Source organism: Mustela lutreola, chromosome 6 (genome assembly GCF_030435805.1).
Source record: "Mustela lutreola isolate mMusLut2 chromosome 6, mMusLut2.pri, whole genome shotgun sequence".
NCBI lineage: Eukaryota > Metazoa > Chordata > Mammalia > Carnivora > Mustelidae > Mustela > Mustela lutreola.
In genome coordinates this window covers 150565261-150709439 of record NC_081295.1, presented here as the reverse complement: position 1 = coordinate 150709439, position 144179 = coordinate 150565261, and the positions used below count along the sequence as shown (strand labels likewise).

Below are 144179 nucleotides of genomic sequence, written 5' to 3'. Positions count from 1 at the left end.
CAGGAGGTGCAGAGAACCCCCCTCAAAATCAATAAGAATAGGTCCACACCCCGTCATCTAATAATAAAATTTACAAGTCTTAGCAACAAGGAGAAAATCCTGAAAGCAGCCTGGGACAAGAAGTCTATAGCATACAATGGTAAAAATATTAAATTGGCAGCAGACTTATCCACAGAGACCTGGCAGGCCAGAAAGAACTGGCATGATATATTCAGAGCACTAAACAAGAAAAATATGCAGCCAAGAATACTATAGCCAAGAATACTATATCCAGCTAGGCTATCATTGAAAATACAGAGCACTAAACAAGAAAAACATGCAGCCAAGAATACTATATCCAGCTAGGCTATCATTGAAAATAGAAGAAGAAATAAAAAGCTTCCAGGACAAACAAAAACTGAAAGAATTTGCAAACACCAAACCAGCTCTACAGGAAATATTGAAAGGGGTCCTCTAAGCAAAGAGATACCCTAAAAGTAGTAGATCAGAAAGGAACAGAGAAAATATGTAGTAACAGTCACCTTACAGGCAATACAATGGCACTAAATTCATATCTCTCAATTGTCACCCTGAATGTTAATGGGATAAATGCCCCAAACAAAAGACAGACGGTATCAGAATGGATAAAAAAACAAAACCCATCAACATGCTGCCTACAAGAAACTCATTTTAGATGCAAAGACACCTCCAGATTTAAAGTGGGGGAGGGGTGGAAAACAATTTACCATGCTAATGGACATCAGAAGAAAGCTGGGGTGGCAATCCTTTATCAGATCAGTTAGATTTTAAGCCAAAACTATAATAAGAGATGAGGAAGGACACTATATCATACTCAAAGGGTCTTTCCAACAAGAAGATTTAACAATTATAAATATCTATGCCCCTAACATGGGAGCAGCCAACTATATAAACCAATTAATAACAAAACCAAAGAAACACATCAACAATAATACAATAATAGTAGGGGACTTTAACACTCCCCTCACTGAAATGGACAGATCATCCAAGCAAAAGATCAACAACGAAATAAAGGCCTTAAATGACACACTGGACCAGATGGACATCACAGATATATTCAGAACATTCCATCCCAAAGCGATAGAATACACATTCTTCTCTAGTGCACATGGAACATTCTCCAGAATAGAACACATCCTGAGTCATAATTCAGGTCTCAACCAGTATCAAAAGATTGGGATCACTCCCTGCCTATTTTTAGACCACAATGCTCTGAAGCTAGAACTCAATCACAAGAGGAAATTTGGAAAGAACCCAAATACATGGAGACTAAACAGCATCCTTCTAAAGAATGAATGGGTCAACCAGGAGATTAAAGAAGAAGTGAAAAAATTCACAGAAACAAATGATAATGAAAACACAATGGTTCAAAATCTGTGGGACACAGCAAAAACAGTCCTGAAAGGAAAATATAAAGTGATACAAGACTTTCTCAAGAAACAAGAAAGATCTCAAATATACAACCTAATCCTACACCTAAAGGAGCTGGAGAAAGAACAACAAAGAAAGCCTAAACACAGCAGGAGAAGAGAAATAATAAAGATCAGACCAGAAATCAATGAAATAGAAACCAAAGAAATAATAGAGCAAATCAACAAAACTAGGAGCTGGTTCTTTGAAAGAATTAATAAAATTGATAAACCTTTGGCCAGACTTATCAAAAAAGAAAAGAGAAAGGACCCAAATAAATAAAATCATGAATGAAAGAGGAGAGATCACAACTAACACCAAAGAAATACAATTATAAGAACATACTATAAGCAACTCTATGCCAACAAATTTGACAATCTGGAAGACATGGATGCATTCCTAGAAACATATAAACTACCACAACTGAACCAGGAAGAAATACAAAGCCTGAACAGACCCATAACCAGTAAGGAGATTGAAACAGTCATTAAAAATCTCCAAACAAACAAAAGCCCAGGGCCAGACGGCTTCCCGGGGGAATTCTACCAAACAAGAAGAACTAATTCCTATTCTCCTGAAACTGTTCCAAAAAAATAGAAATAGAAGGAAAACTTCCCAACTCATTTTATGAGGCCAGCATCACCTTGATCCCAAAACCAGACAAGCATCCCCTCAAAAAAGAGAATTACAGACCAATATCCTTAATGAACAAAGATGTGAAAATTCTCACCAAAATACTAGCCAATAGGATTTAACCATACATTAAAAGGATTATTCACCAAGACTAAGTGGGATTTATTCCAGGGCTGCAAGGTTGCTTCAACATCTGCAAACCAATCAATATGATACAATACATTAATAAAAGAAAGAACAAGAACCAGATGATACTCTCAACAGATGCTGAAAAAGCATTTGGCAAAGTACAACATCTCTTCCTGATCAAAACTCTTCAAAATGTAGGGACAGAGGGCACATATCTCAATATTATTAAAGCCATCCATGAAAAAGCCACCGCAAATACCATTCTCAATGGAGAAAAACTGAGAGCTTTTCCTCTAAGTCAGGAACACGGTAGGGATATCCATTATCACCACTGCTATTCAGCATAGTACTAGAAGTCCTAGTCTCAGCAATTGGACAACAAAAAGAAATTAAAGGCATCCAAATCAGCAAAGAAGTGAAACTATCACTCTTTGTAGATGATATGATACTTTATGTGCAAAATCCAAGACTCCACTCCAAATCTGCTAGAACTTGTATGGGAATTCAGTAAAGTGTTAGGATATAAAATCAGTGCACACAAATCAGTTGCATTTCTTTACACCAACAAGACAGAAGAAAGAGAAATTAAGGAGTCAATCCTATTTACAATTGCACCCAAAACCATAAGATACCTAGGAATAAACCTATCCCAAGAGGCAAAGAATCTGTACTCCGAAAAATAAAGAACTCATGAAAGAAATTGAGGAAGACACAAAAAAATGGAAAAATGTTCCATGCTCCTGGATTGGAAGAACAAATACTGTGAAAATGTCTATGCTACCTAAAGCAATTTACATATTTAATGTAATCCCTATCAAAATACTATACTTTTTTTTTTTCAAAGAAATGGAACAAATAATCCTAAAATTTGTATGGAACCAGAAAAGACCTCGAATAGCCAGAAGAATGTTGAAAAAGATAGCCTGTGTTAAATTAAAAAAATATATATCTTAAAAAAAAAGAATGAAAGAGAAAGAAAGAAAGAAAGCCAGTGTTGGTAGCATCACAATTCCAGAGTTCAAGCTCTATTACAAAGCTGTCATCATCAAGACACATGGTACTGGCACAAAAACAGACACATAGATCAATGGAACAGAATAAAGAGCCCAGAAATAGACCCTCAACTCTATGGTCAACAAATCTTTGACAAAGCAGGAAAGAATGCCCAGTGGAAAAAAAGTCTCTTCAACAAACAATGCTGGGAAAATTGGACAGCCACATGTAGAAAAACAAAACTGGACCATTTCCTTACACCACACATGAAAATAGACTCAAAATGGATGAAGGACCTCAATGTGAAGAAGGAATCCATCAAAATCCTTGAGGAGAACACAGGCAGAAACTTCTTCAACCTCAGCTGTAGCAACTTCATCCTAAGAACATCACCAAAGGCAAGGGAAGCAAGGGCAAAAATGAGCTACTGGGATTTCATCAAAATGAAAAGCTTTTGCACAGCAAAGGAAACAGTCAACAAAACCAACAATGGACAGAATGGAAGATATTTGCAAACGCCATATCAGATAAAGGGCTAGTATCCAAAATATATAAAGAGCTTATCAAACTCAACACCCAAAGAACAAATAATCCAATCAAGAAATGGGCAGAGGACATGAACAGACATTTCTGCAAAGAAGACATCCAGATGGCCAACAGACACATGAAAAAGTGCTCCACATCACTCAGCATCAGGGGAATACAAATCAAAACCACAATGAGATACCACCTCACACCAGTCAGAATGGTTAAAATTAACCAGTCAGGAAAAGACAGTTGCTGGTGAGGATGAGGAGAAAGGGGAACCCTCCTACACTGTTGGTGGGAATGCAAGCTGGTGTAGCCACTCTGGAAAACAGCATGTAGGTCCCTCAAAAAGTTGAAAATAAAGCTACCCTACAACCCAGCAATCACAGTACTGGGTATTTATCCTAAAGATACAAATGTTGTGATCTAAAGGGGCACATGCACCCAAACGTTTATAGCAGCAATGCCCCAAATAGCCTAACTATGAAAAGAACCTAGATGTCCATCAACAGATGAATGAATAAAGATGTGGTATATATACAACAATGGAATAGTATGCCCCCATCAAAAGAAATGAAATCTTGCCTTTTGCAATGACATGGATGGAACTAGAGGATATTATGCTAAGCAAAATAAGTCAATCAGAGAAAGACAATTACCATATGATCTCCCTGATATGAAGAGTTTGAGAGACAACATGGGGTGTTTGGGGATAGGGGAGGAAAAAATTTAAAAAGGTGGGATTGGGAGGGAGACAAACCTTAAGGGACTCTTAATCTCACAAAACAAACTGAGGGTTGCTGGGGGAAGGCAGGTAGGGAGAAGGTGGTTGGGTTATGGATATTGGGGAAGGTATGTGTTATGGTGAGTGCTGTGAAGTGTGTAAACCTGGCGATTCACAGACCTGCACCCCTGGGGTTAATAATACATTATAAGTTAATAAATAAATAAAAATTTTAAAAAATAGTTGAAAACATCCCAAACCTTGGGAGAAGTAATATCCAGCTCCAAGAGGTTTAACTGAATTCAAAAATGTTGAGCCTGATTAGGGTTACACTGAAATATAATATAATTAAATGGTCAAGAGGCAAAAACAAATATTTTTGAAATCAACAAGAGGAAAGTGAGAAGTTACAAACACAAGAATTCCCATAGGATGATTGGTGGATTTCTCAACAAAACTTTTCAGGCCGTAAGAGAATGGGAAGATATTTAAAATACTGAAAGAAATAAGATGGGATCTGGAGGGAGACAAACCATAGGAGACTCTTAATCTCACAAAACAAACTGAGGGCTGCCAGGGGGAGGAGGGAGGGAGAGGGTGGTGGGTTTATGGACATTGGGGAGGGTATGTGCTATGGTGAATACTGTGAAGTGTGTCAACCAGGTGATTCACAGACCTGCATCCCTGGGGCTAATAATACATTATATGTTAATAAAAAATAAATTAAATAAAATACTGAAAGCAAAAAATAACAGTCAACTGATAATTTTATAGCTGGTAAAGCAGCCTTTCAGAAATGAAGGAGAGATAAAGCCTTTTGTGAACAAACAAAAGCTGGGGTATTTATCACCTGTAGACCTGCCTTATCAAAATTTCTAAAGTGAGCTCTTTAAGTGGTAGTAAAAGGGTAATAATTAACATAAAAATGTAAAAAAAGGTTTTGTAAAACTCCTTGGTAATGGTTGAAAAATCAAAGTTAGATTCTAAAATATGGTAATGGTGTTGTGTAATTAATTCACTTACAACTGTAGCTTAATAATTGAAAAACATATGTAGCAAAAACAACCATAACAATAATATCTGTTATTGAGTATGCAATATAAAAAAATTGTAAGCCATAACATCATAATCTAAAATGTGAGGGGGAGAAGTATAAAATTTAAAAATGATTTGTAGTTGTTATTAGTTTAAAATACAATGTTATACTTTAAAGATATTTTATATAAACTTGATGGTAATTGTGAGAGCAGAAATTAGCCCTTCTGCTAATGAGTCCCACGTTTTGCCCTACATATAACCTCATCTGCCTGTTCATCTGTATCCTTTGATTTATCCTTTAATAAACTGAAAAATGTATTTCCTTGAGTTTTTGTGAGCTCAAAATTCTAACCAGCTCTAGATGGTTAATCAAACCAAAGCAGGGATCATGGAACCTCTAACTGATAGCCAACTTGGATGGCGGTTATGGGTAACCTGGGGGCTTACGCTGGCAACTGGCATCTCAAGTGGGCTTGGAGTATTTTCATGGGTCTCAGACCTTAACTTGTGGGATTTGACACTATCTCTAGTGTCAGAATTGATTTAAACTGTAGAATGTTCAGCTGATGTCACAGAGAATCTCTTGGTAGATGTTTGTAATTGGGTTTTAGAACCATTCCAGTAACCACAAAAGAAAAATATGTAGTGATTATACAAAACTTAACAAAGAAGCAAAGTCTACAAATATCAAAAGACATCAAAACATAAAGAGTTGGGTGTGAAAGAACAATGAATCTATAAAATGGGCAGAAAACAATTAAAAATGGCAATAGTGGGGCACCTAGGTGACTCAGTCAGTTAAGAGTTTGCTTTTGGCTCAGGTTATGATCCCAGGGTCTTGGGATTGAGCCCCCACATCAGGGTCCCTGCTCAGCAGGGGGTCTGCTTCTCACTCTCCCTCTGCCCCTCCCCCTGACTTATGCTCTCTAGCACTCACACTCTCTCAAGTGAATAAATACAATCTTTTAAAAAATGGCAATAGTAAGTTATTACCTATCCATAATTACTTTAAATATAAATGGATTAAATTCTTCAAAGACATGGCTGAATGGATTTAAAAAATGAGTATGTTGTCTATAAAAGATTCACTTTAGCTTTTAAAGACCATATATATATATATATATACACACACACACACACACACACACACACACACCATACATATACATATAGACCATATATACATACACACACATACACAGAGAGTAAAGGGTTAGAAAAAGAGATTTCAAGGAAATGGTAACAAAAAAGCAGGAGTAGTTACAATGATATCAGACAAAATATACTTGAAACTAAAAATGGTAAAAGAGACAAAGAAGGTCATAATAACACATAGGTCAGTTTATCACGAATATAGAATGATTGTAAATATTTATGCATACAGCTAAATATATAAAGTGAAACTAAGAGCTAGAAGGAGAAACAGATAGCAATACCATAATAATTGAGAATAGGGTATTAAAGTTCCCAACAATTAATAGGGAATCAATAAGGTAACAGCAGATATGATAATACTGTAGATCAAATGAACCTAAGAGGCCTATACAGAACATTCTCTGACACCAGCAAATACATTCTTTCCAAGTGCACATGGAATATACTCTATAATAAGCCATACTTTATGCCACAAAACAAGGCTTAACACATTTTATAAGATTAAATTATACCAAGTCCTTCTTTGACCACAGTGGTATGAAACTCAAAATCAGGAACAGGAAGAAAACTGGAAAATTCACAGAGACATGGAAATTAAACAAGAATCTCCTGAGCAGCCAACAAATCAAAGAACCTGAAGAGGTGTTAAAAAATAGTCTTGAGAGAAACCAACATGGAAACAAAACATACCATATATAATGGGATGCAGCAAAGCAGTTCTAAGATGGAAGTTTATAGCAATAAACACCTACATTAAGAAACAAGAAAGATCTCAAATAAACAAAGTAACTCTATACCTCAAGGAATAAAAAAAAAAAAAAGATAAATTAAGCCTAAAGTTAGCAGAAGGAGAGAAATAATAAAGAAGAAACCAGCAATAGAGGAAAATAATAGAAAAGATTAACCAAACAGTCAATTCTTTGAAGACATACTGACAAAATTTTAGCTAAATTAAAAAAAAGACCAAAATCAAAAATTATAAATGAAAAAAACACATATAACTGACACCACAGATATAAAAAAGATTACAAGAACAATTATGTCAACAAATTGGACAATCTTAAAGTACAAAAATTCCTCAAAACATACAAGCTTCAAGACTGAATTAGAAAGAAACAGAAACTCTCAGCAAAATATTAATAGCAAGGAGACTGAATCTATAATCAAAAATTTCCCAAGAAAGAAAAGTCCAGAACCACATGGCTTCACTGTTGAATTTTATCAAATATTTAAAGAATAATAAACACCAATACCTCTCAATTTTATCAAATATTTAAAGAATAATAAACACCAATACCTCTCAAACTCTTCCTAAAAAATAAAAAATAAAAAATTATAGGGAAAGCTTCAGAACTCATTTTACATGGCCAGCACTAGTTGATACCAAAGCCAGAAAAGGATACTAAAAGTAAAGAAAACTGTAGGTCAATATCCCTAATGAACATCAATGTAAATATTCTCAACAAATTGCTAATTAACTGAATTCAGCAGCACATTAAATGGATCATTCCTTTTATGGAATTATTGATTTCAAAATCAAATGAGGTTTACCCCTGGAATGTAAGGACATAAATTAATCAACATGACATATTAAATTAATAGAATGAAAGAAGAAAATATCCTGTGATTATCTCAATAAATGTCAAAATTAGATAAAATTTAGCATCCAGTTTTTGTAACAAGTCTTAACAAACTGGGTTTAAAAAGAACATTTCCCAACATAATGGAAGCCATATATATGGCAAACCCACAGCTAACATACTTAAAGGTTAAAAGTAGAAAGCTTTTCCTGTAAAAACAGGAACAAGAAAAATGAGGGGCACCTGGGTGGCTCAGTGGGTTAAAGCCTCTGCCTTCAGCTTAGGTAATAACCCCAGGGTCCTGGAATTGAGCCCCGCATCAGGCTCTCTGCTCAGCAGGGAGCCTGCTTCCCTTCCCCTCTGCCTGCCTTTCTGCCTACTTGTGATCTCTGTCTGTCAAATAAATAAATAAAATCTTTAAGGAAAAAGAAAAGAAAGACAAATGAGCTCACCCTCACCCTAGACAACATAGTACTGGAAGTCCCAGCCACAGCAATTGAGCAAGAAAAAGAAATAAAAGGCATTAGAGTTGGAAAGGAAGAAATAAAACTCCTTAATTACAGATGACATAATTTTATATATAGAAGATCTTAAAGTCTCCACCAAAAAAAAAAAGAAAAAAAAAAAAAGATCTAATTGACAAATTCAGTAGAGTTGCAGGACAAAATTAAACAAAACTAAAACACAAAATTATCTACAAATCAATAGTGCTTTTATACACTAATAATAAATTATCTGAAAAACAAAGAAAAAAAAGAATCCTGTTTACAATAGCATTAAAATTAAAATATTTAAGAACAAATTTAAGCAAGGAGGTAGAAAGATGTGGAAAGACACATCCCCATAACAGGTCTTGAAAATCAGTGGGGATTATCTTTGGGAGCTTTAAAAATCAGCCAAACTCTGGGAGTGCTGGAGGATAATAGGAAATTGAATTTCCACCCTTAGAGAACCAGCATAATAAATAACTTGGCCAGGGACACAGAACAGAAGCAGCAGTTTGAAAAACACCTGAAGTATCTTTGGAGAAGATTTATTCACTAATTTAAGAACATGTGCTGGAGGGCAGAAATCTTCAGGAAATTTCTCCTAGAACAAAAGTATTGATGGATTCCCTTTTGCTTCTTTCCCCCAGGCTAGTCCCCAGATAGCTGGGTGCTTGGGGGTGGGGGTGATCAGCACTAACACTCTTCATCTACTTAACTAGCACTGCCTGGCCTGCTCCAGTGTTCCACCATGAACTCACCTCATTCAATCTGCCTGACTTACAACAAGGCACATGGAACCACACGGGGGACAGCCCTGAAATGCCGGATTCTGGTGACTACAGAGAGAGATTGTGCTATAGGCTACCAAAGAATCTCTTCTACAAAAGGCCACTTCTTTCAAGACTAGGAGATGTCCCTGACCAATCTAATATACAGAAACAAAGGTAGAGACTTAAATAAAATGAGAGGAATATGTCCCAAATGAAAGAACAAGACAAAAATCACAATAAAAGAGCTAAAAGTGAAAAAAGGTAATCTATATGCCTGATGAAGAATTCAAAGTAATTGAACAAACTGAAGCTTACCAGAGGAGATGTGGGTGGAGATGGGCAAAATAAATGACGAGGATTAAAGTGTACACCTAACATGATGAAAAAAATAACTAAAAAAAAAAAAAAAAGTAATGGTCAGCAAGGTACTCACTGGACTTGAGAAAAGAGTGGATAATCTCTGTGAGAACTTCAACAGAGAGAAAATATAAAAAAGAGCCAGTAAAAGCTGAAAATAACTGAAATAAAAAATACACACTAGAGGGAATCAAGGACAGATTAGAAGATACAGAAAATGGATCAGCAATCTGGAAAACAGGGTAATGGAAAGCAATAAAGTGGAGTAGTGAAAGAAAAAAGAAATGAGAATAGGATAAGGGAACTCAGTGACATTTTTAAGTGTAGTAACACTTGCATTATAGGGATCCTTGGAGGAAAAGAGAGAGAGAGAAGGGGGCAGAAGTCTTATTTAAAGAAACAATAGCTTAAACCTCCCCAAATCTGGGGAAAGAAAAACTGAAGTCCAGGAATCACAGTGAGCCCCAAACAAGATATACCCGAGGAGGTCCATATCAAGATACATAATAATTAAGAAGGCAAAAAATATGATAAAAAAGAAAATTTGAAAAGCAACAATAAAAAACTGTTACATCCAAGGGAAAGCCCATAAGGTTATCAGAAAATTTTCAAGCAAAAGGGAGTGGCATGATACATTAAAGGTGCTGAAAGGAAGAAAAAAAATTCTACCTGGCAAGGTTATCATTCAGAACAGAGAGACTGAGTATCCCAGATAATAGTTAAGGAATTCATCACTACTAAACCATCTTTACAATAAATTTTAAAAGAAATTATTGAACTAGAATGAAAAAGTCATAAGTAGAAGAAAGAATAATGAAAGGAAAAAAACCTCACAGATTAAAACAGATATATAATAAAAGTAGTAGATTAATCACTGATACAGCAAGTATGGAGATTAAAATACAAAAGTAGTAAAATCAATTGTATCTACAAAAGTCAGTCAAGCAGGATGCCTGGGTCCCTGAATCCATTAAGTGTCCAAATCTCAGTTGTGATCCACAGCTCAGGTTGTGATCTCAGGGTGGAGACACTGAGCCCCATGTCAGGCTCCACAGTTAGTGTGGAGTCTGCTTGAGATTCTTTCTTTTTATTCCCTCTCCCTCTGCTCCTGCCTCTGCTCGTATTCTCTCTCAAATAAATAAATAAATAAAAACAAATTCTTTTAAAAAATCGGTTAAGGAATACATATGATAAAAAGACATAAAATATGTTGTATATATTTAAAATCGTAGAGGGAGTAAAAATTTAGTGCTTTCAGTATGTGTTCAATGTAAGTGACCATTAACTTAATATAGACTGCAATACACATAAAATATTATATATGAATCCAATGGTAACTGCAAATCAAAAGCCTGTAACAGATATCAAAAAGTAATTAAAATAATGAGAAAGTAATCCAATCAAAATAGTAAAGAAAGGCATAAAGGAAGCAAGAAGGAACAGAGAAGAGCTATACAAACACTGGTAATGAATTAACAAAACGGCAATAGGAACATACCTTTTAGTAATTATCTTAAATGTAAATGGACTAAATTCCCTCATCAAAATCAGAGGGAGATTCAATGGATGATAAACGGCACCCATCTATATTCTGCCTATGAGAGTCGCCTTTCAGACCTAAAGCACATACAGACTGAAAGTAAAGGGATGGAAAAACATACCAAGCAAATGAAAGTGAAAAAAAGAGAAAGCTGGGGTAGCAGTACTTATATCAGACATAACAGACTTTAAAACAAAGACCGCCGGGTGCCTGGGTGGCTCAGTTGGTTAAGCACCCGACCTGATTTCAGCTCAGTTCATGATCCCGGAGTGGAGGGGAGTCTGCTGAAGATCCTCTGTCTCCCTCTCCCTCTGCCTCTGCCCCTCCCCTCACTTGTGTGCATTCTAAAAATAAATAAACCTTTAAATAAATAAAACAAAGATTGTGACAAGAGATGCTACCACTTGTAAGAAGGACACTACATAGTCATAAAGGGAAAAATCCAACACAAAGATATAACAATTGTAAATACTTATGCACTCAGTACGGGGGCACCCAAATACATCAAGCAACCATACTAATAGACATAAAGTCAGTAACCGATAGTACTATAATGACAGGAATTCATTAATTCCATTAATTAATTCATTAATTCCCCGGATTCCCATGTGAGGTGGACCCTGGATGGAAGTCCAGAGAACCTGTTTTGGCAGATTTCCCAAGAGGGTTGAAGGACTGAGCTGCAGAGGCTGGGATGGGTCCCTGAGCCTGCAGACCAGTTGGAGACCTTTGCAGAGATCTGGTGTCTGAGGACTGTGAAGACACAGGTCAGCTAAGAAGATCGACTCTGTGTAAATGGAGAAATAGATCAGCAGCCACTAGGGCTGGCTAAGGATATGGGTGGGGGGCAAGGGGACAGTGTGCTAGAGACAGACTCAAAAGACCTTGAAAGACCTGACTCTTCTGGTACTGTAATACACAGCCTTCAGCTCATGCCTGAGAAAGAGAAAGAGGAGTGTCCTGCTTGAAGGCAGGCACAGAGAGAGCAGATTTTCTTATTCAGTCTTTTGGTTCCAGTCAGGCATTTCGTGCACTGGATGAGGGCTACCCACACTGTGGAGGGCAATCTGCTTTTCCCAGTCTATGTACAAACCCTAAATCTCATCCAAAAACACCCTCACAGACACACCAAGAATATTTCACTAAACCTCTGGGCACCCTGCAGCCCAGTCAAGGTGACACCTAAAAGCATTTACCAACAGGAGCTATCAAGAAACAGGTTTCCTAAAAGAGATAGAGTGTTGGCTAAAGGGACTGTTTACATGATCAGACTGGACTATGTTCAATCAATATTGGACATTTAATTTTTTTTCTTTTCACCCCACTAACTATTAAATGAGAGATGGAAGGGAATAGATGAACTCCAAGAAAAAAATAATTTACATTTTCTTAGCATCTTCAGTCACAGATAAAGAAAAACGGCGTATCGTCACGCTATTGATGTTCTGTGGTCTGTTTTCTCCACACAAACATATATCATGGCTAGCTCTCTGGATTAATAATTATGGATCTCCCTAAAAGTCATTTTAAATATTTGTTTAGTATTTCATGGCCTATAAATATCACAATTTGAATACCCAGACTCTTACTGATGGACATTGAGGTTGTTTCTAATTTTCCCTTTTACATAAAGAAAATGCTGTAATCAATGTCGATAGAGAAGATTTAAATACACACAGTTCACCCCCAAAAGCTTTCCGATTACCAACAGGTTGGTTTTTTTTTTCTATATTACAGAGAAAAGTAATTTGTATTTAATCTTCATACAAGAGTGTGGTAAAAAGAAAGAATAGGAATTTGATAAGCAGTTTGTAAATGGCTGCAGGGATGGCGGGGAATGGGGCTGTGCACGCCCAACCACTTGGCCCAGCCCAGCTAGGACTATTCTGGCAAGATGATGGACCAGGAGATGGTGATCATTCATGCTGCTTAGAAAAGTCTGTTTGCCTGCCACACACAGGGTTCCCACTCTGTGCTCACCCTACCAGTCTTCCATGGGCTCTCTTGGTGGCAGACAGGGAGGCAGAGAGGGAAAGCCTGTGCAGGAAACATGCCTCTGCCTTCCCACTGAGATGATGAGCCGTAGGAGACAGGAGAAGCTGGAGACCACCTGAAGAATGGCCAGCAGTCCTATCTAAACCATCCAGCGTGCAGGCTGCCATGGGCGAGCTCTGTTTATCGAGAGCCGCCTCTTCTCGATTGCAGGCTACTGCGTGGCTTCAATTAGACTTTTTGACTGATGGCCAGTTTAATGAGCCTATTTACAGAGGGTCATTCAACATGGCAATTACACCTATAAATCTATTTGCAGCAGGACTCGAATAACCTTCTGCACATAGCCCTGTATAAAACTGCTGTCTGATTAATTAACATTAATTTCCCTGCCGTATGGAACCAGCTGCAGTTGGTGTGAATGCTTCCAGCTCCTCTCTGCAGGCCCTGTGAGAATGGCAGGGGTTCTCTGGGTGGGGGGAGCTCTTCCGAGGCTGGGGGGGGGGGTGGTGGTGGGGAAGGCTGGTGGTCATGTAGTTGCTATTCCAAGGAAGTTCTTGGTTTTTCTTCCATCCCTTCGTGCTTTCTCTGGTCCGATTTGATTGATGTTTCAGGGCAGTGTCATATATAGGGGGCAAAATTCAATTAATTGGATATGAAATATTTATAACCCTGCTGTACGTGTCTATCAGAGAAGAGCCCTTAATAGATCTTCTCATTAGTATGAGCTGGTGACTCATTTTTCTACTTTCACAGTCATTTGGAATTAAAATCCAATTAATCTAATATCCCTGTGAATGTTATTAAATTATTGGAAAAACTGCATTCAGGAGATAGGGTGAGGGGAAGAAGCTGGCCGCATGGGTACTCATTTGCTCTTTGCAAAACACACATGCTGGGAGGACCAGCCCCCTTCCGCTGGGCTCTTTTAGCATTTGGGCTGTGTCTACGTTTGGCAAATAAAGTGCAGGATTATGAATCAGGGACCAATACGGATACTGCCAAAGCTCATACCACCACCTTCACCATCACCCCCCACCCCCCAACAGAAACCAGGTTCTGAAAAACTGCCAACGCATTTCCAAGATTGTCATTAAGTGAAAAGGTAAGATTTTGCACTGTTTGAAGCAGTTCTAGAGGAGTCTCTTTAAGGTAGAAGCAGTATTGAGTATGAAGAGGAAACTGGAAGCTCCCAGGGTCTGTGCAGTTCTAGAATACTGTGATTTTATGAGTTCTTAATCTGGGTACCTTGTAAAAAAAATGCGCAATAGCAGTATGATTGCACAGGAATGGCAAATAGAACAAAAAGACAAAGGTTCCTCCTTGTATTTGGAAAAACAGGGACCATCGCTATCATTTACAAATCTCCACGTCACATGGCATTTTGTTTGTCCAGTGGTTCTGGGGGCCCTTGAAAGTTTTGCATTTTGGGGGAAGGGGGAGAGGGAGAGATGTTGCAACAATGGGCAAGCAGAAACTTTACCAGCTCATTGATATTACAAAATTTTGGTGCATAATTTGGAGATTGCAAACTCCAAAACTTAGTTATAGATGTGACAGGATCCTAGGCTTTTAAATTCCCCCCTCCTAGCTCCATCCAAGGTAGCGACTGGATAATTGATTTTCTACTAAATGCCAGGCACTGTGCCAGGGGTTACAGCACTGGGTATTACACTTATTTATAAACAAAGATGTTTCCCCAAAAGATGTGGTGATGAAAACTAATTGGCCCCTGACTTGAGAAGCTTCTCAATAGGGGAAAATAACTTGAAATGTGATGGGTTGAAAGTCTTTGCTACAGCAGCACAGCAAGGAGACCTGTCAGAGAGAGCTTCCTGGAGGTGGTGAGTGGCTGGATGTGCTCCCAACTCTTAATATATTTCTAGTGTCTTGTTGCTCTCCTACACTATAAATTGAGGGATAGGACTCTTTCTTACATTTTCTACTGCATCTCGTCTGAAGTAAGCCCTCGGCTAAAGAATACAGTTGACACTTGATAACCTTTGTTGAAGGAAAGGTTACCTAGCATTAAATTTCTGAAACAAATACTTTTCCAAATATAATTTGTTCCATGGTTTTTCATTTCCTCTTTGTTCTTAGCTCTCAAAAATGGCTTCTCTGATTATAAATGTCACTGATGGGAGTGTAAATTCATACAGCCTCTATAGAGGGCAATTTAGCCCCCTCTATTAAAATTTATGAATGCATTTACCCTTCTGACTCAACAATTCCATTTTGGGGAATTATTCATGGATAAATTATATATATAGTATATATACACATATGTATATATATGTATATACACATGTATGTGTGTATATATGTATATGTATATATACACAAAATTATTCCTTGCATTAATGTTTTTGGTAGTAAAATTTTAGAAACAAACCAGATGCCTGCCATTAAGGGATTAAATAAATTATGGTACATTCATACAGCAAAATAGTATACAGTTATAAAAAAGAGAATGTTCTCTATGCACGGATATGAGAAAGTCCTTGAGATAAATTAAGTGAAAGTACAAAGTCTAGAACAGAATGTATTGTAAACCACCTTCTGTGTTAAAGATGGGAGGAAAGAAATTTTCTGATTGTGCAGGCATCAAGATTTTGAGATGAGAACACATCCAGCCACTCACCACTTCCAGGAAGCTCTCTCTGACCAGGTCTCTCCAGGCAATGATGTGGGATTAGGCAGAGGTTAAAGAGAAACATTCAAGTATACTTCAATTTGAAAAAAAAAAAAAAAAGAGAGAGAGAGAAATTAAAAAAAAATTCTTTTTGGGGTTGGTTACTTAAAAGTTAACAGACCTTAAAGTTGACTTGTGGAATGTCTGGGTCTGTGAATTTTAATATATGAGATCATCATGAAACTACCACCACACTAAGACTACAGAATAGTTTTATTCTCCTTCAAAATTCCTTCTGTATTTACACCTTGAACCCCCCACAAATGGCAACTACTAATCCGTTATCTACTGCCTTAGTTCTTTCTGAGAATGTCTTATAAATGGAATATTGCACATAATCTTCTGAGATGGTCTTATTTTACTAGCACATAGTTTATCTGCTCACCTGTTGAAAGACATTTTGGTTATTTCCATTTTTGGTGATTGTAAGTGAAACTGCTATAAAAATTTACGTACATGTTCGTGTAGGAACATGTTTTCATTTCGTAGGGTCAGTACCCGGAAGTTGGGTTGCTGGGTCATGTGGCAAGTATATGTACTGCCAAACTCTCTTCCAAAGTGAGTGTCCGCTTTTCCATTCCCTGCAATAATGTATAAGCCTTCTAGTTGCTTCACATCCTCAACAGGACTTGGTATGGTCAGTATTTTAAATTTTAGCAATTTTAATATTGTGGTTTGATTTTGAATTTTCCTAGTGGACTATGAAGGGCATATTTTCCATTCTTAGGTCCTTTGCCATTCTTCTTTCTTATACCTGTGATGACGTGTCTGTTTATATTTTATTATCTCTATCTAGAGCTTTCAAATAATGTGAATGTATTACTTATTTGAGAATTACTTTTTAAAAATGGCTGCCTTATCCTCAAGGCCCCAAGGCCTATTTTCCTTTTCTGGAAGAGATTCTGGGCATGGTAATTAACTGCACAATGGCTCAGCTTGTTTCTGTTTTGAAAATGAGAGTGATAATCTTTAATCCATGGATCCAGAGATGCCTCTTGTTGCAAAGGGAAGTTACCAGATTACCTAGACTTCCCTTGGTCCTACAGGGGTTGGTCAAAAAGCTAAAACCAAGACAGAAATCTTGGGTTCTGAAAACACTGGTCAGGACAAAGACCCTATGAACTTCCCTGCTTCTGATTGTGATGCCAAAACCTTTAGCAGAGGAATGGAGCTTCTATCCAGATACAGGTAGTCACTGTTTTGTATATTTGTTTCTGGGTGTGAAATGCACACTTGGTGGGGTGCCTGGGTGGCTCAGTGGGTTAAGCCTCTGCCTTCAGCTCAGGTCATGGTCTCAGGGTCTTGGGATCGAGCCCTGAGTCGGGCTTTCTGCTCAGCTGGGAGCCTGCTTCCTCCTCTCTCCCTGCCTGCCTCTCTGCCTACTTGTGATCTCTGTCTGTTGAATAAAGAAATAAAATCTTAAAAAAAAAATACACACTTGGCAGAGGTACAACTAAACAAACCAACCCAACAGTTCATGCTGGCACTAGAAATTTGGAATTAGTCTTGGGCAGTCCTGAGAACCCTCTCTAGAGCCATTCTTCCTCTATTTTACTGGTGGGAGCATGGAGTCCTATTTGTCATAAGTCTACTTGGTGGGAAAATCTGTCACCAGCACTCAAATTGAGAGAAAATAAGCTTACAGCCTCCCAGTGGCCCATCACCTTACTTCAAATCAGTCAAACATTTTGAACCCTTACTTGATGCCTGGCCTCCCTAGAGATACCCGAATCATCATACCCAGTCTCAAGAACTCATCTGAAGTAGCATTCATTAGAAGGAACTTCATGGGGATAGCCCAGGAGGTGTAAAGAATGCCTCCACTCTTATTGTATAGATGAGAAAGCAGAAGCCCACAGAGGGTAGGCAATAATACGTGAGAGATCTGGAATTTAAACTCAGGTCTACCAGACTCTCAAGCCCGTGTTCTTTCTCATTCACCAGTGATACATTTTGTCATCAAGATTTTTGTGCTCATTCGTAAACTTACAACTTGATCTGCCATAGTCATGGGAAATGGAGACCTTCCATTTGAAGCTGCTAAAATATAGGATACCTAAAAAAGTATGGAAGTAAATAGCCTCATCCCCCTTAGAATAACTTTTAGGGAATTCCCAATATCTTTAAATTAAAAATCATAAGCCTATCACACTAAGGCTATAAATCAAACCAATCCTAAGTGGCTAAGCAGGTTCCCACAGACTGTATGTTCCAATGGCCAAGAAACAATGCCACCTCCCTCGTGGGCTCAACTAAGGGGAAAGGGTCAGCTTATGCTAAAAAGGTCAGGGTACTGCTAAATCCTTTATAGGAAGGATTTTCATCAACCATGTAAGCTGCAAGTTTAATAACCTGCAATGGACCTCACAACAAAGAAGCAGTAAGTCCTAGGTGCCCCTGAGGACTTAAACAGGTCACTAGTGAAGGTGATGGCAGAGACAAGTTTCAAGAGATGTCTGTGACTACACAGTGTCAGAAGACCCTGCCCTCCCCACCAGCAGCCCCAAGCTTCGTTTGCATACCTCCTCCCAGAGACAGGCAGCGTCCAAGAAGCAAAGAGTTTGCTCATTCCAACCATGTCTTTCAGCTTCTGACATTTTGCACCACCTGCTGATTAAATCTATTTCAAAGCACGCTAAAGCTAGAGTTTTGGGGTTTTGCTTTTTAAAGGAATTCTAGTAGCTTCAACATCACATCACGTTAACAGAGTCCACAGGTATTGTGGTTTATCCCAAACATTCCTATCAGTAATAGTGAGAACTGCATATTTATACAAATGAAATAAAGGAATAGGCGAGAAAGACATTGCAATGTACTGTCAGCATGCCAAATTTTCAGTGTCAGCCAAATTTGGAAGTCATCAAATCTGGTGAAAAACCCCTCTTCCCACCACAATCTTGATCACCACCAAATGACAACAAAGCCATTTGAGAGAAACCAGCGGCAGAAGCTGGCCTGTACATGGAATGAAGCGAAATTTGTCCCTCTTCATTTAACGGAATCACTATACCTCATATAAAGTCCTTTTAGATTTCTAAAGAGTAAAATCATTTGGAAGTCTATCCACACTTGGGCAGAAAAAAAAAAAAAGAACATAAAATTCTCTCGTTCTGTGGTCCATTTTGAGGGACATGATGCAAGTGTGTATCTCAGAGAATGACTGACTACAAAGAATCATACAGCCACTGTAAGGAAACATACATGACTTTTTCACTTAAGTGGTCATTAAATCCATAACCAATATAAACTACTACTATATAAATATATATAGTGATATATAATACCACAAATATATATATATATATATATATATATATATATATATATATATATATAAAAATCACTACTAAGGAGTTCCTTTTTCTGTTTGTGATTTCTCTTAATGATCTTTCATGTTGACAGTAGTGGTCACTTTAGTAGTTGCCAAAGTTGTGTGTGGTTTAGCTAAGTTTTACCATATTTGTGCTGTTTTATGGAGAGTATCAGATCAAAAGGAGCTTCTCCCCTTAAGGAAAACAGCCATTTGGTGGGGGTACACTTTGGACTGTGAGGACTGAGGGCTGTCCTTGGAGAATACAGGATGGCATAATCAGAGATCGATAATCTATCACAAGCAAAAATAAATGTGATCTTTACATCTAGAAAACAGAGTTCTGTTTCTAAATCTGAACACACAGTGTGTTGGGTGCCTGGTGGTTACGGCAAAAGCTGAGGATGGATTTAAAGCTAATTTGACAAACACAGCTCTCTTCTAAGCATGGTAGCTAAAAACTTGATAAAGTCTTCTGGTGTGTATTCCCATGATTTAATATTCATATCACTAATGTCTTTACCACCTTTGTAGTGGTGGACACTGTCCTTTATGATCACACTCAAAACCCTATCAAAGGCTGTGGTGTCCCATGGTGCATGGGCTTTTTAAACAGGGACCAGAGTAGGGCTTCGCTTTTCTGCACCTTCACTCAGGCAGTACAGAGGGTGAGATAAGCCCCCTCCTCCCCCAGAGGGCAGTTTGTTCCGCTCTCAGTGCACTGGGGCTTGGATGGTGATCGGTCATCTTGATGCCAAGACCAGAACATCCTCTCTTAGAGGCATTGCTGGGAGACCTTCTCAAACTTCTGTGGCTGACACACTTTAAGAACCTCTTTCTCTGCCCATCCCAATTGAAGAGCTGGTATGAACTTAAACACCATTTGTGGAGCATAACAAATAGCATGGAGGACATGGGGAGTTAGAGAGGAGAAGGGAGTTGGGGGAAACTGGAAGGGGAGGTGAACCATGAGAGACTATGGACTCTGAAAAACAATATGAGGGGATTGAAGTGAAGGGAGAGAGGGTGGGAGGTTGGGGTGCCAGGTGGTGGGTATTATAGAGGGCACGGGTTGCATGGAGCACTGGGTGTGGTGAAAAAATACTGAATACTGTTATGCTGAAAATAAAAAATAAATTAAAACAAACAAACACCATTTTTTAAAAAAAATATCAGCACTAGTAGAAACTTGTATTCTAAAGATTATTTGAGAGGGCAAGGGTGCGTGCACACATGAGTGAGGGGAAGGGCAAAGGGAGAGGGAATCCTCAAGCAAACTCCCCACTGAGCGTAGAGCCTAATGTAGGGCCTGATCCCATGACCTTGAGATCATGACCCAAACCTATAGCCCAACGCTTAACTGACTGAGCCAACCAGGTACCCCAAACACCACTTTTATACCAAATATAAAAAGTCTTCAATAGAGGACCAATGTGTTCCAGGAGAAAAGGTATGAAGATGACAAGGTAACCCTTACTTAATATCATTTTAATCAACTGAAAATGAGGGCATGTAGTGCCCCATGTGGTAGAAAAGGCGAGTTGGCTAACATAGCTTTGGAGCCACGTTGGAGAGGGTGGTGAGCTGGACTGTCTTCAGACCAGCCCTGAAAGACTCCTCTGTGACAGCTTGCAGGGACCTCTGGTGCTTCTTCTGAGGCCAGCAGGCAAGGGCTGCCTTTCTCCCAGCTTTGGAATCCTGGAACAGGTCCATTTTTCTCCTTTGTCAACACCTCCCCCTTCTCACCTTCTTCTCTAAAATAACCTGAACATTTCTGGGTGTCTACCCTGTGTCTCGGCTCCCAAAACCTGCCTTGGAAATCATCTGGCTCCAGCAATTTTTGCCTGGCTCTTCTGGTGAACAGTCTCCACTGAAAAAAGGGGTTTCCGCTCGGTCCCAGGCCTCCCACCAGCAACCGAGGCCCGGCACGGAGAGAGAGCTGGCCTCCTCTGAAGCTGAGCAATACCGCAGAGCATTAGCCTGTGGTTGTAAAATGCTTCTGCTGATCTGCTTTTTAACGCTATTTATGAACCTTAATTGATATGATCGTGGAGATTTCGATTAAAAAAATTACTTTCATGGTTCATTTGATAGAAAGATTAATAAAAAAGAAACTTCATTATCAGTGCAACAGACCAGTCTATAAGCTATCAAAAGTAGGGTCCCATCTAGTGTAAGTTTTTCTTTAGAACTTGCTCTTAAACATGATAATGTGTGTTTTTTTCCATGTAATTAGGTGTATTCGCGATCTATTGCCATGTAACAAGTTAGCTCGAAACTTAGCTTAAAAAACAAAACAACAACAAACAAAACAAAACAAAACAAAAAAAAAAAACACATTCATTTGCTCACACAGTTTCGGAGGGTCAGAAGCACCCCCTGGCTTGGGGTTCCGGCTCGGGGTCTGCCATAAGGATACAGTGAAGATGCAAGCTAGGCTGCAGGCATCGGGAGGTTGACGGGGGCTGAAGAGTTGCTCCCAGATACACGAAACTTCAGATTGTTGCGTGTGGGATCTTCTGCACGGGATTGCTTGCAGACATGACAGCGAGCTCCCCCCAGGGTGACTGCCCTGAGATAGCCAAGCTGCCTATCTTTTATAACCTCATCTCAGAAGGCATGGACCATTACTTCCGGCATATTCTTTGGATCACGTGGACCAGTTCCAGCAGAGTATGGGCAGGGACTGCACAAGGGTGGGAATACAGGAGGTGGGGAATCTTTGGCGGCCATCTTGGAGTCTGGCTACCACCGCGTGCGTGCTTGCGTGTGCGTGCGTGCGTATGCGTACGCATGCGCATGCGTACATGTATGGTTCAAAGCTCGCTCCTCCCTAGACACCTCAGTCCGGGTACCACCTCCTCTTAAAAACCTCTCCCGAGCCCCCCAATCTACATTAGGTACCCCCTCTTCAGTGTTCTCACAGCACCTCCTTCTCCTGCCAAACACTTTAACACACGGTCTTATAATTACGTGTTCATATAGCTTAGCTTTGCTTTCTGACTCTCTGCTTCCTGAACACGGAGTCCGAGGTCCTGTTAATGGGTTTAGGGAAGCGCCCCTTCCTACTACGCGGTTGATACCCCGGGGGAGCGCGCCTCAAGGACCCGCCGTCCGCGAGAGCTGACGGAGGAAGACCTCCTGCCCCGCCTGCCGCCACCGTCCTCCTCCTCCTCCTCCTCCCCGCCCCGCCGCCGCCGCGGTTGCTCATCCCCCCAGCAGGCTTCCGCAGACGAGGGCTCTGCTGCGTGAGCCCTTCCAGATCCAGAGCGTGCCAGCCAGCGCGGCAATCGAGCTTTGTTTTCATTACGCAGGCTTCCTGGGAAGTTTCAAATTAATTTTAATCCTCTCCTCACTTTTAAGGCCTCTAAAAAGAGGTGGTGTTCCCATCTTCCTCGGTGAGCTGGGGCCCATCCCGTTCCCTAGGACGGCTTTCAGCCTGGCGAGGGCTGCGCGCCCCCTGCCTCCCGCGGGCCTCTCCGTGCCAGGCCGGCTTCCAGACTTCCAAGCTGGGGGTGGCTCTCCACCTGGGCCCTGGGGACGCACGCCTGGTGCCCAGCAGCCAGACCCACGGCCACCTGGGTCTGACGGATCTCCGCTTTCAAAACTCACCCCCCAGCACCATAATTTCTCTTCTGCTTTCAGCGTTGTTAAAGGTAGACAATATCGGGGCGCCTGGGTGGCTCAGTGGGTCGAAGCCTCTGCCTTCAGCTCAGGACATGGTCCCGGGGTCCTGGGATCCAGCCCCTCATCGGGCTCTCTGCTCGGCGGGGAGTCTGCTTCCCCCTCTCTGCCTGCCTCTATGCTTACTTGTGATCTCTGTCTGTCAAATAAATAATCTTTCAAAAAAAAAAAAAAGTAGACAATATGAAAATAATTATCCTACTGAACGTAAAGGATTTTTAACAGTTGGTTTTGGTCTGTGGTAGACTATGCCACTGAGAAACATGTAGAGACCACACAGAGGACCACCTTCTTGCCTAGAATTACATAGACGTTCTTGGCAGACCCACTCAGGAAGAGGAATACAGATAAATGGAAGCTACTCAAATTCTCTCTTGTGTATTTCATGTCTGCCACATTCCATGATCAGTGTCAAGCATTTTCATATACTTGGTCTCATCGGAACCTTAATTCGACCCTCTGCAGCAGAGAGCATCACCCCCATTTTGCAGAGGTTCCAAGTTTAAGCATTTTGCTCCAGGTCACTGAGGTGACACATGGGACCATGGAGATCTGGTCCTTTGTCTTCTGATTTTTTTTTTTTTTTTAACGACTTCATTTATCCAATAGAGAGCACACACAAGCAGGGGGAGTAGCAAAGGGAGAGGGAGAAGCAGACTCCCCACCGAGCAGGGAGCCCGACCTCAGACTTGATTCCAGTCAAGTCCCTGGGGTCATGACCTGAGCCAAAGGCAGATGCTAAACTGACTGAGCCACCCAGCCGCCCCCGCCTTCGGATTTGAAAGCTCCCTCTCCCATTACCATCCGAGCCCTCCCTTTCTCTAGCTTCTTTCATCTGTCAGCCTGCAGGAACGTGTTGATTGACCGAGATTCATTTTCCCACTGTGGCTGAAGAGTTCAGCCATGTGAGCGGCTCTGGCCAGTGAATGGAAGGAGATATCGTGCCGACAGCGGGCTGGGCCTTTAAAGGGAGAGGTGAGCAAAACAGGCTGGTCGCACCTTCAAAGCCAGACCCTGGGAAAGGTGTTTTTAGGATAGGAAGTAAGCACAGCAATGGCACCATCCAGACACAAGGCCTGAGGAGGAGGAAGCAATCCTTCTTTAAACTCCCTTCCCTGTGGGAGCCATTACACTACCCCCACCTATGGGAACCCTATTTTGTTTTTCTAATAATATTGTTTCCCCAACAATAATTCTAGTATTCAGAGACTAGGGATAATAGGCAGGGATAGAAGTCATACTGGCTGATGCTGCTACATCCATGAACTCTGAGGTACCTCAGTTTCCTTAATTGGCAGCCTTTTTTTTTTTTTTCCTCAAATTTTTTAAGAACAGAAGATCTGGTGGGCTGTCCAGGTAACCATTGCCAGATTCCCACTGTCAGACACACACATAAGAATCCTAGATTAATCTCAGACTTGGGCCTCCCATGTGGCTGCTGAGCCATCAGGCTGGCTATGAAATGCCTTATTTTATTTTCTGCCGAACATCAGGCTGCAAATGAAAATACCTTTTCAACCCTAGTATTATTACCCCTATGGATGGCACCTTTAATGCGCGCTATTCATTGTTATAATGGCCGCACCTGTGTAGCACGCGCACATTGGAACTGCAGCAGCTGTGGACCGTAATTGCTAAACATTATTTTCTGTGTCTGCCTGAAAGCTTTTGTGCGCGCGCACGTGTGTGTGTGTGTGTGTGTGTGTGTATGTGTGTATCTATGTCCGTGTGTTTGTTTCATCTGTAATGACTCTGGTCCAAAGAGTCTCTCTTGCTCTCTCTCTCTTTTTTTAATAAACACAGCCTGAATGTAAATACATTTCTTTCTAAATACAGGATTCAGAGAAAGTCAAGTTCACACACACCCCCTCCCCCAACAAACCCACACACTCAGTAATGAGACTTTAGAGAGCTACTTCGGAGCGTGTGGTCTGTGGAAATGCTCACGCAATGGCTGCTGCTGGGAGCAGTGGTCTTTTATGCGCGCTGGCACACAGGCTGTGCCGTGATTAATGCATTTGTTCCCTGATATTCAGCCCCTGGGTGTCTGCAGGACAGTGAATCAATTTAGCACTTGCGGGTCCAGATAATCAGCAGCACCAAAGACGTTTCTGCACCAGGGACTTCCTAATTCAAAAACAAGAATATTTCTAAAAAGAACATTTTTTTTCCCTTCTCTTTCCCCCTTTTCGTTCTCTCTGTGCTTTTCCCAGCAGTCACTCAAACCCCCCGGTGCCAGGCCGCATCCCCTGGAAGGCTGCTAGTTGGCCTTTGAGGTTGTGTGCTTTTCAAGTCAGCTCCGCAGCTAGTAATTTGAGATTTATAAGGAGGCCGAAGTGCTAAGCAGCAGCCCCCCCACCCCACCCTGCCCCGCCGCGACCCCCTCCTCCCTGTGCACCATCCTGCCATTCTCCAGGGAATCTGTAGGGACACACCATCTGAGCGCTGGCCTCACAGGTGATTTTGATGTAGTCATCTCAGCGAGTGTTTGGCGGCCAACAAAAAGAACGGCCTGCACTTGGTCAAAGAAATTTGCCTCCCCTCCTTCCCGTGCACTTACCTCCTACCCAGAGATGCTGGGAAACTTGCTGCTGCCTCCAGCCAGGGGAGGAGCATAGAGGAAATTCGAGTGGCCTTCTGGCACTGAGCTGCCACTTTGGGATGGGGTGACAGGGCTCCTGGCGTCCACCCGGGGTTAGGGAAGCAGAGGGCCATCCACGCGCCGCTCCAGGGACACGGGACAGGGAGTGAACACCCGCCCCAGCACACGTTCCCACCTGGTATAAATACACGCCCGTTTCTGCGGGTGCGCAGGGTTGCCAATCACCACCGACCGTGGCCTGATAGACCGGAGTAAAGTTCTCAGAAGGCTGGCGCTGCCTTCCCTGCTGGGTTCTGAATGAGGGAGAACAGGGCCCTACGGATGGAGAGGATGGAGAGGAGCAGGTATGCGGGTCCTCAATCTTGCGCTCATTCAGCGGAGAAAAAAAATGTCCTAGACTTGCGCACTTCACCTTAGAGACCTCCCCACCATGAAGACGACTTCCAGCTCTTTGGTGCGGTGGTGCGTTCTCACTCGGTGCGCTGGTTCCTTTGCTCTTCCTTTTTCTTCAAGGGCCCAAACACAGGTGTTCAAATAAACAAACAAGCCCACCATAATTGCCTTATTTATTGTAAATATGTTTGCTAGTCAGATTGACCAATGCAAGGGGGCCTCCTTAAAGGGTAAAGGGAACATAAATATTTTACAACTGATCAGGATGGGGGGCGCCTGGGTGGCTCAGTGGATTAAGCTGCTGCCTTCGGCTCAGGTCATGATCTCAGGGTCCTGGGATCGAGCCCCGCATCGGGCTCTCTGCTCAGCGGGGAGCCTGCTTCTCCTCTCTCTCTCTCTGCCTGCCTCTCTGCCTACGTGTGATCTCTGTCTGTCAAATAAATAAATAAAATCTTAAAAAAAAAATAAAACAACTGATCAGGATGGGGCTACTGGCATTTCAGTTTCTTGATGCTCAGAATGTTGCCGATGACTTCAAAAAAGTAAAATATATTTAAAAAAATCAAGTCCAAGACCATTCAGCTGGCAGACTTGAACTCATTTTTAAAAGATAAAAAGCATTAATAAAAAATGCATTAATGAAAGAAAATCTGGATGAGAATATAGCTACCCCTCTCCAAGCCCTGTAAGAGTTAAGAAGTCTGGAATCAAGATTAAAAAAAAAAATCTGGTAAACTTTGTCAGTGTGATTGATAATTCTGCCTTTGAAGAATCTGCTTAATTGATGAAATGGGCTTTCTGTTCTATTATGCACATGATTAGTACTTTTATAGGGACTTCACTTTTTTTTATATCAATGTTGTGCACGCATAATGACCGAAAAGAAAGAAAGCCAAAGCAAAATCCTTTACTAACCCGGTAAGCGCGGTTTAAAAACAGGCTGATGTCAAGGTTGTGATGACTGCTTATTGCTTTTTTGTCCAGAAGGTGGCAACGTTTCCTCAAGAATTCGTAAGAAAACTGTAGCCTCAGAAAACGACAATTTATCTCCGGACATCGTGTTTTGTTCTCTTTTCAAAAGCACAGCACAAAATGCAGGGTTTCTCATACCCTTACTCCCTGCTTATTCTCACCAGACTAAAGGGAAGAACATTGTCTCTTTCTCTCTCTCTCTCCTCTCTGGAGAGCAGTTTTAAATTGTCAAGATTTTCAGGCTGGAATGAGTTGCTGCTGAAATAAAATTACGTAGTTCACAATTTAGGTGATTAGTCTTCTACTCCGTCCCATGCACCAGAAAAGGGGTGGGTTCTTTTTTTGTTGTTTTGTTTTTTTGAGACTGTGTCTGCTGAAGAGCCACTTACCTTCATAGCAGTTAAGTGCTCACTCACAACCATGAACATTTAAAACCCCAGGAACCTCAAGATCATTCTTTGCAGTAATCCCTCTGCGCTCCACGGGACTGTTGATGTGTCTCTACATTTTTGTTCTGTGGTAGAGATTCAGGAGCGAGACAAAAAGGAGGGACGGCCCTTGTTTGAGCTGAGGTAGGAAAATCAAACAATGGGTGAGGGGTCCAGGCACAAACACTTGGAATCCTGCCTGCAGCCCAACGTGTCACGGGCAAGTTGGGGGACACTCTTCCAGGAACTGGAGATGTTGATGTGTTCTTCTCCAACCCCCCCCCGCCCCCGCCTGGGTCCACCCCCTCAACATCCCCCCTCCACCTCCTCCATTCTTCTTCAATATATGTTAATTTTTGGAAGCCGCAGTCATCATAAATACACCCATCCCCATGCACAAATGGGTCTAGTTAGGATAACTTTCAAAGTTGTTACGACTTTGCTTCAGAGCAGCAATATCTATGTGTGATCTACTTTTTTTCTGATTCGAATGGAAAGTTGGAGTTAATATGATTTGGCTATGGGAATTGCTCCAAAGGATAATGACAACGAAACAATCAGATGAGCATTTTTTAAATGTATTTGGAGGGTTACCTGCTGTTGTGTAACCTCGTGACCTCGCCCTTCATGTTGGAAAGAGGGACACTATGGCCATGCCTAAGACACATCATACTCACAGTCTTACTGTTCCCACTTTCTCCCCCCACCCCCACAGGAGTTTCCAGTAGGATGTATAGGGGCAGTACAGCTCCTTGCCTCTGACTCAAGAATTCCCACGGCAACCCATAATTCCTTTGGCCAGAGAATAGGAAGTGGCTTCTCAGACCTGTTCTGAGGGCTTCGTCTGTGCCTCCTTATGGGGGCACATGAACAGTTCTTCCTCCTCCCGCGCCCTAGGTGGCCCTCTTTCTTCTGGACCTTGGGAGAAGTGCTCATTCTGAAGGTGTTTTCTCCCTTCGCCCCCTTGCCACAAGGGCCCCAAGTTCTTCTTTCCTCTCCGTGGCCCTGCCTTACCGCGTGGCCAATTATTCCTTTCCTGTTTCATCCCTGGATGGATGGGGCAAGTTCTGATCTGTCCCAGAGTATGTAGGGGAATGCCCCAGACATGGCATGAAGGAGGAGGAGGAGGAGAAGAAAGGTCTGGGCACCTATGCTCATCAACGGGAGAACGTGCAAAACTTAGAACTCTCTGGATTACACATAAGTATATAATATACATAGAACCAATACCACAATACAAAATACTATTTTTATTTTTAAGCAAATGAAAAGAATGGAATTTTATGTTCTTGAAAGCAGTAACATTGACTCTTCTCAAGGTGCAAAATCTTCCAATTATACGTGTAACCGATTCAGACGTTTCCTGAAGTTCCTGACCCAAGTTGCGAATTTGCCCCTGCTACTGACCTCTGCCCAAAGAAAATAAAAAACGTCTTTCTTGTTCTTATCTATCACAAGCCCTAGTCTGCTGGATAGTGCAGGGAGGGCAGGGGACCCTGCCTTTTAGTAAAATTCCATGAACCGAGTCTGATGGATAGGGGAGTCTCTGCCTCTTTGGGTCTCTCAGATTTCCCATCGGTGACTCTGCTCCCCCTCCAGATGGCATATGCCCTCTTGGAAGTGAGGTCATCTGTATCCCTACTATTGTCCAAGATAGAGGGCTGGCTTTTCTGTCTTCTGGTTTGGTTGATGACCCTGGAGGCATGGGTGCTTGCATCCGTCTTTTGAGGGGCTGGTGTACTTGTGTCTACGACTGGTTTGGGCCATTTGTCCCTTCTCTTCAAGTCCCCACCAGAGAGCTTTATCACCCTAACCCACACATGCTAGTCCCCCCTGCATTCTTGCATGAGGCATCAAGTTCATCTCGAGTCCCCTTGCACACCCACAGGAAGGGGGATGTCAGGGGATCCTTCGTATCATTTCCATGGATGGCATTCTTCATTACAGGGCCAAGGGGAAGGCTGGCTGCCTCTCCCTCCTACAACCTGGGAATGTGCCACTAGCCCAGAGTTTGCTGGATCTCCCAGACCTTTCTGGATATTTCACAAGCTTTACCTTACCCTGAGGACAAGGAGTAGGCCATGAGAATCTTGATGTTGGAACTCGATTTCTTGGCCTCTCTCGGCTCTTCTCATGATCCCCTCCTAGAAAAGGCAACTTCTAAATTTTTCTTCGGGTCTCAGAATCTGCCATCTATGTGTCTTCCTTTCCTTGTTAGGGCAAAAAGGGGAATGGCCTAAAGGGTCATAAGCAGAGGGCGAATTCTTTTTTTTTTTTAAAGATTTTATTTATTTATTTAATTTTTAAAGATTTTATTTCTTTATCTATTTGCTTATTTAATTTATTTATTTGACTTGAATACAAGCGGAGGGAGTGGGAGAGGGAGAAGCAGGGAGCCTGATGCAGGGCTCGATCTCACAATCCTGGGATCATGACCTGAGCTGAAGGCAGATGCTTAATGGCTGAGCCACCAGGTGCCCCTCAGAAGGCGAATTTTATCTGCATTATGGGAGAGAAAAAAATCTTAAGATCTGAGCCCTTAGGCTTGGCTCCTATTATACTAAAGGAATTGAGAAAACGTGCTTTCTTTCTCTCCCCTCTCTACCGAGTCCATTTTCAACCGATTGTGTTTTTCAGTTTTGAATGCCAAAAGCTAAATACAAACACTTCATTTCTCTTTGAATTTCTGTTTGAATAATCCCTAATGCTTTCTACCCTACCCCTTCCCTTCAATAAATACTTCCAAATGAGAGAAGGTGTGTGTACAGAAACACAGAGGAGAGAAGCACATTAATATTTATTGTCCCCTTCATACTAATCTCACTCACGCTTGTAAAAGAGCCCAACCCCCTGCCCCCAAGCTCTCGGCAGAGGAAAGGCTGCTACTCCCTTCTGGTGGACTCAGTGGGGCCAACACCTCAGCTCCTTCTTCGGGGCTGGATGGCATCAAAGGGCAAAATGTAAGTGTGGGCTCAGGTTTGTTGATTCTTAAAGTTGCTGCCTCCTTTGTTTTAAGTTCCTTACCAATGGGGTCCTAGAAATCATTTCTATCCAGTAAATTAATACATAGTTTACGTGTGCGTCTAAAGGAGCCCCATTTCTACCCATGCGATCTGCAGCTTACTGCTCAGCAACAGGAAATGTGTGAATGAATGCTTGAAGGAATGAAACCCAGCTCCCTAAGCTCTTACCCATTTGGCCTGGCATTTCGGAAACTGACTTTGGGGGTCCTGCTGTGGTTGAGATGGTCTCCTGAAGAAACACCTACTACTCTAGTTCTCCTTCCCTCTCTGCAGATTGCAGGGGTGGCTGTCCGAGTCCCACCAGCCCATGGAAACATCCAGGGCTCTTGGCCTGACAGCCTTCTCCTGGCGCTCTGTGGAGGAGTTGGACCAGGGAAAAAACCTTCACCACAAGAAATCCTCGAAGCCCCTAAGTGAAGTCTCATGTAAAATTTCTGCCCCACAAGCCCAGATTGTCTGTAGCATACGAACAAGGACTCCAAGACAGACTGACTTAGGATCATGTCTGATCTTTCACCAGCGACCAAGCTCCGACTTGGTCCGACTGAGGTCACAGTTTAGTTCATTCCTGTTGGTTAGGGGGAGATTATAAACTTGAATTTCAGTGGCATGTGTGAGGCTCAGCCTTAGTCAATATTTACTCATAATGATAGTTCTCATCAAGGCATAAGGACTTAGATAGCTATGAAATGATTATACATCACAACCCATCTATAAACAGGATTTTAATTATCATCATCAGCAGCGACAACAAACATTTATTGAGGAGCTACCCTGTGCTGTAATTGAATTAATGAATTTGTTAATCGTTGCTTCCTGTTCCCATAAACATTTGCTTAAGTTCAATCTCAGTCAAATCACATCGTCACCAGACAGACACACTTTGTCATTTAAGAAGATTAACTGTTTCCTTATCGTAGTAAGAGGTTTTTATTTGTGCTGGAAAAGCACAGAGTGCCACGATTTTTTCAGGAATACCAGATCGACGGGGCAGAGTCAGACGTCTCCGTCTGCATTGGCGAATGGCAGTCGGATGTGGACTCTTCCAGAACCTCCCGCAGCAGGGTCCCAGGATGAGGAGACCCCAGTTCCCTGGCAGAGTCTCTGAGTGACACGCGTGTTTGTCCTCCTGATCCAGTGCCTTGGGGTATTCCTTTGCCTTTGGCCCCGATGTGCCTGTTGCACAGTTCTGCACAGCCCCAGGGAAATGTGATTTCTTCTGGCTCCAGGCCGGCTCTTGGACATTAACCCGCGTTCTGTGGCAGGGCTTCCGTGTTCCTTCTCAGAGCCCCCTGCTGGCAGAGATCTGGTCATCCCTTTGGCCCCTGCAAATATCCAGTTGGGTTTTAGGCTCCAAGCTGGATGGCTTGTGTTTGCAGATTCCTGCCATGCTTTTTGCATTATGACTCTTTCATTTCGTCTTCCCTCTTCCATTCAATGCCCTCCCACTCCAACCCATGTGAACCTCTCCCCAGAATCACTGGAGGGATGGGTGGGAAGACACACAGGGGCACTGCCCTGAAACACCCATGATTGTTTCTCAGTTCTCACACTTCGCCAGTGCCCCTGGAGCTGCGACCTTTAACTGTGGCTCCTATCACTTCTCCATCAGGAACACTCCATCCTACCCGGTTCCCAGGCCAAACAGTCAAGGGCAATGCTTACCGCCTGCTTGTTTGTGGGACTCAATGGCCCAGGTTTAATTTTCTGCGATTTCAGTTTTACTTTCTTTTTTCAGATCACTTCCACCCTCCCCGAAATTTTCTGAGAGAAATTTGGGATTAACTCTCTTTCACCTCAGAAGCAGAAGCTCTTTCTGATTTTTGTAAATGGCTTCGCTCTGATGAGATGAGATATTCCCAGAGAAGGAAGGGAGAGCCCGAGTGCTTTTGAGAGCGTTGAGAGGGGAGATGAGAGGTCCTCCACCCTGGGCTGGGAGCAGGTGGGAGACTGATGAGTTTCCCTAGTGGTGGGGAGGACATACCCCCACGGGCAGCTGCCAAAGCAAAGGGGACCCTTCACAAGGGACGTCTGCCTGGAACACTCATTAGGAAGCACAGGGCTTTCACTTGGTCCTATGAGTGAGGGAGAAGCAAGGGAGCTGCCACATCCTAAAAGGCTGGGACCATGGAGACCCCACTTTATTCTGTAACCCCCAATGTCTCACGGCCAGTGGGGCCTCGTGGAGGTTCTGTGCTATTTAAGATCCAGTGACTTTTGTGTGGCCCAAGATTGGGGAACTTCCATGATGACCGAATTCTACTTTTCTAGTCATCATGGGGTTGGAGCTTAGAATTTGACTTAGGTTGACTTAAAGAAAAATGAGGAAATGTAATATTACTTGTGCTCTTTGTCCTGGGGATTGGTCATGGGGCTACACTCTGTCTAGTCTTTGTGTCTCTCAGGAGGGCCTGTCAGAAAGAAAACCACTGCTATTCTACCTTGATGGGTTTGATTTTCTACCACGAGCAACACTCAGCAGAGCAAGTACCTCAGAGGACCCTCTCAGGATCAGAATGAGCAAATACTCAGAACCTGCACTCTAGATTCTCATTGTAGAAGAACTCCCAATGGTGATGCAAAGTCTAGGTTCAAAGAAAGAAGCAGGTTGAACTTGTTGTGATAGGTTGGCTTAGTGGTTTAGCAGCTGGTGAACAGAAAAGTAGGACATACAGAGGGCAAGAAGCAGACCAAGTGGGTGAACAATGGTTTGGGTTGTGAAATCAAGTGAGACTTGCCATTTGATCATCTGGTTTGGGAGTGCACCTTGATTCTTTATTCATTAGGACCTACTGATATTATGCTGCACTGTAATGGTTGCCCACGTTGGCCTGAACTACATGGAAATTGCTAGAACAAGCATGAGGTTTTTGTCTCACCTTAAACTGTCATTGTTAATCTGGGAACATAAACACAATGGAGGGACCTCTCTATGTTCTTCCTGGAGGTTTTCTGCGCATAATAGATGATTGTCACTCGAAGTCCAGGGGGGTCTGGAGACCTTTCCTTTGGGAGTCTTTAATAGTGTAGGCACGAATGAGTAAATCCTGCTGGCCACAGTGAGAATTTATAAATTCCCATCCATTTCTTTCTTCACTAAGAAAATTTAGGTACTAAGATATGATGGAGAATAGCCTATATGTTCTATGTTATATACATTTAGACAATGAACTTTCCTCTGTATTATTTACCCTGACAAGAGGGTACAGACTTCACTAACCACCATCTCCCCCCTTAATTCCCAGTAATCCCAATGATCAAACTTATATAACAATTAATAATAATTTAAATAATAGATCAACATGATAATAAATACACATCCTCCCTGGTGATCAACTAACCATATTTGCATAGTTGATCTTTCCCCCCCTTTTACTAATTAGTCTTTTCACAAATGAAAGACACAAATGTCTTTTTCTTCTTCTACAGTGCTTCGACCCTGTGAATTAATGAGTCACAGTCTAGCAAATGAAACAAACAAACAAGACTAACAAAACACTACTCTACATGCAGAAAAGACAAGTGGTGCCATCTGAGGGTAGGGGAAAGACACTGTTAGGAATTAAGTGGTCCGTACGCGTCAGGCATTTCATATATGGATTTCATTTAATCTTAACAACTTCACGAGACAGGCAGGAGTAAAGCCGTTGTACAGATCAAGAAATGGTCCTAGGGAGGTTAGAACATGGTCTAGGGACTCACAGGAGCAGTTCTCTGGGATTGGAATTGAAACACGGGTCTACTGGAAGCTAGAGTGCTCACTCGTGTACTCTACACACTGTCTCATAGCCTTAGCAATTAAACAGAGAGCAGAGTCGTTGCAGAAAGAGAGGGGTTGAGAAACCTAGAACTACAGAGTTTAATAGAATTGGTAAAGAAATGGGACCTACGAAGTAACTGGCCAATTATTTGATGATGATACGAGACTGAGATCTGACAGCTCATCCCATAGCCTGATCTAAATTGTTGGGTTTGGATTAACGTGTTTGAGAAAGTCACAAGAGGGCTAAAGGATAATCATCTTCATTGCCTTATTTAAGTCATAAAAAAGATTAACGTGTACTAAGCTGAACTGAAATTACAGGGGCAAAGCTAACAAGAAGTAATTTTGCTTTTGACAGATTCCTTTCCTTATTTCTCCACTTGCTCCAGATGGAGGATAATGTAAACTTTATATCATAGGAATAAATGCCTATTGATTGATTAAACATTGATGATGGCATTCTGTCTCCATCTGTATAGGAAAGTGGCTGTTTTCAAAGTTAACCCTTTTATGGGTCTGACACATGCTATCAAGATGCATCCTGAATTTTGGAAGCCAGACTGCCCACAGCTGTGCAATTATGTAAACTAGGCTATTTTCCAGACATCATTTGCATGCAATGGTAAAAAGCTACTTTTGTAGTTTAGTTTAGATACAACACACACTGGAATGTTGCTATTGACTTCTTTTCTTCCGGAGTGTGGGATGCTTCCTAATGATTTGGGACTTTCCTTTTACTTCACAATCAACACATTTTTCCTGACTGCAAGTCCACCAGTAAGGAGTTCCCTATATAGTTGAAATAAATACCTTTCACTTAAAGTTTTTATTTCTTATCTTAGCGGTCTTTTTTTGGCCTGTCGAGAAACACATGTATCTTCCCCCTTGCGGGGGGCGCAGTAATGAAATGAGGGATGTGTGTCCATATTGTTGACTTTTAAAATCTCAATAGAAGTGTTTCTGGAATGCAAAACCCTTCCTTTGGTTGATGATTCGAGAGCATGAGAATTGCTATTGGTTTGGACTCACCATTCATTCTGCCCTGTGCTCTGTCCTTGACAGAGACCCCAGGATTGAGGTGGTGGGGAGGGCTGGATCTGCAGGCTCTCAATCTCAAAGGACGAGTGATGTGATCCAAAATAGTCATTCTGTCACTGTCGTTCAGGCACAACTTACTGAATGGCTACCATGAGCAAGGCCTCGTTGTGCCTTGTGGAGGACACACAAGGATAGGACATGCAACCACTGCCTTCAGGATTTAGTAAGGAAAATAAAATGTGCATACATAGACCTACAGATGAGGGAGCCGATAGCAATCTCTGTGAGAGGGGCAAATTGAAGTGGGGGAGGGGCTTTCAGACAACAGGTATTTAATATAAAACCATATATTATGAATGCCTTGCACATTAATTTGTCTAAATCCTTCTTGAATCTTTTCCTCAATGCCTCTCTCCTAAACTGGGACTCCCTTTTATGGACACATGACCCATCAGATGACATGTCCTAAATTACTTGTCCTGAAAAGAAAAAGTTTCAAGTTCTATCGCCCTGAATCTTGTGATGAAGCTCTTTAGTAACATCTAATATATGCAATATGTGGAGGGACGTAGGTCCCTAATAGGCTGGCATATAAGACTTCAGTAGTCACGACTCGAAAGTAGATTATTGTGGAAAGAGGCGCCTCTAGGTCAGCAAGAAGTATGATTTAACAGACAGGGTGACATATTGGATGCTATTACCAATTCTGCCATTGGTTCACTGGATAGTCACTTAACTGCTCCATATTTTAGTTTTGATAGCAATAAAATGCAGATAATAAGATTTCAGCAGCCATTCTAGGAAATTAATGGTCAACCAGGTCTTTGAAAACTAATATTTTAAAAAAAGCATCACTTGGTCAGTGTTCAGGTGTAATTAATTATATAGGGAGATAAAATACCCTTATAGCAACATTATGAGAATTTTAAAAATATATGTAGATATTTTAAACATTATATACCTGGGGTTTTGTCATTTTGGCACTATTCAACTGATGTCATTGCCTTTTTTTTTGGAGCATTTCATTTTCTTTGAAAGAAAGTTTATATTGTGTTGAGATTTCAAAATAGCCGCTCTCAGGACATCCCACCTTTGGTTGGTTCCTGTCTCTGCATGCCATTGATGTCATAAGGGCAGGAGAGAAGACCATCCTGCAGTCTTCAGGATGACCAGATCTCTCTCTCTCTCTCTTTTTTAGAGGGTGGGCAGGGACAGAGGTAGAGGGAAAGAAAGAACCTTAAGAAGGCTCCGTGCCCAGCATGAAGACCCACATGGGACTCAATCTCACAACCCTGAGATCATGACCTGAGCTGAAATCAAGAGTCAAATGCTTAACTGACTGAGCCACCCAGGTGCCCCCCAGATCTCTCTGAAGGTGACCTGCTTTCAACACTGCCTGTGGACTCCTGAGCCAAAAATCAGGTTTAATAGCCACCTGGCTTTGAAGTGGGATGTGTGAGGCAGGGAAAAACATTAGGGCAGGGCCTAATTATACAAGATTGTGTGGATTCTTCTGTTTTTTTTCTATGATCATTTTTCTTCTTGGCCACTCCTTTAAATTTTGATGAGTTCCTGGATTCCATTCCACATTCACTATGTTTCTGAATCTACAGAGTCTCAAACACATGCCCTGTCTCCTACATGATAAGATCATGCATCCTTACTTTTTTTCTTTTTTCTCCTTTTGGTTTACATGTTTGTTACAAAGCAAACTTGATGGACTCACTCAAGGGGGAGGGAAAGGTCTCCCAAGCAAAATTCTCCCAAGTTATAGTACCTCAAAGATTCCAATCAACATTTGCTTGCCCAGTATGTGGTTCTACTTCAAGTTAAGAAATGAATTCTCATGGCAAACTGCTTGAATACCATTTCTCAAGAGTTAAGAGAACCAAACCTGCAAGGTGATGTTGATTTCTCCAGAAGGATTCCCACTAAACTTTAGTCCCAGCAGATAGTCTTAGCTTTTTTCTTTCATCAAAAAAATAAGGCTACCAGACTGTTCCACCTATAGTCCCAGGCAAGAGGGGGCCCTGGCCGGCATCCTGTGCTTTAGAGAGCACCAATCTGGCCTCTGTCACTTAGCTCCTTGCGAGAGCAAGGGGTGTGTGGAGCTAAAGGGACATGCCTACCCAGGGCCACTATCTTACTTTTCTGCGTACTCTTCCCACGTGCGATAAGTACACAGGACCCAGAGTCCTTTGCACAGGTATGCCTGCAGGGGCCTCTTTCCCAAATCCTTCCTCCTCAAGACAGGTGAACCCACTGTGAATGCAGCTCTAGGCCCCAGCAATGGCAAAGAATGGCCGTTTGCAGAAGGACGTGGACAGAACCTGGGAATGCAGGCTTGGGGGTGCTCACCTACACCTGTCAACTCCCTTGCTCTGTACGATGGGGCCAATGGTCAGAACAGATAAGAACTGAGCCATTGGCTAGCACTGGCTCTCACTGGCCTCCATGTTGCAATTTGGAGCTCTGCGTCCAAGATCCCAAGTTAGTTAGAACTTGAATTTCCAAGTTTTAAAGAAGGCATTTTTGTCACAGTAAGAGTGTTCTATTGAACATACGCATCCCATCTAGCTAACATGTTCCATTTCACTGGTTTGGGGGCTTGATTTCTAATTGTTAGCTATCTCGACATAGATATGTAAGCGTTGGTTTGTACTCTTGCCCTGGGTTCAGAAACTGTGAGGGTTGGGAGTCCATCAAGTAGGGACTCCTCAGTTTCATGTCTGAAGTAGGTTGGAACCCATTCTTCTCCAGTCTCAGGGAACATGCTGGTCTTCTAGACTCAAGCCTACCCCATGCTTCCAACCTTTTATGTCATCCCTGGATCTTGGGTTATAAAATATCCCCTATTTCTAGGTTAATTTCCCTCATCTTATTAATAAGGAAGTCTCTCCTATCTTTAAGAAACAAAACAAAAAACAAAAAATTCAATTGACCACTCCACCCCCATTCTGCTAATGCTTTTTTCCCCCTTCACAGCAGACTTCCTTGCAAGTCTATTTTATACTGTTTAGTCTTAACGTCTTCATCTCAACTTATCAGCCAACCTTTATAATCTGGTTTCTAATTCTATCAGTCTGTAAATCCAGTGGTCACTTTGACAGTAATTGATTGGTTCACTAGACTTTTCTGGTATATTTGGTCCTGTTGATCATCCCCATTATCTTCTTGAATCTTGAATTCCTTGGGTTTAATTATACCAGATTGTGTGGATTCTTCTATTTCTTCCATGCCCAGTTTTCCTTTTGGCCACTCCCTTCAAATTTGATGAGCTCCTGGATTCTATTCTACGTTCACTATTTTTCTGAATCTACAGAGTCTCAACCACATGCATTGTCTCCTATATGATGAGATCTTGCATCTCTACTTTTCTTGCTTCAATGTCTACTTTCAATCTTGAACTCATAAACCCAAATTAATGTTGGCCATCTCCAATTTATAATGTCATTGGATACCTCAGATTCAATATGTTAATCTAGACTCAACAACTTCCTTGTACATTCTTCTCATTTTTTATTTTCTCAAGTCCAGGAGTCTCCTGAGTTTTTCCTTCTCTTCTTATATCAAATCTATTGCTAAATGCTGATGGTTCAACATCGTAAATATTTCTCAGATCTGCGTCATATTTTCCATTGCCCGCCACTATTAGCATAGATCTAGCTTTCTTTCTCTTTTAAATTGAGTCAGTACTTCCTATTTGTTTCCCCTCTTTCACTCTTGCCTCAATATTGTCTTTCTTCCTTTTTTTGCCATCGAAAACAGAAATCTGATCTCTTTTGGGAAATCATGGATTGTTATAGAATAAATGCTAAGTTCCTTAACATGGCATGCCCCTCTCTCTCTGTGATCAGCCCTCTCCATCCCCTGCCATGATCTGCATTAAAGTTCCATTCTAGTTATGTTGCCTTCTCATGCATCCCCTGCCTCAAACACGCACATGTCTGATGTCTCACACCAGTGAGCTTCTTTCCCAATGTTATTTCTGCCTGAATTACTGTTTCTAACCCCTACTCCTCCTTCCAAACTCAGGTCCAAATCACCTTCTCCACAAAGTGTCTTCAGCCTCACCATCCCCAAAAAGTCAGACTAGGTCTCCCACTTCTGTGCTCTCATTGTATCCTTTGAATGCCTCTACCACTACATTTGTTACACTGTATTGAAAAGTTCTATTTATGGGTAATTGCTCTGTACTGTACTTAGCAGCTCAAGAATGGGTAGTATGTCTAACTTACCAATTCAACACCTCAGCACAGAAGGTATTTAATACAGGTTGAGTAGCAGCGTTCCAATCTCCCCAGTGTCCTAACATTTCTATCCCTTTGTATACAGAAAAGTTCAGGTCCCAATCGACAAAACAAACAAACAAACAAACAAACAAAAAAAAAACTATTCCTCTTCCATTCTTTCCCATCTAATAACTCTAACTTGGACAAATGGACCTAGTTCTCAAACCCCAAAAATGCTGAACCATTGGGGGTCATGTTGGACCTGGAGGCTCAATTGCATGGATACAACCAAGCTTCCTGACCTCAAAGGGATGGTTATACAGAAAGTCTCATGCCTGACAAGCTGAAGCTGCTGAATTTGGATCTTCAGGAGTGTCACATACTTAAAGGTGGTGGATGGACACGGAAATGAGCAGCAGTCATTTCTCCACATGAAGGCGATGTGACGGTACCCACTATGGTTTCTGATCCTAGAAACGGGGTGGGTTATCTGGGTTACTCAGTAACAGCTGAAATTTGCGGGGCACTTATATGTGAGGATGACAGTGTACTAAGGCCTTATATTCATTAAATGTCTGAACTAAATGCATCTTCTGTGCATGCAGATTTGCTCTATGGCCTTGAAATGAAATCCCTTGAGTACTATTTTTGTCAGTCCCAACTAAAGTTGGGATAAGGGCAACGTACCAGGAGATCCAGACTCCTTCACAAGGCCGATAAAGCCTTGCGAAATCTCTCTCCCCCTTTGTCATGTTCCAGGCCCCACCCCTTCTCTGCTCCTCCACCCCTAGTCAACTATGCTCCCACCACACTGGCTTTTTTCACCCTTTGTCATTCCTCCCACTGCATTGGAGCTGGGCTTGTGACTGAATTGGCCGAAAGAACATGGTAGGAATAACACCGTACCTGTTCCCAGCCTTGCCTTTGAAAGGACTGGCCGCTTTCACCTCTTCCCTCTGGGAACTCAGCCACCATGTTGAAGGAGGCCCAAGCAGCCTCCTGAAGAGGCCATGGGAGGGAAAAATCAAGGCCCTGGTTGAATCCAGTACCAACTTTCCTGCCACATGAGTAAGCCACATGAGAAGTGGATTCTCCACTAGTAGATATTTATCTGAAGGAATAGAAACTAGTGATCCAGGGGGCACCTGCACCCTAATGTTCATAGCAGCAATGTCCACACAGCCAAACTAGGGAAAGAGCCAGATGTCCATTGATAGAGGAATGGATAAAGAAGATGTGGTAGATATATACAATGGAATATTATGCAGCCATCAAAAATGAAATCTTGCCATTTCCAACTGCATGGATGGAACTAGAGGGCATTATGCTAAGTGAAATAAGTCTGAGAAGGACAAACACTGTATGATTTCACTTACATGTGTGGAATTTAAGAAACCAAACAGATGAACGTAGGGGAAAGGAAGGAAAAATAAGACAAGTTGAAACCAGAGAGAGAGACAAACCATGAGAGACTCATAACTATATAGGAAACAAACTGAGGGTTGCTGGAGGTGGGGGAGGGAGGTGATGGGGTTACTAGGTGATGGGCATGAAGGAGTGCATGTGATGTGATGAGCACTGGGTGTTATACGCAACTGACGAATCACTAAATTCTACCCCTGAAACGAATAGTACACTATATGGTAGCTAAACTAAATTTAAAAAAAAGAAAAAGAAAGAAAAGTGTCTGGTTCATGTCCAACTGCTTTGTTGTAACTGACAGCACATGCTGCAGTACTAAGTTCTCCCTTGAGCCCTGCCCTCCAGCCTTGGGTAGTGGGGTCAGAACAGCTCTAAGATGCCCCATACCCTGGAGATTCCCTCTGCGCAGCGTGATCCCACCTGTTGGAAGGCATTGCTCTGGCAGCCATCATGTACACGCAGGCTGTTGAAGGCTTAGGTCTCTCAATGGCTCTGTGCTCTGGGGATGAACACCCAGCCCACCGCGGCTGTGTTAAAGTGAAAACATCTGAACACCAGAGGCTGGTTTCTCCCTTCTTAGAGCATCAGACAACTAATAAACAGTAGGGGATGTCTTCCAGTTTCTAGGTTTGTGGGTAATCTCTGAGGAGAGAGATGTTAGCTCGAGATGCATGAACGCCAAGGGCACGGCTGCTGAAGACCGGTGACTTCCTTGCAGAGGGCAAGAAGTTAGAGGCGTAGACAGCACTGTGCCCAGGCCAGCAAAGCAGGGACCCTCCGAGGACCCGGCTGGGAGCAGCGACATTAGCATTTCCCATCTCTCCTGATGGCCTCCGTGTTCCCGATAATCACCAAGGGCCCTGCTGAGAGCCGCAGCAGCCCAGAAAACTACTCAGAAGCAAAAGTCTCCTTCAAGGTGCCACTGGGAAAGTCCAAACAGATTTGCTGTTTACTGCAGCCCCAGCTCCCACGTGGTCTCCTCCCAGTAACAAATGTAATTCTGCTAGTAACTGTTTTGGTAAATGAGTCATATTGTAGCAATCTTCATGAATCAAAGATAATTATATTTTTACTCAGCTAGCACTGGTTAAGAAAACTCTCATTCTTCAATTAGCTGTCTTTTCACTCTGGTATTTATCTAGAGGTTCTTCTGCATAATATTAACCTAGTTCCTTGTGCCTCTTTCCTACCACTTAAGGCCTTTTTGCTTTTCATGCCTCCCCATGTTTTCTTGTAATATTCTTTGTCATTGTTCTTCTTCTTGCGTTTGTAGGAAACCACTGTAGTGGATTAAGCTAGGCTTGCCTGGAGGAGACAGACAGTCCTCTGCAGCCCCCAGACTTATCTATAAACCATGACATTCATTTTCTACTCAGTGAAGAGGTTATTGTTCACATCTCGTCTGCCTTCTGCTAACTCAAAATCTTCCCTAGAAAGACCACGGAGTTGGAATTGCATCACTAATGACGGCTCCCGTCTTTGAGCGTGTGTTCCAGAACTCTTGTCGAGAGCTTCCTTACATACACATTTTAGCCCCCGACAGGTCACAAGGACTCCATGAATTTTTTCCATTTTGCAGATAAACAAACTGAGGCTTAGGGGTTAAATAGTTTGCCCAATGTCATATAGCTGCAGCAGAAGCTCTCAGAACCTGGTTTTGATTCTAGCAGCTGTTCATACTTGCCTACCTCGTGATCTTCTCTGATCTGGTATAATATGCTGGGACTTCGAAGCTATTTCTCTGCTCTTACGCTGTTTCAGAATGAACATAGAATCCCCATGATGAGGGAGCAGGAACTTCATCACCCAGACATGACATCTAGCTCTCCACACCCTGCTCTTTTGGGGTTTTATGGTGGCTTCACTACTTGGATGTGGTTGATCCATTTACCACCTAACCCCACTCACCTCTCCTGAAACTTCCAGCCCCCTGACCCTGCCTCTGGGTCCCCTGGCAACCAGCCCCCCTTCCTCAGGTGCAATCTTGAAGCTGCCTCATTAACCTGACAAAAGACAACTTCATCACCCTGATCACTTAGGAAATGCCAAAGGTTTTAGGGGTTCTGTGCCAGAACCAGGGAGGAAGACCAAGTACCTGCTTCTTAAAAATCATGGATCCACAGTCCTTCTAGAACCTTAGCAGGCACCGGGATCACCCAGGTTTGGATTCGGTCAGACCGGGTTGGGTCTGCCTTTCTAAAAGTTTCTCCAGCCCTGAGGCCTAACAAATTCAGATGAATTTTGTTTGGGCGGAGCCCGGTCATCAACATTTAAAATTTTTTTTTTTCAGTGAGCAGCCCAAGCCCAGAGTCCTCTCCACCCCCCCCACCCCCGACCCCGAGGGTTTGCCTGCTCTCTCTCCACATCAATTCGTTCTCAGATATGTTCTGTTTCCAAGTCAAAATCTGGAGCCTCCTGAATCAGGAGGATTTTTCTGGGTACCCTCTCTCTCTCTCTTTTTTTTTTTTACTCTCCCAATTTTAATTATTTGAGATAGGGCGAGAGTGAGAGAGAAAGAGTGAGAGCAGAAGCAGGGGGCAGGCAGAGGAAGAAGCAGGCTCTCCAATGAGCAGGGAGCCCAACATGGGGCTTGATCCCAGGACCCTGAGATCACGACCTGAGCGGAACACATACAGCTAACCAACCGAGCCACCCAGGCGCCCCCGTCCTGTCTTCTTTAAACAACCCTCCTACCCCTCCCTGATGCTTCTCCCACCTCTGACGTGTTCATCCATTTACCCGCTGGATGTCCTTGGGCAAATCTGTCTACCACTCTGGACCACAGTCTCTTCATCATTAAGAGAGAATTGAACCAAATGCTTGTGAAGATGGAGGATTGCCCAGGGCACGCTTAGTTGTACCAGACCGGGGCGGGGGGGCGTGGTGGGGGGGGTGTCGTTCTTCTCGGGGGCAGTCTGTGATGGATGGGGCCTTGGGAAGAGTGGATGGGGGGTTGTTTGGGCTGTTGAGTGGGCGGGAGGGCAGTGTGGAGGAGGAAGCAGAGGCTGTTGGCTGGCCCTCCTTCCTGATGGGGATGATTCACCCCATCCCACAGCCAGCGTGGAGGTGGACCATGTAGGACCTCGGTCTCCAACCACTTCCCAGCCAATCATTTGGCCTCAAGGAATATCTCCGTGGAGTATTACCAGCAGAAACACCTGCCACCCTCTCGGCCGTTTCCCAAGGTGGTTTCAGCAGGCGGCGGCTGCAGAGCGACTTCTGTCCTCGGTTCTCCGTCCGCCAGCGGCGCTGGCCGCGCCAGTCCCTCCTCTTGAAGCTGGCGAGCCTGCGGAGAGATGCGACTGCGTGGCTTTCCAGGGAATTCATTCGGTATCTTTCATGTCAGTGATATCTGTGAGGAACAGGGAACCGTTTCCTCGTCTCATTCACATAATAGATAAGATGAGAAATTAGCTGCTGGATGAGCAACCTGGGGGCTGTTCATTTTGTCACAATAAATAAGGCTTCTGCTGCCGCGAGGGTGCGCCTGGCGGCACCGGCACACGCCGCACGTTCTCACGTGAGAGCTCTCCAGCTTCACCCCTGCAGATGTTTCCTTTCTTGTGCTTTTCCCTCCGACCCTGCTGAAGATTTTCTCAGCCTGAACGCACCAGCATCGGCGGAGTTCTGCGGCGACTCTCTGCTTCGCTGCCCGGCAAGCGCAGGGACCCGCTCGCCCACGCCCCCTTCCCCACACCCCCAGCCTGCCGTGAGCTAAGCCCTGTGCCCCAGGTGTGGCCCAGATACCAGCCGCTTCTGCTGGTGCAGCCAGCTCCTCCCTGGCCTGAGTCAGAGTCGGCATTTCACCAAGATTCCAGGTGACTCATGCCTCTGCACATTCGCATTTGAAGAGCGCGGGTCGCAGGTCGTAAATGCAGGACGTGGGGAGTCCTTGGGACAGGGCATCTCTTCCCACATTCAGGGCTGCTGGGGTGGGATCTAAGGATCTGGTCCCTGCTCTGGGCTTTCACCTGCCAGTGACCACATGGGGGTGGGGGGCGGCTGAGGGGGGCAGGTGTGCCCGGGCACTGTCAGCAGCACCATGTTCACAAGTGCCCGGACGCGCAAGGAGGGGAAGGACCCTGAGAGCGATGCGCCTTTGGGTTTGACTTGTCCTTGACGCCTTCTTGCGTTTTTGCTTTTTGCTTTAATGCTGTTAGAAAAGGTTGGGGGTGGGGTGAGTGGGAAGGATGTGGGGACAATGAGAGGAACTGGGACTCACGGTGACAGTGGAGTTCGAGAGGAGAGTTCCCTGCTGCTTGTGTATGAGACACAGACGTCTTATGAGTTGGCCTGGACCGTCTGGACAAAGCACCACCTGCCAGCCCGGCGGCTTAAACAGCAGAAATGTCTTGTCCCGCCGTTCAGGAGGCTGGAAGTCCAAGATCAAGGTGTTGGCAGGGTTGGTTCCTCTGGAGATTCTGAGGGAGAATCTGTCCCATGCCTCTTTTCCAGGTTCTGGTGCTTTGTTGGCCATCAGGACATCTGTCTTTCGGCCTGCTGGCTGCCCACGTATCTACATGATGTTCTCCCTGCCCACAGGCGTTTGCATCTGAATTTCCCCTTTATAAAAGGACACCGGTCATAGTGGACCAGAGCCCACCCACATTTTAACTTGACACCCACCTCTGTGAAGATCCTGTTTCCAAATGAGGTCGCCTTCCGAGGTGCTAGGGGGAAGGATTCAGTCCTTAACACACCTGAATCTCAGGAAGGTATAGAAATCGCACCGGGCATTGCTGGGAAGAGGGGGAACTTTTCTTGCTCACTCCTCCTCTCCTTTTGGAAGCTTGTGGCCGGAGAAGAAAGTGGTCGTGGTCAAGAGGGCAGCCAGGGCAGGGCAGCTGGCCAGACGAGTGTTGCTGGAGCTCGGCTTTCTGTGGTTGTTGTTGTTTAATGTTTAGAAAACTAAAGAAAGGGAAATCAATTATGGGGCCTACCTGAATTTTATTTCCTCACCAAAAACCAAATTACTCAGCAAACTTATCGCGTGCTGTTGCAGGCTTTGGTATTAAAGAAAACAATCAGGCGGGCAGGATTAATCTCTGACAGCTGCCTTATCTTTACCTTGCACCTTTGTTATTTTCTGATGAGCTTCTCCTTTTTTGCTGCCGCGTTGTACCATACCTCACTGGTTCCTTTCATTTTATCATCAGGCAAGAGCGGAGGACCTTTCAGTTTATTAAAAAACCTTTATTTGTGAAGAACAAAGATGGGGGAAAAGGCAAACAATGAGGTCAGACAATCTCTTTCCTGCCAGGAGTCACTCACCTGTTATTTAGAGTGTTATCAGTTAGGGGAGACTTGCATCGTGGAAAATGAGGCTCTGACAAGCTATTCGGTCACACACACACACACGCACACACACACACACGCACACGTGCGCGCGTGCGCACACACGCACACCCCAAATCTGACTGACGAACATCAACCTCCACAAAAGGTCCTTGACTAGCCAAGCTGCAATATTTTCTTTTGTTTCTAAGCGTCTGGGAAAGGGGAAAAAAAAAAAAAAAAAAGCCCACCAAGCCTGCCCCTCTCGGCACCACCCACCCCTCCCCACTTTCTCTGTCAATGCAGCTGAGCCTTCCTGCAAAGGATAAGGCCCTGGCTATTTTGGTGGCCAGCTCCATCTGGTGGGAGCTGGGAACTACTGGGTTGGCTGTTCTGGGAGCTGACCTATCTCTTCCGCATCTTACTTGTGCCTGTTAATTTGGGGATCAAGGGGAAAGGCAGCCGTTTTGGGCACACGCTGATTTCTGTTTGGAAGGGTGGTTGTATGCGTGGGGTGGTCAGACGGCCGCACCTGGTGCTTCGACATGGCTTTGGCTTTGTTAATTGGACAGAACACTGCAGATTCCCTGATGGCCCATGCCTCTGTTTCTTCTTGTCTAAAATGGAGGAGCTTCAGTAAGATGATGTTAGGATTCCTGTGCTTTCTAATTCTCGGCATCCGTGACCCATTTTGCAGCAGATCTCCTTCCAGATATGGGCAGGTTTAACTTTGACCACTGTATTTGCCACTAATTAGTAGCGTGGCCTTGATCAAGCTACTTCACCCTCTCCAAGGGTCGGACGAGATGCTCTCTGTGGTCTCACGTGGGTCTTTGGATCTATGAAGTATTGATCTTTTGTTCTATCACAAAGAGCAAAAGCAAAGAAGCTCCAGACTCAGGTTACACCTGCTGCTTCTGTCCCCCATCCTGGTAGGCAAGGTGCAGTCATGCTTTTTTGTTTGTATTTTGCTGTGTAACAGATAATCACAAATTTAGACAGTTCCCACTGATCAGAAACCCACTGATCCATTACCTAGGTCTTCCACCCAGGGTCTCAGAGGCTAAATCAAAGTATCAGCAGGGGCTGGGCTCTCATCCAGGGCTCAGGTTCTCCTCTTCCAAGCTCACAGGCCTTTTGCAGAATGCATTTAAGCCCCGAGGTCTTGGTTTTCTTGCTGGCTTTCTGCAGGGGAATGCTGCCAGATCCCAAGGGATGCCCGCAGTTCCTTGTCATGTGACCCCTCTCAGAAGTTCACACGTGGTGTTCACCTTCTTCCAGGCCAGCAGGAGAATGTCTCTCTGATGCTTCTTCTTTTAAGTGATCCTCTGATTAGGCCAGGTCCACCCAGGATTGTCCTCCTTTTGTATGGGGATGATGTGCCATCATATTCCCAGATCCCACCCAGACTCAAGGTGAGGGGATTATCCAGGATATGCACAGCAGGAGGTGGGCATCTTGGGGCCCATCTCACAGTCTCACCTACCATGCCATGTATCCACATTCATTACTAACTTTCTTCTAGGGTACATTCCTCCTATTAGCAGTCTAAGAACTTTTCTCCTTGTGGTTTGGCACTGTGGGCAGATCCATTTTGGGTAAGGGTAGAACCCTTAGTCTGCTCACACCCCTGACAAAATGGGAAATAAGTGTTATGGTTTGCCTACCAGCTACTTGGAAAGATCTTGAGGGTATTACCATCCTTTAGGGCAATGGTAGGAATGGCTGTCAGTTGGATGGAAGAAGGCACACCACCAGGCCTACCCAGAGATATTGGGGATCCCAACCCATGTCGGTGATCTGCTTCTCTGCACATCACAGGTCTTACTCAGTCAGTGAACTTTACCCATACTGCTGCTTCAATTTTTTTCTGTCATTTCCTGTGTGATTGATCTCAATTTAGAAGCCCCAGTTGAGTCTTTTAGTTTTTTGACCGTGTTTCCTGTTATTCTGCCCCTATTTCACTCTAGACCCTAATCTCTGAGATCCTGACCTCGCCAGCAACTTTACCCAGATTCTGGATTTCTCCCCTTTAGTATTTGGTTCTGTCTTTGAGTCTGAGCTGGACCTGGATGATTGTACAATTAGCTTTAGCAACTCAGTGAAAGGAGCCCACTTCCTTCCCCTAACAAAGATGCTTGTGGGCCTGTGTGACCCTCTGCATATTGGGCTCTGACATGCTTCCTGATCCCCCGTCTCCTCTTCCGTTTTCCCTCTCCCTCTGAGGTTCTGAAGAATCTTTAGGAATTGAGTTTTGAAAAGGCATGGAAAGATGCCAACTTCTCAGCCTAATGTGCTTCTGTAAGCTCTGTGGACTTGCTCACGGCCTCTGGGTCAAGATCAAGAGCTATGTCCTTTCTCTGGGGACGCTGTCCTGGCCTAACTGAGAGGATGGGACTCCAGATCTAACGACAGAGGTCTTTTCCAGCCTCAAGAGAGTCAACCACTCTCTTCTCTCTCTATCTTTAGCTTTCTCTATCTTTATACACACATACAGCACACACACAGAGAAACACACAATCAAAACTAGTGAGATGCTACTTCATTCCCACTAGCATGGTAATTATTAGAAGCAAAAACAAAAAACAAAAACAGAAAAATGACCAGTGTTGTTGAGGATGTGGAGAAAGTGGACCCCTTATGCCTTGCCAGGGTATATGTAAATGGTGCTGCTGCTATGGTAAGTAGCATGGAGCCTCCTTGAAAAGTTAAACATAGAATTCCCATATGATCCAGCAACTGCACTTCTGGGTATAGCCCCAAAGGAATTGAAAGCAGGGACTCAAATAGACACTTACACGTCAATGTTTATAGCAGCTTTACTCACAATAGCCAAAAGATGGAAACAAATTAACTGTCTATGGACAGATGAGTGGATAAGCAAAATATGATAATATATATATGTACCCATATATATGTTTATACACACACACACACACACACACGCATGCACACACAACGGGATATTATTCAGCCTTCAAAAGGAAGGAAATGCTGACACCTGCTACAACATAGATGAAGCCTGAGGGCATTGTGTTCAGTGAAATAAGCCAGGTATGGAAGGCTGAATATTGTATGATTTCACCTCTATGAGGTACCAGGAGTGGTTAAACTCATACAGAAACAGAAGGTGGAATGGTGGTTATGGGGGGCTAGAGGAATGGAGGGGGCAGTTACTGTTTAATGGGTATGGAGTTTCTATTTGGGAACACACAAAAGTTCTGGTAATGGATGGTGGTGATGACTACAACATTGTCAATGTATGTAATGCCAGTGAACAGCACATACACAAATGATTAGAATGGTAAATTTTCATGTTCTGTATGTTTTACTACAATAAATGTAAACAACACAATAATACACAGGTATGTTACTGGGTGTGTTTTGAATGCTTAGGATATGCAGATTAGGTAGTACTTTACAGCGATATAGACCCTTCTGGAAACACACCCTGTCAAAAGGAGAGAAGTCGATTGTGGTGGGGGAGATCATCAAAGTGTGTAAGTTCTTTCCAGCAAAGTGGCACCATACACGGTTGAATGTATTTCATATTTAATATTTAAATGCAAGAGCAGTGTGCTAAATGAGAGCACGGTATCCTGTGTTTTTATAATCAACTTTCCAAACATGGGGAAAGTTTACTTTTAATGCCAAGCATTGCCCAAACTCTTCTTCTATTATAGAAGATGCTTAAAGGGATATAAAGATGACACTGAAAGGAAAGATCTAATAAATTGGCCTCAAGTCAGAGAAGAAGGGGCTTCGGTCAGCCATGCTGTGTCAATGAAAGGATCCTGGCCTGGGCATAGATGTGGGCTTCGGTCATACAGTCACCACTTTTATGACTTTTTAACAAGTCATTTAATTTTGGGGGCCTCGGGTATTGTATATACATAAAATAAGAGGGTTTGTGCTAGAGTTATTCATTCATTCTACATACATTAACTGAGCACCTATTTGGAGTTTACAGGGGACTGACAGGAAGCCCGAGTCCTTACCACATTGCATCCCCACAACCCCTTCCAAGTCCCTCCTGCATCATTTTTGCAGGTTCTAGCTGACTTCCTTATGCTGCTTGTCCCCTTTCACTTGCAAACCATCTCCCTAGGGCTGGTTTTCACCCCCCACTAGATAATGAGGCCCAGAATGGCAAGGGGACATGTCTTGTACCCTCCTTGCACCCTTTCTAGTGTCTAACAGTAGACATCATGCAAAATCTATGCTCAAAAAAACGCTTCAATGTCTTATTTTTCTAATTATGAAAGCAATTCAATGATGAGTTGAGAAACTGGATAACAGGAAAAGTGAGTCCCATGAAGAGGCTATTGCCAGAGTCTGGAAGAAATGATGAGCCTCTGTGAAGGCAGTGACAGTGGGCAAGGGTAACCTGGAACGGTGGATGACATTTATCAGATGGTCCTGGCCTACTTGGAGTTTTGGGTCCTTGGGACTGCCAGGTCAGGACTCAGCAGGCCAGTGCCAGGCTGTGGGGAGCATGCAGGCTGGTGGGTGGGGCCCACGGGGCAGAAATACAGAGGCAGGTGGCATGTGGAAGTGTGGGCAGGTGGTGGGTGTGGGTGGGGAAGAGGCATGGCTCCGTGGGTGGGGCAGAGCCCAGGAAGAGCAGGGAGGGCGGGAGTTAGCTCCCTGGGGAACCAGCAGCAGCTGGGAGGGCCACCTGGGAAGGGCCTGGGAGAGGGAGGCACCCATGAGCTGGGGAGAATAGAGTATGGGGCAAATTTTTAGGGCAGAGACTCAGACATGGAGATGTCAGATAAGAAGTTGGGTACAGGGTGGAGACTTAATTACAGTCAAAAAGCAGAGGCAATAGTGAAACAGGATTTAATGTTTATTTAGTCCTTCCCTCATTCCAAGCATTTCCAAGCTGGACCTGTACGTGCCAGACATGTCACTAGACCAGAAGGATGGGGAAAGCTAATCAGACAAGCAGGATCCCTGACTTCACAGACCCCCCCACATTCTAGCAGGAAGAGGCCTATGACAGGCAAGGAAAGACACCCATGACTTGGAAACTCTCCAATGTATCAAACATCTAATCGTACACCTGAAATGTATATGACTTCTTGTTGTGAATCATACCCCCAAAAAAACGGAAAAAAGGAAGAAGGAAAATATCAGACAGAGGTGAATGTTATTAAGGAGGTAACACTGGATAATAAGAGGGACCATCAAGGTGGCTCAGAAAGGCTTGGCCAGAGAAGTCCCTTCTGTGTTGTGAATAGAAGGATAAGATGTGGCCTTCTGTGTGAAGGTCTGAGGTCCAGGTGGAGGAAACAACAAGATCCAGCAAGAAATCGGCAGGAGACAGGTGTGGGAGGAGGGCTGTGGCAGTTTGTGTGTCCCCAGATGAGGCTGAAGGAGGCCACAAGAGCCAGATCTCACAGAGCCTATAGGATGTGACAAGGGATTTGAATTTTATTCTAAGAAAAATGGAAAGTTGTGGAAGACTTTAGGAAGGAGGATGTCTTCTGGTACTGAGAATGGTTCTAGAGGAATGGAAATTTATTTCTCACCGTTCTGGAGGCTGGAACCTGTTTCCAGTTCCAGGAAATCTAAGATCTGTGTGTGGTCATGGTTGGGCTCTGGTGAGGACCCCTCTTACTTGCTTATAGATGGGCGCCCTCCTCCTGTGTCCTCCTGCCGGGGGAGCCCTGGTCTCTTCTCCTCTTCTCGTAAGGACGCCAATCTCATCATGGGGTCCTACCTTCTTGACCTCATCTAAATCTCATTATATGCCGAAGGCCCTACCTCTAAATCCCATTCCATTGGGGGTTAGGGCTTCAACATAGGCATCTGGGGCAGGGGAGGGGAGGGGAGGGGAGGGGACACAAACATTTGCTCCATAACAAGGGGTGACTTGGCACCTTGGAACTACCCATTGGCTGCTCAATGTGGATGAAGGGTGGGGGTCTATGTATGGGGGGGCTAGAGAGGGCATCCCTATGCTAAAGGTCTGAGATGCTAAGTTCCTTAAGCTTTTACAATAAATTCCTTTTACAAAGGACAGGAAACTATTCTAGAGTCTGGGTCTTGGCGAATTAGAACTGGAAACAGGTAGGGTCCATTGTGGTTACAGGTAGCAGGCGGGTCCTTATAGAGGGTGACTGTAAGACCTGGGCTTGTATGGGTGTGTATGTGTGCAGGGGTCGGGGGAGTCAGAAAGGGAGGGCAAAGAAGGAACGGAGGGAGAGAAAATCACAAGCTGACTTCCAGATCCTGCCACTGAAGCTATAGTCATCATAGCAGAGGTACAGGGCGATTTCAAAATCTCCACAGTTTCCATAGACCCTAAATGAAACATAACATGTACAGAAAAATGCACACATCTTACATGAGAACAGTGCTCTGAGTTTTCACAGGGGGAGCACACCTGGGTAACCAGGACTCAGATCAGTAAACAGAACTTTCCCGGTGCCCTTTATTCTCCCTCTGGTCACGGCCCCTCCCCCAAGAGTCACCACTGCCCTCACTTCCGACAGCCTAGATTAGCCTGTGTGTGTACTTAAAATAAATGGAATCGCTGATGCTATTTTAAAGTTGTTTCCAAAGCTATTTTGAAGCTTTTTCCAAAAGGACACATGAACTTGGAAAGAGAGGAAGCAGGAGGTACATTAAGACGTGCTGGTGAACTAGTTCATCCCAAGGGCTCCTAGTTTCAAGATGTCTTTTAATTAAGGGAGTAGCCTGCCATGTGATCTCTAACTCCTGAAGCACGTTCTGCCTTTATAAATCTCATCCTGGGTCCACCTCTATTGAAACTCTGTCTGTTCTGCTCTAAGGAGAAGTAGAACGTGTCCGGAGTCTCTAAATGCTGACCAAGGAGACCGGTCCCCTTGTGGGTATGGTACTGCCGAATTTCACACTCTTGTCTTCACAAAGCAAAATATAAGAAAATTACTAAATTGATAGAAATCAACCACTTTTTATTTCACACACATAGAATATTCACAAGATTTTGAAATAGATATTATTACAATTTGAGGGTGAGAAAACCAAAGTTCAGAAAGGTTACTTATCTGTGCTTGAGCTGGCATCTCTGGGAAATATCTGCTTTCGATGCCATAGTCCTGCTTCCAACTCCAACTCCCTCGGGCCACATTCCCCTCCAGTGATGCCAGGATAGCTCGGTACCACTTCTTCCACTTCCTGTTATCAACCATGATTTTCAAAAATATAGCAAATAATAATATATGTTTCATTCATTCAGCAATTGAGCAATTCCTCTTCTTGAGGCTCTTTTGTGTTCTGGACAGTCTCTCATGTACTGGGGAAAAAATACTGAACAAATACAGACCTGGTTTCTCTCCTTGTGAAACTTAGAATTTAGTGAGGGAAACATATAAATAGTATGACTACACAAACAATTTTTTTTTAAAGATTTTATTTATTTATTTGACAGAGAGAGATCACAAGTAGGCAGAGAGGCAGGCAGAGAGAGAGGAGGAAGCAGGCTCCCCGCTGAGCAGAGAGCCCGATGTGGGGCTCAATCCCAGGACCCTGGGATCATGACCTGAGCTGAAGGCAGAGGCTTTCACCCACTGAGCCACCCAGGCGCCCCTACACAAACAATTGTAAAGTAGTAACTGTGAAAAGTGCAAAGAAGGTGAGAGGTAGATATGGATGCCAGGAGAAGCTATATCTTTTCTCTTCCTTTCCGTCCCCAAGCCCTGCAGACATATGAACACACACACACACACACACACACACACACACACACACATACACACAATTTCTTTCACAACAGGAACATCAGAGAAAACTTCCTAGAGAATACATGCTTTTGATTTGAGTCTCAGGGATGAGTAGCTGTTAAGATAACAAGGGAGAGGAAAGTACAGTTCAGATAAAGTGAAGAGCATGTGCAAAGGCCCTGAGGTAGGAGGGAGCATTGTATGCCTAAGGGGGCGAAAGAAGCACAGTGTAGCTAGAGTGTGTTGAGGAAGGCAGGGCACACTGGGAAATGTAAGAGAGAGACAAACGGGAACCAGACCTCCCAGAGCTTTGTGAGTCTGGAAAAGAACCTGAAGCATATTTCACAGTGAGTGTTTACAGGGTAGCAAGGAAAATGGAACATAAACTTTCAGCTTCCTTTATCATCTCTCCTGTTCTAGAGAATGCTTTGCTGCTAAGTGTAAAGTCCCTTGGAATTAACATTATTTGTTTCCTTTCGGGAAATATGTTCATCCCCCAAGTGCTCTACAGAACCAAATTAAAAATAAACATCTAAACCAAATTAGGCTGCCTAGAAACACTGATAATATGAGCCAAATTGAAACCAAGTTGACATGCTGAGTTCATGTCAGGTTAACATCGCTGTGAACCTACTGATAATTTACCACATTCAGTTTTTTTTTTTTTTTTTAAAGCTGGTCCTGTCTGTTAATCAAGGAGGCTTGTGTTACTTGCTTTACACGATGAGAGAGGCAGCATTACCACCCCCAGTGGACCCAGCGCACTTGAAGGTGGACCATAGCATTTCAAACCACAGCATTTCAGAGTTCATTTTTACTGCGATCATACCATATTTTTGCTTTCCTTGTACAGAGCAGGCAGCAGCCCCACAATTATAGTCCTATATTAATAGATCTTGGCCTGTGGTTATCAGACTTCCAGGAACAATGGGAATGACTGCAAGTGAAATCTGAGACTCCATATACATACCATGTGTTTTGCATAGACGGATACCATACAGGGAAGGTATACACTGGGCATGGGTGCTTTTGCAGTTATGCCAATGTGTTGTATCCTTTTTCTCATATTTTATCTTAATCAATAGAGAGCAAAAGTAGAACCACTCTGCCTGAGGTGGTCCTCACAGGTTGTTGACATTTAGAAGAAGGTCCTATACTCGGAAAGTATGCGAAGTTTTTGCCTGATTAAGGAATTGGCGTATTCAGATTGCATATTTCATGAGTGTCTAGATTATTTATCATCTTCATGAAAGCTCAGGGATGCTGGTGTGAGGGACCAGCAAACTGATTTTGAGTGTTGCCATGGTGGTCGGTGGTAGATGCAGAATGGTTGTTTCTAGAGATCTGGGAAGGGGGATCCTTACACCACCCCGTCATTGCTAAGACTGACCTCCGGAAGCTGTTTTGAAAGTACCTACGTCTGTGACTGTTTCCTTTTTGCGTGTGAATGCACAGGTGTGTATGTACAGGGTGGCCTGGGAGGTTGAAATTGGGCCCCTTCCCAAGTGCACCCAAGGGTAGATTGAAATCAGCTTCTACACTAATTTTCTGCCAAAACCCTCCAATATCTCCAGTGGGCCACTAAGGATCTGTATGGATTTGTCTTCCCCCAGGGTTGGGTAGCAATGGACAGCTTGTGGTACCAGTGGGTCCCCGACCTCAAGCTGGAAAAGGTTTCCCAACCCCCTTTTTAAAGTTTTTATTTAAATTCCAGTTAGTTAACATACAATGTAATATTAGTTTCAGGTGTGCAATATAGTGACTCAACACTCCCCTACATCACCTGGCGCTCATCACAGGTGCCCTCCTTAATCCCCATCACTTATTTCCTCCTTTTGGTCGCCATCCCCTCTGGTAGCCATCAGTGTGTTCTCTAGAGTCTCTAAGAGTCTATTTCTTGGTTTGGCTCCCTTGCTCCCCCCGCCATGTTTATTTGGTTTCTTAAATTCCACGTATGAGTGGAATTATATGGTATTTGTCTTTCTCTGACTGACTCATTCAGCTTGGCATAAGACTCTCTAGCTCCATCCACATCATGTAAATGGAAAGATTTCTTTCTTTTCTGTGGCTGATATTCCACTGGGTATATATATCCCACCTTCTTTATCCATTCATCAGTCGATGGACGTTTGTTTTTTCCCCATGACTTGGCTATTGTAAATCATGCTGCTATAAACATTGGGGTGCATATATCCCTTTGAATGGGTATTTTTGTATCCTTGGGGTAAATACCAGTAGTGAAATTGCTAGATCATAGGGTAGCTCTATTTTTAACTTTTGAGGAACTTGCACCAGTTTGTACCAGTTGCATTCCCCCCAACAACGCACGAGGATTCCCCTTCTCTGCATCCTCGCCAACGTTTCCTGACTGGTTAATTTTAGCCATTCTGACTGATGGGAGGTGGTATCTCACTGTGGTTTTGATTTGCATTTTCCTGATGATGAATGATGTTGAGCACTTTTTCATGTGTCTGTTGGCCATCTGCATGTCTTCGTTGGAGAAATGTCTGTTCATATATCCTGCCCATTTTTTAACCGGATTATTTGTTTTTTGGACATTGAGTTTTAGAAGTTCTCTATGTATTTTGGATACTAATCCTTTATCAGATATCTCCTTTGCAAATATCTTCTCCCATTTCCTAGGTTGCCTTTTAATTTTGTTGATAATTTCCTTTACTGGGCAGAAGCTTTTTAGCTTGATGTCATCCCAATAGTTTATTTTTGCTTCTGTTTTCATTGCCTCAGGAGCCATGTCTAGCTCAGTCAGTAGAGCATTCGACTCTTGATCTCAAGGTTGTCAGTTTAAGCCCCACGGGGGGCCTATGTAAAGAAATAATCAAATAAAGCCCCCCCCCCTTCATTCTGGAAAGGTGTTTTTAGTGGCTAGCTCTCTAATTATGTATACTTGACATAAATCATTGCCTTTTGTAAGCAGGCCTGAATTTTTTTCCCACCCTCCTTGCTTGGCCAAACAGAATCCAGGTAGTCTCATTTTCGAGAGACAAGTGAGGATCCCAGGGCCGTAAGTACCCTGCCTTCTGCTCAGGAAGTCCCCACACCGTGGTGAACCCCTTAACAGAGGAGGGGGCAAGGAGAAGCTAATATTTGAGGGTCCTATACAGCTTGGCTTTTTCTGGGCTTATTCTCCCATAATTCCTGCATCCCAACAACAGTATTCGCTTCTCATTTTACAGTTGAAGAGACGGAGGCTCGGAAAGGGTACATAACTTGTTCGAAGTTACAAACTCAAAGGAACGGGAGGGGTCTGAACCCATGTCTGCCCACCCCAGTCTGAGTTGTTTCCCGAACACCTGCTACCCCCTTCAGTCATACTCAAGCAGCAGAAAATCTGCCTCCACGGGAAATCTGCCCCACCTGGGGGTTTCCCCGTGTCAGGAGGGCAGGGGCTAGGTCCTGGAGTGCGTGGTTGCTGGGGTAACAGATACAGTCTGGAAAGCCCCACTGTGATGTGTTAGGTTAGGCACAAGAACGGGTTGGGACAAACCTCAAAATGTCTCTCCCAGCAAAGCCTGCCTGCCCCATCAGCCAGAGCATGGCATTAAAACCCTGGCTGGGTCACTAGTAGCGAAATTCATTTCAATTCCCATTAATTTTAATATGTGTGTACATATGTCACCCAGCCTTCTTTTCCCTTCGGTGATTTTCAAAACTCTGACATAAAAACAAACAAAAACAAAGAAGGACAAGCCCAAACAGGTTGAGAATCACCGGGGTACTGATGAAATTAGGTTTTCTTATTGGCACTCTTAATGCCTCCTGCTTTAGTGTAGGTTTATTTCTTCCCCCTCCCCCACCCCCCTTTTTTTCCCTTTCTGTTTTGCAGTCCAAAGAAATGGAGACTCATCTCCTTGGGTACCTGAAGATTATTATTACATGCTTCCCTGCCCTTCTTCCCTGGATCCAATAATCCACTAAGTCCTTCCTGCAAGGGCGGGTGTTCGCCACTCCCATCAACAGGAGGGAGGCTCTGATTAAATCGTAAATCTTCTGGCAGATGACCGTCTGCAGACACTTGGCCGCCACGCTGGGGCTGGCTCTTTCTCATGTGTGCTTTTTCTCACTGCCATTTTTCCGAAGGGCCTTTTCCTGACTGCCTCCGTAATTTCTTCCCAAACACTTGTAGCAGTTCGGAGGAGGTCAGAGAACTCCTCCGCAGGGATGTTGCTCGGTTCTGGGCTTGAGCTTGATACTAACAAGGTCTCAGAGGGCAAGGAAGGTAAATAGCCTAGAAGCACGCGGGTTCTGTGGGGAGGGCCGCGAGAAGGCAGCGGGGGCCACGGGCTTCTTGGCGTCTGAGACGATTCACAGAACGCCCCCATCACGGTGACCCGGTGACAGTTACCCCAGGTGAAGCTTGGCCACATACTCATTTTCATCGAGGCAGGTATTGCATTACACTGAAAACTAGTATCGTGAGGATTCTGATTTCAGTTGGGGTTTTGCATGATGAATAAAGATTGTCACACGTCACACGTGTCACTGGTTAGCTGGCTGTATGACTGGCTGTATGTCACTGCTTTGAGCTTGTTTTTTCCTTCCGTAACATGGAGATAAACATACCTGCCTCGGGGGCTTATGAGTATGAGATGAGGTGACACAGTTACTGACCTGCTAGTGGGGTGACTGTGGTCTCCAAGCACTGAATGGGGGCTGGGGCTTGTGCACTGAGTCTCGCCCTCGCTCCCAGAGCCATCCCGGGAGGGTAACATCTAGCAGGTACCTGGTCTGAAGCAGGTGTTTCCCAGGTGCTTCTAAAAATAGGCATGACCATTTTAAATTTTAACCAGTAATAAACCGCTTATGATGGAAATGGTGAAGGATTCCCAAAGTACCTCTGTTGTAAAAAAAAAAGTCGTAAATCTGATCATAGCATAGTATTCAGTGTTATTCTTTTTGGGTGCTGGCTGAAAGGTTATAAATGGTTCTCATCTTTCTCTTTCAGTATTTTCATGAGCACAGTTTCATTCTGGAGGCTTGCGGAAAATATTTAGTTTTGATTAAAGCAAAACCATTACACACACACACACATGTGCAGGAGCACCCCTCCCCCATCCATTTACCAACAGGAAAAATACAAATCCCTGTGATAATGACGAGATGTTTCTGCCTGCAGCAAGGGATAGCTTATCCAGCGTCTGCCTGGTTCTCCCTCAGAGTTGAAATCCTCAACCATCTGTGTGTATCAGGGAAACAAATGTCCGGTGCATTTCATGTTCTAACTGGGTGATGTACTAACAGGCCTAATGAAGGATGCTCAGGGCTTGAAAGGGCCCGGGCGCTGCTGGTCCTGCCGCCCGCCGGGCCCTTTGTGCTCTATAGAGTTGTCTCTCTCATCGGAGCCAGGAACCAGACAGCTGGAAAACAGGTATTTCATTTCCTCGATGATCTATTTCACACCTCTTGGAGGGCTTGGTTGTGGTGCCCATGCTCTCTCCCAGTCCTGTTCCACCTGTGACTCTCAGAGGGCAGCTCAGGGAATATTTTGTTCACACTTGCTTTGTGTGATGGGCAGAATTTACATCCTGTGAACGTAGCCTCAAACCTGCTATCGGAGTGTCTGCTTTCTGTTTTCTGAATCTTATTTTTTGGGGTGGTTGTCTGAAAAGCCTCTATTTTTGTAATATGCACCTTTGTTCATTTTAGATCATTCCACTTTCTTTCTCGGAGGCAGATCCTAGCTCTCCTAATAAATGTGACCTTGATTTGGAGAAATATTTTAGCTTTTGACACTGAGGAAAAAATTTTAGGTCAAATTGTCTCTCTCATGAGGTGTAGAGATGCGTGAACATTCTTGTGCATTTCTTCTAAAAATATAAGCTGTCTCAACTAATAATCTCAGAAAGTCCATACCATGTGCATTCTATACCCTGCATACATGCCATATAGATTTATAAGAGCATTATGGGAAAGGGAAAGTGGTAGATATTTTTTCCCTCATTTTAAAACTTTAATAAAGTAAATAAATGAATGAATAATGAATAAGTATGCCATTTGTTTCTGTTCAAAAATTAATGAATTGTTTTAGTGACAATTTCTAAATGTATATATGTGATAAATGGGCTTTATAAATATTGCATCAATATATTATGAGCTGGATTTCTATAAATATCAGGACATGGCTCTTAACACATTTTTTTTTTTAAAACTTTGAAAGAAGACCAGAGACACAGAAAAGCAGTGTGATTTACTAATTTTACTTCTACTTGATATTTATGGGCATGCTCCTATCGGATACATTCCAAGCCCAGAAGATGGGTCCTACTGACGTTGTACTCCGTTCTCCTGTGTGACTGTCAGGTCATAACCCAAACCAGGGCAGGTGAATCCAGGAGGCCAGGCAGGGGTTGGGGCATCAGAGACCATCACTGCCCTCTCCTTCCACCAAAAAGGAGCAAAAGAAGATGAATTCAGCTTGTCCTTTTCTCTAGGCATTCCCACTCTTCCCACCCTCCAGCCTGACCACTTTTTCTGGGGTACTAAGGTAGCCCCAGCAACATTTCACTTTACTGTTTTCCCTGTTTCCTCCCTCAGGGGCTCCTTGGCAGTGGGGTCCCTGTCTCAGTGATCTTTGTGCCACCAGCACTAACATGGTACCTGGCACTAGCCAGAACTAGCACTGAATCATAAATCACAGTTTGTTGAATGAATGCATTTCATTGTATGATGTATCTGTCAGCATTCTCCAGAGGAACAGAACCAACAGATAGAGGAGAGAGGGAAGAGAAAAGAGAGAGAGAAAGAGAGATGGAAAGAGGGAGATATGGGGAGTGAGAGAGATTGAGAGATAGAGATGTTTATTTTAAGGAATCCACTGACGTGATTGTGGAGACTTGGTAAGTCTGAAATCTGATGGAGGCCATCAGGCTGAAGATTCAGGAAAGAGCTTCAGTTAGTGTCCAAAGGCAGTCTGTTGGCAGAATTAGCTTTTGCTTAAGGGAGTTTAGTCTTTTGTTCTAGCCAGGACTTCAACTGATTGGACAAGGCCCACCTTATTATGGAGGGCAATCTGCTCTATTCAAAGTCCACTGATGTAAAAGTGAATCTCATACAAATACAGAAATATCTGGAGTAATATTTGATAAACTCTCTTGGCACCATAGCCCACCCAAGTTGACACACATAATTAGTCATCACACATGATTTAGCTGTAGTTTAATAGGCAATGAATGATTACATTCTAGGCAACTGTGAAGACATTGCTGTCATTGAGGAAATATTTATCTAGCTTTAAGATATTTTACCTAGACAAATAGTCTAAGAAAAATAACATGAGAGTGGCAAATTTTGGTATCAGAAAAATAATTAGTTCCTCTTCTGTTTTGGCTCTAATTTCAAAAATGACATGTTAGGTAAAATTAAGATTTATACCAGGAGCAGGGAATTATTTCTGTGTGTATGGTTTGAGACTCACAGAAGAAAAAGCCTATATGGGTATAAAGTAGAGAAACAACTTGATTTGATGTTGTAAATTAACTTTTCACATGGAATACATGTGTATGGTTTGAAGATCAAATACCATCAAGAATTCAGCAGACACTTTCATGCATTCTTCTCCCCACATCTACAGAGTTTTCCATCCTTCCCACTAGAGTAAGCTTTTCAAATTCGTTTTTAAGATATATTTCTAGAGTTTCTTGATGTAGTTATAAGGAAATAAAAATACAAATGTATGCTTTTATTTTTTTGGCTTTGAAAACTTAATTTTTTAAATTTAAGGATAATATTGTGGCCATTTATTAAGATCAGACTAGTGAACTTTATTCACTAAGTATAATAAATTAAAGTTAAAATTTACTTTTACATTTCAGTTGCCTAAAAAGCTCAAGAATGGGTGGAGGAAGAAAGAGTTTGTTCAGAAGGGTCAAACTTTAGACATGAAAATATGGATTTTCTTGTGTATAAACTCCAGTTTGTTAAAGTTCTCATTACAAAACCATTTATTGCATTTCTGATAGGAACTAGCAAACATTTGTTTTTGCATTTTCGTGTAAGATTTCATATAAATAGAAAGAAAAGGGACAAACACTTAGTGATAAAAGATGTGAAAGCCATTTTGTTCACGTTCATGCTATCATGACTGAACACATCTACAGAATCAACTGATCGATACTTACTATTTGCGAAGGATAACATTCTTGAATGACTCAGTAGGAGGGTCGTTTTTACAAAAAAAAAAAAAAATCTTAACTAGGTAAATATTAAGGAAATCCAGATTATGGGCTAATGTCTCATCCAGATAAGAATTTATCTTCTGGATTCACTATATGAGAAATAAAGTGTTTTCTAGAAATCATGCCTGTGAAAAGATAGTAGCATTTATTTGCCTACGTGACCAGCCAAAAAATAATATTACTTGGTCATACAGCACAATCATTATCAAAAAGCATTTCTCATATGACTACATGGAGAGGTAGCTTTTTTTTTTTTTTAATGGAAGGAAGGCTTTTATTTTATTTTTTATTTTTTATTTTTTTGGTGTTACATACTCTGCTTTCTTTTTTTAAAATTTTTTTATTTTTTATATAAACATATATTTTTATCCCCAGGGGTACAGGTCTGTGAATCGCCAGGTTTACACACTTCACAGCACTCACCAAAGCACATACCCTCCCCAATGTCCATAACCCCACCCCTCTTCTCCCAACCCCCCTCCCCCCAGCAACCGAGAGGTAGCTTTTGACTCTACAGGGTAGATGTGCCCCCTTCTGGGCCCAAAGCTCTAGCTCGTGGGAAAGGAGGAAGGAAGAAGAAGCTGTGGGATTTCATGGCATATTACCTGTGTGACTTGGAGACATGGAGGCAATGGGGAATCCAAGGTCTCTCAATGGATTGTAGATGAGGGTCCAGTGGTGCCTCCTTGGATGGGGAAGCTGGCAAGTTAGCAATCAGAATATAGAGTATATATAGGGAATATAGAGTAGTGGGGTCTTTGGAATCTGGCTGACTTAGATCTGAATCCTTTTCTGTGATTTACTCACTGTATGTCTTTGGACACTGAATTTGCGTCTTGGGTTTCTTTGCTGAAAAGCAGACATAATAATAGTGCTTACTTCATAAGGTGTTACAAGAATAAGTAAAATAATAATGCATGTAACATGTGAGAATAAGTAAAATGATGCATGCAACACCTTTAAATGGTGCCTGACCCAAGGCCCCTGGTCGGTGCTCATTCAATAACACTAGTAACTCATGACATATGTCACAGGTGCACAGAAAAAGCTGGACAAGCAATAGGTTAGCTGCAGCCCACGGGGACAGGTGGAAGAGCCGGGGTTGGGGGATGGAGATTCCAGGTCTGATGGAAATAAAGAAAATGATCAACTCCAGATAAAAACTGTGGGAGAGGCAGGGTGATGAAGAGGTATAGATTCTGGAGACCTATTGCCTGCGTTCAAGCTCCAGGTCTACTGCCTAACAGATGCGTGGCCAAGACAAGTCACTTCACCATCCTGCACTGCAAATTCGACTAACCTCATTGACTTGTCTCCTGGGTGTGTGTGTATTTAGAGCAGTGCTTGGCAGTATATAAGTGTGAGTTGTTACTGTTGCTATTTTTATTGGAGTGTGTGCTATTTCTGCCTCTCATAAAGGTACAGAGCATAAATCGAGCCTGCGGAGCCCACATCTACTCAGCCCACAGCCCACATCTACTCAGAATGGCTCTCATTGTGTGAGGGATACTGATCCTTTTCTATAAAACAGCTCCTGTCAACATTTTCAGCCTCATCACAGACGGACAACTGGGAATAGTAGAGAAAAATAATTGACAGGTCAGAGCTAGAAGTGAGGTTCGTGCTTGTTCAGTCTGTTGGCATTGGCTCAAAGAATCCCAATTAGACAGATAAATGATCCATTTAAGGTTTACTTCTTTTGAGTAAAGCCGAAGTAAATCCCACCTGCTCACAACCACCACTCCCTGCCAAACAGGGGGACAGTGCCTGCTGGGGGCAGTGTCTCAGGACACAAACTAACAGTCGTGATAATACCCATTGTTTGTTCTGTGCTTCCTGCTTGCTGGGCACCAGGCAAGTTGTCTTATTTGTATTAGTTCATCTACTTCATAAATCTTTATTAGTTACTAGTACTGCATCTTAAATGTAAAGACAAGGACCCAAGAGAGTGAATAAGAATTCCAGAGTCATTCAACGAGTGGCTAAACTTGAATTTGATGCCAGTTCTGCGTGACTCCAGAGCCCATGCTTTGAATCACCATTCTCTATCACGCATCTGTCTGAAAACAACTAGGTGACAGTCTCTTGTTTTATAAGCGAAGACATGGTCCAGATTGAATGGCTTGACAAAGGTGCTTTCTGAGTTCCCTACTGGTGGAGTCCAAACAGCAGGGACTTCCTTATCATTTGTCACCTTACAAGGCTTCCCAAAACTTACCTACACCAGGAAACTGGCCTGACATCTAACTTGCTCTGTCTTCTTCACCTGACCGAACGCCCACAGCACTCCATTAGCTGTGTGGTCTGGACCATATCTCCATTTGCATGTTCTCTAATTTTTCCAATAAATATAAAGACTAAAGGTTTTATTTACACTAAGATGCAACGTTTTACAAAATGAATGATTTTCAGTCCAGGAATTTTCATGATGAGCTCTGTGGGACCCTAGGTTTTATACCTTACTCTATTAACATGGTATATCTTTCTAGCTAAGGCACTGATGTGGGGAGATGCTTCACCTTCAATTTAACAGAAGCAGAAGGTAGCTAGAAATACCATTTCAGAATGCCAATTACATATTGTGTGTACTCAAGACAATTATGGAGAAGATGATGAGGAGACTAGGCTTAATGTATATTTAAAAAATTCAAATCACTCACAGTCATCAAAACACTGTGTTATTGGCATAAGAAAAAGACAAACAGTGGCACAGAGTAAAGACAAGGGCTACTTAAGTATGAGACAGCAGTGGTATTTCAGTTTAGCCACAAAAAGATGGTGCTGGCAAAATTGTTATCTATCAAGAAAAAAAGAAAGTTGGACCCCTCCCTCACATCATACAGAAAAAAAAATCCACATTTAGAAAAAAAAAGAGTAAGGGGACGCCTGGGTGGATCAGTTGGTTAAGCAGCTGCCTTCGGCTCAGGTCATGATCCCAGTGTCCTGGGATCAAGTCCCGCATTGGGCTCCTTGCTCGGCAGGGAGCCTGCTTCTCCCTCTGCCTCTGCCTGCCATTCTGTCTGCCTGTGCTCGCTCTCTCTCCCTCCCTCTCTCTGACAAATTAAAAAAAAAAATCTTTAAAAAAAAAGAGTAAGTATTTCAGTATACAATAATAACGATTTTTAGAAGAAAACACAAAATAGTATTAGGTAAACTCAGGTGAGAGACCTTAACAACAACAAAAATATATTTATTTATTTATTTTTAGAGGGAGAGGGTAGGGGGCACAGGGAAAGAGGGAGAGGGAGAGAATCTCAAGCAGGCTTCCTGCTGAGTGCAGGGCCCCATGTAGTGTTCAATCCCAGGACACAGGGATCATGATCTGAGCTGAAACCAAAAGTTGGATGCTTAAGTGACAGCACCACCCAGCTGCCCCAAGAAAGAGACCTTTTAAGTGAGAAAACAGTCTTAAAAACTATAAAAGAAAAGCATGTATAAGAGTACATTAACTTACACAACAAAAAAAAGGTGCCTAATAAATTACATATTTTGTTGTGGAAAATATGACTGCAGGTCAACATCCATAGCATATAAGTGCTCATATTGCCTTGTAAAAAAAAAAAAAAATTAACGTCTCGATAAAAAAATGAACAAGGGGCATGAGCAGGCAACTTACAGAAGAGAAAATCCAAATGCCTCACAAATCTATGAGAAGGCGAGGAATTTTCCTGCTAATCAAGACAATACAAATCTGTGTGGCCGTGTAATGAAAGGTGAATTCACCCAAAAGACAAGCAAATAAATAACAAGTAGACATGAGGCAATCGTCAACTGTATGCACTCGAAAGACTAGGGGGCAAAACCGGTTTACCTACGGGCTGTATACACAAGACTCCCTTCAGAAAGATGGCGCCTGGTGCTGGGAAGCCTTCACAGACACAGGACTTCTAGACATCCTACTGTGGCTCAAAATTTCTCTTCTTTTTATCCTGTTTCTCTCAGAGCTCGGCACAGGGCTGTGCACAGGTGATCTCAGTCAATAGACGCTCTCATGGCAGAGGACCAGCACGCAAAGCAGGAAAGCTGAATGCAGATGAGGGGGGACCCCTATGTGGCCTCTCCCTCCCTTGGCTGGGGCTCTGCTCACAAACAGAGCCTGCTGGGCTTTCTGCCGGGGGATCCAGAAAGGGACAGAGGGGAGGCCATTCCTGGACACCCTCTCAATAGGTGTATTGAGTCTTTGGACAAAAAGTGAATTTGGAGCTGGCAAATGCCATGTCCAGTGGCCTGAACAGAATGAAAGGGGGTGACCGGGCAGCATTTTTTCAGTCTGTGCTTTTGCCACAGGATGCAACAGCTTTGGATTTGTTTCCAGGATGGGGAATCCTCAAGTGTTGGCATGCCTTTTATGTGAACTGTGGGATTCAGCCCCGGGCCGGAGATGGAGGGTTGATGAAAATGACTATTGGCTGAGGCAAACACCCTTTCTGCAAAGACGGCAGAACTGTATGGGGATCCTCTGCCTATGGCAACAAGGTTGGAGCCCAAACCTTCTGTTTCTATAGCATGGCCCCTGCCCAGGCCCCCTCATCTTCGCCGTCCTCCCCCTCCCCCATCCCTCCTTTGTGCAGTGCCCTGAGCTCATTGGCTTGGATTCTCCCCATTGAAGGCTTCAGTTCAGCCATCACACTGAGTATCGCCTGAAGAGCGGGGAAGGAAAAGTGTTTTTTACAAAGAAAAATAGAACAGCAGGAACAGCATGATGTGGAGGGCTTGGGGATTCCTTTACAGAGGGACTGTATGGAGGGGCTAATGGTCAACGAAGCACTTCTCTTGCTTCTTGTATGGTTCAGTCTGAAGTCCTTTCACTTGTGTTCAGGTCCATTTGCCCCCTGCTGTTTGTGACGCGTCACCCCCTCGTAGGAACCTGCTCTCGTGGCCAGAGTGAACGAACATGCTGGTGTCGTCCCTTCCAGCGGTATCAGAACACACATACCACACCCAGCCAAGTCTACCCACACCTGCCGGCTCACGCTCACAGATAGATGTGTACATCACATATACATGCAGTAACAATATTGATTATTGTCAGTGTTTCGGATGATCTTTTAAAAATTCTCAGTTCTAACTTCCCATGCGTGGCTTTTGAATTGACTGCACAAATCTACAAAACCACCAGCACTCCAAAGTGGCTCCCCAGAAGCCAGCGGTGTTGGCAAGGCCACACGCCCTTCAAAGGCCCTAAAGGAGAGCCCTTTCTTTCCTTTGCAAGCTTCTGGTAGCTCCAGGCCTTCCTTGGTTTGTAGCTCTATCATTCCCATCTTCGTCTCTGTCTTCTTCTCTTTTGGTCTGTGTCTTCTCTTCTGTCTTATATAAGGCGCCTGTTATGGCATTTAGGGCCACCTGGTTAATTCAGGAAAATCCAGACTTGAGGTCTTTAGCTTGAGGAAAACCCCCTTTTCCTAATAAGGTCTGACTCATAGGTTTTGGAGCTTAGGACTTAGACATGTCTTTCTGGGGACCACCATTAAACCTGGCTCAATGTTCAAAAGCAAGATAAGGAATTCTCCTGTTCAAAACCCAGCCCTGGTTTACCATTGTGCTTAAAATTACATGTTCCTTGGATAATAAGGAATAAGACCTTGCTTAATAAGACCTTGCGCAGTCTGGCTTTCTCCATCACTGTTCAATATCATCCCCTGCATTCCAGCTCTACATGTCTTCTTCGACTTCTTCAGCACACCAAGCACTATCCTTCTTCCGGCTTTTTATGGCCCACATCCTGCCTGTGCCTGGGGACTCTTCATTGTGGGCTTTTTATGGCCCACATTCTGACCTGTGCCTCGCTCTTCATTGGGTTGCCTCCATTTCCTCTTCATCTGTCAGCCTAAACGTCATCTCCTGGAACCAGTAGGTTTTAACATTATCCTTTATAGTGACAAGTCCTTGCTTATCCTTTGGTCATTATTTGCAATGATTTATGTATTAGTTTCTTGTCCAGGTGCTCTAGGAGTTCTATCATGGACTTTGTCCACCTTAATCATTGTTTTAGTGACCAAATCTTGCCCATAGGGAATAAGAAATATATGTTGAATGGATCTATGAATGAATGGTGTATGAATGAATGATGCTCTTCGTTTGGAAGGTGCTCTGAGAGCACTCAGAATGGGGCTGGTGCTTCACGCACACGTGAACTGTGTCGAAGACTTGGCTCCTTAACCTCACAGGCATTTCTTATGACACAGACCGGCGGGGCCACAGTAGAAGATGAGCAGGCTGTTGAGGGATTTCTGCCGGGGGTTGGTATTAGGTTGGAAGGAACCTCTCTGACAATGATGGGTCTGTACTCAGGAGTCCAACTCTTCAACACTTCTTGTCATCCTTCCTGGGAAATAAGAAGTGGGTGGTTTCTGTCTTCGGAGGCTGCCAAGAAGACATTGCTTTCACCCTTAGAGGAAAGCGTCCCACTTCCCGAGTCAGAATATTCACAGATGACAGAATATGAAATGGATGTCTTCTGTTGCCTTAGACTTTTGCCTAACACCCTGAAGCTGAAAGCAGTAGGCAGTTCACAGGCCGGCAGCCAAGAGGCTCCCAGTATCCCCTTCTGGGGGGCTGTGAAGGGTTTCCACGCTCATCCTTTAAAACCACACCCCCCACCCCATGTAGCCTATTTAAGCAAAATCCTAGAATTCATTGAAGAAGGGAATTAGGAATAATGAGTGGAGAGTGTTGGGGCCTGGAGGGAGGGGTTCCAGGGGAAATCCTCATGAAAGTCAGGGCTGCTGGCCACAAGAGCAAGGGGGGGGGTGAAGGAGTGCAGGTGTGGGGGCAGGGTGAGGCTGGGCTTGGAGGGGGAGGGGTGGCTTGGGTTTGGGGTGCATTAGCATTTTTGGCATCAGAAAGTGATTCCTAACTTTTAAAACGGGACTTGCTCTAAGTAGGAAAGAAAGCTAAGGGACCTACAGTCTGAGATGGTGTCAAGGAGAGAGAGGGGTTATTTGAAGGGCGAGATTTCAAAGCTGTGATCGGGGAAGAAAATAAAAGCCGTCTCCTGTTTATTCTTAATGGATTTTGGTCTGTTCAATAAACCAGTTAGCTTATTATCAGAACTAGTCTATTCAACGTAAACCATAGGAATAAGGACGTTTTACTTCTTAAAAAAATTTGTATATACAGTGATTCACCTTTGGTGAGTAGTGACATCAGGCCCTGTACTAAGTGTTTTATATACTCTGTGTGTGCGTTTGTGAATGTGTGCGCTTGTGTATACAGACACACATAGGAGTCCGCATAAATTCTCATGACAAGCTAATGAAGTAGGGACTGCTGTTATCCACTCATTGTAAATGAATTAATGGAGGCATAATAGATAAAATAATGTATCCAAGATCACCCAGCTAGTAAGCAGCAAAACCAGAGTTTGAACTTCGGTCTGTCTTCCGACAGAACACAAAGATTTTAACCACTCTGCTCTGCTGTTATTGTCTAAACATACACGCACGTACACCGTTTTCTTTCTTTCTTTTTTTTTTTTTAAAGATTTTTTAATTTATTTATTTGACAGACAGATCACAAGTAGGCAGAGAGGCAGGCAAAGAGAGAGAGAGGAGGAAGCAGGCTCCCTGCGGACAAGAGAGCCCAATGCGGGGCTCGATCGCAGGACCCTGGGATCATGACCTGAGCCGAAGGCAGAGGCTTTAACCCACTGAGCCACCCAGGTGCCCCCCATACACCGTTTTCTTGAAAGGGAGAATGAAGGTGGGAAGATATTTTGGATCCTTTAAAAATAGGCAGAACTTGCCACTGGTTTCTATGCAAAATGCATGGAAAGATGAACCTGTCTTTCCTCTTCATTTCTTACAATCTAACTCTGAAAGTAAAACCCTAGCACGGCGCACCGCCCTCCCTGAGGACCACTTATGGTTTTAGGGTCCCAACACAAGCTAGGACCTGAGGGTACAGGGTGAGAGGGTTTCTGGGGACTGGCCAAGACGTGAGTTTGGTTTTGCTTATATTTGTGAAAAAGCCAGAGGGATTCAGTCCCATCCTATGTGTCAGGGGCCATCCGGGTCACCCAGACGTTAAAGAGCCAGGGGGAAGCAGAACAAAGGGGTGGTCAGGGGAGGTGGAGGGATCTGTAGGAAAACTAGACGGTGGCTAGGGCATTGTGGTTGAAGGATCTGCCACGTTCTAGAAGTGTGACCTTAGTCAACTCATTTCTCTTCACTGGGCTATAGTTTCCTTATCTGGAAAAGGAAGCAGTTGGGTCATATGGTGCCCAAGGCCCTTCTTCAGTGCTCAGTTCTAGGAATCGATGATTCTGTGAGATAGTGAAGAATGGTTAAGGCCAAGAAGCAGGCAGAGAATAAAGAAGGCATGTAAAGCAAAGAGGAGCTAATAAAAGAAAAGTTAGTTATTGACTATTTTGCCCCATTGCCGTTCCTTCCTATCGAAACAACCTCCCCCCCGCCCCCAAAAAGGAGGTAAATTTGGAAAACTTGTAGCAATAGATGGTTGAGCAAAGGCTCTTAAAATGATCCTGCCATTGAACAACAAGATTCGTGATATCCGGAAGCTCTCGTACTTGTCTCATCTTCAAGGAGACCCAGCGTGCTTGGAAAACTGCCTGATAAATATGCCACAGTCCCCTGCCCAGGTTCAAGCACATCCCCGGTCACGTCCACACTTTGATGCTTCCTGGGGCCCTCCTCGTGCTCATTAGCATTCATTTTCAGAAGGTTATTCGACTCAAATCTCTTAGTGAGATTCGCCCTCCCCCACACCCCCGAGTTGTGAGGGGCTGGAATGAGAGGAGAGAGGGCAATGAACTTGGAGGAGACTCGCCCCCAGCCCCACATTGTTCTGGTAAATGGACGAGTCCATGTCTTTCATGGTGAGAGAATGGGTCGTGACCCCTTCAGACACTGTCTCCGGCAGGGCAGAGTGCAAGGCTGCAAAGGAGGGGCGCACTCGTTGGGAAAGACCCTTGCTGCTGACTCCATTCTTGTCCTTGAAGAGACTTTTTCTGCTTCTCGAGACACTTGCCCGCACCCTGGTGGGTTGACCCCAGGGACTCCCATCTCGATTGGAGACCAGCTCTCTGGCTGTCACATTCACTTCAACATAGCCCCTCCTTTCCTGAGAATGACCTAGAGGTGACCCTCTGAAGGAGACAGCGTGTCTGTGGTATTTGGCAGAACTGATAACTATAGTCTTTTTTTTTTTTTTTTTCAAGAGCAGCCAGGGGAGATGGTGCACTTGGGTGCCCGTGTCTGGCTATCCCGGAGACGCTGAACTGAAAACACTGGTTTAACAAACAGTAACTCGGAGCCGAACAAAGCTCCCATGCTGTCTGAGACAAAAGGCAGCAGGAAGCCAGAGGCTTTAAGTTGGGAGTGAATGTGACTTGATGGAAACCTTGAGTTCCTTTTGGACTACCAATAAGTGATTTGAAAATAGAGACAGAATTTTTTTTTTTTTTTGGAAATCTGCTTAAAGTAACCCTGGGAGGGAAATAGCCTGGGTTTGGGTCTTTAATGGAGGTATCAGGAGGAAATTAAGTAGTCATTGTCTCATGTTTTGGACAACCCTGGAAAAGATATTGATTCTCTCTATAGGCTAATACGTGCTTATCAGCATGAACTCATTTATACCTTCTGCAAGCAAGTTGTCTCCTTTTATATGCAAAATGACCAGAAAGGGGCTTTAGGATAAGGAATCTGGTACTGTCCCACAGGCTGGGTTTGGGAGGGAAGAGTGGGCAAGAAGAGGTCATTAGGGGGACCTTGTGATGATTTTAATATTAAGAGGAGAGCCCAGCCCCCCGGGGGCATCAGGCCTGAAGGAGAATTTGCTATAGAATGGCTTTCAGAAAAGTTTCTGAGCGAAAAAGTAAAAATAAGCAAAATGTAGGAAAATTGTTTTTTTTTTTTTTTTTGGCTACTTCAGCATGTGGGGACAGGACATGTCTGACCGCAGTGACCAGTGACCATGAGACGGAGTATGGTGGACAAGTTTGCCAGGACTGCTCTAACAAAATACCTTAGATTAGGTGGTTTAAATTATGGGACTAATTGTCCCACTGTTCTGGAGGCTGGAAGTCCAAGATGAAGGGGTCTGCAGGGTTGGTTTTTTCTGAGGCCTCTCCGTCAATTGTGAATGCCGACCTTCTCCCTGTGTCCTACATGATCATCCCTCTGAGTGTTTCTGTGTCCTAGTGTCTTCTTATAAGAAGGTCCACTCCCGTGAGCTCATTCCAACTTCATTGTCTCTTTCAAGGCCCTATCTGCAAATACAGGTACATTCTGAGATACGGGGGGTTAATACCACAAGCTATGAGTTTTGGGGGGACACCATTCAGCCTATAGCGGGTGATGTTCTGGGAAACGCTGCGAAGAAGGAAGCAGGTCACCTGAGTTTACTCCTAGCCTTGTCGCTAGCTCTGTCCCTCATTTCGGCCTTCAATCTCTCAGCTTCTGCTGTTTCTTGACCTCTCCTGCCCCACGCTGAGTCAAAGAAGATCAGCCTCACCAGTGAGCTATTTTATATTAAGCTTATGCATTCCAGACATCTCCAATGTCTGGAAAGCTCTGCGGTTATCCTTTGGTATCCAGAGAAGATGGTCTGAGTCCTCATCTTACATGTTACTACAAGTAATCTCTGTGACTCGTTGAATTGTCTGACGGACTTCTTTCTCCCAGGCCCTCCAGGCTGCCCCTGGTCATGACTCTCAGCTTCTGAGATGTTCTCTTCCCAGACTGGTCCTTTTTCTCAGAAACATCCTACAAGGACTTTAGACTGAATTTTACTGGAGGTTTTTAGGGCAAGGGTAGGCATACAAGCATGGCAACATTACAGTGCCCTGTGAGGAAAATCTTCAAACTGAATTATGGACTTCTCTGCTTTAGGTTTCTGCGGCCGTTCCTTATTTCAGGGTGTTCCTTGCTGGGCCACCATCTGCCATGTTGGCCCCTGCTTTCTGGCCATGATTCGGAACTTCCTTCTATTTTCCTCCTTCCTGGGTCCCCTCACATACCCCATTCCACTGTCTCAAGCTGCCAGTGATCAACTCCTAAAATCCCATTGTTTTCTTACCCAGAATTGTAGCTCATCTCAGTTTTTGCTTTCTTTTGAGTTGGACTCTAGAAGGAGTTGTAGGCGGGGTGGAGCTCACGTTCCTCCACCAAAGACCCATCGAGATGTAGTCCCAGTAGGGTCATCTCCTCTGCAGTGAATCATACCTCCAGTGTGTTAAAGCGATTGCCTCTCTGTTTAAAATCACATTCTTATCTCGTTCTCCCATCTACCCCTTTGACTATGCTCTCTACGACGGCCTTAGGCACCTGTCTTTCATCAGTGATGTAGGTGCACTGATGTTACAACAGCTTGGAGTGCATTCAGGTATTTTTCTGTAGCATGAATATTCATGGTAAGAAAAAGGGAGACACACTTTTCTCATCCTGGTTCCATAGTACTGATGATTGTTTCAAGTAGAAAAGCGTTATAGAGTCATTTATTTGATTCCCTCTCCGTCAAGAAGTAAATGGGTCAAGCAAGAAGGAGCCCATGTCATATCTCTTATCGGTGGAAGGTGCCAGTCCTTTTTTCTGTTAGGTCTTTAAAACAACAACAGCAAACCAGCCCTGAATCGCCTGAAAACTGTGAACAGCTATGCTAATGTTTCAGGGTTTTCTCTTACCCAGCCTTCTGGAAGTCAGTGCTTTGTATCTCAGCAGACCACGGGGCCACTGAGGAGCTTCATGGTGAGAGCACGGACTCAGGAGACAGGAGGTTTGGGTTTCTGCACTTGGTCTGTGACTTGTAGGTTACGAGACCCTGGACAGTCACAGAAGCTCTCCTAAACTAGTCCCCTTATCTATTATATAGGGAGGAATCCCACTCCTTTGCTCACAGGATTGAGTGAGATCCTGGAAGCACTTTTTTTTTTTGGCTGGAAAGACAGGAAGCTGAGTGTCTGAGCTGGGTAGCTGCTGTGACATCAGGCATGTTCGGGCACGTCTGGAAGTTTAATTGGCATGTTGGCCAGGTTCAGGCTCGCCGGATCCACTCAGGGGAGACGCGATGACTGATTTCATTGAATCTGAGAATTGGCCCCCAAGAGCAGCACCTGGCACGGTGTCTGAGTGGGAGCTAGCTGGAGCACAGGTGTTCATGCCGAGTCCAGGAACGCTGGTTGGAAGGGAGAGGGGATGACGTGCACAGGTGAGAAAGCAGGCCTCCATATTGTCTCCCTGCCTCACACAACTCCAGTCATGTTCCTTGAGAGAGGAAACCGGTGTGAGGAGTGGGCCAAGGGAAAGAGGCTTATCCCTGGAGATGCCTTCGAGCACTGAGATAGAGAGCAGTTCCCCCGTGGGACCTGGTGACTCTGGGGAGCACTAAAGCTGGTTCAGTAGAATAAAGCTAGCTCCAGGGGCATGAGTGGACTTAGGTTTAGTGGGACCTGAGGTTATGAAACGTTGGGCATTCTCTTTAAGAAAAGAATACAGAATTACGGATGTAAAATTGAGCAGGAACGATTTCTTTAGAAAGATAAAGTAAACCATAATAACGTACGTTTTTAAAAAGCTGAAAAATAGTACAAAGCCTGGGAAAATAACAATATATTTTTTTTTCTAGTTGTCTGACACATCTCTTTAATACCTTTTCTCTTACTTTCTTTGGTGACACATTTTGATCATCACTTCATACGACAATGATTTTGACTATCACTTTCTATTAGAGAGAATGAAAACACAATTTGGTCTTTCTTCCAGGATGGGTAATCAAAATTAATTCTCAATTATTGATTGTTAGGAGGAATAAAAGAACGAAGACAATGCAAATGATGTACTCTTTGTGGGATTCCTACAGCTTGAGCTCAACAAACACAAGAATCTTGAAGGATCCCATTTTGAGTGAATCTTATAATAAAAAGAAAAAAAAATACATGGCACATTTATAATTATATATACCAACAAAAGACAGTCTCTGTTTTGACTAGGTGCTGATGAGAACCAAATGTCTGCTTACATGTTTACATGTCTACAACTACAAGGAAGTCCCACAGAGAAGCTTCCGTCAGGTGCATTTCAAACCTTGCTCTCTCTACTGTGTGTCCCTGTGGTGCCAGGTCTCATGAGCTCTGTGCCTGTTGAGTTAGAGCTTTTGGTCCTGCTCCTTCATGTTTGGATACCAGGTGAGTTGGCACAAGAGGAGTAGAAAAATCCTTGGAAAGTCACTACTATACTGTATAGCTGGCAACAACGTACATATACCTGGAATTGATTTTGAACGAGATCAATAGATCCCATTAATCCCCACATAAATTTCCCTTAACCAGATTCCAAAAATGTCCCTGGCCACTCTGATGCCACTGGAGACAAAGTGAAGTATAATGGAGGGCAAATCAAAGAGAAAAGGGAATGTGGCCTTTAGCCACTTGTAGCTATAACACTTCCTTCTGCAAATTCTAGAAAAGAAATATATGACCACATGAACTCACTGCCAGAGACTTCTCCAGGTTCATAGATAGGGACCATGGAAGTGAGGGAATCTCAAAACTGAAACTCCAGGCACCTGGGTGGCTCAGTGGCTTAAGGCCTCTGCCTTCGGCTCAGGTCATGATCTCAGGGTCCTGGGATCAGCCCCACATCGGGCTTTCTGCTCAGTGGGGAGCCTGCTTCCTCCTCTCTCTCTCTGCCTGTTTCTCTGCCTACTTGTGATCTCTGTCTGTCAGATAAATAAATAAAATCTTAAAAAAAAAAAAAAAACAAACTGAAGCTCCATTACCTTTTGAGGAAGTATGTCTCAGGCTGAAACAGATAAAATCTTGAATTTCAGTAGCTTTACACAATAGTATGTTGACATAAAGACTAGTTGGTGGGTGATGGTCGTGGACATGAGTATCCTGGTGTATGTGGAGGGGCAGGGGTAGAGAATCCCTTCTCTAGGCAGTCATTCCTAGGAACCAGGATGACAGAGGCTCTAGCATCTCCAACATGTGCCTCCCAACGTTGCTTTAGGCACTGCAGCTAGCCAGAGGGAGGAGATAGAGACAGAGAGAGAGCAAGGGAACATACAGAACATTTCATGGGCCAAGTCAGGAAGTGGGGCACATCGCTTCCTCCCTTGGTCTTTGGCTGGAACTCACTCAGCTCCATACCACTGCAAGAGGGGCTGGGAAATGTGGTATAGCTGTGTACCGAGGGGAAAGAAGGAGTAGGTTTTGGTGAATGACAGTAGTCTTTGGCCTACGAGGCGACAGGACTTTCCCTCACTTGGGAGTCGAGTGATACAAGTATGGCAAGAAACATGACTAGCGCCACAGGAGGCAATGAAAAGCCATCAAGAGCTCCTGGATGACCCTCCCAGTGTCCTCTTGAACCAGGGAAACTTTCAGGGCTGCGGTAGGAGAGGTCTGTCATGAAAGCTCACAGAAATGATTATTTTGCCATTGATATTGTCACTCCCTTTGTATCCAGGAAACCTGTCTGGAAACCAACCTAAGGGATGATAATAACGCTAACTGTGAGCTAATAGAGATTTTTAGGGGTGAGTTTGGGAAGTCATATCACTAAATTTTACCCAGAGCAATTCACCCAAGGGTTCCCAATGACTGTTCTTATCAGACTGTGAGCTCCAGGCGTGAATGTGTCTCACTTACTTTTGGGTCCCAGTGTCTAGCAGGGGGCTCTACTGGATTGTGGAAGAGATTTTGCTTTACTCTCCTAAATATATAACCATTGTATAAGCACTACACTTTTTTTGATAAACAGTGATGTTCAGAGCCTTGGCAGAAGAGATAGTAATGTCCAAGGTCAACATATTATGTTCACTTTGATCCATAATTTCCAGATATTTCATCATTAATTGAACTTGGAGTCATGCTTTGAGGTTGAGTCTTTCTATAAGATCTTTTCTACAACAATTTAAAAAAATAAGGCTTAGGTATAATTTTTTTTTTGTCTTTCTTGGAATACAGAAATTCCCTCAATCAGTTAGAAAAGGTAAGTTCTTCCTTTCTTCTGGCACATAGAAAATCTTCCCTTAAAGCCTTTCTCTCCCCATAAGTTAAAAACCCATTAGTAAATTAGGCTAAGCTGGGTACACTCATTGATATTTGATCCTTGAAACCTCTCAAGGAAAATCAATGTGTGGCTTTTCAGTTAACTAACATGTTAATAGAATGTATAATGCCAGCGTCACTGGAATGCTCAGACTCTGTGTTCTGCTCAGCCCGAGTGAGCAGAAAGGGTTGATAGATACTTTTCAGAAGATATCTGGACTCCTCAAGAGAAGACAAGCACAGGACTTCTCTGAGGTGAAAACTGTACCTGTCTGCATGTTCCTGTGTGATTGTCTGGTGGGGATTGCTACGGCGGGAAGACAGGCTAGAATAAAGCTAAATATGAGAAGAATTCAAATTCTGTTCATGTAAGGGCAATTAGTGGCTGCTGTGGAATCTGACCCGAATAGCAGATTCAAATTCAACCCTCTGAGACATGGAGCTTGAAGAGGCACGGGTTGAGGACGTGTGGGCTGTTAGCGCAACTACTTCTAGGGTTTCTATGGTTAAAGGTGTAGCCATAAAAACAGTCTCCTCCTTTCCTTGCTCCCCTCAAAATGTTTAATTGTGGTAAAAGACACACAACAGAATTTACTATTTTAACCATTCAGTAGTATGAAGTACATTCTCATAATCAGGTATCCATTATCTCCATCCACCTCCAGAAGGCTGTCTTGCAAATCTGGGATTCTCAAACAGTACCTCTGCTCTCCATTCCCTCCTCTCCACTGGCCCCTGGCCGCCATCTTCCTCCTTTCTGTATGCGCTTGACTGCTCTCAGTGCCTCATGTAAGTAGACTCACACAGCATTTGCACTTTGGGGAGTGATTCATTTCACTCAGCAGAATGTCCTCAGGGTTCATCCATGTTGTCAGAATTTCCTTTTTAAGGCTAAAAAGCACTCCATTATATGGACACGCTGTCTTTGGTTTATCTAGTCAGTGGACACTTGGATGGATTCTACTTTTCGGCTATCGTGAATAATGCTGCTATGAACATGGTTGTACAAATATTTCTTTGAGTCTCTGTTTTCGTCTCTTTGGGGTATACATCTAGAAGTGGAATTGCTGAATCATATGATAACGTTAGTTTTAATTTTTGAGCAACTGCCATACTATTTTCCACAGTAGCGGGAAATAGCGGGGCACACTTGTTCCAATTTCTCCACATCCCGCCAACCCTTGCTCCCTTGTTCTTCCCTTCCCTATTCTTTTTTTTTTTTCTCTCTCCCTCTCTTTTTTCTTTCTCTTTCTTCCTTCACTGCTTCTTTCCTTCCTTCTCTTACTTCCCTCATATAGTAACCATCCTAATACGTGCGAGGCGGATATCATGCTGTGGTTTTGATTTGCATTTCTCTGTGGATCATTGACGCTGAGTACCTTTCAGTATGCTCATCAGCCATTTGTATGTCTTCTTTGAAGTAAATCTACCCAAACTTTCTGCCTAGTGTTAAGTCAGGTTGTTTGTGTTTGGGTTGGTAAGTCCTTCCCTGCTACTTCAGATGTGGCCCTCTGGATGACTCTGGTTCTTTCTTCACCCAATCTTGTTCAAGCCAGTCTCAGTATGTTTTGGAGCAGTGACTTTCCAGTCACGACCCCCTGTGCCCGCAGGAGCTGATAGGGGCTTACGAGACAGCTGGGAGAAGGGAGTCCAGGAGTGGTGGTCAAGAGGGAATATGCTAAGATCTACTCCTACCTTAGGCAAGGGAACTTCATGTTTCCCTGGTTTATCTATCAGAACGTCCATCTAAGATGACATTTAATGTTTCCCTGCTGGAAAAAAAAATTTCCAAAACAGTTGTTATAGGGATAAGGTTGGCCTCAATTACCTTCCTTTGCTGCAGCCTGTTTGCAAATAAGCCCAGCTGCGATGTGCTTTGGGTTGATGTCTTTGAAGCGAGTCGAGGGGAAGCATTGTTCATTTCTCTTCCACGGATAATGGTGGGATGTCCAGTATGTACCAGACCCTGTCCTGATCTTACCGAATTGCTCACCGATAAACAGAATGCCTCTTCTGGGATCGGATCGGCCACCTTGGAAATAACCAGGTGAATGGGGCTCAGGGCTAGAGGTGATCCTAGCCTCATGTGCCTGACCTGGATCTGACCAGGCCCAGTTCTCTGGGGGACTCTCCACTCCATTCCCAACGCCTAAGTTCACTGGGGCACTCAGCGAGCGAAGGGCAAAGTCTCAGCCCAGACATTGCCTGCTGACCATTTTCTCTCTCCTCTCCTGTCCCCCAGACCCTTCCTCTCTCCCACGCCCCACAGCTTCCCTTCTCCCCTCTCCCCTCCAAATCTCACGCACCATCTGCCGTGACTAGTGTTCTCATTCACCTTCTCCTGCTTATCTCCTCTTAGGCAGGAAAGTGCTTTGGAGGCTGACAGCCTAATCTCTCTGCTGATCCCATGTTTCTGAATTCATCATCCCGCCCCTCAGGCTGCTGCCCTGCACGGCTGCCCAGCTGAGCAGGAGGAGGGAAGAGGAGGCTGGACCAGACCAGAAAAGGAAAAAAAGACAAGCAAAGGAAAAAGAAAAAGTGGAGGAGTCATCCAGGCACAGGGAATGAGGCTGTGGGTACCCCCAGACCACCCTTGAGGGTCAGAGAGAGGCTGAAGGAAAGGTTGTCTGTCCCTTCTGTTTCCAGAAGCAAAATTGCCCCTGCTTTCTCATCCCTAAAATCTGCCCCTTTCTGGTCACACACCTGCAGCAAGGTCACTGGCAGACTGGGTTTTCTGTATTGCTATCCGGATATTAGCTGTAAATCATTTTTCCTTTTTCTGTTATATATATTTTTAAAAATTGACTTGACTTGTAATTGGGAGATGATACGGCTCATCATCTAGGGGAAAGGGCAGGAAACTCCACTGCATAAAAACCCCTAAAAAACAAAACAAAAAAACCTACCTATAAACATAGACTGATGACCATAGCATGAAGCCATTAAAGCGTACGATGCTACAACAGATTTTCTTTAAATATACATTTTTTATTTCTATTCTACTTCAGAGAATGAGCTCTTCACCTCCACCCCTGCCTCCTACACCACAGAGGACGCAGACTCTGCTCCACATACTACCCTTGGTGACATTTCACACTTCCAAGGCGTGAACATTTCCAGAACATTCTCCTTTTATTTTTCTCTTTCACAGGCATGCACACATTCTTCCTCTATGTCCCTTTCCCTCCCAAATCTGGATGATGAACCGGAGGTTTTTTTTTTTTTTTTTTTTTTTCTCTCCTTTTCTGTTTTGGCTCATTTGAGGATGCTGTGCTGAAAAGGAAGGACGCTTCCAGCCCACCACTGGAGTGCTGAGGAGTGCACTTTGGGGAAATGAAACTCAGGTCCTGTGTCCACTCCCTGGAAAGGGGGAATTATGATAAAGTGAGAGAGTTTTTCACTGTTACGGAACTAGCCCGTCCTGGAAGGAAGGAATAGTCGTTACCACAGATGTCCTCACTACTCTCTCTCTCCCATCCCGACATACCTCTTGTAATAATATCTATTTCTGGAGCAAATGGAAGATAACCATGTGCTTTGGGGTGGCGAGAGAAGCTGGTAAAATGTTGAAATGAGGCCCAGACCTTTTGCAATCTCTTTTTTAAAACTACTTCCCAGGGGAGGGACGTATCATGGGTTCCAATCCCATCCTTGGCATTCCCAAAACTTGTACCTCACATGGACCCCTGTTATGGTAAGTGGTATTGTCCATTGACAATACAATGCGCTGATTTAGAACATGGAAGTTTTAGGACTTTTCACTTTTTCTCGTGGCTGTGGACGTCTCCCTCATGAATCACAGAATTCCACCGCTGTTGGGAAGGTGCTTGAAAGAGCTCGTGTGTAAACGCCATGATCAGAGCGAATGGCAGTCTCTTAGTGGTGGGTGGATGGGTTACAATTTTTTTTAAATTTTCAGCATAACAGTATTCATTATTTTTGCACCGCACCCAGTGCTCCATGCAATCCGTGCCCTCTCTAATACCCATCACCTGGTGCCCCAACCTCCCACCACCCCACCACTTCAAACACCTCAGATTGTTTTTCAGAGTCCATAGTCTCTCATGGTTCACCTTCACTTCCAATTTACCCCAACTCCCTTCTCCTCTCTAACTCAATGGGTTAGAATTTTTATTCAGCTTCATTCCTGGGAAGAAGCTATAGCAAAGCCATCTTCAGTCAGAGCAATAGTTGTCAAGTTTACCCAATGGGTCAAAAGTCAATAGCAAGAAGTCTGGCAGTTTCTCATGAAGTTAAACCTATACTTACCCTATGGCTCAACAAACCCACTTAAAAGTATTTACTCAAGAGAAACAAAAACCTGTGTCCCCAAAAATACTTTGATAAGAATGTCCATAACAGCTTTATCCATAATAGCCCAAGACTGGAGCTGTCCAAATGTGCATCAGTGGGAAAAAGTAGATAAACAAATTATGAAATATTTGTAGAATGAAATGCCACTCACTAATAAAAAGGAATAAACTATAGATATATTAAGTAGCATGAATAACTCTTACAGAAATCATGTTGTATGAAAGAAACCAAACAAAAATTCATGTATGTTGTGTGATTTCCTTTATGCAAGGTTCCTAAGCAGGCAAAGCTACTCATTAGTGATAAAAATCAGAAGAAAGAGATGTCTGGGTGGCTCATTGGGTTAGACATCTGCCTTCAGCTCAGTTCATAATCCCAGGTTCCTGGGCTTAAGTCCCAAGTCGGACTCCTTGCTAAGCGGGAAGTCTGCTTGTCCCTCTGCCTGCTGCTCCCCTGTTTGTGCTCTCACTCTCTGACAAATAAATAAGTAAAATCAATTAAAAAAAAATCAGAAGAGAGGTTGCCTGAGGGGACCAGAGAATAGAGGTCAACTAAGAGGAAGTATCAGGAACTTTCTAGGGCAATGGAGCAGTCACCAGTCCTGGAGTTCAAGTAACATGGGATTTCTATTGGTCAAAACTCGGTGGGCTTAAAAGTACATTTTGCATTTCAAGGAATATAAATTTTATCTCAAAATGAAAAAGCCCTATAAACAAATATTTTTACAAAATATGTAGCCAGTGTGGGGACAGTGTCCCACAACGGGGGCTGTTTCACAAACTCTGGTGTGGCAGCTGTGATTTTCAAACCTGACCTCATGTTAGCTACTTACTGGGGATCTTGTATTCTGCCGCTGCCCGGGGCTGTCTTAACTCCAGAAATTCTGACTCTGGGGTTGGTCTTGGACTCTCCATTTCAGAATAAATTCCAGGGCTGCCATTTAAAAAAAATTTTTTTTTTTTTTGTTAAAGATTTTATTTAGTTGAGAGAGAGAGAAAGCATGGACAGTGGGAGGGGCAGAATGAGAGGGAGAAGCAGACTCCCCACTGTACAGGGACTCCATCTCATGGTCCTGAGATCCCAACCTGAGCCAAAATCAAGAGTCAGATGCTTAACCACCCAGGCTCCTCTAGAATAAAGCCCAAGGCTTCTTAAAGTACATGAGAGGGGTTAGATCTCAGTTTGACATTTTTAAGAGGTTACTACAATATTTGGTCCCAGTCACCTCTGCCACCTTTGAGTTGTGACGTCAGTGAATTGAATGGTAAATGTGTTCATTCAAACCCATGTCTATGTTTATAAAAGAAGTGGGTGTGAAGTGGAAGATAGAGGAAAGGAACTAACTAACGTATATTAAAAGTCTAGGATGTGCCAGAGAGGGTATTAGTCATTTGACATAGATAATTTCATTTAAATTCTCGAAGAAGCACATTTATCTTTTATTATCTGGTTTTTCACTGTAATCACCATAGTCCAGGCCCCGCGCTATTAATGGTCTTGGCTTTTAAGCTCCAGCAAAACCAACTTTCTTGCAAATCTCTTAATAGGCTGAGCTATTTCAGGGCCCTGGGCCTTTGCAACGCCTGATGCTTGGCCCCTTCGTCTGCCAGATGTGCTTCTACTCATCTTTAAGGGCCCAACTGAAGTATCCCACACTATACACAGTCCTTCCTGGCCCTCCCCTTATTCTGTTGGAGGCATTTTACTCTTCTTCAGGTATACATTGTATCACCTGCCCTAGGATTTGTAGCAAAGTGTGTTTTGGAATTCTCTTACATGAATCAGAGATACTCCTTGGTGGCTGATTTAATGCGACATGCACTTAAATGGACAAAACACTACAAATAAATCTTTGGCAGTCAAATGTAGGTTTGCACTCGGCCAATTTCTACTTTTAGTATTATATTTATCGCATAGAATTATAATTTTAATGTACATTTCTCTCTCAGCCACCAGACAAAGATCTCCTTGAAGGCAGAACCATGCCTTATTTGACTTTGAAATCCCACGACCTTGCAAATACAGTGCTCAGTAAATTACTGTTGAATAAAAGTATGGGTGAATGAACACGATCACCTTGCTTCTCCTTAAATCCAGTCTGTTACTCAGATACATAGTGAATTTTCAGTAACCACCCACTGAACTCAAGATAAATGTAAACCCCCAAAATGGATTCTAAGAGTTCCAATAGTTATCATCTGCCTTACCTCAGCTCTGTCTCTAATTAATCTTACAGGCTAATGATTACTACATTAAATCCCCTGGTTGATATATGTTGATCCATTTCTTGAACATCATACACTCATTTTTTTCCTCCACAGCCCTGATTAAATTGCCTTCTACTCCATGACATAATGGAAAGATCATAGTTTATCCAAGGAGCTGATCATGGGATTCATAGTTATGTTAGCTTTGTGATCTCGGTCAAACAACTTACCATCTCTGAGGCTTGGTTTTTTCTCATTTATGAAATGGGAGGACACCTGCAGTAACACATATAGGTTGCCTTGGAAGCAGTGCCAATTTTATTATTATTATCCTTACATATTATGAGAGCTGCACATAGAACTGTACAAATATTATTATTATCCTGCATATCCTTCAGTGTGCAGCTTTAAAGCCCAAATTCTCTTTGAAGGTGGGAGAGCTGACATTGTTTTCTGAACTGTCTGTACCACTAACTAGGTATTTCATCGTATATTATCACAATTGTCATTTAACCATTTCATCTGTGCGTGGGCTTTCTCCCAGATTGGGAACCTCTCAAGGACAAGAGCTGGGAACCCGTGTTACTCTGTTATCCTTCTCTTTAAGCCCCTGATCACTTAGCAGAGGATATTACCATATTAAAATGTAGTAATACAACCATTAAATGTATTAATGTTAGATTGTCTTACATAAAGAGAATGGAAAATAGATTTAGAATTAGAGGGTTTGAGAGTGATACATCCTAGAACATCACTTGATACAACCTTCCCTTTCTATGGAAATTGTAACCTACGTATGTTATGTGCCTTTCTTGTAGCTGCAGCTAATAATAATTCACCCTAACGAATCCTGAGACTACCCCAGCACTCTGCAAAGTAATTTATTTTTTTAAAGATTTATTTATTTAGTTAGAGAGAGAGTGATATAGAGCATGGGAAGGGGCAGGGGGGAGGGAGAGAGAATCCCAAGCTGACTCCCTGTTGGGTGGACAACCTGATGTGGGCCTCTATCTCATGACCTTGAGCTCATAACCTGAACTGAAATCAAGAGTCAGCTGCTCAACTGACTGAGCCGCCCAAGCACCCGTATGCCAAGTAATCTAAATGAATGATGTACTTCAATGATATTGGAGTATTTATGATCCCCATTATACAGATGGAAAAACTGATGCTTAGAAGCTAGGATACAATCCCAGGCATCCTTCTCTGGAGCTCCCACCCTAAAATCTGCCCTTGGCATTGACATTTCTCAATTCTCATGCCAGCGCCCTTCCTGCTCCAGGGGCAACCATTAGCTTTTCCCTGTGGCAGTTGCTCTTGGTGTGGTCCCAGACCTGCAGCTGTAGCATCATCTGGGAACTTGTCAGAAATCCATATTCTTGGGTTCCACCCAGCCCTGCTGAATCAGACACTTGGTGGAGGGAGGGGGAGTCCAAAAATCTGTGCCTTGACAATTCCCTGGTGATCCTTCTTGTCTGAGAACGACAGCTTTTGGATAAATATTGTGCTTGTCTTTGGGCTTCGTACACTGCTCACTCTGTTGCTTAGTAGATGTTTATATAATAAGGTATTTATATAACAAGGGTGATAAGAGTCTACATCTCCCTATCAATATTCAATGATTTCTGTGTTAGGAAAGGAAATGCCACTTCAGGCAAGGAGCCTGAACCTGAAATCTGCTGGCATGCATCTTGCAATTTGAAGAACCTTAATTAGTTTCATTATTTCACTTGGTTTTACATATATTTTTATGTTTTCACTTAACACAATTATAAGTAACAATTTAAATTTTCTCTGCACAGTGATTGGAATTTTTAACAGAAGTTGCATGTTCCCCAAGTCCTTCCAGAAATTCTGTACTCTGCTTGGAATCCTTAACAGGGCTTTAAGTCATTTAAAGACAGCAAAAATATTTTTTTATTAAAATTCAGACTGGAAGTCATCATGAATATGATAAACACAATATGTAATAATTAGGGAAGAAACCCCAACTTTGTTATATAATATTAACATATGGCCTGGCAAGAAGAACAAATAACTTTAGCCAATATTCATATGCTTAGTTTACATGAAAATATCAAGAACAAAGAGTAAATAAACCATGTGACTTCTTCAGAGACGCCTAATATCTTCAGACTGAAGTTCTTGCAGTGATTTTTCTGAAATGTGCGAATCTGAACTCAAGATTGTATGAGACTTGTATGTCTTGTTTGTCATTCGGGTACTTTTAATATCAAATCAATTACCATTTATTTACTTAAAATGTGTAGCTGAGGGAAAAGACTATCCTATCTTTGATAATAATTTTAGAAAGACAGATATTTAACATTCCTACCATGGGCAATTTTATGCCAGTCAAAAGACTACATTAAAGGACCCCAGATCCACTGGGATATGTTGAACATTTAAAATTTTCTTCGTTTGGGCTCTAGAGAATAGGAGCTTAATGACTCCATTTTCTACAAAAGAAAAATGTAAAGAAAAAGAGAAAGGTAGTGGTGGTTGGAATGTCACCTTCTCTCTAAGTTCTATGGGTGATGAGATTTTCTTGCTTTAGGGTGAGGGCTACTTTTTTGAACAATCTAAGATATTAGCTCAGCAGTATTTCTGTAGAAACTGTGTAATAGCTAAACAAATCCTTAGTAGATCATCTTTATGCATAGAATAACTTATGCTGTACTTTTGAAGTCAATTCAAACATCGTCCTTCTTATATAAAAGCAGTAATTACTGATGTAATAAGAAATTGATCTGGAATAATAAATATATTTTTGTTTTCTAAAAAAAAAACAGTTGTGATTGTTTATCAGAAAATATGCTTGAATTGTTTTCTGAACAGCAATGTAGGATATGGACACATAGAGAATGAAGTGTGATAAATTAATGTTGACTTCAGGTAAATTTCAGAGAATCTTAGAGTTGTAAGGGATGTTAGTTACCATCTAACTCAATCTCCCATCTAACCCCAGATGTCCTTGATATGGTCTCTGATGAAATGTTATCCTGTGCTCTTTGAATATCTTCCCCCAGGGATAAAAGAGCAAACCCCTCTCTTCTTGGATACATCCATTCCACCTTCTTTTCAATTTCACTCATTGGCAAAAGTTCTGACTCCCAGAGCCCCACACTGACAGGTCTCGACGCCACCATCTGGATTACTTCTCGTTTGTGAATGTCTCTCTTTAAATGAAGTTTCTTGAGTGAACACAGTTAGCTCAGCCACTATCTGAGAGCAGAGAGCATGTGGGCAGGACTGGCCATGATCTCTTTTCTATGACATTCTTTTATTTTGTCGTAAGGCTTATTGAGGTCTAATTTGCATGCAGTAAAATTCACCCCTTATGATAAATATACCATCCTCTGAATTTTGGTGAGCGCATACAGCTAGGCAACCACTAGTACAATCAAGGTACAGACAAGCTCTGTCACCATCTTGCACCCTTTGTAGCTAGCCCTACACTTCACCCTCAGCACCTGGAAACCACGAATCCATTGTCTGTTTCTAAGGTTTTGCCTTTCCTTCTTCAATGACATCTTGATTACTGAAGTTCAATATTACGTTAGGTGCGAGGGTTTTCATCAGTATGACACAAGGCGCATGATAACCTAGAGAGAATTTAGAGAAGGATGAGGAAAAAAATGAGTAAGTGCAAGAGAATTGGTAAAGGAGAGAAAGGATCTAGAAAGAGGAAGAAGAAAGACCAAAGGAAGGGTATGTGGTGGTGAAAGAAGGTGCTTTGGATGGTGGTGTCAACATTTCCAAAGCCACAGTGCTCACAAATAGTGAGAATGTGTCCTCTACCCCAGCGGCAACCACTGTCTATGGTGCTGAATATCCATACTTTGCCTGTCAGCCCATATTTCATATATCCTAACTTCAGATTCTGGTGACTTCTCTCTGCTTCTCCCAGAGATTCAGATCTGTGTAAAGACCAAGGTTTTGGAGAAGAGAATCTAACATGAATTTGGGAGACTGACTTTTACACAGATACTTTCAGAAAATAAGAAAGATATTTATTTTGAAATAATTTTCAAATAACTGCATTTGCCTTGAAGATTGGTGTGTCTTGTTTTTGTTTTGTTTTGTTTTCCCTAGCCAGTTAGAAGATAGATTGCCTCTTCCACACCTCCTGACCCATTTATTGTTGTGATTAATGATTTGCCCCTCAGCTTAGTTTAGCCAGGACATTCCTCTTGGGTTTACTACTCTTTGGAAGGTCCCCGTGGTTAAGTGTCTTGAGATTTGAGCTCTAATCTCAGCTGTGCACCAACTAGCTGGCTAACTGGCCCAGTGTCTCTCAGGGCTTAGGGATAGGGTTGTTGAGCTTAGCAAATTAAAATATAGGCTGTTCAGTTAAATTTGAATTTCCAATAAACAACAAAGACTCTTTTAGTTATAAGTGTGTCCCATGCTGAGATAAGCTGTTAAAATATCCTGGAATATGCAAATGCTGTGAAATGTCAAGTGGCTGCATTGCTGAAGAAGATATTCTTGACTTGTGGTTGACCCCTAGTGATTTAGGAGAACAAACAATATGTAACCCTTGTCAAGGAGGTTACTTTTGGATACTAAGTATCTAAGGTAGCTTCAAGCTGGTGACATCATCGGGTTGTAATGGTGCTTGTAGTTCAAGGATGGGAGGCTGGGAAGGTGTGTGCCCAAGACAGTGTCTAGGTGGGTAGATGGTGAAGACACCTTTAGAGTTATTAGTATCCAAGGTGATGGCACCATTCCTAGTTCAGGTGAATTATATTTCCGGTGACTTTTTAAAAATGTCTTTTCTTCTACTACCTTTTTTTTCCTGTTTGCTTATCAGCTCGTTTTGGTTTCCCATTTGTGTTTTAAATCTTTGCTGTTTATTTTAATTTAGGATGTCAGCCCATGAAAAATAGATATTTTGTTCTGTGCCCTGGACACAGCATTGCTGATTTTTTACTTATTTATCCATCTTTATCTTGCCTGAGGGAAAACAAGTATTTAAAATGCATTGTTGTCTTCATCTGTGAGTAGATAAATTTAGTACTTATTTGTGATGGTGCCGTAGTCTACTTCCTTACTCCTAATTTTGCTGCTAGCAATTACTGGGCCATAGTCTTGGCAGAATGTCTATACTCTGGGTGTCTCTGTAGTCTCTCTGGGTATTTAGTCATGGTAAGATGGGTAAGAAGTAGAATGAACAATGCAAATGGACATTACATCATGATGTACCAAAAAGTAAGTTTAGCTCCAACTTTTAGCTTTTTAGAAAATGACTGTATTAAAAATTTTTTAAGTTCATCTGTCCATCAAAAATCCAGTGAGTACCGATCAGAATAACAGATTAATGTTAAACATGATTTCTGAGTGGCAGGAAATTTTGTTCTAGATGGAGCTGATGTCTCATACATACATGACTGACAGGTTCATAATGGCACATTACATTTACTCTCCCACTCCTCTTGCGTGTAGATTGAAAAAAAAAATCAGTTACAATAAAGGTAGTCACATTTCCAAGAACTTACTGTTAACTCATCAGGTAATGGTAAGTTCTTTCAGTCAGTACTCAAGCAATATATTTTATATTGATTTTCTCTTGATGATGTCTCTGGCTCCCTACATTGTTAGCTATTTGCTAAAAGAGGTAAGTTACAAAAAATGAGATTATGGCTTTCTGAGCATGGGTAAATCAGTACGTTAGTGAATAGAACCTACTAATAAAAATTGGCCTTCTCTATGTCGTCTGGCACTTATGGCCCACAGAGCTAGACAGCACAGGTCTTGGGAAGGTCATGGCAAGAGGACTATCCCTCAAGAGAAAGCTCAATGTCAAGATAATGGAGATCTGCCCTCCTCCTGCAGTTGGGGGTGAGAGAAACAAGGTGAGTGCATTGTGATTAGCACTGGATAGTGGACAGAGTCTGGAGTTCAGACACCGTTTTTCTTTCTTTCTTTTCTTTTTCTTTCTGTTCCTTTCCTCTTTCCTTTTCTTTGTAATTATAACCCGTAACCATCAAAATAACTTCAGGCCCTCAGTTTTATTTTCCTTACACAAAATGGAGAAGTTTTCAGCTGAGGGGGTTTTAAGGACATCCAACTCAATCATCTCATCATATCCATGAATAGTCTAGTATCCAGATGGGTTAATTGAGCTACTCAGGGCACTGATAATACTGGTAGAGCTAGGGGAAGGACTTGGTTCTTAGATTTTTATTTAATGCTCTTGTAAATGTCATTGAAGGGCACAAGCTCGGAGGCTAGGTTTGTGTCTCAGTAAGATGATATCTGAGCCAGATGAACTTTTCAAGTAACAACGTCCTTGAACTCAGTTTCCGCATCAGTAAAGTGGGGGTAGTAACACCTGCCCTATTTACCTCTCAAGGCTTTTATGGGTATCGTGAGACAATAAAACATAAAGTTCCAAAAAAAAAAAAAAAAGAAAGAAAGAAAGATATTGCATTATTTATTTATTTATTGCCATGTAATAATCTTAGTAGCTTAAAGAACAAATATTTATTATTTCATAGATTGTACGGATCAGGAATGCAGGCCCAACAGAACAGGATGCCTCTGGCTTGAGGTCCTTAATAAGATTATAGTCAATCTGTCAAGCAGACCCTTGGTCTCATCTGAAGGTTTGACTTGGGGGAGTGCTGGGATAGATCTTTTTCTAAGGCCAGTTATGTGATTCTTATCGGGATTTAATTCCTTGCATATGGACCTCTCCATAGGATGGCTCACAACATGGTGGATGGCTTCCTTGGAACAAGTGAGCAAGAAAGCAAGAGCATGTGAACAATATTGGAACCAGAGTTTTTGTAACCTACTCTTGGAAGTAACATCCCATCACCTTTGCTGTTCTCTGTTTATTAGAAGTGGGTTACAGGTCCCCACACTAAAAGAGCACCCATGATGTAAGAGCACCAATACCAAGAGATGGCCACCGTTGGGTCCATCTCAGAGGTTCCTATTGCAAGGATTATTCTCAGTTCTATGGTAGTTACAAGGAAAGCATTAGATAAAAGATGCATGTTTGCATTAATAAATGAAAGGCTTTTACAAAAAGAAGGTGGTATTAATATCTCCATTTATCACAATTGATGGACTCCCTGCTCTTGAAAGATATTCAAGGTGGCGTCCACATCTTTGCTTGTGCTCTATTCCTCCTGTTCAGAATGCCTTCCTCCTCAGCCCTTGCACACCTGAGAATTGCTAAATTGTCTTCTGTGAATCCACCCAAATGTTGCCTCCTGGATATGTTACTATGGTTCACTATTGTGCTTTCCAAGGTGAACTTGGCCATAAGACACTATACAATTTGGAACCCAGCTGCATTTTCTAGTTGTATCACAGTTCATTGATGTGTCTCCCCGGAGGAATAGTAATAAATGATCTTGGACAAGGGGACCCATGTCTCCCTGGTTTGTTCTGTTTTGAAGACTAGACCTACAGTGATTTGTTAAGAGTTCTTGAAACTGTGGTAGTCCCCTTGCTAGGGGTGGAGATGTATATGCAAACCATTTATCAAAGTGGGGGCAGAGGATCACCTGCACCCCCAGCTTTGGAAGGCTTTAAAAGTACAGATTCCTGGACCTTGCTTTGGGCTTACTGAATAAGAATCTCTTGGGTTGATTCCAGAAATTTGTATTTTTACTCAGGTGATTCTGATGTAAAGTTTGATAAGCCCCAGTCTGAAGGAACCCTTCAAGGATTATGGCTGAGAGCAACCATACACATTTTCTTATTTGCCTTTATATTGGCTATGGTTTGTGATTATAATTTTTCTAAGACACCTCTGGTTGTCAAAGGCATTTTGACATTACATTATGCACTATTAAGAAAGAAAAAAGAAACCAACTCTGCTGATTATGGTGTGAAGGGTCCATAAAAATCCCTTCAAATGGAGAGATGTTAAAGTCTGAGAAAAATCTAGCATTGAAGCGACATGACAAAATATCTTTCTTTTCTGACCGGACCAGATCTATGAGATAAACACTCTATATTTGACTTTCTAGAAACGGATCTTTTAAGTTCTTACATTCATCCACCCAGTCATTCACTCATTCCACATACATCACATACAGTTACGGAAGGCATGATGCTTGGCTGAGGTGATGAGTGGTGAATGAGATGTGTCTCATGGGGCTTAGGCTACAGGGGAAAGACTGAAATTAAATAAACACACCAGTCAATATACACCCGCTAATTAGGATAAATGCAATGAAGGACAAAGAGGAATCAAAGGAATTGGCCAAGGTCTGAGGATACACCCCGCTGTGGGGCCGATGGGCTCGACAAGCAATTGTCTCTGAAGAGGCTGGAAGTGAGGGCTCATACCAATGACTTCTTTAGGAGGGGCACGTGAGACGGTGAGCCCAGCACTGAGACATGCATGCAAAAAGGTCTACCCTCTTAGCACCCGGGTGACTGACGTCTGGAAAGGCTAGCCATCCACAGGTTCAACAACCAAGGACCCTGCTATGCTGAGTCTTATGTTCATTTCTCCCAGTGTTCTCTGGGTTCTCTGGGTTTGAACCCCCATGCTGGGCTTCCATGGCCATGTGCCTGACTGTGAACTGAACTTAATACCCTGAATCATCAGTGTCACGGGGAGATGGATTCTTTACAATCCTTAATGTGACAAACTGGATTGATCCCTGCCCGCTCCCTGCCAGCTTGCTGCAGCATTTCCTTAAATCTCTTCTTCTCCCTCTCTCTCTCTCTCGTTTCCTACGCTGTGTGTGTGTGAAAGGAAAAGCATTTCCCTGCAAAGACTCCTCGATTTGATTACACTGTGGAGAAACAAGAGACAGGGTCCTGAGTGCTGGAGTCCACTCTGGCCCTTGTCTCCTCTTCTTGCTAATCTGATATGATGGAATTCTACAGCCTTGTCAGCTGCCTAAATGACCTTCAATCTTTATTTTGGGAGACTTTCATAAAAAAATTGAATCAATCTGGGTGTCACCCGCCAGCCTAAAACAAATGAAATTGTAAAAATGCTCATCGCCGAGCGGTGATTTGAATATCCACCCCCCCTCTCCACAAAACCATTACAAAGAAGGAAAGCAGATCAGTTGTCTCTGGGAGATTTAAAATGAAAGGTACTTTTCATCTTAAAAATGGAACTTGGGATGCTGTTTGAGTGTGCTGTGCATTCAGTATTCACAGGGTAAAACATAAAAGAAATACCATGGATTTAAAAAAAGATATTATTTTTCTGCCGCATGCTGCTTCTACCAAACCACCTGAGAGGTGATTTGAGAAGGGCATTTTAGAATAAAGACATTGTTCTGACAGCAAATACAAATGAAATAAAATTGGCCCAAGGCTTTGATGCCGGAACCCACATGGAGAGCTGAGACATAGCAACACGCTAGCTCAATGCACCAGAGGAATAGAACCGGCATAATTTGTAGAAGTGTGTGAAGCAAAGATGAAAGAGGAAAAAAAAAATTTTTTTAGAAAATTTTTTAAAACACGCACAGAGATTAGAACAGACTTTTCTGGTGGTATTAATTCCTTTATTGCAAGAACTTACCCACAAATGTCACAAGGGGACTGAGTTAAGTGATGATCTTTTTGTCCCCATTATCAAGGGCAGATATGTGAGTGGGGAGAAATAAGCTATTTTCCTCTAATTTTTAAGAAAGTAAATAGAGGGGCGCCTGGGTGGCTCAGTGGGTTAAGCCTCTGCCTTCGGCTCAGGTCATGATCCCAGGGTCCTGGGATCGAGCCCTGCATCGGGCTCTCTGCTCGGCAGGGAGCCTGCTTCCCACTCTCTGCCTGCCTCTCTGCCTACTTGTGATCTCTGTCTGTCGAATAAATAAATAAAATCTTAAAAAAAAAAAAAAAGAAAGAAAGTAAATAGAACAGGGGTGTCTGGCTGGCTCAGTCAGTAGAGCAGGTGACCCACTCGGGATTGTGGTTAGGGGCTCCATGTTCCGTGTAGAGATTACTTATAAATAAAATCTTAAAAAAAAAAAAAAAAAAAAGAAAGTAAAGAGAAGAGAGGGAAGAAGTCTGCTTTTGGCTGCTAATGAGATTCTGGCTTCTGGCTCAAGCATATGACATGTCTTCCTCCACGATGAGCTTTGCCCTAAGCCTAAGTTGCTTAAAATGGCTTCCAGTCAGGCATAAAACAAGGAAGAAAGGAACCGAAACCACAAGAAAGGAGACCAAAGCTATCTCAGACCTTCCAGGCGATGCTATGCCCGTGAGTTGTTCCTGATGAACACATACAAGAGAAGTTTAGGAAGAAACAGCTGAAGAGGGTCATTTGCCTATTGTTTTTAGATCAATCACCCAAGTACTTCAGCTGGAGACTGTCGGGAAGATCCTGAGTGCCTTTCTTGTGTGTTAGTGAAGAACAAAGTGTCCATTGAGAGGCAGATGGTCATTCGAGGCATGGAGAAGGAAAACACGGTTGATAACTGAAAACTGTTCCTATAGATGGCTACTTCTTCTGCTCTCATTTGAACAGCTAAAACAAAGCTTGCTGATTTTAGAAAAGACACTCTTTGAAGTCCTATCCTGCTCTTTAAAAATCTCTAAACAAAACAAACGAAGGCAATGCAGAAGCTCAGATTAAAATTGCATTTTAATCTCATCCCTTAAATAATTAAATTCGTAATTTTTTTCCTCCTTAATAAATGATTTAGCCTGGAAGGGAGGTCACTTAAGGTATGTCTAGCATTGATAACAACGTGGAAATAACACAGTGTTCAAAAACAAACTCTAGGACTTAATTCACCATACGATCTTGAGCAAAATACTGACACTTGTTTTGGATTTTTCATATATAAAAATGGGATGAATTTCTATTTTTCAGGGTTACCATAAGTTTTAAATGAGATATGTTTGGTTGCTTAGTGCAGTGCCTGACACATGTTGGTCACAAATAATTTACCTTCTTCTACAGATGGATATTTAGATCGGATTTCATTTCTCACAGAAGACCTACAAGAGGAAAAGCAAAAAGTCCCAGCTTTTGAAGTTTTTTAAGCCTATAATTCTTCCTCAACTGTGAAAGTAACACATATTCTTACGAAAAATTAAAATACAAAACATTGAAAGAAGAAAAAAATGACAGTGGTACCCTTTCTCCATGCTTTCTGCCTTCTGTAGTTCTAGTCACCCAGGCCAAGCACGGTCTATAGGCAGATGACCCTCTTTCTGACTTATTGTCAGAAGGTCAATGTACGTCACAGAGCCTACGTCATCCACCTCCCTTCATCTCATCACAGAAGTGCTGTTATAATCTCGCATCTTCGCAAGAGGAAGAAGGGTGCGCACTATAGAATAAGCTATTTTGAGGGATAGACCACAATCACATTATTCATTTTACAGTATATGGTTCTAATCGCAATGGTTTTATTTTTATTTATAATTGCAATTTCTATTTTATCACTAGTTATTGCAGTTAATTTCTTACTGTATCTAAGTTATAAATTAAACTTGCTTATAGGTATGTATGTATAGGAAAAAATATAGCATACATAGGGCCTGGTTTTTTCCGCGCTTTCAGGCATCCACTTGAGACCTTAGAAATGCATCCCCTGTGGTTTGCTGTATTATGCACACTCTCAACACTCTTAATATTTGTAGGTTATGAATTTTCTGCATTCAGCTTTGCGCAGTGGCAGTATCGTAGCCAATGAGGTTTATCCGAGGCGCGATTATTGCTAATTGAATTTTCTGCATTTATTATGGTCTTTTAAAAATATTTTAACGTTAGATATTATATATACATATAATTAAAGCAAGAAAGTATCTTTTCTAAAATCAGCCAGCTTTTCAAATTTGAATGAGAGCAAAAAATTGCAATACCATATTTTTTCTTTCTGTGAATATAATACCATTAGCATTTTCTTAGATTTGTCAAAACTTGTGACACATCTAATGTTTATTAGCTATATATTCCGTTTATATGTCATAGATGCTTAGGATATTTTCAGTGTTTTGCTATTGAAATTGACTTTGAGATAAATATAGTCACATATTTTCAAAAACGTACCTAATTTCCAAGTGCTTTTTGTAAACAGATTTCAGGGTAAGTGGATATAAACATTTCTAGGACTTTGGAAATATCATCAAATTGCTTTCCTATAGGATTGGGTCAATTTATATCCCACCAACACCATGAGAGCCTCACTTCCTGGTTTAACCTCTACCTCGTAAATATTGAACAGTATTATTGAGAAAGTTTTGCAAAAGTGAAAAACGGTATTTTTGTTATATTAATTTGTATCTCTTTATTACTGTGTTTGAATGATTTCTCCTTTTGTGAAATGTTTTTGTTCACACCCTGTGCCCATTTGGCTGTAGGGACCCTGATATTTTCCCATCCATTTAAATGTACTTTCTCTATAGAAAAGATAAACACTTGGTCATAAGTGCTGTGAATCTTTAATGACTTTATTTTTAACTCTTTTTTGTACATTTGCTCTAAAGTTTTACAGTTGTAATTTTTTTTCTTATGGATTTTTCTTTTCTCTTAAGGTTATCCCTTAAGGGAAAGTCTTTCTTACTCATTTTCCTTTTGAAAATTTTGTTACCCAAAGGGGTTCCATACTGTACCCCCCAAAACCCAATTATCTCTTGTGTGTGTGTGTATGTGTATGTTTGCGTGATTCCAGCGAGAACAAAAGGGTAAAATGGGAGAAAAGATCACGAATACCACTCTCAAACATACTGAAAATGATTCATAAATTCATTTTTTTCTTAAAAAAATCCAAATGCCCATAAAATTTCATCGTGTGGTTTCATGGCCTGGAGAGAATTAGAAAGAGTCGCCGACAGTAAAATGGAATGTTAAAACCAGCAGGCTTCTTGACAGATGGGAGAAACTACGAGTTAGTTATATGAGGATCTATTTGAGACAACAAGGAACAGTAGAGTGAGCGGCAGAATCCGCCCAGACGTAGCTGCTCTCAGACACTTTTCCACTTTGCGTTTGCCTGAGCCTGCCTGCGACAGATCTAAGTGAATCTGTAAACAACTGAAGAGAGGCGAATGATTTCCAAACAGAAGGGAATCTGTAAGAATGGGATGTTTCCTCACTGCTAATAGGGAAACAGCACGAGAAGTCTTCCTCAGCTTAGGGTCCCAATTAGGCTATCTCAATCCTCTTTAAAGCAAATTCCGCGACCTGTCCCCCACCCCAACACATATAGTTGGCCACATTCACAAATTTCAACGAACAGGATGTTTTTTCATCTGAGAATATCCTCTGTTTTAATTTTTTCTGTTCAAACATTAATTCTAGAGAAAGAAATCAAACCAGAAACTCTATACTTTTCAACGCTTTGCATATAACAAGGTTCAAAGTCATGGATTCTGCACCTAAATGTACTGAGCAAAAAAGTATAGAGACACCACGCCTGGCCGTAGGGAGCATGCAGGGGAAGAGCGCATGTCGAGTGCATGTTATACAGGGACATGGAGACAGATAAAGTAAAATAAAGATATTGAAGATATTAAGTCAAAATAGGAACAGACCAAGAACACACGTGACACACACATAGAAGAGATGCACATTTATTCACCGAATACATGTAATGGTAAGTATAATATGGGTCATTTGTGATTAGCATCAGTCCTTAGGGTACCTTCTGTGAAACCCTCTTTCCTGATAAACACTCTCTCAGTAAGGGGAAATATTAGGGAAATCCTGCAACTTTATAAGGAGCAGGTACGAAAAACCCCCAGCTAACATGATACTTGTGACCATGGGTCTAGGTAATCCTACAGAATCTCCAGAAAAGCCTGGATGGCAGGAGAAGGTCCATTTGTTCATCAAATACCACGCTAAGGACTTTGGCATTAAAAAGCCACAGAATACTTCAGGACCGAGGAGTAATTGGTCTGATTCTCATTGGCAAAAACTCCTTCTGGCAGGTGGGTGAAGATTGGTTTCAAGGACAGAGAGCAATGACCGACTGAAAGGATTTTCCGTGGTTCCCATGAGAAATACTGAGGGACTACATGAGCACAGGATGGATGGAGAGCAAAGGGGGTCTTGCGTAGAAGGCAGGGGTATCAGAGCTCAATGAGAACGAGAGGGAGACAGAGGAGTCAGGATAGTGTTCAAGGTGTCTGGCATTGTCTGAAACCCAATGTTGCATCCATGCTTCTGAGTTGTTCAAAGCACCAAGAGAGAGGAAAGTGGCACTTGACACTGAGGGGAGAAAGAAAAAATAATAAAAATCCAAAGTGCATTTTTCTAAAGGAGCAGAAATACACTGTATTTTGTGATTCAAACATGCAGGCTGGGATTATGCTTCGTTAGTTCGTACCAGGTGATTTTTTTGGTGTGATTTTGAGTTTTGACCGTATTTTTGGGTGGGAGTTTTGCACATTTCTCGCACCGTCACAAAAGCTGGAATTTAGGTTGGAAAGATCGCATTCGGTTGAAGATCTGCCGACACTGGCTAATGAAGGTTTCCTTCAGTAGGTCTCTGAGAAAAAGCTACAAGTTATAATGCATGCTAACTTACCACTGGAACTATTACTAGTCTCTAAAGAGGAGCGTCCATAATGATGTAGAGTCTGAACTTAGTAATTTCACCTCCTGACCCTTCATCCTTCATGTTTTCGGTTCTTTGATGTCAGAGGTGAATTAGTAGCAGTGCAAGAAGAGACTTTTGGGTGAAAAATGCCTTTGCTTCCAGGAAATCTTGCTGTTTTTCCTTTTCATTCCTCTTCACGTCAGAGTAGATATTAGCCCTTCTTGTTCTGTGGCCATTATTCCGGGGTGGGGCGGGGGGAAATGGAAGCCAAGAGTATATTTTAAAAATTGAAGAGCATCAAGACATCACAGCCTGAGTTGGCCATCAAGATTTACAATTACATTTCCATCACAAAGAACCTGGCCGATCATATTTGGCCATGACCATTTATGTTTTGATTTCTATTTCTTTGGCGGGACAACACCCCAATTAGACAGATGAGCGTTGCGTTCTGATTTTGGAGCATATCCTTGCTGGCCTAGGTTACTCCGGGGCTCCAGTAGCTGGTCTCTTCTCCGTGGTGCTGGCACCCCATGAATTCTCAGCATGGAAGAAAACTATGCAGGCTAACACACTCATGGTATTTTAACCTGGATTATGGCTGAATTGCCCAGATGATAGATCCGAATTTTCCCTGAAGTTTCTAGGTTCTTCACCCTTAAGTGCTTTTCCGCTGGTGTTATGTAAATTGAGCAGAGGTGATGGGCAGAGGGCAGAAGGGAAAGGGTCTGGAATTTATTTTTCTCTCCTTAGATCCAGGAATGCGGCCAGAATGTCTACTTTAGCCTCCTGGTAGCACACGGTATTCTTTGAAATATCATGGGAAAATCAGAACTGGAGAATCATTATTATAAAAAGGGCATTGTGGCTGCACATTCTGACTTGTGTGGAAAAAGACCCATTTTCGTTCAGAATTCACATCCTGCTTACACAATACATAGCTTCCCCGTTCACAACTGTGTATGATGGCGTAGATAGATTCACTGCAGATTTTCAGCGAAGCAAATATAAAAGGAGAAGCCATCAGACTTGTCCTCCTTGTAAGAAATGAAACCCACAACTAGCCAGCCTTCCCTGCAATTTCAAACCATTCCAAGAAGACACACACACACATACACACACACACACACACACACACACAAATTAAAAGTGACTCCATGGACAGATTCTCCTTTCTTCGGGGTAAGAGCTGCATTTCATTACTTTAAAAATGCTCGTTCATTTAAAGAACACTAAATGCTTCCTGGTCTGGATATATAAAATTATTGGATGGCCACTGCTAGCCATTCATCTGAGACCCTGATGTGCCACAGTCGATTTTTGAGAACGGTTCTGCCACTTAATGTGACAAACATTCAGCCTCGCAGTTTAAGAGATCTTTGAGAAAGGCCATCCCCACATGAAATGAATTTAACAGCAGCAATTTGTCATTTTGCCCTTCCTTTGCTGGGGAAAAAAAATGCTGGTGATTTCTTTTGACTTAAACTGGGCATTCAAAAAGCTGTTTTTATTAATGAATCATATTAAGCCACTAGTGAAAGGCTCCCTGACTCTGTTTAAATAACAGGCTATGATTCCTCTCCCCTCAAGCTCCCCCCTCCCACCCCCATTTGGCTCCGCTGCTATTAATTGAGGAGTTTCTTTGTTTCTTTCCTAATGAAGCTAACAGAACACATCTGTCAGGTGCTTGTATTCTTTGCCTGTCTATAGTATGTAATAGACCAGCTGGAGGCTATAATGCTACACAATACCCCTGGCCGTTACAGCAACTATTTATTCCTGGGCTTTTCCTCCGAAAGGGATTTGGAAAAAAAAAAAAAAAAAGTCTGAAATTTGGGCCTAATTGCTATTTACCCAGCGATAGACACCTGTTCTAGCTGAGACATTGGCTCATGAATCCTACACCTGAGACCTTAGGGAGAGTAGAGGGGAGATTTCAAGCAGCTGCCAGTCCATTTAGAGAGAGAGAGAGCTGTAGCTTGTTGGGGTTTGTGTGTTTATAAGTATAGACATATATTTTTAAATACTGTATGTTTAGTATGCACACCCATAACCAGAGGGTATATATTAAAAGCCATGTACTATGATTTCACGGTCAATTGCTTATCTGAAGGCTGGATGCATACCACCGTTGCAGCTACAACTGTGACCGCTTTAAAAATAGTGCACTGGGGCTGAATTCAATACCAAGAGCGGGCGCATGTCCTTCACAAGGTCCATTCTGGGCCTCGGGGGAAATAATTTCTTAGGACGAATTGGGAGAGAAATTTAACCAAACATAACTTTTCTTGGAGAGATGCAATTTTGTTTTTGCCATTCCCCTCGCCCAATACGATGGGCTTCCCTCCTTAAGACCTACAGAAATTGTTCAACTTTCCAGTTGTTTTACTTTTCGACCTCAGTAACACTATCTTTCCTTCCTTGGCTTGCCTTCACAATGCCTTTTGCGCCCCAGTGGTGCTACAGAGAAAGAATTCACGGTCATGGTAACAACTTACTTCTTGGGAAAAATAAGAAAAACAAAACGCAATTCATTATGGAGACCCTGCCTCAGGTAAGTTAGTAGGACACCTAATGTTGTTTAGTAGTTAGAAATTCCAGCTTATTAAAATGCTATTAGGTCACAAACGTATGGCTTTGCATTTGTAAGAGAATGGAAATTATGGTAACAGTATGGGTATTATACATGCATATGTGATATATATATGTGTGTATATATATATATATATATATGTGTGTGTGTATATATATATATATATATATTTCCTGACATCACACACTCCAATCTCACTGCCCCGTTTGGCTTATGTTTATGTGTAGACAGAAGACTAGGGATACAGAGATTTAGCAGGAGCTCACTGGCAACAGAACAGAAATAAAACATTATTGCCCTACTATTTTTTTTTTTTTTAAGATTTTATTTATCCATCTGACAGAGAGAAATCACAAGTAGACAGAGAGGCAGGCAGAGAGAGAGAGAGGGAAGCAGGCTCCCTCTGAGCAGAGAGCCCGATGTGGGACTCGATCCCAGGACTCCGAGATCATGACCTGAGCCGAAGGCAGCGGCTTAACCCACTGAGCCACCCAGGCGCCCCTATTGCCCTACTATTTTATCTGGCCTCTCATCAGAGGACATTCCTGCTGCAGAGGGCCGGCAGGGTAGGGAAGGTGGAGGGGGGTGTTTAGGTGAGGGGGAGGGGCAAAGAGAAGGAGGGTTTTTTGTTTGTTTTGGTTTTGTTGTTGTTGTTGTTTTCCTCTTCTGGTCTTTCGTGTTCTTTTCCCATTTGGTCTGACTTCGGAGTTTTCTGATGGATGCTCCATCGGTATTGCTGGAATAGCCTCCCCTCGACATACAGTTTTGAGAAATTTGGCCTCGCCGAGCGAATCAAATCATGCTGCCAAACAACACCTAATTTGTTACCAAACTAGAATATCATTTATTATTTCTCCCAAAGGATATGTGAGCTACACGAGACCCTGGTGTGAGAATTCGTGAAATGCAATGAAGAGGGTGAAGGGAGATTTAAACACAAGGCAGACATTCAAGTCATAAATGAAATAAAAATCATCCCAGGGATGGATCCCACGCGGACGTGCGCGCGTGCACAGGCGCGCGCGCGCACACACAGGCACGCGCACGCACACAGGCGCGCGCGCGCTCGCACGCCACCGCGCTGGTTAAGAAATTCCCCTCGGTCTCCTCTGCAGCCGGAGGTGACCGCCGAGGCAGAGCCGCGGGAGGCGGCTGGCGACGACAGGGGAGATGGACAGTACTCACATACAAATGAGAGCTTGGCCTCCGGGCGCGCACAATTGGATGGAGAGCGGACGCCGAGGCAGAAATTCATTTCCCCAGAGAAGGAGAGAAGTGCGCCGCGAGCTCAGGGTCACACCAGAACAGGTGATAATGAAATTAGAGTTAATGAAGGCTGAAGAAACCGAGGCCAGATGGGGTGGAGAAGCTGTTATCTGAGATGCACGCTGACACCACACATGCTGTCTCAGCGCAGGAGAAATCAATTGTGGGAGGCACACAAGAGGAAACTTGGGGGAAATGTAAGACTTGCCCCCCTCCCCCCCCTGCCCCGAACCCCCGTTTCAGAGGCAGGTCGTCTCTGGGCTTCCGTGGGACGAGATGTTGAAAGTGTGCAATTCTAGGAGGCAGATTATGTGACTGAGGGCAAGAGGGGTAATGTCTCTGAGCCTCAGTTTCCTTCCTGTAAAATGGGGATAACAATACCTAGCATCCTCTTCTTGGAAAGATTAAATGACGTCATTTTTGCCAAAAATGCAGGTGCGCAGATTTGGGTATCAAGTATACCATAACGTTATCTATTTCTTTGTGAGTGATTAGTTGGTTCTTGCCGGAATGCCCGTAAAGGTCATGCCAGTTGGCCTATCCATGGAGTTGTGTACTTTCTAGAACCTTAAAAGCAAGCATAGGACATCAGAAAAGATAAATGAACCCTGCATACATCTTGCTGTTCTTAGTGGGTTTTTAATATCTGCAGTGTATTATGAAAGATAAGGATCTTGTCAGAAGGAGCCAAGAAACTAATTGATGCAGAGATAACCCACAGGACCATTGTTTAAATAAGAGTTAACGTCATTGCAAGTATCAGTGTTGGTCATAATAAAATGAATTTGGGGCTTGATATATGTATAGACTGAGGTATATGGGCAAGCATTTCCTCCCAATGCTGTTTATAACAACACCTTAGGAGGTGTTCTGTTGGTTGGTCCTGGTGCTGGTGGTTTCCGACCTCCAGTTCTGAATGTCCTATTACTTGATGGCATTTACAGGGTATTTTGCTAGCAAACTACTTGGTCTGGTTGCCCAGCACTATGGTCTAGATCTCTGACCCTTGTGAAGATTCTGGGAGCTACCTAAGATCTTGCAATAAAATGCTTTTCTTTTTCCACTGGCCAGAGTGGATTCTGCTGTTCGCTAGTAAGACGCCTGACCATGCACACGTGTTATGTATTTTCATTAACCGTAATGTGAATTGTTCAGCTTAGTAGTATTGTGAAGGCAGGACATGCCTCCTAAGCATCCATTTGCCCTTCTCTTGGAAATTACCCTGATAGTCTGTGGGGAAGAAAGATGGTGTGATCCATGATTCTCTAGTGTAGTCATCTGACTGGGGGCAAGTTAAGTCTACCCTGACTCTAGGGACAGATCATGTGGCTCAAGGCTGTGCTAATCAATGTAATTCTATTATTAGCCATAGTTATGAAGCAGATGTTTGGAGATACAGGAGCAAGTGTCCCAGATGTTTCTAGGAAAGATCTTCTCAGAGTTTCCAGAAACAACTCTTTCTGTCCCCATGCATATCAAGAGAGATGTAATTCAGAGGGTTATTTGCTGCCTGATTTTAGTCACAAGATGGCAGCCAGCTCTAGGATAAATAGAATGGAAGACATAGCAGAGAGACACAAAGAAGCCACATACTTGGTAACATCATTGGGCCACCAAGTCTACCCAACCCAGTCATCCAGCCTAGATATGGACTTTCTAGTAATGGGAAGCAATTAATGGCTTCTTTTGTTTACCACTTTGCACTGGGTTTTTTGTTACTTGCAATGGAATGCACCCTAACTTACCAAATACTTAAAAAAAAAAAAAAAAAGGCAACAAGATGCTACTGCTTCTGTGACTCACCAGGATGTTATAAACTATTAGGGGGGGGAAAAAGTGGGCCAATTTAACTCATACAGTGTTTTTGTTACTTGGAATTTTTGTTCTATAGTCATTGCAAAAGCTCTTATATATATTTAGACTTTAGTTTTTGTCATTTATTACTTCTGTGCATATATACTTCAAAAGGAAAATATCAGTGAAACAAATTTTGTCAGATATGCTAAAGCTTCTTCACATTATCTATTTGCTCTCCAGCTTTGTTTGTCTACCTTCCTCTGTCTGGCCCAGGGCCCTTTGGGGCTACTCCTATGGCTGGATCTCTTGAGCTTGGTGCCAGCCAGATGCTAGTTGGCTCAGCCAGTGAAGGCACCATTGGGAAAGGGGAAGGCATAAGAAAGGGAACTTGGGCATGTCTTCTAGCTGTGCCTCAGTGTCTCTGGTAGGAGCTATTTCTTCTGGGATTACAGCTTCTCCAGTTTTTATCAAGCTCCTATTAAGATTTCCTCCCCATTTCTTCAAATGGCTCATAGGGGTAGTAATCGCTTCTTGGTAGGACCACGCTTTTGTAAGAAGTCCTTCCAGGGGGCAAACTGGCTGGCTCATTTGGTAGAACATACAACTCTTGATCTTGGGGTTGTGACTTCGAGCCCCACAGTGAAGGTAGAGATTACTTTAGAAAATCATTAAAAAACAACAACAACAACAAAAACCAGTCCTTCCTTTAGAGTCTTTTTATTTGACTTGCTGCTGGTAAATTTTGATTCTTAACAGTCCTCTGACTCATCCAGAATCCACCTCTTCTAGATAACTTCTCTATTCAAAATCATTTTTTTTCTCCCCTAGTTCCATTCCCAGCATCATTAAGACCACTGATGATGCAGTTACTTCTTAAGGGAGTGATCACTCTCTACTCCAGGAAGACTTTCAAGATGTAACTTGGAGAGGCAGCCACATTCCCCTTAGTAACCTAATATTGTTTGCTATGTAATAATAAGTCTCCTATCTGTGTCATCCTTTGCATTTCTCTAGCTCTCCCCTCTTCAGATCATGCCTAGTAAATACAGTCTTCCAAATAGCTCTGCTGCAGCCTGTCTCTTGCTCATTGACATAGCATGGTCACACATGTGCCCCCAAACCACCCACCACATTTCACTGTCTGCAAGATAAAACCCAGTTCTTGGCCACGTGTATTGAAGACCTTGTGTAATCTCATCTACTCCAGATTAATTTTTTTTCTTTGAAAAACACACTTTTTTTTTTTTTTTTTAAATTGAGTTCCTGGCGTACACCAGCTACTATTCTAGGAACTGTGGATACAAACATAAGATAGATATTCGCTACATTTAGGAGATGGGTAAACAAATAATTATACCAGAGTATTAATGCCTCATGTATAACCTGTGTTTTGTTAGAGCACCCCAGTTTAGGGGCAAAAACTGGGTCACATTAAGAGTCACAAGCATCATTATTTTTACTTAATCTGAGGAAGGTGACATAGGCTCTTGAGGTACCCTGCCGGGCTTTAAATCCCTGTTCTCTTACTTACTTCGTGTGTGACCTTGGGCATGCTGCCTAAACTCTCCGTGTCTCAATTTCTTCATTTATAAAATGGGGATAATACTAGTGGCCATCTCATAAAGCTGTTGTGAGAATTAAATAGATTTTAAAATATTTGTAAAGTGCTTAGAACAGTGCTTGGAATGTAGTGATTGCTCAGTTAAAAGCTATTTTTGAGGGAGTCGTGTTTATCAGACTCTTTCCCACAGCAAGAATGAAGTTCCCATAAAAGCCCTACCCACCACCATCCTGCACAGGCTTCTATATCGTGTACTTCTTTAGGGCCACTTTGCTTTTGCTTTTCTTGGGCTCCTCCTTTCCTCCGGCCACCTTAGGAGAAAGAGAGCTTATAAAAATACATGAAGTCTGATACTGGTCTTGGGAAACCATCCAATGGCCTCAGGAGGGTGGGACAGCTGCTTTCCTCTTCACTCTTTTGTGGGCCCTGGGATCTCTACTTTGTGGCATTTCTCCTTTTCTTTGCATGCCTCTATATTTCTTCTTTTCACTGGCTACTCTATCCTGTGCCTTCTTCCCCACAGCCCCAGAGTGGAGCTCAACATGGGGCTTGGACTCACAGCCCTGAGATCAAGTCCTGAACTGAGACCAAGGGTTGGACCCTCAACCAACTGAGCCACCCAAGCGCCCCTACTCTATACCTTCTGAAAAGAACCCAATGGATTGGCCCAGAGATGAGCCTCACCTAATCAGACAGATGTAATGTGCCAGGTTGCCTTAAATAGATCAATAGCTAGCCCATGATGGGAGTATTAAGGTGAAATGCTCAAGCTGGCCCAATCAGGAGCTCCCCTTGTGCAAGGACTGATTTCATCCTGCTCTGGAGGCTTGGGGAGCTTGGCTGGATGGTGTGAACTGGAATGCTATTGGGATGTAAAAAGTGTTATAGGTTAGTGCACTCTTCTTAGCAAGGTGCAGGCTTCACTCTCAGGAGACCCACATCTCACACTGCAGGGCAGAATCCAGACCCAGTTCTCCTGTCCTTCTAGGATACCTAGAGAGGAGGGTCATCTTTTAGAACACGAACCCCCAGTTGCCCCTCTGGAGACCCTCTGTCCTGTGTCCACCCTCTACTACCTTCCTGATGCTCCTGCGGAAACTCTTAAAAAAAGACTTCCCACTACTCTGCCCTCCCTTGACCCACGCGAGACTCAAAACTGCTGGCAATCTCCCTCTTTAACCATCAGAGATGTCCCTCTGCTTCTTTCTGCCTGTGACTTTGGAAGCTTTTTTCACAGCATACCTGTGATGCTTTTAGAACACAGTTTTTCCTTTGTCCTGATATTTCTTATACTTGAAAGATGATACAAATTGTTTGGGTCACCCATGAAAAATACAGACACCTGCTCCCACCCATAATTTCCAAATTGAGCTCTTCATGAAAAATGCTTAAAGATCTACACTTTTAACACATATCTGTCTCCAAAGTCTTATTTCATGGGAGCATTTATTTTATAATTCTCTCTTTCCAGAGCTCATAGGCACTTCAGGTGTGTTTGAGGCGGGAGTAAGAAAGAAGGGCTTGCTTAGGGAACAGGTTTAGGGCCACCACAAGTTCACTGACCAAGGCCAGAGTGTTGTCCAGGCGTCCATCCTGGTCTGCAGACAATTAGTGGTCTGGGTGAGACAAATAGGGTGCTGAAATAAGAACCTTGAAGAGGATGAACTATTAGACATTGTCCCCACTTCCAGCAACCTTACAGTCAATAAGTGAACATAAATTGTAATAGGGAAGAAGGCAGTGCTCTGGAAGCAGGTATCAGAAGCTCAGAGAAGACTTCCCCAGAAAGGCCACATCTAATCCTGGGCCTAAAGAATGAGCATGATCCGTGGGTGATGGGGCATGGGGCAGGGTGAGAGGTACAGTGGGGTCCTGCCCAGAGTGTGGGGCCGGGAAGTGTAAGACAGGCTGGGGAGATAAGAGGGTCCAGATAACATGTCTTGCCAGGTGTATATGAGCTCCTAATGCAGGGAACATTTTGGAAGGGTCTGTAGGAGGTAATGGTTAGGGCAGACACTCATTCCCAAGCCTTGCTTAGCAGAATTGCAACAACAAACTCCTGGGGGTGGCTGAGCAATTGAGATTTTATTTTATTTTATTTTAAGATTTTATTTATTTATTTGACAGAGATCACAAGTAGGCAGAGAGGCAGGCATAGAGAGAGGAGGAAGCAGGCTCTCCGCTGAGCAGAGAGCCTGATGTGGGGCTCAATCCCAGAACCCTGGGATCATGACCTGAGCTAAGGCAGAGGCTTAACTCACTGAGCCACCCAGGTGCCCTGCAATTGAGATTTAAAAAAAAAGAGTAAAAAGAACCCCAGCAAAACCCAAAACAAAAGCCAAAAACCCACCCCTAAAACAAACCAGGTGACTTTGATAAAGTTTCTGCTTTATGGCTACATATACATAATAGAAGATAGTGTATCCTAGCATAACAAAATTTGTAGAGCTAGTTAAATAAAAAATTCAAGGCACATTTGTTGAGTTTAGGAGTGACCATATTAATTTTGCAATCATACTGCTGGTGAGCATTATGAAATTTATTTTGGTTTTCTTCTTTAAACTCACAAACTCAGCAAAACAGGATTTGGGGTTTGTTTATTTGGTTATTTTTGATCAGCCAGATTGTTTTTCAACTCAGTAAAAGTAGTTTCTCAGACCTAATTATTTGTCAAACTTCATTTAGCAAACTTAAAGTTCTTGCCCCCTCTGTGATCTTATTTTAATCTGTTTTACCACTGTCTAAATTCCATCAATTGGGTATGTTTTCCACACAGATTCATGCTCTATTTGTATGGGAGTCATGGTTTTCACTTCTTGACCATTACACTTTAACAATCTAAAATGCCATATGTCTGGTAAACTCTACCAAGCAACCTCAGGAGCAAAGTATCTTGGTTTCGTAGAGCTGCCACACCCCTCCCGGTTTTAAGAGTCTATGGGGGGTGGGGCAAAATGGCAGAGGAGTAGGAGACCTAAATATCATCAGGTCCCAGGAGTTAAGCTAGATACTTATCAAACTAGCTGAACACATACAAACTCACCAGGAGACCAAAGAGAAGAAGAGCAGAAATTCTAGGAACAGAAAAATGACCACTTTCTGGAAGGTAGGACATGTGGAAAAGGGAAGCCCAGGCGACATACAGGAAGATAGACCGTGGGGGTTGGCTCCCGGCATGTGGTAGAGCAACGTAGCACAAAATGGGAACTTTTATAAGTCTGCTTTACTGAGGGATGTTGCTCTGGAGGCTAAGTGGGGGTGGAGACCTTGTAGGGACAGTGTACTCTCGGGACCCACAGGGTCACAGGAAGACCGGGGCTGCCTGAGTGTGGCACAGCTCCCAGGTATTGAAGAGGGGAAGCCAGCTGCAAAGACGGAGCCAAGGAGTGCACCCTCGACTTGGGGTTACCTTAAACTGATCCAAGGCACAGTGGGGCCACTGCTCTTCAAGCAGGAACCCCACAAGTGACAGATCTGAGAGGCTCACCTTCCTCCTCCAGGAGGAGTAGCGTGGGAGTGCACGACAGGAATCTGCTGGATTTGGAGACTCCAAATGGGACCCATGCCCAGAGAAAGAAATGCTCGGTCACAGGCCGGGTGAGCTCTGAGCCTGGCCAGAGACCAGAGAGATGGGAGGCATTAACTGCTTTTCTCTGGTAGCATACTGAGGAGTGGGCCCCTGAGCTTTCAGCTCCCCTGAGCCAGAATTGGGAGGCCGCCATCTTCATTCTCCTGCTCCACAGCTGTATGGGAAGCATTCAGGGAACAAAAGCCACCGAGAGTAAACCCAAGCAGATTACTTAGCCCAGCCCCTGGCAAAAGCGGTGCAATTCTGCCTTGGGCAAAGGCATTTGAGAATCACTGCAGTGGGTCCCTCCCCCAGAAGATCAGCAAGAACATCCAGCTAAGACCAAGTTCACCAGATCTCTGAAAACTGCAAAACTTCAGAGCTACAGAATACAGCATATAGAATTCATGCCTTTTCCCCCATGATTCTTTAGTCTTTCAAAGTTAAAAAAATAGTTCTTATTCTATTTTTAAACTATTTCCTCTTATTTAACATTTAAAAAATTATTTTGTCAATACTGTTTTAAAAATCTTTTTTAAAATTTTCATTGTCATAGTCATAGTCTATCCCTTCATTGTATTTAACCTTATTTTTGTATACATATACAAAAAATTTTAAAGAAATTTCTTTCTTTAAAATTTTGGGATATGGTTTCTTCTAACAGATCAAAATATACCCTAAATCTAGTGCATGGCTTTGTTCAACTCCCCAGCCTGATTACATTGTTTTTTGTTTTTTTTATTTTTAAACAATTCCTTATCAATTCCTTTTTTAGAATCTTTTTAAATCTTCATCTTTACAGTCCTATTCCATCCCTTCATCATGTTTACCCTTCTTTTTGTGTATGTATATATACGTTTTCTTTTCTTTAAAATTTTGGGAGGCTGTTTCTTCTAACAGACCAAAATACACTCAAAATCAAGTGTGTGGCCCTGTTCTATTCACTGGTGTTTTATATATATATATATATATATATATATATATATATATATATATATATATATATATTTATTTTTTTTTTTTCCCCCTTTCTTCTCCCTCCAGTTTTGGCTATCTTCCAATTTCATTAGTGTATATTTTTCTGGGTTGTTGCTATTCTTTTAGTATTTTGTTCTCTCATTCATCTATTCTTGCCTGGATAAAATGACAAGGTGGAAAAACTCACCTCAAAAAAAAAAAAAACACGAGGCAGTACTGATGGCTAGGGACCTAATCAATACAGACATTAATAATATGTCAGAACTAGAGTTCAGAATGATGATTATCATGGTGGATGGTGGTGGCTGGACTTGAGAAAAGCATGGAAAATACTAGAAAATCCTTTTCTGGAGAAATAAGAGAACTGAAAGCTAACCAAATTGAAGTAAAAAAAGCTATTAATGAAGTGTAGTAAAAAATGGAGGCTCTTACTGCCAGGATAAATGAGGCAGAAAGAGAGAATTAGTGACATAGAAGACAAAAAGACAGAGAATAAAGAAGCTGAGCAAAAGAGAAACAAGCAACTACTGGACCACAAGGGGAGAATTCAAGAGATAAGTGAAACCATAAGACAAAACAATATTAGAATAATTGGGATCCCAGAAGAAGAGAGAGGGGCAGAAGGTATAGTGGAACAAACTATAGTACTGAATTTCCCTAATATAGCAAAGAGAACAAGTATCAAAATCCAGGAAGCACAGAGAATCCCCTCAAAATCAGTAAAAATAGGTCCACACACCATCATCTAATAGTAAAACTTATGAGTCTCAGTTTCAAAGAGAAAATGCTGAAAGCAGCTCAGGACAAGAGGTCTTTGGAAATCACTGCATAGAAATATTAGATTGGCAGCAGACCTATCCACAAGAGACCTGGCAGGCCAGAAATGACTGGCCCAATATATTCAGAGCACTAAATGAGAAAAATAGGCAGCCAAGAATACTATATCCAGCTAGGCTATCATTGAAAATCGAAGGAGAAATAAAAAGCTTCCAGGACAAACAAAAATTAAAAGAATTTGCAAACACCAAACCAGCCCTACAGGAAATATTGAAAGGGGTCCTCTAAGCAAAAAAAGAGCCTAAAAGTAGTAGATCAGAAAGGAACAGAGACAATATACAGGAACAGTCACCTTACAGGCAATACACTGGCACTAAATTCATATCTCTCAATAGTTACCCTGAATGTAAATGGCCTAAATGCCACTGTCAAAAGACACAGGGTATCAGAATGGATCAAAAAACAAACCCCATCAACATGCTGCCTGCAAGAAACTCCTTTTAGACGCAAAGACACCTCCAGATTTAAAGTGGGGGAGGGGTGGAAAACAATTTACCATGCTAATGGACATCAAAAGAAAGCTGAGGTGGCAATCCTTATATCATATCAATTAGATTTTAAGCCAAAGACTATAATAAGAGATGAGGAAGGGCACAATATCATACTTAAAGGGTCTGTTCAACAAGTTTTAACAATTTTAAATATCTATGCTCCTAACATGGGAGCAGCCAATTATATAAATCAATTGATAACAAAATAAACAAAATGACAATACTACAATAATGGTAGGGGACATTAACACACTCCTTACTAAAATGGAGAGATCATCTAAGCAAAAGATCAACAAGGAAATAAAGGCCTTAAATGACACACTGGACCAGATGGACATCACAGATCTATTCAGAACATTCCATCCTAAAGCAACAAAACACACATTCTTCTCTAGAGCACATAGAACATTCTCCAGAATAGATCACATCCTGGGTCACAAATCAGGTCTTAACTGGTACCAAAAGATTGGGATCATTCCCTGCATGTTTTCAGACCACATGCTCTGAAGCTAGAACTCAATCACAAGAGAAAAGTTGGAAAGAACTCAAGTACATGGAGGCTAAAGAGCATCCTATTAAACAATGAATGATTCAACCAGGAAATTAAAGAAGAATTGAAAAAAAATTCATGGAAACAAATGAAAATGAAAACACAACTGTTCAAAATCTTTGGGACACAGCAAAGGCAGTCCTCAGAGGAAAGTATATAGCAATGCAAGCCTTTCTCAAGAAACAAGAAAGGTCTCAAGTACACAACCTAACCCTACACCTAAGGGAGCTGGAGAAAGAACAGCAAAGAAAGCCTAAACACAGCAGGAGAAGAGAAATAATAAAGATCAGAGCAGAAATCAATGAAATAGAAACCAAAAGGACAGTAGAACAAGTCAATGAAACTAGGAGCTTGTTCTTTGAAAGAATAAGATTGAAAAATCCATGGCCAGACTTATCAAAAAGAAAAGAGAAAGGACCCAAATAAATAAAATCATGAAGGAAAGAGGAGAGATCACAATCAACGCCAAAGAAATACAAACATTTGTAAGAACATATTATGAGCAACTATATGCCAGCACATTAGATAATCTGGAAGAAATGGATGTATTCCTAGAGATGTATAACTACCAAAACTGGACCAGGAAGAAATAGAAAACCTGAACAGATAAACCCATAATCAGTAAGGAGATTGAGACAGTCATCAAAAATCTTCCAACAACCAAGACCCCAAGGCCAGACAGCTTCCCAGGGGAGTTCTACCAAACATTTAAAAAAGAATTAATTCCTACTCTCCTGAAACTGTTCCAAAAAATAGAAATGGAACGAAAACTTCCAAATTCATTTTATGAGGCCAGCATTACCTTGATCCCAAAACCAAGGACCCCATCAAAAGGAATTGCAGACCAAAATCTTTGATGAACACAGATGCAAAAATGCTCACCAAAATACTAGCAATAGGATCTAACAGTACATTAAAAAGATTATTCACCATGACCAAGTAGGATTTATTCCTGGGCTGCAAGATAGGTTCAACATGCACAGAACAATCAATGTGATACGATACATTAATAAAAGAAGGAATAAGAACCTTGATATTCCCAATAGATGCTGAAAAGTATTTGACAAAGTACAGCACCCTTTTTTGATCAAAAGTCTTCAAAGTGTAGGGATAGAGGGTATATACCTCAACATCATCAAAGCCATCTATGAAAAACCCACAGTGAATATCATTCTCAATGGGTAAAAACAGAGCTTTCCCCCTAAGGTCAGGAACATGGCAGGGCTGTCCACCATCACCACTGCTATGCAACATAGTACTAGAAGTCCTAGCCTCAGGCAATCAGATGACAAAAAGAAATAAAAGGCATCCAAATTGGCAAAGAAGTCAACCTTTTACTCTTTCCAGATGATAAGATACTTTATGTGGAAAACCCAAAAGGCTCCACTCCAAATCTGCTAGAACTTGTACAGGAATTCAGTAAAGTGTCAGGATATAAAATCAATGCACAGAAAACAGCTGCATTTCTATACACCAACAGCAAAACAGAAGAAAGAGAAATTAAGGAGTCAATCGCATTTACAACTGCACCCAAAACCATAAGATATCTAGGAAACCAAAGAGGCAAAGAATCTGTACTCAGAAAACTATAAAGTACTCATGAAAGAAATTGAGGAAGACACAAAGAAATAGAAAAATGTTCCATGCTCCTGGATTGGAAGAACAAATACTGTGAAAATGTCTATGCTACCTAAAGCAATCTAAATGTTTAATGCAATCCCTATCAAAATACCATCAATGTTTTTCAAAGAAATGAAAAAAATAATCCTAAAATTTATATGGAACCAGAAAAAATCACGAATAGCCAGAGGAATGTTGAAAAAGAAAACCAGTGTTGGTGGCATCACAATTCCAGACTTCAAGCTCTATTACAAAGCTGTCATCATCCAGACAGTATGGTACTGGTATAAAAACAGACATAGTTCAGTGGAACAGAATAGAGAGCCCAGAAACAGACCCTCAACTCTATGGTTAACTAATCTTGGACAAAGCAGGAAAGAATGTTCAATGGAAAAAAGACAGTCTCTTTGACAAACAGTGCTGGGAAAACTGGACAGACACATGCATAAAAGTGAAAGTGGAAAATTTCCTTACACCACATACAACAATAGACTCAAAATGGATGAAACACCTCAGTTTGAGAAAGGAATCCATCAAAATCCTTGAGGAGAGCAAGGCAGCAACCTCTTTGACCTCAGCTGCAGCAACTTCTTCCTAGAAACATAGCCAAAGGCAAGGGAAGCCAAGGGCAAAAATGAACTATTGGGATTTCATCAAGATCACAAGGTTTTGCTGAGCAAAGGAAACAGTCAACAAAACCAAAAGACAACTGACAGAATGGGAGAAGATATTTGCAAACGACATGTCGGATAAAGGGCTAGTATCCAAAAGCTAGAAAGAACTTATCAAACTCAACACTCAAAGAACAAATAACCCAATCAAGAAATGGGCAAAAGACATGAACAAACATTTCTGCAAAGAAGACATCCAAATGGCCAACAGACACATGAATAAGTGCTCATCATCCCTGGGCTTCAGGGAAATACAAATCAAAACCACAATGAGATGCCACCTCACACCAGTCAGAATGGCTAAAATTAACCAGTCAGAAAATGGCAGATGTTGGCAAGGATGCAGAGAAAGGGGAACCTTCCTATACCATTGGTGGGAATGAGAGCTGTTGCAGCCCTTCTGGAAAACAGTATGGAGATTCCTCAGAAAGTTGAAAATAGAGCTACCCTACGACCCAGCAATCGCACTACTAAATGTAGTGATACAAATGTAGTGATTTGAAGGGGCATATGCACTCAAATGTTTATAGCAGCAATGTCCACAATAGCCAAACTATGGAAAGAACCTAGATGTCCATCCACAGATGAATGGATAAAGGAGATGTGGTATATAGAAGCAATGGAATACTATGCAGCCATCAACCCCCCCAAATCCTGCCATTTGCAAGGATGTGGATGGAACTAGAGGGTATTATGCTAAGTGAAATCAGTCAATCAGAGAGAGACAGTTATGATCTCTCTGCTATGAGGAATTTAAGAGGCAGAGTAGGGGTTCATTGGGGGTAGGGAGGGAAAAAAAGAAACAAGATTGGACTGGGAGGGAGATATACCATAAAAGACTCTTAATCTCAGGAAATGAACTGAGGGTTACTGGGGGCTGTGGGGGTCAGGGATAGGGTGGTTATGGATACTGGAGACAGTATGTGCTATGGTGAGTGCTATGGATTGTGTAAGACTGATGAATCACAGACTTGTAACCCTGAAACAAAAAATACATTATGTTAATCAAAAAAAAAAAAAAAAGTCCATGAGGCTCATTACTTCTGATCTGTACTCCTGACCAGTGTCATGCTCCCAGGGAAACCTAATGTTGATGGAACTTTTTTGCTTAAACGTTGAAGTTTCAGGTTTTTTTCTGACTCAAACACTATTAATTTTCTATACATCACCATTTTTCTGACTGATCTGTGGAGATTGTGGCAATAGCAATGAATAGCTCAGGCAGCATGCTATAACATTTACATAATAATAACTTACTTAATGGGGCTTGACAATCAGTGCAAATAAAAGGTGGGCAGGAAAGGGGCACCTAGCAGGCTCCAAGCGGCAGGGAGTTGGCTTGTCTGATTTTCGGGTAAGGAGCAAAGAGAAACTGACATGGTTATTGACAGGATAACAAAACCAACTTGCAACATGAGGGGTTCAAAATAGGTTTACATCATAAATTGTTGGGGGGGGGTGGTAAAAAGTTAAAATGCACCTGGTTTAAAAATCAAGGAAAGATGTTATTACTGATGACTTTCCTTTTCAAAGGGGATTGGAGATGAAATTTAAATTGTAAGATAAACGTATTTTCAAAAATGTGTGACTACGACCTGTGTTCCTACAGTGTAAAGGGTGGCGGTTTTAAACTAATAGGAGTAGTTAAATAACTGCAGGAAGACATAAAAGGGTATTGTGTTAGAATTCTGTGGAGGAACTCACACCCCATCAGCAACTCAGACAAAATTAGCACAGTCCTAAAGCAACAGAATGTAGCAATACATTATTAAGAAGGCAGAGGGGCTAAGCGGTTTCATGTTACTGCACTCTGATGCTATTTACCCGAGAACATTCTGGATGAAGAAGGAAAAACACCGAGGCTCAGTAAACATTAGAAGGTTGTAAGGATCGCACCCTCTGTGTCTAATATTTTCCTTTTTGTTTGGTAAGGAACCTAAAGACTGGGGTGTAATGCCTCAGTGATGAAGCAGGGGTCTGACAGGAGATATTAAAAAATTGGTTATAAATCATACCGGGTCACAGACCTTGTTTGCAAATTGGGACTTCTGATGTTTTGTCACCTGGATTCTCATTCTGTTTTCTTCCGTCGTTTCAAATTCACTCTTTTACATTTGATTTACATGGCAAGTGTTTGTTTTCCTATACTGCAATCTAGTCTATATTTTTATTTCTTCCTGTAAGGAAAGTGTTTGTTTTTCTAGCCATGCCTATATTAGATAAGCAGCTGTCACTGTGTGTCACTGTGGACGGAAGGCATAGCTGTTCTCCATGGGCAGGGGTGAGGAGAGATAAACCAAGTCACTAAAGAAATCATCTAGCACAGCTTTAGTAGGAAGAGCCCTCAAGGCGTCCAGGTTACCCTAAAGCAAGAGGCTAAGAAAGGGAATATTAGTTCTACAAGTGGGCAGCACCTTCAGGGGACCACAGTGGGCACTTTTTTTAAATGCCAGAAAAAGTGAAGTCCAGTAAGGACAGTCAAGAGACTTCCTTGAGATGATGGTGCTAGAAAATGATTTCTGAGAGCTAGGGTGAATTTAAATGAGGCTGTCACGGACACCTATAAGTAGCATCAAACAACTTCCATTTGGCTGCCTTGGTGGGGAATGACGGCCCCAGGATGTGATCAAAGCCCCTCCCCCTTCCCCACCCCGAGTTCTCCGGGGTTCCCCCTCGAGTGGGGCCGTCGCAGCTCATTTAGATGCCGCACCATATTTGGCAGGGCGCAGAAGCTGCTTTTGCTCCCGGTGCTTAACCTCCATTCCCTAGATACAAATGTCAATATTGGATTTAGTCTGGTTGAATGAATGTGTCAGAGGGGAGATTAGTGACTGGCAGCCACAAAAGGCTTTTTCAATTGGCAAAAGTAAATTTCTCACAAATGAATCAAAACAGTTTGAGGTGGAAAAGAAGCGGGGCGGTGGGGAGGGGGGGAAGCCTTGCCAAGTTGAGTCATGATACCTCATTTAATGGATTTGAAGACTTCAGGATAGGCATTTATCTAGAAGCCACTGGATTCACCCAGCAGGGCATGGGGGGGGGGGTGTGTGTAAGGGGAAGAGCATATACCTTGCTGTCCTCAACAGAGCATCTTCTATGCGAAGTCTCAGTATGTTCTCTCTTTTCTTAGCATAAAACCATCCACAGCCTATCTTTGGATGATCAGACTGCCTCGTTTATTACAGCAATCCTTAGACCATTTAATGTAATAAGTTAAATGATGGAAGTTTTTATTTTTATAGGTGGTTACATTCCTGCCTTTAGAAATTGGTTTGCTTTGTTGTTTAATTATTTGTTTGCTTTGAATGCTTTCTTTAAAAAAAAAAAAAAATTTTATTTATTTATTTGACAGAGACACAGCCAGAGAGGGAACACAAGCAGGGGGAAGTGCAAGAGGGAGAAGTAGGCTTCTCGCTGAGCAAGGAGCCGGACGTGGGACTCAATCCTATACTCTGGGATCATGATCTGAGCTGAAGGCAGACACCCAATGACTGAGCCACCCAGATGCCCTGAATGCTTTTTTAAATGGTCATGAGTTGCTGCTTTGACTGGCTGAGAATAAAGGTAGGTGGTTCCCACCACAAAATTGCTTTTCCTGTACGATTCATATTCATACTTGCTAAGTGTCTGGTCACATTTATGTTCCTAGACATTTTTTTAATTTTGTAGGCATGTCTAGTTCAAGGAGTCTGTGTTCTGGAGTAGAAGGAAAAAGGAAAGACAATCTTTGGGTTGTGGTTATTGATTCACTAATTAGAAGCTGTTCTGAATTATCCTTTTCAGGTTTAGCAAAACAGGTTAATAGTTAAAAACTTACAAGTCTCAAGAAGGGACTTTTGAAGGTTATGGGAGAAGTCTAGAGATTCCTTGAGAGCTGCTGACAGAGTTTAGAAAAATGGCCTCCAGTTCCTCAGAAAACATAATTTTCATGCACTACCCACATGTATTAAATCTTCTAATATTCAAGGCTATTGCCAAATGACTAAAAAAAGCAATCAGTTAATTGGCTAAAGTCTAGTGTCAGAGCCTATGTCTGGTGCTTGCTGACTTTCTGCATTTTCTATATTAAAAGACAAACAACACCCAAGAAGTCTCTACTTTATAAGAATCACTAAAAAAACTTATTTTAGAGCCTTGATTGCCATGAAGCTGGAAAAAATTTTTTTTTCTTCAATATTGTTCTCATTTTGTCATTTTGCCTTAAAAAACTCTGAACTGTACCCTGAAAAACGGTTAAGGTGGTAAATTTCACATATGCATTTTAACACAATTTATGAAAAATGAATGTCATTTCTTTAGAAGACCTCACATTCGACTTGTTCTTTGAAACGTTCCCTAACCCATCCCATGCTAAAATGATTCTTTTCCCCTCAGATCTGTGTTAGGGGAGCACTTGTCTTTGTTTAAAAAAGGGACCACATTTGGTTTTCCCCACCCTCTGAGTAATTCCACTTCTGATTCATGAGTTTGGGAGAAGAAATGGAGTGTGTTTAAGATGCATCTGATGAACTTCTCCCTTTCTGCCTATTCACCCAGAGGATGCTCTCTGTGGGTAAGCTTCTGGGGTGGGCTTCATATGTGCAGGTGCAGATCATAGTTACACTTTGTGTCAGTGATTCAGAGTTAAATCAGTCTAACTCTGGGAGATATCAAAAGCATATCTAGCTACAGATCTGTTACCACATTATTTGTCATTAAGTAAGTTGACAGTTTTATCTTTTTTGTTTGTGTCCTGTGTCTCATTTTCTTAAAAAAAATATATTTATTTTAGAGAAAGCAAGAGTGTGTGAGTGTGTGAGTGCATCAATGGGGGAGGGGCAGACCGAGATGGAAAGAGAAACTTCAAGCAGTTTCCCCACTGAGTGTGGAGCCCAACCCAGGGCTCGACCCCACCACCTATGAGATCATGACCTAAGCTGAAACCAAGAGTGGGATGATTAACTGTCTGAGCCACCCAAATGTCCCTCCTGTGTCTTATTTTTTAAGTGTCCAAATAATACATACTATATCTATATCTATATGTATCTGTCTTTCCTTCACCTTATTGACATTCTGACTGCCCGCTGGTTCACAGGCACCATGGCCTTGTCCTAGGCTGTTGTGCCATGATGCACACAGGTGGGAATTGGCAGCCATGAACCAAATGCGGCCTGTGGTTATGAGTTCTTGATCAGCTTTTTAAAAATTAGTTACCAACATGTAAAAATTGATACATTTCAGAGAACAACTTGATCTCTGACTTCTCTTGAAGAATCAGATCAGCCTTGGGCCTCTGTTGGTAGAAGGCCAAATGTCTCTGAAGCTGATCACTTGCAGCTCCGTGGGACAGGGCACTCCTTCCAAATTCCTACTGATGTAACCTCTCCTTAGCATCTTATATTACCTGCCTGGCCTTGCAGGCTCTTATATTTGCAAACTTTTTTTTTTTGCCACCTTTTTTCTAAAGATTTTGTGTCACCTATAAGCACATCCGAGGTTGACAAGTTCTTTTAGGGCCAAAGTGTTTGTTCCAGTATCCTTCCAGTTTTGTGAGACCTCTCTTCATATTTCTTCCTAATAATATTGTTTGGAAGCTCTCTACTTTGGGATAAGTCCTCACAACCAAGGTAGCCTAGGTATGCCAAGAGGTATAGAATCCAGGACTGACCTGCCCCTCTACCATGTTTACCTAACAGGGCTTGTTGTGGAGAGTTGTTTCATCCATTCTTATAATTTATTCTAGACAATATCTGAAAGCTCCAGGAAAACCTCCCAGAACTTTGAACCCATTCCAGTGGCTTATGCATCTGAGTGGCAACGACCAAGTATTGCCTTTTATTACTCAAACAAAGCTGACTGGGGCTTCCTAATAGTCTTCTTCTGCTGTTTTGCTGTGGTAGATTCCACCATGGAAATGGCCAGCCTATGGCCTCAGATATCTTTTAAGTACGTATCGCCCAGAAGCCCCCTGGAAAGAAATAATTGGGAATATCTCAGCTAAGTGTCTTAGAGGGTCAGCTAAGCTTAGAAAATTCTCATTAACTATGACCACAGTGTCCTCTCTCATTATGAATCTACTGAGGTGTCCACTACCCCCAGGCTATTACCTAATTATTGCTAAACAACTCCGTTACCTAATAATTTTCATTAAGACAAATGAAAAAGTTAGTGACTTCTAGTTACTCTCTTTGCTTCTTTGCATTCTTAATGGGTTTCCAAAGCAGCTTTCTAGCAAGCAACTAGCTCAGCAGTGGCTGAGTGGGGGGTGTCTAGGGCTAATGTCAGCTTTGACCCATCTTCATGTTGAAAATATTTGCACAGTTTAGATTACCCTGAATAGGTATAGCTGGCTGTGTACAGGAGGGTATAGAGGCCAAAGTCATAACAGAAAGCAATCTTAACAGGTAATGATTATGCCATGTTTTGTATGTGCTAGGGACTGCTGTAAGTGCTTAATATTTCGGACAATTCAAGGAGATGGGTACTATTTTTTCTCTCATTTCACAGATGAGGAATCTAAGGCACAGAAGGGTTGAGTTCAGAAAGGCAGAAATGCTGGAGCTGGGATGTGAACTGAGGCAATCTGGCTTCAGAGTCCATACTCTTAAGCAAAACTACATCTTTCCCTTATAGGACTGGATGATTCTGCAGGGTGAAACTGAGCTATGTTTCACTTTAGCCTCGCTTAATGGTAGCATACCTTCAGAAAAATTAAGATTGTATGTAATTTTATAAATTTTATATGTATAAATATACATAAATACATGCTTATACAAAATATATAATGAACATATAACATATATAATAAGGGACTTTATGTCTAGACCATAAATACAACTTTTATGACTCAATAATAAGACCCAAAATGAGGAAAAGACACTTGATAAGTAGAGTGAATAGCAAATAAGAACATAAAAAATTGCTTAGCATCCTTTTGGGGAAACAAAACCACTATGATATGCCATCACACATCTTTGAGAATTACTAAAATGGAAAGACTGACGATGTCCAGTATTGGTGAAGAACTGGAGCCAAAAGAAATCTCAGATGTTGCTGGCACTTTTCAAAGTAGTTGCAGGATGGTATAATTACTTCAGAAAACAGTTTGCCAGTTTCTTAGAAATTAGAGCTGCCCTTAACATATGACTCAGTAGTCCCACTTCTGGTATTTATCCAAGAGAGATGAAAGTATGCATCCACAATGAGATTTGCACATAAGTATTTCTAACAGCTTTATTCATAATAGCCCCAAATTGAAAACAACCCAATGTTCATTGACAGATGAATGAAATGAATTGTAACATAATTCATAGAATGGACTATTACTCAGAAATAAAAAGGAATGACATGCTAATACCTGTGACAACATGGATGAGTTTCAAAAACACACTAAGCAAAAGAACATGTTGTATGAGCCCATTCAGATTAAATTTTAGAAAAGACACATTACATCATACCGACAGAAAGCAGATCAGTTGCCTGAAACCAGGTTGGATGATGGTGGTGAGGTTGACTGCAAAGGGGCACAAGGGAATTTGGACAGACTAGAAATGTTTTATAACTCAGTTAGAGTGGTAGTTATACATTTGTTAAAACTCAATGAATATAAAATGTGTCCATCCTGCTGGATACAATTTGTACATTAAATTTAAAAAAAGAAATGACTGAAATGAAAGACAAAGCATTTAACTGAAGAAATCCAAAATAGGAGAAAGAAATTATAAGGAGCATACATAAATAAGAAATAAACAAAGGCATGATTGGGAGCATCAATAACGCTCCAAAGTTTGTTGTTCTTGTTGTTGTTGTTAAATTCTGACAAGAAAAAGGGAAAAGGCACACACAAATAGTATTAAAAATAAAAAGGACATGTAACTACAGATGTAGAGATAATAAAAAATAAGAAAGCCGTAGTAATTACTTTAGGGTAATAAATATAAAGACATTCAAAACAGACAATTTTCTAGAAAAGTATGAACACTAATATGGACTCAAAAAGAGATGGAAACTCTAAAAAATCTTAAAACTGATAAGTAAATTGAACAGGGATTTAAATGTATAACTTCTCTAAATTCTTACACAGAACATTAAGCTTTTAACAAGGAAGTTCTAAAACACATACAATGATCAGAAACTCATTTTACAACTAAACTCATGTAAATTTGATGATAGTGCAATTACGGGATATTATAGACTGACCTTTCTTATGAATATAGATTCTGAAATTTTCAACAAAATATTAAAAGACAAAATCTAGTAATGTATTCAAATATTTGATTTATCTGAGGGATTAAAGACAGATTTAATATTTTAAAAAATAATAATGACCATTTACTCCATTGACATATGACAAGGAGAAATACTCTCTTGGTAAATGCTGTAAAAACAATTGATAAAATTCAACATACACTTAAATATATTCTAGATAACTACCAATAGAAAGGAATATGCTTCCCTGATAAAGAATTTTTACCAAATATCACACTTAATGGTAAAGGAACCTTTCCTTTGAGTCAGGCATGGTTCCTGGAGGTTGATATCAGGGTCCAATCTTATACTGGAGAACTTAGTGTAGTTAGTCAAGAAAAAGGGAAAGAAAAAGAAAAATTATTTAAGAAAGGAAAAGGAAGAAATAAAATTGTTATTATTGATGAAGGGTGTGATTGTCTAGATAGAAAATCCAAGAAAATCTACAGATAGAATACCAGAATCAGTAAGAGTTCAGCAAGATTGTTATTATATAATGTTGATATACAAAACACAAAATGTAAAAGAGCAACAAAGTATTAGAAAATTTACTTTTACCAATATGAAATTTATAGAAGGCTAACTAGCTAGCTATTAATTCTGAATAACAAATGCACAAGAAATTTATGAAGAAATTTATTTTAAAAAAAAGTTTAAAAGACATTATAAAAGACTCTAATAACTTAAAAGGAACAGGTATTCATGGAAAGTTAAACTCATTATTATAAAGATGTCATTAATGCCAAAATTTATAAATTCAATGCAATGCTAATTAAAATTCTGAGGTTTCCGTTTTGTTTTTATGAAACTTAAAAAATAAATTATAAAATTTATATCAAAAATAAAGAGCTAAGATTAAGAAAAACAATTTTGTAAAAGAAGAACAAGGGAGCATAAGCTTAATAATTTGATTTCAGGAGCTAGTATTAGGTTGAATCATAATAAATTTATTTCTTTTCTATTAGTCATAATCAGTAGCTATTGGCCATACCACAGAATTCAACTTATAGTAATTAAGACAGCCTTGTATTGACAAAATTATGAGTAAAAAGATCAGTAGGAAAGGAACCTAAAGATGAGAAGTAGACACCAAATGTATGTAGAGACATGATACTAAACAGGATTAATTTTGATCCAATGGAGAAAGGATGGATAAATAAATAAATGGTTTTGGAACAATTTGTTATCCATGCAAAAATATAAAAACTCCTAGTATTGTCTATAATAAAAATGAAAGATTTTTTTCAAAAATAAAAGACTTTGATATGCATGAAAGACTTAAATGTAAAAGGGAAACTATAATAATTGGAAGGCAAATAATAATTGCCTTCCAATAAGGCAAATAATAATAAGGAATATTTACCTTCCAATAAGGCAAATAGTAATTTGCCTTCCAATAATAATTGGAAGGCAAAATGGGAGAATATGTATTTGTGATCTCAAGGAAGGGAAGAATTTGTTAAATAAAACACAAGCAGGATGAATAATAATGAAAAGGATAGATGCAATTATATTGTAATTAATACTTATATGCTCCAAAGACACACCATAAAAAGTCAAAAATATAACAAACTTGAAAGAGACTTATGTAATACATTTAAAAAATCCTAGGATAAATATTAGAATATATTTTAAAATTGCCTAAAATCAGTAATAAAAACACAAACAACTCAATAGAAAAATAGGCAAAAGATATAAATAGGCAGCAATTGGTCAAGTTGTCCATGAAAATATGAGAAGGTACCCAGTCTTCTCAATATTCAAGAAAATCTAGTTTAAGATTAAAACCCACACATACACACACACACACATGCCAGAATGAAAAAGCTCAAGCTTGATTACACTGCTTCATATGGATGTGAATCATTGGTGATTGGCATTCTCTGAGGTGGGAGAGGAACTTAGCACTACTTGGTAAAGATTAAGATGCACACTCCTTACCACCCAGCAGTTCTAGTTCTACATAGTTATCTCCCAAAACTTTTATACGTGCTCATGGAGTCATTTACAGGAATACTCATAGGACATTGCTTGTAGCTGCTAATGATTACCACGATGTCCATCGTTAGGAAAATGTCCATCATCAAAATGAATAAACTAGTCCACGTTTAAAGACAGAGGTGAATTTCACAAACATCATATTGAGTGAAAAAGGAAAGGTAGAAAATACATCCACTATAGCACCATTTTACTTATGCATTTATGCACCAGTCTACTGTGCATTTCAACACCGCACAGGGGAAAAAGAATAAAGAAATACATGTAAGGGATAAACACCGTGTTTGGAATAGTGGTTAGTTCATAGAGGAAGGAATGGAATTGATATTTAGGAGGGATGTGCCATGGATTTAAAAATATGTGTATAATATCTTGTTTCTCAAATTGGGTGCTAAGTATTGTTCACCACACATTTTTGTGTATCTGAAATATTAAAAAATGAGGAGTGTGAGAATTGAGTAGAAAGTCTTTGAGATGTCTGACCATGAAAAACATCAAGATGAGAGAACTTGAAGATAACTGGATTCAACAAAATTTATTGTTGTTGCTGTCTCCTTTATTTTGAGTTGATGAGGGGAAGATACTGGCTTTCCTGCTGCATATGATGCCCAGCACCAGAAAGTGCCATTTTTGCAGCCTGGAGCATGTTGGATGCATATGAAGGACTGAAGATACAGAAGAGAGACTTGATAACAGAAAGAAAGGGATTGCAGAGGAAGGGCACTTTGTAGGGACCCTTTTTCTGTTGAAATTAATTGGAGAGAAAGTGATGTATGTTAATGGAGGCGGTTGCACAGAATCAGACATGGACAGATGAGTGAGTGCCTAAGTGATGAACCCAGTTCCTCAGTGAAGTAGAGACAGAACCCCAGGATTAGCTAGTGTAAAAGTCCTTCCTGAGAGAGTGAAGGCAAGCCCAGCAAAAGGATGTAATTACCGGCAGTGCTGAGTGCCCATTTGAAGGTGGCAGTCATATATATATAGTGACAAATTCTTCGGCATCACGGGCATCCTCCAGCATCATTCTGCTCCATCATACTGACACAGAGAAGGCTTTCGGTGGACACCTATCCAAGAGGGTCCTAAAAGTCTAGGGTAATTTTTTTTACTGGACTATGGAATCTAAAGAAGAAATTCAAAGAAAGGAGGATGAACACAGGAGGGAGTTGAGGGGATTGAAGATCTCAATGAAGTCAGTTTTCCTTGTGGAAAGTGAGTGGGAAGGGTAAGCTAAAGAGGAGAGTGTTTGTACACCCTGAATGATGTTGGGCAGCCTAGAGGCCAGTTTTAGCATGGTGTTGCGTTCAAAGGGACATCATTCCAACCAGCTTGGAAGCATAAAATAGTATTTTAAATTTTTTTACTGAAATGCCTTGAAAAGGGGCAGAGAAGAATTTTTTCCCTTGAAGCATAAATTCCCCTTGTCTCTCATTTTCCCAGTGTCTTCCTTCTCACCTCTGCTGTAGCACCATATAGAACTCAGCCTGCAATTCCAATGTGTTTCTCTCCCTTTCAACTCCATCTTCCAGATCTCAGTACTGCAGTGAAGAGCTTCGGGCTCTTTATAACATAAATCAATCAAGCTTTGCTTTGCTCCATCTCATCCATCTCCATCCTGTAACTTCCATTTTTGGTTCCTATCATTTGGATTTACAAACTTGTATGTGGTGTGGTTTCTGGTGATGATGAGGTCAGGAATGTAACCAAGTACAGCGTAAAGAAAAAGGACATCTGAGATAAGAAGATCCAGGATTTGAGGGGTCTGGCTACCAGATTATTCACATGGAGCTCAAGCCTATGTTCAATCGCTGTTAGGAGACATGCTGAAGAAGACCTATTTTATGTTTTATTGAGGGAGAGGAATGACCAACAAATTGCCAGATGATTCTTGTGAGAAGGGAAAATAGCAGAATGATTATTATTCAAGATGGAGGAGGAGTAATGGTCTCAAAGGAGTGAGCTGAAGAAAAAAGAGCTTCTATCTAAGAGGGCTACAGGAGAGCAGTATACCCAAGAGAGACTCAAGGTTCAGTTAAAGATAGCAGATGGGTGGAAGTAGTGGTTCAAGGAGGAGGTTCAAATTTATAAGCTATTACTGAAGAGAAGTTTCCAAGAGGCACAGTGGAAAGCTTATTTTTTATTTCATATTATGAGGGACAGACGTGGAACAGATTCGGGAATTTACTGCACAGTTTGGGGATGAGTGACAGGGAGATAAACACTGAGGTTTGCTCCTTGATGACTGAGTTAAAGAGGGATAGGAGCATTTTGCATTTAGTTGAAATTTTGGAGACAAGTGTGTTCCTGGGATCCAGGCTTGTGGTTCAGAGGTGTCATGTGGGGAAGATGGGTGTTTCTGAGGGGCCAGGCATATCTGCCCATTCGTCAGTGGTAGAGCTAGATTTTGGCTTCTTTGAGACATGATATTTTGAGAATTACCCTAAGGAATTAATCATGGTGGCACACAAATTTATGCCTGAAGATATTTACCACCATCTTGTTTTTAATAATAAAATCTGCAAACATTTTAAATATCCAATAATAAGGAACTGATAAACAAATTCTGATACTTTCATGATGTAATTCTATGTAGACATAAAAAATTATGTAGAAATGTATGTAATAAGATGAGGAAACAATAGAATGTATTTTTAAGTGGAAAAATTCTCACCTGGGTGCATAGGTAAATATAAATGATTAGTTATATTTCTAATTCTTGGGTTGGAAATAAGGTTCATTATATTCCTAAAAACAAAAATAAAGTAAGAGAGGGCTATGGGTAAATAAAGGATGATCTGGGACGCCTGGGTGGCTCAGTTGGTTAAGCAGCTGCCTTCGGCTCAGGTCATGATCCCAGCGTCCTGGGATCGAGCCCCACATCAGGCTCCTTGCTCAGCAGGGAGCCTGCTTCTCCCTCTACCTCTGCCTGCCATTCTGTCTGCCTGTGCTAGCTCTCTCCCTCTCTCTCTCTGATAAATAAATAAAATCTTAAAAAAAAATAAAATAAAGGATGATCCAAGAATTATGATTAATAAGTTATCCTATCTGAGCTTTAGTTAAAAAAAATAAGTCACAAAAGAACATACAGAGTGATCCTAACTTTTATTTAAAAAATATGAGCCACATTTGGTCTTTTTCCTCATTTCCTAAGCATCTGTCTTCTTGTTTGCCCTCTGTATTTTAGATCAGTTTCACTTTTAGTTACCTCTTGTGTAAAAAATCATCCCAGAATTTAGTAGCTTCAAACATTAAATATTTATTATTTCAGTTTCTGTGGATCAAGAATTTGGGAGCAGCTTAACTGTGTGGTTCTGGCTTACGAGGTTCCATCAGGATATCCCCAAAGGTTGCAATTATCCAAAGGCTTGACTGGGGCTGGAGGTTCCACCTCCAAGATGGTTCACTCATCATCTTAGCAGGAGGCCTTCGTTCCTCACCTCACAAGCCTTCTCACAGCTTGCTTGAGTATCCTCATGACATCCAAGAGAGAGGCAAGACAGAAGCCACAAGACTTTTCATGACCTAGTTTCAGAAGTCACACACTGTCACTCTGGCCACATTGTATTCATTAGAAGTGACTTGTTGAGTTCACTCAAGGACAGAGATGCAGCTGCTAGAGGTTGGAAGTTGGGTAGGCAGGCACTGAGGTAACAAGGCCTAAGGGGCTATGGCTGGAGCAGTGACAGCTCTGTCACACCTCCTGTTATTCAAAAACTCGTGAGATATTAATCTGTCATTCCAGTCAGAATTTTTTTTTTACCTTTTCAGCATTGCTTTCTAAAGTTCGTGCCCTCTTCCCTCACCTTCCCACTAATGTCCAGATGCTCTCACCTAATTTATGTATTACTTTAATTTAATTATTTTAATTGCACATTCTCAGTATTTACTAGCATCCACAAGTCCACAAGTCAACCCTCCATCTGTCCTACACATTCTTTTAAATATTTTTCGCAGGTGGTCATTCAAGACCTGCTTCCATACCTCTGCTGAAGAGGTATCACCTAAATGCCACATGAGGTATTCTCTAAACGCTCTTAATCAAGAATGATTCTTTGTTCTAGAAACCTCTCATAGCAAAGATAGCAAGCTTATGAGATGTATCAATAGTTCTGTGACAGTCTGTGTTAGCTTGAACCACCATGACAAAATATTGCAGAATAGGTGGGTTAAACAACAGAAATGTATTTTTTTCACCGTTCTGGAGGCTGGAGAGTCCAAGCTCAAGGTCCAGTAGGACTCAGTTTCTGTTGCAAAGTCTCTTGCTCTCTTGCAGACGGCCACCTTCTCCTTATGTTCTCACATGGCAGAGAGAGAAAAGAGTAAGCAAGCTCTCCTCTGGTGTCTCCTCTTGTAAGGACAATAACCCCATCATTAAGGGTCCCACTTTCATGACTTCATAAACACAATTACTTCCCAAAGGTCCCTTCTCCAAACATTATCATGTTAGGAGTTAGGATCTCAACATATAGTCAATAACATAACCCATAGCATGATTCAGAACTTCTTTTTGTATTTGAGATAAGGTAAGAGATTTTTGCTCTTAGTCTTTTAGGGAGCTCATCTCTGATGACTTGATAAGTACTTTTGGCCAGAAATGATCACAAAGTGATGTTTTTTTTTTTTTCTCCCATCTTTGCAACTCTGGCACTCACTTTGGGGTGATGGTATACCCTGGGTCAGTTTTTTCTTCTCTGTAAAACAGAGAAAGTAGGAAAATTTGTCATTACTGGATGCTGGCCCTGATTCTTCACCGTATGAGTAATGAGTCAGTACTATTTACCTAGGAGGCTTATAATGATTATTTCGCGTTTTAAATTCAATCCTGATTTTTCTGCAAGTGCAGCATTCAGATGAAAAGAAAGAACTCAGCTGTCTCTACAAACATATGGAGATCAATGATAAATGGACAGAGACGGCACAGTATATTTATTAACCAAGCTCTTATAAATCATAATTTTTCAACCATTTATTAAACTAATAGGATTGTTTTGGGAACATCAAAGAATTCTTTATTAGGTAAATAATCATGTTTATCCACTCAGTTATGGGGAAAAGCAAATCATTCACACTGCATTTACTCTGCCTCATCAGATCTCATTTCCCTTAAATGTCAGCTGTTGATAATTTTTACCAAACAACCTGGTTTAAAAAAGTCCAAATTTTTATCAGGCTTCAGCTACCTTTTGGTCCTAGAAAAGCACTGCTGCTTGTTCCATTTTTTTTCTTTCCCAGTGGGGTAAATTTCTCCATGAGGCCAAAATGGCTCTCCCACACTGAACTCAAATGTAGGTAGTTGGTGATACTGGCCAACTCTGTTTTTTTGTATTCATCTTATGTCAGTCTTTTCATTGTATGACCACCCAGGTACATCTCATCAGCCTGCTTTGATGATTAAGCCTGAGCTTACAATTCCCTTTGTTTTTATTCTTCTCCATCACACAATCAGCTGATATGGGCTCAGAGAGCACTGACTTTTTCCAGTGTTAATAGGAAGAAAATACAATTGGGAAGTTAAGTCAATTACTTAACAAGGAAAATGTTTGTCATGTTTGTCATTTTGATTTATAGTATCAATGTCCTGAAAAACTATTTTTATAAATAAGAATTTTATAAATAAAAATGTATTTTAGCCATATTTACCATGTACCAGGGGAGTTAGAAATTCCATTTATTTAGTAAATAGTTATTGATTGCTGTAAGGCCAGTCATTAAGCATAGTGGGAAATATGAAGATTTATTGATTTATTCAAATACATTTACTGAGCATCAGTTATGTACCAGACCCTGGTTGAGATACTGGGGATATAGAGGTGAACAAGAAATAAGATTCTCGATCTTAGGGAGCTGCTATTTCAGTGGGAATAGAAAGATGATAAGTAAGTAGTAAATAAAAATGATCATCAAGTAACAGCAAATGTTATAAAGAAAATTTAACAGAATAATATAAAAATGACTGTAGCAGTGAGAGAAGCAGGCATTTAGATGGAATAGTCAATGAAAGCATCCGGAAAGTGACATTTGATCTAATATGGATGATGAGTAGAGTAGGCACATTCCTTTTCCTGGAAGAATTTACAATCAAGAAAGACTCTAACACTGCATTCAATTTAGTGCAAAACCCCAAGCAGTTGTCCATGAGTTTTATGTTAGAAATGGCTTAACATCACACAACTCAAAGAATAAAATAAATACCTATGGGTCCATACTGATATAAATAAATTATTGAACAAACAAATGCAAAAGAATAGATTAAACCTTCTTACAGAAGAATATCAAATAATACATATAGATATTCTTTTCTACAGAAGGGAGAGCATAATTCATCCCCTTTTTTGTGTGGTCTGGACCTTGTGACTTGCTTCCAAGGGGTGGTGGGTGGTGGGGGGGGTGAAAATTTTACAGTAGAAAAGCCTGAAAAACACCACCTTATTGGAGTGATCAAGGTGAACATTACCAGGGAAAGAGTTACATGGATATCATGGACCCTTTGATACGATGTGACAAGGAAGGCATTTTAACCTCCAAACCTACAACTACAATTTAACCATGAGAAAACAGGAAAAGCCCCAAAACAAAGTTCCTGACCAGTTCTCTTCAAAACTGTCAAGATCATAAAAAATAATGATAATAAGAGGAATGTCTGCATCATTAAAATAGTGATATAGGTCATACCTGATTTCTGTACCTGTCACAAAAAGACCAATTAGCAACTATCCATAAGCAAGAAAGCATTGCAAAAATCCCAAACCAGGAATAAGGCTGAAGAACCCCTGGACCACAGAGACCAACAAGGACGTCATTAGAAGGGTAAGATGATCAGCTTCACTCTGGAGGCCTCACCCCTCCTCCAGGCCAGCATAGATACCACAATGAGCCTATGGTTTCTCCAGCAGGGAAAAGAAGACCCAAGGTGGATGACCAGCTTCCTCAGTATGGAAAGACTGGAGATGCACTCAGGTCTCATCTTACAGAGATCACTGGAGGATTCTACTGGGCAGAATCTAGTGACCCCTCCAGTGACCACTGGGGATCACTGAAGGTCGGGGGGAGAGTTGGGCATTATAGCAACCAGCTCTCAAGTCTTTATAGACCAACTGCTGGTTTCCAGTAGTGCCAGAGTAGAGATCTTAGCCAGTCACTCTGCCCATCTGAAGAGCCAAGCCAGTGTGGTCCTGTGTGGTAAGGGAGCTCAGCTGGCTGTCCTACTTGACTATAGTTTCCAGCCAGTGGGCCATGGCAGCCATGGAACTTATTCTAGGTCTCACTCAGGCAGAGAAGCAAGTTCAAAGCCTCACATAACTGCTGAACATATCTTCCAGTCCCATAACAGAGAACCCATCAACTGTAGAGTTTATCCTAAAGCTTGCCTGGGCAAGGAGTCAAGCCAGCAGCCACGCCAAACTGATAATCATAGTCTCTGGCTCTGCCTAACCATGGAGCCTGAACAATGAGTCTGGACAGCCTCGAAGCCCAATCTATGATACCACCAATCCATGGAGCCCAGCCTACAGCCCTGCCCAACAGAGGAGCCCAGCTGTCCAACCATGGAGCACCATCTCAAGCCCCCATTTAACTGCAAGGTATAGCTGGAGGCCTCATCCAACCAGAGAAGCGAACAATATTATCTAACAGCAGAATAGAGCCAATGACCTACCTGATTATGGAACACAGCTTGTGAATGTGTCAAATTTGAGGGCACATCCTGTGGCTCCACCTGATTGCAGAGAACAGCCTGCAGTCCCATCCAATTGTAAAGCCCTGTCTGCATCCCTGCATGAACATAGAGTCCAGCCAGCAGCACCATCTGGTTGGGGAGCACAACCTGAAGCCACCCAACCAAGAGTGGCTTCAGAGCCCAACTAGTGGCTTCCCTGACCTTAGAGCAGTCAGCAGCATCCCCTTCCTCCCCTACCACTTCAGAGCACAGGCAATGGCGTAGCCATACTAGACACTGATGGCAAATTCCATATGACTGTGGAAACCACCAGCTGACCTGTTCAGTGCCCCAAGCTGAGCTGCATGGTGAAGATCCTTCCCTGTTGCAATGAATCTGCAAAGTCTGGAAGAGATTGCTTACTCAGATGCATAGATACCAATGCAAAAATATAAGGATCAGGAAGAATCAGTTAAACAGGACACAGTCAAAGGGAACTAATAAAACTCTCATAATTGACCATAAAGAAATGGAAATCTGTGAATTGTCTGACAAATAATTCAGAATAATCTTTTTAACGAAGTTTCGTGAACTACAAAACATGCAGGTAGAACACTAGACTAAGTTAGGAAAACAATGCATATACAAAATGGGTTCAAAAAGAAATAGAAACCATAAAAAATCCAAACAGAAATCCCAGAATGGAAGAATTCAATAGGGAGTATCAACAGCTAACTTGACCAAGCATCCAGCAGAAGAATACACATTCTTCTTAAGCACACATAGAAATTTCTATGATATATTATGTTAGGACACAAACAAGTCACAACAAAGTCGAGAAGATGGAAAGTATATCAAGTATCTTTTCCAACCACAGTGGTATAAAAACAGTAATCAATAATAAGAGGAAAGGTGGAAAATTCACAAATAATGGAAATTAGCAAACTTGAAAACAACCAGTGAATCAAAGAAGAAAACAAAAATTAAAAAGTATCCTGAGGCAAAAGAGAATGGAAACACAACCTACCAAATGTATGGAATATAGCAAAAGCAGTTCTAAGAAAGAAGTTTATGGTTATAAATGAATACATCAAGAAAAAAGAAATATCTTAAATACACAATCTAACATTATACCTCAAGGATATAGAAAAAGAACAAACTAAACCCAGAGTTAGCAGGAAAAAAATGAATAATAAAGATTGAGCAGAAATAATTAAAATAGATAATAGGGAAACAGTAGAAATGAAACAAAACTAAGAATTGGTTCTTTGAAAAGATAAAGTCGATGGACTTTTAGCTTTTTTAAGAGAAAGATAACTCACATAAATCAAACTTTAAATAAACAAGGAGACATTACAAATGATACCACAGAAATACCAAGGATCAGGAGAGACTCCTATGAAAATTATACGCTAACAAATTAAACAGCCTAGAAGAAGTGAATAAATTTCTAGGAACATACAAACAGCCAGGACTGAATCATGAAGAAATAAAAAATCTGAACAGACCAATGATAGGTAAGGGGACTGCATCAGTAATAAAAACATCTCCTAAGAAAGAAAACCTCGAGAACAGATGGTTTCACTGGTGAATATTACCAGTATTTAAAGAAGAATGTCAATCCTTTCCAAATTCTTTCAAAAAATTAAAGCAAAGGGAATACTTCCATCTCATTTTACAAAGCCAGAACGACCCTAAAACCAAAGCTCAATAAAAAGCTAACTAAAAGAAAACTATAGTCAATATTCTTGATAATATAGATGTGAAAATTCCCAAAGAATGGTAGCAAGCTAAATTCAACATCACATTAAAAGGATCACATACCAAGATCAAATGGAATTCACCCCAGGAAGGCAAGGATGGTTCAACATATGCAAATCAGTAAATGCTATATACTACACTAATAGAATAAAATATAAAAATGATATGATCATCCCAATAGATGCCAAAAGAGCACTCAACAAAATCCAACATTCTTTCATGATAAAAATGCTCAACAAATTAGGTATAGAAGGAACATAATAAAGGCCATATATGAAAAGTCCACAGTTAACATCATGCTCAATGGTGAAAGGTTGAAAGTTTTTTCTTTTGATCAGTAACAAGATGAGGGTACACACTGTCACCACTCCCATTCAATGTAGTACTGAAAATCCTATCCAGAACAATCAGGCCATAAAAAGGAATAAAAGGCATCCAAATTGGAAATGAAGAAATTATCTGTTTGTAGATATATTATATATTGAAAACCCTTATGTGTAATATGTCTAAATAACTGACAATAAGTTGTTTTGATTATAATGTAAGGGCCTGACAATCTAATTTGCAAGGTATTTATTTCAAAGATATTCTTTTCAAATAAACATATTACCAGTTACACAACCAGATAAAGAGACAGGCTGCCCCACCTGTGAAGTCCCCTTTTAGAAAGCCCTGAGTAACCTAGATAATTGACCACCTCAGTGACCCTGCTTTTTTCTTCCCACATTTCAATTCCTGCTCTTATGTTTTAAATTTGTGAATAGTCAACCCATGAAGTCCTAGGCACTTCACCCTTCTCAATAAAGGCAGAACCCCAAATCCACATTCTCCCTTCTCCCTCCCTTTCCTTCCCTGTACTTCCCTCTTTCTCTACCTTCCTGCCTACACACTCACTGTGTGACCCTGGGCATGCTATGTACTCTCAAGAACTCGTGAGTAATAAAGATTGTTATTTCAAAGTTCCCTGATGGTTTTTGTTGAGTTGTGTCTTGAAAGCATAGTAAAAACCAAAAGGGCCAGCCCAGCCACAACATAGAGTATATGATAAATATCTGCCAAGGCTTTTATGGACCTAGTTGAGTGCCCCAGTCATTCTTCACTGATCGCATCAGGATCGATCGGCTGAGACTGACACAAAATTGCACCCAAAAGGAACCCAATAGTACTTATAAACAAATGCAATAAAGTTTCAAGATACAAAGTCAACATATAAAAGTGAGCTACATTTCTATACCCTAGCAATTAACTATCTTAAAGTGAAATAAAGAAAACAGTCCCATTCATCATAGCTTCAAAAATAATAAAATACAAAGGAATAAATTTAACCAAGGAAGTGAAAGATATATATACTGAAAGCTATAAGACATTCATTAAAGAAGTTGAAGAAGACACACATAAATGGAAAGATATCCCATGTTCATGGATAAGAAGAATTAATATTGTTAAAATGTCCACACTACCCAAAGCTATATATGCATTCAATGTAATTCCCATGAAAATTCAAATGGCATTTTTTACAAAAATAGAAAAAACAAACTTAAAATTTGTTTAGAACACCAAAGGCCCTGAATAGCCAAAGCAATCTTGAGAAAGAACAAAGCTAGAGAATCACACTTTCTGATTTCAAATTGTATTACAAGGCTATAGTAATCAAAACAGTATTGTATGGGCATAAAAACTGACACATAGACCAATGGATCAGAACTGAGAGTCCAAAAATAAATCTATGCTTATCTGGTCAACCAATATTGATAAGAGAGCCAAGAATATTCAATGGGGGAAGAATAGTTTCTTTATAAGTCATGTTGGGATATTCATATTCAAAAGAATGAATTGAAACCTCTGTCTTAAAGCCCTCTTCTATGTCCTAATAAAGGAAATCAAATAAAGGAAAAAGAGCATGGAGCTGGCAAAGGTCTCTTTACTGCCATAGTGTAGAGGTGATACGTATCTCCTTTTCTTACAATCTATTGCCAAGAGCTAGTTATTTGGCCATCCCAAAACCCAAGATGACAGGAAATGAATTGTAACAGTATATCCAGCAAGAAGTAGAGAATATACATATTGATGAGTCCTAGCAATCTGTCATAGTTTTTGTTTTTTCCTTAAACAGGTTGTGAGTGTTTTGCATAGATGGGGTCTCTTCAACTAAAAGCTCCTTGAGAGCAAGGATTGTCTTCTTTAAATCTGCTATAGGGACTAATACGGTAACCATTGTCAAAGATGGCTCCCAATGTTCTCTATTTTCTGTACTTATAATCTTGTGTAATTCATTCCCATTTTGAATAGGCCTAACTTGTATAAGCAATAGGATATTGGGAAAAGAATAGGGTGTGACTTCTGTGCCTATGGCTAGGCTATAAAAATCACTGTGGCTTCTGCCTTTTTCTCTCTTGGATCAGAGGCTTAGGGAAAACCCAGCAATCATGTTGTGACGACACACAAGCAACCCTATGAAGAGATCCATCTGGCAAGAAATCAGGGTACCCTGTTAACAACCAGCACTAAATTGCCAATACTAGAAATGCATCTTCCTTCCATCCTCAGTCAAGATTTTGATGTCAGCACTTTAGGTTGTCAAATTTTTTCCTATAAGATTCACATCCATTCACTCATTCATCAAAACCTTTCATTTGTTCCTCAAAAGACGTTGCTTTCTTTTGTAATTGCCTTAAGACTTCACCCAAGAAGATGGTGAATTGGATTCTTCTCACATGTCAACTCCCATTGGTTGATAGTGGTTGTTCATGTTGTCTCCAGGCCTCTGAGGTTATGTCCAAGGATGAAGGCCACCCTATCAATGAACTATCTTAAAGTGAACTATACCCTATCAATGAACTATCTTAAAGTGAAATAAAGAAAACAATCCTATTCATCATAGCTTCAAAAATCATAAAATTATTATTCATCAGTAGTACATGCTAGAGAAATGGAAACAGTAGTAGGTAGTTCATGAACTACGTATTTGCCAGCTATGCCTAAATATTCTGACTCTTGCTTTTTCAAGTCTAACATTATCAGTTTGGATCCCATAGACCAGTAAGTACCATTTGGCCTAGACAAGGGCTCCAGAGCTTCAGGCCTGACGAATGGCATAAGGAAAAATCTGAAGCCAGATGCTTTTTGGTCATGTTAGTCAATTAATCTGGTTTTACTTACTGTTAATTTCTTTGTTGTCTAAAATGTGTCTTATGCTATTTGTGGTGCAGATTGTTTGCTGAGAATCACGTGGTCTGTGGCTTTTGTGAAGATCCCACTCCTCAGCTCTAACTTCATATTCTTTTGATTAGATTTTTCTAGCACCAGAATTGAGGGCAAAAGGAGTTGTTAAGTAACTACTGGAATTTGAAAGAAACATGAAAAGCATTCTATCCTATCAGGGTTCATTTATATTCTGAGCAGAGTCTGGTGGCCATGTTCACTAAATGCATAAATTTTCAGGTACTTGTAAAATGCCAGGGTCATAAATCTTTTTAAAAAACAAAGCTTATTTATTTTCCTTGAAAATAAAGTGCTTTTTTTCCCCCTATGGAAAATAGAGAAAATCTCAAAGAAGAAAATAAATTTAAAACAAAAAATCCATCCATGATCCCACCTATCAGAGACAACCAATGTTTTGCTGTTACATAAGTCAGAAAACACATATAATTAGTATAATGTCATATATATAATCTCATTCTGATTTCTTCAGTTATGGCATAAGAAAAGAATTCCTGCATGATTACGAACTCTTTGCAAGCCTCACTTAAAATTGTTTTCTATTTTATTATATTCCTTTATCAAAATGTACTGATGCATTTTCCTAAAATTAAGTTATTTTCATGGAGGGAAGGGAGGTGCTAAGTTGCTATAAATCTTTCAATGAGCAAAGACAGTACTATTTCAGAGTGAGATTATTCATTGACTCTTGGAGTCCTACACCTGCAAGGCTGCCTTCAGTGAATGGATTAGAATGCTTTTCTTTCGTGGAAGAGGAATGGAGGCACTGTTTTTTGACTTGTGTATGCTTCTCCAGCCCTCCAACAGTAGAACCACATTTATAGCCCCCAGCTTCTAGCAATTACACAGACACCAAAAGAAGAAAGTACTTTTCATTGGTTAGGTGAAGGTTTCTACCCCTTTCCGAAAGTAGATTGTCCTTATGAAAACTTTTTTTTTTAAGATTTTATTTATTTATTTGATAGAGAGAGAATGTACAAGCAAGGGGAGCAGCAGGCAGAGGGAGAGGGAGAAGCAGACTCCCTGCTGAGTAAGGAACCCCAGGCAGGGCTTGATCTTAGGACCCTGGGATCATGACCTGAACCGAAATCTGCTTAACCAGCTGAGCCATTCAGGTGCCCTCCTATGAAACCTTTTGTAAGCTGAAATGGAATAAGGCAAAATGTATCCCACCGCCCCCAGCCCCCACTTTCTGGAATTCTATGTTAATCGGCTTTGCTTTTTTTTTTTTTTTTACTTTAGTACAGTAACAGTTTTTTTCATAAAAGCGAAAATTCTTTTGGGATTTTTTTACATTACGTTTTTATTTAAATTCCAGTTAGTTAACATACAGTGTGATAGTAGTTTCAGGTGTAGAATCTGGTGACTGAGCACTTCCATACAACACCCAGAGCTCATCACAAGGGGGTAGGAGTCTTCACCAACGGCTCAGCTAGGGAGGTGAGCCAATCTAGTAAGCATATGTGGAATCCTAAGACTATTTACCTGAGCAAAATATTTCTATCACCACCACAGAGCACATCTCACCTGCCCATATTAGGATGGTAGATCAAGGGCTTGAGGTTAACTCAACTTCAAGACACGATTAGCAAGTGAATTGCAACCTTGTCCGTGGGCAAGACTTGATTAGAACAAAGCTTTGTTCCATCATCTGCATTGTCCAGCTCTCCTCAACCCTTTTAGCTTCAGTGGGAATTGACTCTGATGTTGTAGTTCCTCATGTGTTTGACTGAAACATATACTACCAGACACTCTTTTGTAAAAAGAGAACAGACCATTTGCATGTCTGGGGACTTCTGAATTCTCTGCGTATATACAATAATAGTGAGGGGCACCCCTCGTCCAGCCAGCTTTCTTGGCTTCCTCATGTGTCCTGTAAGTGTGGACTCTTCTCACTGTTCTTTGAAATACCCCTTTGGACCAGAAATGGCTATGTTTAGAGAGAAGGATATTAGTGATAAAGCTATTTGGGATCTTTGGTGATGGACAGGAATGTACAGCCTTTCCTGCCATTCCTATTGCTATTGTGTTGTACATTTCTGAGGTTCCCTGTTACATGCCTATTAAAAATGATAAAGTTGGCATGGTTGGGGGTAGAGTGGAGCGAAGGTAGCACTGTAGCTAACACCCTACAAATTTCCTCTTTATATAAATCCTAGCAAGGTCAAGGAGGTGGTACTGGAAGAATGAATGGGCATTCTGTGAAGTGAATACCCCCCATTATTGAATTCTTTTTATCCTTTAATAAATGTTATAAAGCCAGCCAGTGTTTTAAGCTCTAAGGATTCTGCAGTGAACAGAAAAGAACAGCTCCTGCTTTCAGAGGGGAAACACTCTTGGTGTCGCGTTCTTAATGTTGGAGGGTAGCGGTGGGGCAGGGTTCTTTGAATAAGCTTACCCCACTAACTTGTTCCATTTTCCAGTCGCTCAGACCAAATCTTCTGTATCTGCTTTGACCTGCACACTATCCCTTCTTTCATGCTCTACCTCCAAACTGTCAGAAAGTTCTGTTGACTCTATTGAAATCTAACCAGAACCTGACCATCTGACTACTTTGTCCCTATTGCTACCTTCCTGGTTAAAAATCACCATTATTGCAATAATGACATCATCTCCTACTACCTCTGTCTTTGCTCACTCACTCCAGCATACTAGCCCAATTTAGGGCTTTCATACTGGCTTCTTTCCTCTTCCTGAAATACTTCTTCACTAGGCACACACTTGGCTGGTTTGTTCACTTCCTTTAAATCATTGTTCAAAACTTCTCAGTGACACTTATCTGAACTACTCTGTTGCATGTTGTAAACAGAATCCCTACCAAGAACTCTTTATTTCTCTTAGTCTTCTCTACTTTTTCTTTAGCGCATAAACTCTTCCCTTTCTAACATAATAAACTTGATGATGTATTGTATTTATTTTTTTATATTCTGCTTCCTCTTACTGACGTAAGATCCAGCAGGGTGGGGGGTCTTTGTCCACTTTGTTTACTGATGTTTCTCAGGTGATCAGACCAGTGCTTGGTGATAAAGAATTATTTCCTATATCTAGAAGCCCATAAGTACCTTGAAACTGATTACAAAATGTCTGTATGTAATTTTCCAGAAAGCAGTATCATACCTTTTATTAGATAATCAAAAAGAATTGTGACCAAACTGGTTCTAAAACCACTCTATTTTACTTATCTGTAATGTGGTTGATTTGGGGATTTCTTGGAAATAATTTAATTAGGAAAAAATGTGAACTTGTAACAATGTGTCATATTAGATCCTTTCTTGCCTCATGTACTGGCGTGCCTACAAATCCTCCTTGTGAAGACCAGTTCTAGAAGATGAGAGAGAGGGAGGGAAAGAGTGTGCACACAAAATGTGCTGGGAGTGTCTTTCATAGCAAAAAATCTAGAGCATGAATGATAATGATTCTGGTAACTAATAATGCTATGTTAATAACAATGCTAATACTCATAATTATTGCATGCAGAACTTTTCATCTGAAAGTCTCCAGGTGCTTTATAAACATTAATTAGTGACATTTCACAACACTATGTTGAGACAAGTAAGGATTATTATACCTATTTTATATCTTTAGATAAAAGAGTTTCTAAAGGTCGTATAACAAGATAAGAATAGAAACTAAGTGATACTTGGAAACCCCCTCCCCCAATTCCTGTTCAGCTACTGGTGCCTATGGGGTTTGAGTCCTCCTCTTTTTAGAATTGGTTCATGGCCATGGGATCTGTACTAACGGAATGTTGAAGGCATCGTAACACAGAGGAATGCAGGGTCCTATGGTGGCCTCAGAGGATTTGCTGGAACTCAATGATGGGTCTTTTGTTTTGTTTTTATCTTAAAAAAACTTTTCAAAATAGATCATATTCCCTTTGCCTTTCTTTTCCCATCATTGTCTCTCCTTTTGCGGAGTTGACCTGTTTTTCATTATTTGGCCCCAATCTGTTTATTGCCTCTCCAGCCTCATCTGGAGCACATGTGTTCCATTCCCAGCTGTCAATGCCACTAATAACTGTGGGAGCCCAGGCAAGTCCTTGAGCCTCCTGAACCCCACTTTCTTCATCCATAAAGGAGCATGCTGGCTTTAGCATCTCTATGTTTCCTTTAACAATAAAAGTTCATAGTGCAATCCAGGGAACTCCTCTGAGAGAATTTCTTGAGGACAGTGTTCATATTGGAGGTATAAGAAAGCAAAAAGTTACTGCAGGGATGCTTGGCCAATCTAGAAGAGAGTACTCGAAATGTCTTGTTACTAAAAATTGTCCAAAACACATTTTGTGTCCATTTTCACTCACTTCTGAGACCCCTCTTAATGATGATCCCAAGCTCTGAGTTTCTCCTGGACAGGTTAGAGAAGACCAGGTTGGTCCCTTGTTCCTCTTTGGGGGGCTTTGAGAAAAGAGTATCTGTTCATGGGAAAGGCTCTCTGACTTACACCTCACCCTCTTCTGTTTCTGCTTTCTTAGGAACCTCCCTGTCGCTCCTGGGGAGTGTCGGTCCACATCTTAATCACTTTGTGTGTAATCTCATTAGAGATAATCCCATTTGCCAGCGTTGGTATCTTTCCTTCCAGCTGAGGCTGGGATTTCTAGCATTTGCTTTGGAAACCCAATCCAGCTAGAGTTCGAAATAGGGCAGTCTTAGCTGAAGTCTTCCTCTGACTTATGGTATCAGCATTGGAATGTAGGAGGTGATTCTTTAAACCTTCCACACTAAATTTTTAAGAGCCTTAGCAATAGGCAGAAAGGGCATAATTTTTTTTAAATGTTGGTTTTGTGGGGTTTTTTTTTTTTTTTTTTTGCAGTTTAAATGAAAGAAATATTTTGTTCACTTACCAAAAAAAATCTAAAAGTCTTTAATGAATGAATCTAGTAATTATGTCCTCTTCTGATAACTCTGTTTTTCTTTGTGGGACTAGAAGTACTTAAACAAAAGGACAAACATAAAACACACACACACACACACACACACACACACAAGATCTTCCCTTTTTTTTTTTTTTTTCTCAGTTTGGACACTTGCCTTATGGTGATTCTCATCAGACAGTTCTGAGGTGGTAAAATTCCAAATAATTCAAGAACCGCATTTGGTGCTTGAGGGGTTCTTTCAAGGCAGCCCAGGACTGAGTCCATGTGAAGCTGGACGATGTGAGCAGGAGTCCGTTGTTGCAGGAAATTCCAATCCATATGGCTCCCGGTTTGTCATAACATACATTGCATTAAACGTGTGAAACAACTCTTACGGAAATCCCATCTCTCTCTGCTGCTCCCCTTCCCCAATATGCAGCAAATCCAAATCCTCATATTCTTAAAATGGGGCGAGTTGGGGAGAACAGCAGTCATTCTCATTTGATGGTTTGAAAAAAGAAAAGATGTCGGTACCACTCACTGACTGGCTAATGAATAATCAGATTTCACAGCGTGAGCGCTGGGGTGGTAATTTGGTTGCACGCCATGCTCCCAACCCATGGAATAGTGCTTCATTAATGTGAAGACCTGTATAATCAAACAATTAGCAGTCTCTCTGCAATGAAAGCAGCTTTTCATCAGCATATATACTTCATCGAAAGATGAGTCCCAAATCAGTGGATCTGACAGCAACTAGTCTTCCAGTAACTCAGCAACAGGAACATGGAGGGTAATGTAGGTGTTTTCCACCCGTTCCTTTAGCTAAGGATCCTAGAGCAACCTGTGTTTTAGCATCACTGAATGGTAGCAAACATTTGCCGGGAATATGAAATTAGGAGAGTATCTTCTAATCTTATTTATATAATCTCCTATGTTACAGCTTCTGTGTTTTTCCTCACTTTCTACTTACAATGGTTAAGAACCTCAGAAAGATACTTTGAATTATCATGGGGAAAGAGGAACTCTGATCCTTCTCTTATTTTGCTGATTTACATCAATGTTTTGTGCCATCTTCATTCTGATAGAGCTGATTAGCCTCTTTGGTGACTTTCTGTCTGGAGCCATGGAGAGAGGGTGCTGTTTTATGGCAGGCTCTCTCATTTGTGTTGTTGACTAATTCACATCAGTGGATACCCAACAGGGCTGTTCACAGAAGCAGGAGGCAGAGACCTTGGGTTCCTGGTGCCCTATGGATAAGTCTCTTTCTATATCCTAAACAAGCCCTGAATTTATTGGGTTGCTTTCAACATACTGCTCAATGCAAGGAGATGAGAAGTACTAACTCAAGACTTTTTTTTTTTTTTTTAAGGTAAAATGTAAATTACCAACAAACTTCAGTGAATTTGCAATGGCTTTTTTGGCTCTTCTAAATCAGGGACAGCAAACTTTCTCTACAAAAGGCCAAATAGTAAATACTTAGGCTTTGCAGGCCAAGAGGAAAAACAGAATTATGTAGGGATTTATATAACAATTAATTGAAAACCATTCTTAGCTCATAGGTCTTACCAAAACAGACTGTGTGCTGAATTTGGCTAGCAAACCAGTTTCCAATACCTGGTCTAAATCACAGGCTTTGCAAAATCTTTCTTGTCATTGAGCAAAGCAATAGCCTTTGGATATGTTAATTTCCTTACATATATTGTTGTTGTTTTATTGGGGATAATGAAAATTTTGTGAATATTATGTGTTTGTGCAACAGAAATATTTAGTAATAGTAAACATAAATGAATGGGATGGCTAGGATTTGTTGTGGGGAGAGGTAAAAATGAATAAACCTAAAATACTTTCTTAGTATCTTTTCATTGACTGGGATTGGTAATGAACCAAGACATAGAATTTTCATATAGATGAATTCCTGTTCAACTGATGGATCATGGCTCTGACCAGGTCAAAGTTTTATGTCTGACTTCTGGATAGGTATGGTGCTTTCACACAAGGGTAAAACACTGTTTCATGGCCACAGTCTGTATCTTTCCTCAAGTCAACGCTCAGAAAAGCTGACTGTTCGTGGAAGTATGGTTGAACCAAGGACAACTAGCACCAATCTTGAAAGGAGCATGCCCTTTGTGAGTAAAATCTCAGATCAGATTCTAGATTTGAGTATTAAAACTATTCTTTGCAAACACAATTACCAGCAGGTTGAAGCAAGCATTCTCCAAGGGCAAGCTATCTATGAGCTCCAGGTGGATTATCTAGTGGAATATCATTCTCCAAAGGGTGCTGGTGAAGTCTGATATGGCTATTGATTGAGATTTCTAGTGACATCCTGTTGCACGTTGTTTTCTACCATGTTCTGTTCTATATTTTTTATTAAAAACTTGCATGAGGACAAAGAAAGTATTCTTATCAAGGCTGCAGATAATGAAAAGCC

At 41.7% G+C, this 144179-nt stretch overlaps 1 pseudogene; it reads left to right on the top strand.

The window, feature by feature from the left end:
- The first annotated feature begins 95223 nt into the window (after positions 1–95223).
- LOC131834867 (U4 spliceosomal RNA) lies at positions 95224–95349 on the top strand (annotated as a pseudogene).
- Positions 95350–144179: the final 48830 nt, after the last annotated feature.